This window comes from Peromyscus californicus, unplaced genomic scaffold (genome assembly GCF_007827085.1).
Source record: "Peromyscus californicus insignis strain IS unplaced genomic scaffold, ASM782708v3 Scaffold_14__1_contigs__length_90479793_seg_2, whole genome shotgun sequence".
NCBI classification, from domain to species: Eukaryota; Metazoa; Chordata; class Mammalia; order Rodentia; family Cricetidae; genus Peromyscus; species Peromyscus californicus.
In genome coordinates, this window is record NW_026294436.1 from 58,498,496 (window position 1) to 58,628,721 (window position 130,226).

Below are 130,226 nucleotides of genomic sequence, written 5' to 3' on the forward strand. Positions count from 1 at the left end.
CACTGCCTGGATGCCTCCCAAACAGATCAAGCCAATCGACTATCTCACTCATTCAGAGGACCTGATCCAGTTGGGGGCCCCTCAGCCATTGGTTCATAGTTCATGTGTTTCCATTTGTTTGGCTATTTGTCCCTGTGCTTTATCCAACCTTGATCACGACAATTCTTGCTCATATAAACCCTCCTCTTTCTCGCCAATTGGACTCCCAGAGCTCCACCTGGGGCCTAGCCGTGGATCTCTGCATCCAGATCCCTCAGTCATTGGATGGGGTTTCTAGCATGACAATTAGGATGTTTGGCCATCCCATCACCAGAGTAGGTCAGTTCGGGCTGTCTCTCGACCATTGCCAGCAGTCTGTTGTGGGGTATCTTTGTGGATTTCTGTGGGCCTCTCTAGCACTTTGCTTCTTCCTATTCTCATGTGGTCTTCATTTACCATGGTCTCCTATTCCTTGTTCTCCCTCTGTGTTGTTGATCCAGCTGGAATCTCCCGCTCCCCCAAGCTCTCTTTCCCTCAACCCTACTAGATGTGGAACAAGGATGACTGGACTGCTACTCACATCACCAGGGAGGCTACCTGGAAAACAGGACCCCAAGAAAGACACGGGTATCACCCAATGATGGAGAAATGGATGAGATCTACATGAAGAATCTGGACATGAGTGGGGATAATGAAGGGCGAGGGTTGAGGGAAAGAGAGCTTGGGGGAGCAAGAGATCCCAGCTGGATTAAAAACACTTTAAATGCCATATTCTGTAGGTCTTTGAAGTGTTTGAAGATTACCTACCTAATTGAATTATATATCTCTATATATCTAGATATATAGATATCTAGATATATATATCTATATATCTAGATATACGTATATCTAGAAAGCTTAACATGACTGTAAGTTTGACTATCGTAGAAGACTAATTATTAATCTGTATTTCTTAATTATCCATTACAATCTAAATAAGTTACATAAACATAATACCTCAAATGAGAATAGAAATATATATACAGTATAACAAAATTAAGTTTAAACTTATATCAATAAACTAAAATCCATAGCAATGTAAAACATTTTAAACAAGTTGCTCTTTAAAAGTAGATTTAATAATCTACCCTTTTATCCTATCATATCTATATCAGCTTTCATGATGAGATTTTTCCCTTTCTTCCTTTTTTTTCCTCTTAAATTTTATTTTGTTTTATTTTGGGGTGGGGCACGGGAGATGGGTGAGACCAGGATGCATGATGTGAAAAACCCAAAAAATAAATAAAAAGAAAGTTAAAAAAGAAAAAAATAAACAGAAGACAAAAAAAAGCTTTGCTTAGAATTGAACAAACAAGCACTATGTGCTTGTTCCTCTTTTTTAAAAATTTAATTAAAATATGATTATGTTAATGTCCCCCCACTTCCATACACTCCCAGCTTCCTCTTGAATTCATGACCTTTTATTCTTTAACTATTATTGTTACATGCTGTATGTGCCCCTTAATAAAGGCTCCTAGATACAATATAGGCTGACTAGTTAAAGTTGAGGGACTGGCAAACAATGTGGAATTTTTTATTATAATTATGTCTGGCACTCTGGCATCAGCAGGCATGTGTGCACACATAATTAGTTAATAAAATAAAATAAAAGAATTAAAGAAGCCCTTATGCTGATAAAATATGGACAGTAAAAATTTCTCTTATAGGTTTCGTGTGGGAATGAGTCTTTTGCAGAGAACTGGGTCTGAGCCCATTCATATTATATTCTGTAAATTATCTGTCTATATTTTGTCTGTGTCCTGACACTTTGAAAAATGCTGAATGTAAAAGTAATAGATTGCACAAGGATGATCCCAGCTAAGACTTCTGGCAGCAGTGAAGAGGATGCATGAACTGACCTTCCCCTGTAATCAGATCAGTGACTACCCCAATTGTCATCATACAACCTACATCCAGTAACTGATGGAAGTGGATGCAGAGATCCACAGCCAAGCACTGGGCTGAGCTCCTGGAGAGCAGTTGAAGAGAGGGAGGAGGGATTATAGGGGCAAGTGGGGGCGGGGAGGGGTCAAGATCATGATGGGGAAAAACCAGAGACAGATGACCTGAGCTAGTGAGAGCTCACTGACTCTGGACTGACAGCTGGGGAACCTGCATGGACCAAAATAGGACCTCTGAATGTGGGTGACAGTTGTGTGGCTTGATTTGTTTGTGGGGCCCCTGACAGTGGGACCAGGACTTACCCTGGGTGCATGAACTGGCTTTTTGGAGCCCATTCCCTATGATGGATACCTTGTCCAACCTTGATACAGTGGGGAAGGGCTAGGCCTGACTCAATTTGGTATGCCAGACTTTGTTGACTACCCAAGGGAGGCCTTACCCCCTCTGAGGAGTGGATGGGGGGTGGGGAGGGAGGTGGAGGAGGTGGGAGAAGGGGAGGGAGAGGTAACTAGGGTTGGTATGTAAAAATTTTAAAAAAAATTAAATAAAACCTAAAGACTTAATTGTTAAAAAAAAAGTAATGGATTAGTTTGGTAAATAAAATCTGAGGACAGCATGGTTCAGGCTGTGACATGGATATGGTTGTCTGCTTTTCTCCAGATGTATAGTGAAAACCGAGAGCAAAAATCAGACCTAAAAACAAACAAACACTTTAAAAATCTAAAGATTTGACCAGAATATAAGCAAATGCATGGTTGGAATCAAGGAAAGAGTGACTACTGGAAGAAGTATTTTTTAATAAGCATGTATTTTGTGTCAGACTAACAGGAAAAATGACGTGAGCGAAGCTCAGGAACTAGCCTTACCCACCCCATTACAGCGTTAAGGGTACAGAAGTTTTAGCTCATTTGAAGGTTTTGTTGTTTTGCTTTGAGAAGACAGTTCAAAAGTGTCCCCTTGAGATGTGTTTCTTGAGTCGAACCATCCAGGCACTCAGCAATCCCTGCAGCCTTGGCCCAAGAGTGCATAGCTACCGCATGCATGAGCTTGGCACCATGCATTGGATGCTTGTTTTGCATTCATGCAGAATGCAAGAGCTACAGCTTCCACCCAGATTTCAAAGGAATGCTGGAAAATCAGACAGTCTGTGACAGATTCGGGATCTTGGCAATGCAGCCCATAGGAAAGTTTTGCAGGGCTAGACAGAGAGATGACTCACTAGGCAAAAGCACTGACTGCTCTTGCAGAGGACCTGGGTTCCAGTCCCAGCACCTACATGGCAGCTCACAACCATTTGAAACTCCAGTTCCAAGAGACGCAATGCTGTCTTCTGTATTCTTCAGGCACTGCATGAACATAATGCACAAATATACTTACAGGTAAAACACTGATACACATTATATGTGTGTGTGTGTGTGTGTGTGTGTGTGTGTGTGTGTGTGTGTGTGTGTGTGTGTGTAAAGTAATGCTGCAGTCTTATCACGGTAAATTAGTCCAATACAGCTGCTTCACAAAGCTCTCACCTCTAAATACCACCAACATAAATTTAGGGATTAAAAATTTAACATATGAACTTTGAAGGACATATTCAAATAGTAGCAGTAACAAATGATCATCATCCTACTTTTCATCATCCTACTTTTCTTCTGTACAAATGAATAAATGCTTTTAATAGATACAGTCATATGAATATATATGGAATATGTTTTAAAACTACTAATGATATGCTCTCTCTGTCTTGCTCTTTCTCTGTGTGTGTCTGTCTCTGCCTTTCTCTCTGTCTCTGTCTCTGTCTGTCTCTCTCTCTCTTCCTCTCTCTCCACTTCTGTCTTACTCTCTCTGTTTTTATTAAGACAGAACCTCATGTAGCCAGGCTGGCCTTGAACTCCCTAAGCAGAAAAGAATGACCTTGAACTCTTATTTACCCTGCTTCTTCTTGTGTGTGTCACCTTGCCCAGCTCAGAAAATGTTGATTTCTAAGTTAGGGGTTACCAATGGTTCATGTGATGTTCTTTTTCCTTTTATGCTTCTCTGTGAAGAATGTGCACTGTTTTAGTCACTGAGGAGGAGATTGTGTGCTGCTTAAAGTATCCTTAGTCTGTATTCAGGATTGCTGTAGCATTTCCCTGCAATGGGAAGAGCTTAAGTGATTCCTCACACGCTACCCATGGAAGCAGAGATCATCTTGGTAGGGAGGACCACCAATCCAGAGTCATTTCATTTTATTTCCAATAAGTACAGGGAATAAGCCAAAGGGAAGAGGTCTGACGGTAACCTTTTCCAAGTGTGGGTGACCTTTTTGTAAATGGATGTAAAGAAGAGGCATTTCTCAATGAGACTTAAGGAAATCAACTGCAGGCTGAAGCTGGGCTAGACAAGCCTTGGCTTCCAGTAATCCACTGCTACAAGTGATCTTATTTATTTGAATTAGATTTAAGAAGTAAGCTGCTTTCTAGTACAGGGAAATTAAAATTTACCATCTTCCCTTTGCAAGTTTATCAGTAATAGTTGGTTTACTTCTCTAAAACTCAATGCAGAGTCAGTTTCTGAAATCTGAAAAATTCTCAAATCAGTAAACAAATGAAAGCATCTCCTCCAGCAGCCAACCAATGTCCTAATGAAGCCCTTGAGACTGGCAGTCAGGTTCCATCTTTCTTGTCTCTTAGGACCTCTAAGTGATTCTCCAAAGGAAGGATCCCAGGAGATGAAGGCAAAGAGATTCACTGCTTTTTAGAGAAAATAAACATTCACAGCTCCTGAAATTTGCAAACTAAGAGACTGTATTCTCTTTTTTTCTCAGATACTTCCATGATAAAGAAGCCAACTCCCCTAACTTCAGGGGGACAACAGTAACTTATTTTTTTCTTTTGATATTAGAGAGCTGAATTTTCTTCATTTTATCAGTCTTAACTTCCATTGTAAATGCCTCCTGGATGTGGATTTTGTCCACTCATGTCTGTTTTTAGACTTACCCTTTTCAGTACTTTGTAAAGATTACTTCCACAATGTGCCTCCTTCTCGTTCCCGTTGCCAAGGTTAGAAGCAGTGAGTAAATGAGAATGGAATACCAAGTGTATTTTTCAAAATTTTGCTATTTTCCCTCTACAGTTTTCATCATTTGGTTGCTTATATAGACTGTTATATCCATTAATGTTACTGCTTGTAATACCCCTTTGCTGTGGTAGTAGATTGAAAGACATGGAATCTAGCTGCGCCCTGAAAATGATCATTAGTATGTGAAACACTCTCATGTTAGAGGACATTAAAAAGTAAAACGACGTGGGAGGTGGTAATTGGCAATGAAATAGATATTGAGACAGTAGAAAGTAATGTTTTCCAACTACTAAAGACAAAAAATGGAATTGATGCTAGTAATGGAATAGTATAGACTCTAGAATTTAAAGGAGTGAGATGGACAGTTCTGTTACAGGAAACACTCAGGACAGGGAAGTCTAATGGAAGAAGGTAGGCAAGAAGGTATGTACTGTCTAATTCCATTGTGTAAAACCGAAATGGCATGGAACTATGTAAGGTTATAAAAAAATTAAATCCCAGACAGAAAAAAAAAAGAGGGGAGAAACGGGAAGAGAGAATGATCATGATTGCCAGTAGACCAGAGTATATAGAGGAGAAAGCTAACATTTATGTTTGCGCATCTCCACCACTCTGAACACTTGTAATTTAAAAGTGCAGTTTTATTTTTCTAAATACACATAGCACTTTCTTTAAAAAAAAAAAAAACAGGGCTACTAACTTATAAGCTAATACATTTCTCATCATTGCAGGCACTGAAGCAAAAGTTGGGGGACTATTTATGAGGAATGCTGTGCTTTGAAAATCACCTCCTAACTCTAGGGTCCAATGATTCAGTCATGTTTGATAAACTCAAAACTTCCAAGTACATGAGGGTTTTTTTTTCCAGCTTCCAATAAGGAAGTCTTGGTGAATGAAATGAGTGGGATTAGCTGCTTGCTCAGAATTGGTTTTCAGGACTAGGAAGGAAGTTATTACTGTAGAAAAATTTCTTTAAAAAATTTTAGGAACTGAGATGAAATTTTCCTTTCCCCCAAACAATCACAACAGAAGTTGAAATGCAATGTTGCTTCTTTGATTCCACAGAAGGAGGCTGGGATGTTGTGTTGGCTGTCCTGATCCAGCTGTCCCTGTGTTCACTTATCTGTTCTGTCCTGAGGAGCCATCACTGATTTCCTGATGAAAAAGATTAAGGAAATGCAGGAATGCATAGATTCCACTCAGTCTCTGTAGAACCTAGCACACTTTGATTCTCCAGTTACATAAACATTTCTTTTTCCTTGTCTAAAAATGTATCGTGAATCGCCACTATAAAGGAATAGTTAAGGGCTAGCCCATTCTACCCCTTCATCTCTGAGGAAAGCAAGTATATATTTGGCCTTATTCATACCTCAATATTTTCAAGCTATTTTGCACTCTTCTCCAAAATCTTTGATTAGGAAATTCCAAACTCATCTCCGTTCAGCTCCTTGCATCCCGCTGTAGTAAGAGCAGCAAAGATATTTAGTCAATTGTGAATATTTTCATGAATTCTTTTTTAAATATGGCCTTAAGAATCTCTTTTTACTTTCTGGTGTTCCTTTAGATTTTGCACCTCTGATAAACATCTCCTGCTTAGTCTACTCCATCACTCCTCAGAAAGTTTTCATTTTACTAATTCCAGATTTCAAAAACTGAAGATCATTCCCTCTAGCTTCCTGCTCCAAGACCCTAACTCACTCAGGCATTGTGCCTTCAGCCTTTGCTTCTCCGAGGTAAACTCACCCACTGTTTTCATCTTTGTGCCTTGGTCCTCTCTGCCATCCAATGATATATTTTCACTGGGGAGAGATATTTAGCAATCTTGGTTTTGGAGGTATAAAGAAATAATTAAATGTAAAAGCCTGGATTATATAGAGAATATTAAAAAGATAATTTTGGATTCTCTAAACATTAATAAAAAAGGTATTTTTAGTGGAGCTTCTTCATTTAAATGCTGTTTATGTTATTAAATGTTTCCCTCCTTTTCCATTCTTCTTAAAAATATTTTAATTTTAATTTTTTAATTAAAGTATAATTATATCATTTCCCCCCTTTCTCTTTCCTCCTACAACCCCTTCCATGTCTCCCCACTTACTCTTTTTCAAGTGCATGGCTTCTTTTTTCTTTATTTGTATTGTTATATACACATGCATAGATATATAACTACAACCTGCTGAGTCTGTTTAGCATTGCTCATAGATATACTATTTCATTCCTTATTTTGATTCTTTTTTGTTTTATAAATTGCAGTCTGTGATCTTCCTATTGGTCAAATTTTCCATGTCAGCTCTCCTTAGCTATGAACTGACCATATTGTTCCCATCAGATGCATATGCCATAATTAATTTAATTATCAATTAATTATTAATTTACATTTTTTTCTGTCCTTCACTGTTATAGATAAGATCATTGCAAGTTCTTTGCACATACGTCCTGATACACATATCTGATAGTTTCCTTAGAACACATAATAAAAAGTGGGAATATTAATCCAAAGAGTTCATATAGATTATCATTAATCTACTAATATTTCCTCAACATTTTGGGTTCTAAAATTTTCCTAGTTTTCCAAATTATTTTTCTGGATTTTCCATTTCTTCACAATGTAATTTCCTTCGTAGATTAAGAGGAAAATACATTATTTTTTCCAATAAAAACAAGGAGTCATCTTATTTCTTATCTATCTATGGTCATGATACTTATTAGGTAGTTGTGATATAGGACAAATTACCCTAGTTTTGGTAGTAAAAAATCAAATTAATTTGAACAAATTATATAGACTTAGGTATCATAATTTTCTTGCTGCAAGATGGGAGGTAAAAATAAATATATAGGGCATTATGATATTGAATAACATATGGAACAAACTTAAAGTGATACAAAGTACTGCTTATTGCTAATGTTATTCAATTATTTTTGAACATGAGAGACTTTTGATTCCAAATTACTCCTTGGTGAGAGAATAGAAGTTAAAATATTGGTTTTCCCCACAGCTATGTAATGTATAATTATAAAGAAATTAGAAAAGATAGTTTACTCCAATGAGGCCAGCTATCTGTGAAATTTACATGTAACCACAAGCTGGAAAAGGCATGGAGATGAACACAACCCAGGAAAATGAGTTGCTGAGCAACAAGGAGCTTGATTGGCAGGTTATATCTACCACTGAGAAGACTTTCTAAGGAAAAGGAGGCATCCTTCAATATTGAATAAAGAAATGAATTTTTTTGTTTTTAAAATGTGATGGAGGACAGTGAGGTTTGCAAATGCCGAATGAACTGTGAAAGTGGGTTCATGGAGTAAACAAATGTGTGAGAGAAGGTAAACCTTTGTGAAATGCTGAGGCAGCCAGTGCTCTTTTGTTCAGTGACACAGAAGGGCAGACCTTTCAGAAGACAATAAAAATTCTATTTTAAACAAATTTTAGTCAACAAGTTCTGAAGCTATGTTCTAAGGGGAAATGACTTTCTAATTTAACTACATCTTGTCTGTTTCTCTTGCCCACTTCTCTCTAATATCTACCGTTTACCTCACCAGACAATCTGTTTCACACTTCACACATAAACTTCTACATGTTAAGTCATTTCCTGATTGTGTCTATCTTTGACTACTGGATGGACAGCTGTCCCTGCTAACTCTATATCTACCCAGATGAAGAACCATTATCAGTTCTTCCTAAGCATCACCTGCTCGAGGCATTGGGCCCTAATGTATTCTGACTGATTGACTCAAACCTGTCATTTCTGTCTGGAAGATGATGAGAAGAAACCACACAGTGGTGAATGAATTTGTTTTTCAAGGTTTCTCCAGCTTTCAGGAATATAAGTTTACTCTCTTTATGATATTTCTGACCTTGTACCTGCTAACTCTGACAGGCAATGTCATTATTGTGATAATTATCAGTATTGATCGTCACCTTCATACTCCCATGTACTTCTTTCTTAGTATGCTTTCCACTTCAGAGACAGTATACACATTGGTCATTGTACCAAGGATGCTCTCCAGCCTTGTAGGTTCAAGCCAATCCATTTCTTTGGCTGGTTGTGCTACTCAGATGTTCTTTTTTATCACTTTGGCCATTAACAACTGTTTTCTGCTCACAGCGATGGGATATGACCGCTATGTAGCCATCTGTAACCCTTTGAGGTACACAGTCATCATGAACAAGAGAGTATGTGCCCAGCTAGTATGGGGGTCCTGCAGCATTGGGCTGCTTGTGGCCATAATTCAAATAGCATCTGTGTTCAGGGCCCCTTTTTGTGATAGAGAGGTAGCTCACTATTTCTGTGACATCCGGCCTGTTATGAAACTGTCCTGTGCTGATACCACTCTACATGACATAATTAACTTTGTCATCAGCTCACTAGTTATTGTGGTGCCCATGGGCTTGGTTTTCATCTCCTACATTCTTATCATCTCCACCATCCTCAAGATTGCCTCTGCTGAGGGACGGAAGAAGGCCTTTGCCACCTGTGCCTCCCACCTCACAGTGGTCATCATCCACTATGGCTGTGCCTCCATTGCCTACCTCAAGCCCAAATCAGAGAACACCAGGGATGAAGACCAGCTGATCTCTGTGACCTACACTGTCATCACTCCTCTCCTTAACCCTGTGGTATATACCTTGAGAAACAAAGAAGTCAAGGACGCCATTTACCGTGCTATTGGGAAAAAAACCCTTGCCTAGGATATCTGGCTGTTTGGCATACAGTGGATTCCCTTTTTCTGTCTGTATTTTCAATTAATCATGGTCCATTCTGGTCTGAAAATATAAATAGAATATTCCTAATATGAATAAGTCTTCAGTTTTAAATTATCTGCCATTATAAATAACAAGATGAAATCTAGTACAGCGCTGACCCATCCTACTTGGAACGAGAATCATTCCTTCATCCAGTTCCATATGCTATCTACTGATACTGTATATTATCAATATCTTCAGAACAAAACATAGACAACAGTCACATAACTTTTTATTACAATGTATTGTTATAATTGTCCTGTTGTGTCATTAGTTTTTTTTAATCTCTTCATGTGTGTATATATGTATGTACTATTCATGTGTGTGTATGCATGCTTGAATGTATGTGGGTATATGTGGAGTGTGTTCATATACACACATGTGGAGTGCTCATATTGATATTGGGAATCTTCCTTGATTGCTCCTCTACCTTATTCTCTAAGGTGGGGTATCTCAATCAAGCTCAGAGTTTATAGATATGGTTAGTCTCTTTAGCCAACTTTGCTCTGGGGATTCCCTGTGTCCACCACCTGGAGATGGAATTGCAGATGGACTATCCCATCTCACTCATGGGCTCTGGGGATTGCAACTCCAGCCCTCACACTTGCATGGAAGTGCTTTATCCCCTGAGCCATTTCCATATCACTAGCTGTTGTGCTAATCTCTCAGTGTGCTTAATTCATAAATTAAACTTTATCATAAACATGTATAAGTAAAAGAAACAGTGTACATAAGGTTGAGTACTTATATAACTCAGCTGTAGGCATCCATGGGGGGTTTTAAAACATATCCCTCATAGATAAGGGAGAAATACTGTGTAGTTGGTCACCGTCTAGGGTTTTTTTTTCCTTTTTCTACTGAGAAATATAGTTTTCATAATATATATTCTGACCACACTTTTCCCCTCTCACAACTCCTCCCAGATCATCCTCACTTCCTCACTCACCCAACGCCTCTCTCTCCCTCTCTCAACAAGCACACAAAAATAAAGCAAACAAACAAAAGTCAAGAAACATGCACACACATGCACACACACAGCCCCCACAAAAACACAAGAACAGAAACCAAAATATACAAGTAAAAGGTCTGAGTATTTCTGAAAGCTCAACAACAAATTTTTTTCCCCCATCATTTCTCCTATACTCAGGAAATTGAAAAATTTCACGGTGAAGTTACATTAAAGAATGACTCAGATGGACTAAAGGTTGATTCTTGTTCTTATTTTATATTTAGTTTCTTTTAATTAAAACTTAAATTCTTTTCATGGTGTGAACCCTGTGTCCTGCACATGTAAGGCAAATGCTCTACCACTCAGCTACACTACCACCTTCTTGCTTTTATCATTATTCTGCTGTAACTTTTACTGTCTCCAAAGTTGCCACCAGAGTAAGGATGAGATGCAGCTCACAAATGGGGAAATGGGTAGGAGTCATAATCAAGGGTGGAGTTTATTGTTATCAGTTCAGTGGTGGCAGAAAAGTTGTATGATGCCTACATGAACGCTGTGTTGAAAAATCACCATAAACATCAGGCAGATACTGAGTTCTAAAGCTCCAAAGAAGACATGGCTGATGTTCAGATGTACTAGAAACAGTCAGAGCTCCCTCTTCTACTTAGATCACTTTCTTCTTGGGGCAGTGATGAAAGTTAGAGACTCTGACTGTCCCACAGAAATACTACCATATATAAACATCCTCACCTGCCTTGGCGATCTCTCCAATTTTTTGAAATTCACATTAAAACCAGTCCTTCAATGGGTCTGGATCACCAGTATGTTCAATGTTCTTAAACAGCTTAGCCACATTCAATTCAGAACTTCATCACAAGTTCTGTGGAGTAACGCAGGATGTCTGAAGAAAGATTTTTGAAACTAAATACATTAATTCTACACTTTAATTCCTGATGCTGCTAAAAATGGAAATTAGCCCATGATTTTTATTCTTGTCCGCGTAAAATATGACCTGAACCTCAGGTTTTGTCTTTACCCTCTTCGTTGCTATACTGACAGTCTTATTCTGTGTGAATTGTTTGGTATTTACGTTAAAACATAGGTTTTCAACCTTTGGGTCATGACCTCTTTGAGGTCGAATGATCCTTTCACAGGGGTTGTATATCAGATAGCCTGCATATAAAATTTTTACACTACAGTTCATAACAGTAGCAAATTACAGTTATGAAAAAGCAACGAAAATAATTTTATGGTTGTGGGTCACCACAACATGAGGGACTGTGTTAAAGGGTCATAGCATCAGAAAGTTTGAGAACTTTAATTTTGAACACTTTCCTATACAATAATTTGGGGTTTCCCTAACCCCTCTGCCATTGCTCACTAAAGGGGAAGGTTACTTTCATGTGTGAGAAAGGTTTAAGAGTTAGAATTATTTAGCCTGGTGAAGAGACTGAATGTGTTAAATATTTTGTGGTCTATACAAAACTAAAGAAAAAAATCTGCCTCTCCTTTTCAAGAATCCTATGAAAAATGCACAGAAAGTACACTTCAATTTAAATCCAGGGCTTCTGTGTCTCTAGTGGTAATGTGAGAGCCAATTTATGTGTTAAGTTTTAAGTTTTAATTATTGTGCCTAGGTGATCCATGAAACAAAAATGCCCCTAATGTGTAAGCCCCTTGCCCAAGAACAGTTACTTCCTGAAATGCTGGAGGCTATTGTTTATGGGAGATAACAAGCCACATGTTTTTGTTTCCCTAAACAAGTAGCTTTGACTCAACTGCACAGGATGTGCTTGATCACATGTGGGTAGGAGGTATGTTGGCAAGAAATACATCATGGTGTGTGCTTGCCCCTGATTGGATGTAGGCAGAGGTACATAGGCAGGAAGTATGTCAGGATATAATGCTTGTCCCTAATTGAACCTAATGGGAAATACAGTGGCCTTATGGGCTTGTCTGTATAGGCCTCAGCAAAATGTGATTTATTGCCATTTTTCTGGGAACCCCAGAATGGTCCTGGTCAAAGTTCGTCCTCCTGGCCAGTATTTAATTAAAACTTGTTTCAAATTTGGCTCAAAAATTGTGGAACTGGTCTTTCTCTGGTGATTCTCAGGTTTAACGGTAGGAAGGCCCAGAAGGGACATTTATGCATGTTCTATAACAGTTACTTCCCAGGGAAGCTAAGAGAGAGCTTGAAGAGGGACCTCCAATACAGTTGATTTTTGTCTTTTGGGGGCTTCCCTAAGAATACCTTTGTAGACGTCTTTGATTTTTTTCTAGGTATGTGAATGGGCATTTTCTTAACCTAGCTCCTGAGAAGCCCTCTTTTGAAACTCTCTTTAGAGGTCTGACTCCCTCAAGGCAGTCTGCTCCTGAAGGCCTTTCTGAGAAGCCACATTGTGTTCCCAGGTTTCTGTATTTGAGTACACAGAAGCACCATAGGACCTACCCCATTTGCACAGGATTCTACAAGATGGGTGCCCAGTTCTGGGAGCAATGTGTTCCCCTAGCTCCTTTGGTTTGATGCTGCAGACAACTGTGGTACCCAACTTTTGCAAGAGTAAATAACACATAGCAAAGGCTCACATTTGTTTGCTTTTCAATGCAATCCACACTACTATTGCAACAGAAACAGATTTAATTTCAGAGTGTGTGATTATTACTAAACACAGATTATGACTGACAAGAACGAAGTTTAAGCCCACAGTTTGGGTTTAGTCACCACATAGCCCTTTTCTTCAAAAACAAGAGCTTGCCAATTTATAAGGTTGCCACTGTAGCACCCGCCAGCCATCTCTCTTAGGGGTACCACATGGTCCCACAAGGACACCTCCCACATCTCGCCAACAAATGATTGTTTTGCATCAAAACGCCCCCCAAAGGAATCCTGCTCTTGTCCTATGATAATCTTTGCCTCAGTCCCCACAGTATACCCCTTCCTCAAGCCTTTCCTTCCCAAAGGCTTTCCATCCAGCCAGAGTTCTGCAATCCCAGAGGCAGACTCCCAGGTCACACAGACATGGATTGGGGCATAAGGATTTAGGGGTGCTTTGAAAGTAACTCCAGAATTCCCAACGTAGAACATGTACTCTCCCGCTTTTTGCACAAAGAGAAGAATCTCATTGTCCTTGGTCTTTGTGTTGTAGGAGAAGAGGCTGTAAGGGCGAGTGAGGTCAGTGAAGGCCCTCAGACACAGCGTGAAGCTCTGCAGTGACTTCCTCGCCTGCGGGATCAGGGACACATGGGCAGTGGCTGATTCTTGAGGGAAAATAAATGCCTTCCCCTTCATATCTGTAAAGAAAGGAGAGTAAGACAAGCATTCTATCAGCGCTGCTGTTCCGTTTCTTTTTGTGGCCCCAGAGCTGCTTCCTGGCAGAATGTGTATAGCATATTGGTGCACACGGAGATCCTGCAAATATGTGAGTTCAGCAATGCTGAGCAGCTATACAGTGTTAAAGGCAGGCCTGGAAGGGAGGTCCAAGCCAGCAGTCTCAGCACTTGAGACGCGGAGGCCATCTGCTCTATATATCAAGTTTGAGGACAACTTGAGCTACCACAGACCCTGTCTCAAACAAAACAATGAAAAGATGGATTTGGGTTCCTTTGATCGGTTACAGAATTAAAGATTTCCTGTATCAGCTCAACCTCCATCTTCCTTGAGATAAAAGAAGTGCCAGTGACAGAAAATTAAGTGTAACTGAATCATTGCAATGGATAAAGCATGAAGCATTGTATATTCTCTTACTATTGACCCAATTGTGATATTTCTCCTCGAAAATCCCTGTAGCTGGGGTTACATACATCCTGGCCCTTGTTGTGATGAACCAACACTTGTGGTTAGTGTGATGTCTGAGGAACAGAATCGTGTGAATTGCTTGGCCCAGACCATGATAGTGCTATACCCTCATCTTCCCTCTCTCCCACACTTCCTATGTCCAATAAGGACCAGTTTTCCACAACAACAACAGGATCAAAGGATTATTTACCATGCATTTGTTTTGCCTTAAGAGCCATATGAAAAGATGAAACTGTAATCATTATAAGAATGATTATTCCCTTGTTCAGAAAAGTGAATTTAACAAATGCTATAGTTTGAAAAATAAACTCTAGAATAATGACTAACTGAATCAGAGGAGACATGGCCTAGAAATAATATAAAGTCTTGAATTGAGTTAGTTTTGCTTCATAGTTGGAAATGGGAAAACAGCATGGATTCTAACATAAAAGGGCTTCTTAAGAAATGCTTGTGCCCTGGACCCCTAGAGAAACACTTCCAGAATAGACAGCTAGTTAGACTGTATGAGAGAGAGAGACAGAGAGAGAGAGAGAGAGAGAGAGAGAGAGAGAGAGAGAGAGAGAGAGAATAAACTTCTGTCAGTACAGCAGCAACCAGAGGATTGGCGTGTAAAGTGTGTATTTATGTCCTGTGATCAATTATCTCCCTATTTGTAACCTTGTCAGTGAACAAACTTGGAACAAAATATCACGGTTAGCCTGAAATAATGTATAACTCACTGCTGACAGTAACATTGAGGTATAGGGAAATGAGTGTCAAGTTTTCTTACTGGCAGCAACAGGAAAGAAAATATAAAGCTGTCAAAACAGTGGAGTGTCTTCTTTGGTAATAAAAAGCTAGTTTTATAGCAGGCATCACAAAGTTCATTCTTCTCCTAATTTATCTCACCACCATTTATCGGGATGGGTGATATTTGTTTCTCCATTGTATTGGTGAAGAAATGAGGTTCAGAATCCTGCCACTTCACAAGGGTTGTTCAATTATCCAATCATTAGAAAGAGATCAGTTTCTTTTATAAAGTGCAAACTACTTACACTACCTCAACTAAGTGCTTAAAAATAATGAGAGCAAACACCCCCTTTATCAACTTGTCTTTTTCTAGGAAAAAAAATATCACATCCTCCCTCTTGTTCTCTTAGATGAGAAGTCACTGTGCTCTCATCAAGGAAGAAAATCCCACGCTCCTTTCTTCATTCTTCTTTCTTGAACCCAGAGACATCTTTACACCCTGGTATAGTAAGATATATCCTTCATCATCTAAGGGTATCTGTGGTAGTTTTTAAAATGTGACCTAAATTAATTCTCTTCCCATTGGATGTGTCCTGATTCACTGGTAAGGAGTGGAACACAGTTGGACAATTTCTAAGATCTGATTACGAAATGGCTGTGGCCTCTGAACTGGACACTTCTTTGCAATCACATGTTAGAGTCTGTTTTGTAGAAAGGGACCCAATGACAGGAGACTAAGAGGGGTCTGCAGTCAATAGACAGTAAGGAACTCAGGCCCCTGACCAGCTTCCTGAAATGAGCAGAAATTGATTAACCATAGGAGCAGTTTGGGAGCAGACCTTCTGCAGTGCAACCTTCAGACAAGGCTACAACCTTGGTTGAAATACTGCAATCCCATAGAGACCTGTGGTTGGAAACAGCAGCTATTCCATTCTCTGTTGTTTTCTCTTTGACAAAAGCCATGAGATAGTAAACATTCACTGTTTACAGCTGCCAAGCTTAGGTAGCATCATAGGTAAGAGCAAATGACTTCCACTTACCTTTCACTCACATCTTCCTGAAAATAGTAACAGCAAAAGCTGTTGGGACTCTATCTGTTCTAGACATGGAGAGTTTTCCAGCTGGGACCCACACCTACCTGATTGGGATACACATCCTGAAAGAATAGAGAGGAGCAGGCCACACACAATAAGCTTTGCCATTGTGCTCTTCTTAGACTCTTCTGGTAGTGGGAGGACAGCAACAATTGTCTCTGTGGAGAGACATTTGCTGTTTGGCTCTTATATTGCACCCATAGGGACAACACCTTTGTTTTCATAACAGAAAGACAAAGTTATAAAAGTTTAATATTAACCGAACCATTATTTGATTTTAAAGTCAATGTGTTAATAGCCTCAAATAATATAAAATATCTTGGGGAAACTCTAACCAAGCAAATGAAAGACTTGTGTGATAAAAAGTTTAAGACATTGAAGATATCAGAAGATGGAAAGACATCTCATGCTCATGAATCAGTAAGATTAACATACTAAAAGTGGCCATCCTAACAAAAGTAATCTACAGATTCAATGCGATCCCCATCAAAATTCCAACACAATTTTTCACAGAACTTGAAAAGACAATTTTCAGCTTCATATGAAAACACAGACTACCCAGGATGGCTAAAACACTCCTGCATAAGAACTGATGGAGGTATCACCATACCCAATCCAAAATTGTAGAGAGCTAGAGTAATAAAAACAGCATGGTATTGGTACAAAAACAGACATATTGATTGAAGATCCAAACATAAGTCAACACACTAATATTTTATAAAGAAGCCAGAAATACATACTAGAAAAAAGACAGCTGGCAAACTGGATGACTGTATGAGGAAGAATGCAAATATATCCATACTTACCACTCCGCACAAAACACAACTCCAAATGGATTAACGGCCTCAGCATAAAACCAGATACACTAAACCTAATAGAATAGAAAATGTGGAATAGCTTTGGACTCATTGGGACAAGAAAAAATGTTCTGAACAGAACACTGTTAGCACAGGCACTAAGATCAACAATTAACAAATGGGACCTCATGAAATTGAAAAGCTTCAGCATGACAAAGGACACTGTCGTTCGGACAAAGTGGCAGCCTATAGAATGGATAAAGATTCTTACCAACTCCAAATCCAATAGAGGGCTGATATCCAAAATATATAAAGAACACAAGAAACTTGATATCAAAAACCAAATAACTCAAAAAAACCCAAATAACTCAATAAAAATGGGGTACAGATCTAAACAGAAGATGAAACACAAAAGGCTAATAAACACTTAAAGAAATGTTCAATATCCTTGGCCATCAGGGAAATGCAAATCAAAACTACTTTGAGATTCCATCTTACACCTGTCAGAATGACTAAGATCAATAACACAAGTGACATTCCATGCTGGTGAGGATGGGAGTATGGGGAACATTCATCTATTGTTGGTGGGAGTGAAAACTTGTACAGCCACTATGGAAATCAGTGTGGCTATACCTCAGGAAGGTGGGCATCTATTTACCTCAATATCCAGCAATACCACCCTTGGCCATATACCCAAGGGATACTTCATCCCACTACAGAGACACTCAATCCACATGTTCATTGCTTCTCCTGTCATAACAGTCAGATATTGGAAACAACCTATATGTCCCTCAATAGAAGAACAGATAAAGAAAATGTGGTCATTTACACAATGAGGTGTTACTGAGCTGTTAAAAAAAATGAAATCATGAAATTTGTGGATAAATTGATGGAACTAGAAAAAAATCATCCTGAGTGAGGTAAGCCAGACCCAGAAAGACAAATATGGTATGTATTCACTTATATGTGGATATTAGCTGTTAAGTCAATAATTACCGAGCTACAATCCATAGAACCACAGAGGTTAGATGTAGAGTGAGGAACTAGGGAGAACAGATACAGGAAAGGGGAATAGAATAGATAGTATGGATGAATGGGGAGGAGTGGGGGATGGAATGGGAGGATCAAGTTGGAAGAGGTAGGGTAGAGGAGGATGAAGGAGAGAATATGAAGAGAGAATGAAAATTAAGGGCCATTTGAGGAGTAGTATGTAAACCTAATACAGTAGAAGCTTCCCCAAAATATATACATATATGAAGGCAATCTAAATGAAATAGCCAAAGAATGGGGGAGCGAAAGCCCCAACTGGCCATCTCTTGTCACCAAATGAAATGTCCAGTACCAGGATTAGGTCGTATCTAATTGAGTGGTTGGACAAATGGGAATTCCCATACAACCTAGACTGTTGCCAAGACTATGGGTTGCTCTCCAGAAACTGACAGCAAGGATCCATTGCAGAAGACAACAACTGATTGAACATGGAGAAGTCAAGCTGGTGCCTCCATAGAGCTTCTTCCTTATGTGCTAGCATCTTTGATACAGGAAAGTAGTCTGCTTACTACCAAAGGAGAAAGGTAAACACCAACCCATCCACAAAACCTTCGATCTGCAATGGTGTCCTGTCTGTAATATACCCTAGTGCAGTGGTAGTACAAAGTTTGTGGGAGTAAACAAGAAATACTCAATTTGATTGATTTGACTCCAGGAGATGGAACCCATACCCAACACTACTTGGGTAACTAAGAACATGATATTAGATACTGGTCTTTTTTTTAAAAAGTAGCAGTAAATGAATCCTGCTGTACTTATAGATCATTGCCTTGCTTAGACATCATTAGAGAAACTTCTTCCTGCAGCAGATTGGAACAAATTCAGAGACCCGCAGCTAGACATGCAGAGAGTGAGAGGCCTTAGAACACTCTGCTCTAAAACACAATGGATTCATCAAATTCCTCCCATCAGGGCTCAGGGAACCCTGTAGAAGAGGAAATGTAAAGAGTATAAGACCCAAAGAGGATGGAGGACACCAAGAAAATAAGGCCTTCTAAAAAAAAACATGGGCAAAGCTCATATGAACTCACAGAGACTGAGGCAGTATGCCCAGGGTCTACACAGGTCTGTACCAGGTCCTTTGAGTAGATATTATGACTTCTAGTTTAGTGTTGTTATGGGATTCTTGAATCTGTCAATGAATGGATCTCTGATTCCTGTGCATACTTGTGGGTTCTTTTCCTTCTGTTTGTTTTTGTCTAATTCTGACCTATTAGCTTTTGTTTCAATCTTATTATATTATATTATTAAAAATAAAAAAATAAACCAATGTGTTTACTTTTAGAATCTATGCTTTCTATTTTAGAACTTTCTATTATAATTATTCTATTTTCTTTTAAGCTGTCCTGGTCATGACCCTTTTAACCCCAGGTAGGAGATGCTATGTTCTCATGAAGGGATGTATTTCATCTTTTGTGTTAAGGAGCTTGTGATAGTCTGTTACACAACAGATCTTGAGTGTCCTCCAAAGATCCATGTTTGGTGCTATTATATGGCCATGAAACCCTTGAAGATATACGGACTGGTGGGAAGGTTTAGATAACTGGGGCAAAGAGAATGTGGACTGATGGTGTTCTTTCTCTCTTTGCTTTCCAGCTTCCATGAGATTATCAACTTGCCTCTCTAGTTCTCCCCTCAAAGGTTTACTGCCTCACCATGATTGCCAAAGCAATGTGGCTTGCTGAAACCTCTGAAAGCATGAGACAAACTACACCTTTCCTCTTTTTAAGTTGATCAGATCAGATCTTCTGCTATGCTAATGGAAAGCTGACTCAGAATCAGCTTGGTGTTTGGACTATAAGATAAATGGACTTGTTCATCTTATAATATATATAAATAGCACCTCTGTCCCCTTTGTTTAAAGTCTGGGGTATAACTGCAGAAGGACCTCCACTGATTCAGATGATGGTGGAGTTATACAGAGTTGTAGCAGGAAGACTCCTTGGTTTGTAGCAGAGTGGAAAACCAGCTCTCAGATACAGTTGCCAAGTTCTCTTTAAAAGAACGCCTTGATGCTGAGTGTTAAGATGGCATCTCATGTGTGTCTCGACTCAGGCCACCATCATAGTAAATTAGGAGCTTAAGTGAGATGTCTATGAAGTTGGATATACTCAGCCTTTTTCAAGAGGGCATGAAATAATGCTTAAATTCAGGACACAGTCCAGCTATTCTATGACATAAGTCTATGATTTATAAACCTGACTATATTTCATTGAAGTATGTCTTTATTTGTTTACAATAAAAACCATCAAAAGTTGCATTATTTGGTTGCTCCTCTGTTGCTATCACACAGTTTAAGTCTTTAAAGCCAAGAACATATGTGTTCTGTATGTTTTTTCCTCTAGTTCAATCTCTTGGTAGTATCACTATGATTGAACTTACAATAAGAACTCTAAAATTATTTGTGAAATGAATGCCTGTGGCATTTCCCAGTGAGTGAGAAGAACTAAAGGGAATTGTGGGTATTGCAGCTTGGTGCTAACAAAAGCCACTATGATTGTGGTGGTCTGTTTCAATTAATTATGAGTGCAATGAACCACATTGAAACTCAGTTTTAAAAACAATACGTATTTATTTATCCACAAGTCTCTGGGTTGGTGATTTGAACTCTAATTCTTTTGTGCTCAGTGATTAGTGAGTGAGCTAGTCAGTACACAGTAATAGCACATGAGTCAGAAATGGAGAAGCTTGAATTTAAGCACATATGATCCTTGTCTTGTTTGTGTAATTTCAGATTAACCTAAATCAATCTTGCTTTCTCTGTCTCTTTTAATTCTTAAGCTCCATCCATACTGGCAAATTGAAAGAACACCCAATTTTAGAAATAATTTTGCAGCATGTTTTTGCACAGTACAAAATAAATAAGTTATTATATTACTCTGTGCTGATATGTTATAATTAAAGGTTAAATTATAAGCTAGTTTCATTGTTCTTTAATAAGAATCCATAAAATATATTTAAAAAGATAAATCTGAGTTATTCACATTAAATAAATGTTTCATATTATTGAATGAACTTTAAATTAGTTATGAAAGAAAGGCTGTAATTTATGGGTAGATTTAAAATATGTTTTGCTTATCATATTTAACTTGGAGATGGCACTATGTGTATTAAATAAATGAAGATCAAAATGTATTTTTTGCTGTATTACAAATGCACAAAGATAGTTTTGATTTTTTTGTTGCTGATACTAGACTTTAAAAATACAACTTTAAAATAAAACCCCTTATGTTTAGTTTTAAATGTTTATTATAGTTTCCAAAGATTTAATTAAAAGGTAGGGATATCTCCAGGTACCATACAGAACTTAATAGATTTGGCTGTTTCTAACAGCAAGTATGAATAAGTTTTAAAACTAAGTTATTTGTATAAGTTTAAAGTAATAATGTGTGTACAGATATGTGTAAAAAGGTAGGTACATGCAAAGAAATAATCAACCCATATTCATTTTAGGGGTTTACTTGAGGAAGAAAATGGAAGGCAAAGAATTAAAACTGATTTCTGACTTATCCATACATGTTCCTACCCATAAATAGGAAGCAGGGGAATGAGAGTGGAATTGGATATGGGGCAGCCAAGGAATGTGGCAGCTGTATCTTGGTAGCTGTATTGGTGGAAATATTAAGGCAACTCCACATAGTAAAAAGAAAGGTTTATTTTGTGTAGTAACTTACAAGTAAAGGGATAGGTTACAGGGTCTGGGAGAGGGAAAGTGCAGTCCAGCGGTGTTCTCTGGAGAACTCTGCTCGGTGTACATCCAGCATCCAGGATCCAGGAACCAGGAACCAAGAGAGCCGGCACATCAGGATCTCTGGGTCTTAAGGGCTCCTGTCTCGGCCCCACCTCATAGGTGTGACAGTTACCAGAAGCCTCAATGAGGGTAGTAGTTCCAGGTCAAAGCCAGAACAGCTATCCACTACATAGCTGTGCTTCCTGGCTAGGCAGGAAGCTAGGAGGAGTCAAGAAGACTGCAATGTAGTAGTGTAGCCGTCTCTTGATCATCCCCTCTCCATCCCCTCTCCATCCCACCCCCATGGTTAAACAGCTTCGGAGTTGGGTTTATGTTCTTCCTGCAGTCTCAGAATAAAGCATCAGGGATCTTTCCTAGATGCCACACAGGCATACCAGTGAAGGGGCTGCATCTTCAAAAGACCCTGGCTTCTTTATACTATAATTTGCGTTGTGATTTCAAAACACCTCTCCTCACCTCCAATGCCTACACTCACTACCTGTGCGTGTTTATTTAAGATCTTGGGAATAAATACTCTGATATAAAATCAGATCCATCAGGATTTGGGAGAGAAGAAATGATCCCCTTTGCCCTATGAATATACCATCTGCCTCATAAATATCCACAGTAACTTCTTAAAAGCTCACTACACAGAACCCAATGAGATATCCTACTCCTTTGGACCAATTCACCCCAGTTACTCCCTGGAAGGTATTATCATAAGCCTTTTCTTAAATCTACTATGTCAATAGTCTGATTTTTTTTCCATCAAGAATATAAAGCCAAGGAAAAAAATCTTCATTTGATAACAAATCAATTAAGACAAACATGTCATGGTAAATGCTTAATATCTAGTGTATAATTTAGTAACTGTATCTTTTGCAAATTTAAACTTTTCATAATTGTTATATTTAATTTTAAAGATAATCTTCATGTCAGTTTTCTAAGGTAACATTTTTATTTCCTCATTAACTTATTACAGTTCAATATGAGTGTTCCTTATGATCTATAATTTAACCAATGATTTATTTCATGTGGATTTAATGTGAAATAGATGTATGACTAAGAATAAAAAGAATACGATGGCCAAAATCATCACTAATTGAGCAATGATAAATACCCACAAGTGCCTGAGTCATGGGCAGATACTTCAGATCTCTACTGAATGACAGTCCTAGAAGGCTTTGTGGGTTCAGTTCTTAACAAGGTCAAGAAGCAGTGAGTATTGTCATTGCTTCCATCTCAAGCATTCAAGCACACAGCTGAATCATGAACAATGTCAGCTTTTCATGGAGGCATCAATCTTTCATGTTCCCACATTGTCCCAAGACCTACGTCATCACTCACATTATTCAACATATTAAAACTGTCTGTTGACAGAGAAATGAAGGTACTGTGGTGTATATTGTTTGACCCAAGTTAAAACTACTTCCATTTGCAATAATATGGACTCACTTGTAGGACTTTTTAAAAATCTCTCTCTCTCTCCTTCTCCCTCTTCCTCTCAATCTATGTGTGTGTGTGTGTGTGTGTGTGTGTGTGTGTGTGTAAGTCAAAGGACAATTTGGCAGAGTTTGTTCTCTCCTTCCACCAAGTGGGTCCAGGGGATTGAACTCATACTCTCAGGTCTGGAGGCAAATGACCATATTTGCTGAACCATCTCATCATCCTGTAGGACTATTGTTAAATAAAATAGCTACAGATAAAAATACTGCATGATCTCATATGTGGAATCTTTTTTAAAAAATCAAATATGTAGGAACAGAGAGTTAAAGCACAGTAGTTACTAGGGGGAAACAGGAAAAGGAAAAGAGGGTGTGAACAAGGTGTACAAAATTACACCACAGAGGCTGCCAAAACTGGAGACCTGATGTATAAAGGGGGAGCATTATTAATACAACGACTACACGGACTGAAAAGGGGACTAATTGAAACTATACTGTATATTGAAAATTTGCAGAGAGAGCAGATGTCAGGTACAATTTCCACCCAGCATACAAAAAGATACAACTATCAAAGGCAACAGGTATGCTAGACTGCTTGCCTATAGAAATTGTTTCACTATTTATATAAAGCTTATTCCATACAACTTAAATTCACACAATAAGTCTTGGGGGCAGAGAGCACAGCTAGGAGTGTGCTTGATGATTAAGTATAAGGACCTGAGATCAGCGCCCAGAACTCATACAAAGTTAGGTAAGGATGCATGTGCTTGTAGTCTTATCAATGGGGAGGAGGATACAGGTGGGTCTCCTAGGCTCTCTGGTCAAGCCAGCCTCGCTGAACTAGTGAGACCTAGGTCCTAGTGAGAAACCCTTTCCCAAACAGATTATGGACAACTCCTGAACAATTATACCCAAGATTTCTGGTTTCCACATGTGCCCATATAGACCCACATTTCTACAGGAGCATATGTGCACATATCTCACACACACACACACACACACACACAGTGGGGGTAAAGTAGGAAAAATATCTTTCAAAAATAATCCTAATATGGCTTTCTCAGCTTGGAGAAGCCAAGCCTGATTCAACATACCTGCAATCCCAACACTTCGGAGGCTGAGTCAGGAGGACTGGGAGTGGAGCACCTTCGGCTACAGTATGAGATTTTGTTTCAAAAAACAAAACAAAACAGAATAAAAGGCCTGGATATGCTTCATTTAGAAGATAACATTTTGTCTTAGTAAATTATAGGTAAATGTGTATTGTGGTCACACTTGGCCCAAAGCAAGTTTTATTTGTTCCTCGAAAGCAAAAGAAAACAGATGAATATGGAGTACCTAACTCCCACATTTGCCTAAAGAATAGGTTTATGGGAGTTGAACACCAGATAGGACAGCTTTAGTGACACCAAACTATTGGAGTTAGATTATTTTCTTACTAAAAGCTGACCAAGTATTGGGGAAGGCTGTGACATCTTACATAAGAGTAAGACATCAATCAATTGACATTTCACTTCTTCCTCTCTCCCCTCTGAAGAAGAGCGACTGAGTCTCAAAGGAACCAATTCAGAGTTTAACATAAATAATAAGCCCCAGGTTTATTTATAATTAGCCACATCCAACCATCCAGGTAGTATTTTCTAAATAGAAGATAAATGGCACAGATACCAGGTGTGAGAGAAAAAAGGACAGATGGGATTCTGTACGCTTGGTTCATTAAACTCAATAAACACTGTATTTTTTATATTCTTAGAATTGAGTTGATACACTCAAGCAGGCAGGATAAAACGTTACCTTAGACTATCTTTCATTCCTCTATCATATGTAAATAGGAGAGCACACAACTGTAAATCCTATGTAAATTCCAAAAGGTAAAATAGTAAGAAATTAACATATGGTCACTATAACATTGACAGGTTAATTTCTTCATCTTATCTCTTCTTTATGGATATTTTTTATGTGTTCTGATTCTAGAGAAATGGTCTTACCCAATCACCTTACTCATAGCTAAAACCTCTTGTAGAGCACTGGAACAGAGCTATAAAGTCTTTTATGTCCACATAACATTGGAGGACTCAGTCTATTTGCTTGGCAAAGCCATTGCCAAGTCCCTCTAGCATATTCTTGTCTCAGTCCCTGTGTACCAGCAGGAGTCAATACTACTCCCACAGAACCCCTTGCTGTTCAAGAGTACCAGGTTAAAGAGAGATCTTCAGTTGAGCAAAAGGCCAAGATGACCCTGGGGTAGGAGCAGGGGCATTTACAGGCAAGTTGATGGAGACAATCTTTTCCTGGGGCAATTTGGGATCAGTCCCAGTAAACCATGTGCTCTCCTCATGAACCATGTGCTCCCCTCAAAGGAGACATTATCACCTATCTCAGAGATGTCATTAGACACTGGTGAACTTTCTTACAACATTTTTTGTGGTGTCATCTTGAATTTATAAGAAAATTGTGGGAATAGTACCAAAAAATCTTTCCATATGCTGTAATTTTTTCCCTCTGGTAAATATATTTAATGTGAAGTTTAGCATTTTAGTTGAAGTTTACATCAGTGGTGTGAAGTGTATTCACAATGTTGTATAACCGTCACGCCCATTTCCATGACAATTTCATCATCAAACAGAAACAGTGTACCTACTAAATACTAACTCTCCATTTCTCATTTTTGCCCATTTGCTGACAACTACTTTGTCTATTTTCTGCCTATTTTCCTATCCTCGGGTTTCATATAAATGCACCCTAAATTATTTGTGCTTTTTTTATATGATTGGCTTCACTTAGCATATGGTTTTTAAACTGATTTTGGATGAGTGTTTTAATACATGTATATGATTTCTTTTTTTATTAAGAAATTTTTTATTCATTTTATGTATCAACAACAGATTCCTCTCTCATCCTCCTCCCGCTCCCCCCCCCCAGCCTTCTCCCCCATCTCACTCCCTATCCCCTCCTCCAAAAAGGTTAGGCCTCCCATGGGGAGTCAGCAAAGCCTGGTACATTCAGTTGAGGCAGGTCCAAGACCCTCCCCCTGCATCGAGGCTGTGCAAGGTGTCCCACGGTAGACAATGGGCTCCAAAAAGCCAGCTCATGCACCAGGGATAGATCCTGATCCCACTGCCAGGGGCCTGTTAAACAGACCAAGCTACACAACTGTCTCACTAGTCCAGTCCCCTGTAGGCTCCACAGTTGTTGGTCTAAAGTTCGTGAGTTCCTACTAGCTTAGTTCAGTTGTCTTTCTAGATTTCCCCATCATGATCTTGATGCCCCTTACTCATTGAATCCCTCTTCTCTCTCTTCAACTGGCCTCCGGGAGCTTGGCCTGGTGCTTAGCTATGGATCTCTGCACCTGCTTCCATCAGTTACTGGATGAAGACTTTATGATATTAGTTAGGGTATTCACCAATCTGATGACTGGGGTAGGCCAGCTCAGGCACCCTCTCCACTATTGCTGATAGTCTAACCTGGGGTCATCCTTGTGTATTCCTGGGAACTTCCCTAACACCAGGTTTCTCCCTATTCCCACGATGTCTCCCTCTATCAAGATATCTCTTTCATTGCTCTCCCACTCCATCCCAGGTCAACCTTCCTGAAGATTTCTTTTTAAGGATAGGTCCTATTCCAGTATGTCTATATTCCACATTTCTATCCATTCCTTTACTTGTTGATGGGCATTTGGGTTATTTCCTCCTTTTGACACTTGCAGAGAAATATATTCAAGTTCTTTGCTTACCTTTGTGGTATTTGTGTGTGTGTGTGTGTGTGTGTGTGTGTGTGTGTGTGTGTGTGTGTGTGTGTGTGTGGTGTAGGAGGCTTTTGTGTATTTTAGGTATTTAATTCAATGTCAAATGTTAAGGTTTATGACACATATATTTCCCAATGCTATAGGGTGTCTTTTCAATCTTTTAGTGTTGTCCTTTGATGTATGAGAGTTTTTTATTTTGAATATATCTATTTTCCCTTTTATTGCCTGCATGTTTGGTGCACATTCTGAAAATTACTGCCAAATATAGAGTGCTGAAATTTTTTCCTGTGTCCAATTTTAAGAGTTGTACAGATTTAGCTCTTATATTTGAGCCTTTGATGCATTTGGAGTTCATTTTTAATACGACTGTCTTAGTCTGCTTTTCATTGATATAATTGGCAATAACTGACTGAGTAATTCAGAAGAATAGACGTTTACTTAGCTTATGACTCTGAAGGCAAGAAATCCACGAGCACAGAGCTGGCCTCTGGGAGTCAGGGCATGGAGACAGCATCATGTGGCAAGACAGAACCCTTGTTGAAAATCAATTAGCCATTTATGCTTTTTACTCTTTTCTTTTGTTCTATATATTTGTCTTTGTGTGTTTATATTTTTCATATATAATACCTGGATGTTATTATTTCACCATGCTTGTTTTATATGCCTCCTTCTTTGTTTTCTTTGCTTATCCTCTGTCCTATGCTCCCCACATTTCTATCCATGTTTGAGCTACTAGAGAAAGATGAAGATGTAATAGATCTATACCCCTGAATATTTTAGTATGTATTTCTTTAAAAGCAGGCATAGTCTCTTATATTATGCATTTCAATAGGAGTCATCCCTAAGGGGACAGAAATTGGTTATACAAATGAAAACTTCTCCGTTATTGCAATGACTGTAGCCCTCTAAAGTTCAATGCTATCCAATAAAATCTCACTTTAGTACTTAACTTCTCATATAGGAAGAAATTAATTTAATCTAAATATCATTTGATTAATTCAACTTATCTCCTTGGAGAAACAATAGTGGATGAAAGAGTTGAGAAATACATATAGTCATGCCATAATAACCCAAATGAGGAAATTAGTGTTGTTGAAAGAGCCTAATATAATGCAGATTTGTTTTTACACTTCACCAATTATTCCATTGTTATTGAATGAAATACAAAATAAAACCCAATCTTTTCCATTGCATGACATTGCCATGGCTCTTGAGCATTTTTTTTTCATGTACAGCAGTTCTTTGGTCTTTCCTTTTATCTCACCACATTGATATGTTGACAAGAATCAATTGACCAGTTGTTCTGCAGAATGCTCCTTAGCTCGCATTCATCAGAAGTGTCTCATGACCAGACTTCAGCTCTGAGCCTTTGGCAGGAATTCTGATTTGGGAAGTGCATATTTTCTATTTCCCTTCTAAGTGGCAAGCACTATTCTGAAAACTGGAAATTAGATGGAACATTCTTGAAGACAGACATGGTTAATCAATGGTCAGCATTGGATTAAGTGATCTTAGATCACTTTACTTGAGAACATTATGCTGTTGGGAAAATAAAAACCTGATGACTGTCAAAAATCTCATTTAAAAATGGAGGATAAGCATAGTGTATACATCAAAGAGTTTCTATAAAGACTAAAACGGATAATGCATGAAAATTCTCAACCCAGAGCCTAGTATTTATAAAAATAAGTTACTATTTTTGGTATGATTAATAAATGATCATTTTTAACTATTGTTTATTAAATGAGGTAGAACTCTTGTCAAGTTCAAACAAGCATCAGTGCTACAAAGAAAAAGATTTTTTAAAAAAGGAAAAATGAAAAGAAAGGCCAAAATGGGAAGGAGCCTTGTGTTAATAGTTGCATTGCAACTAGTACAAATTTTCAATTGTTCTTATGCTTTTAAAATTAATGATCATCAAACTGGAATAAAGAGTAGCTCTCTGTCGGCATAATAGGGCATGTGAGCGTTCTGGGTTAGGTCAGCTGCAAAGGATGCTTCTTTGTATTATAATTAAGTCTGTGTACCTGACTGAGCCTCAGATGGACTGGGAAGAGCTTATGGCATTAGGTTCTGGTTGGACTGAGAGAAGATTTGCTGAGCAGCTAATGAGACTTAAGCTTCTTTCTCATTTGCTCAGGTCTTTTGTCAGAAACTATCTTTTCTCATTCCGGCTAAACATTCATTTTCCTGTATTCAGAACCCCAATCCACTCCTTGTCAGCTACCTGGACAAAAACCAAAGTCAAATTCTGATCTGCCCGCTTCACTTGGTAAGAGAAAGAGAGATGCTGGTTTGAATCTCATTTCAGGTCCTTGTCTCAGAATTCTGCGATGTGACACACAGCAAATAAAATGTGCTAGCATGAAAACAATGCCATTCAGAGCAATTTCTCTCACTACTTGTCCCTTCACTCTCAAACAAATTGTCTTTCCTATAATAAAATACCATTTTAGGCCATTTTGTGTTACAATGTTGAGAGCAACCTGGGTCATTCTTTGGAGAGGGTTAGTAAGCTAAGATATTACAAACTATGCATGAAAAACAAAGTGACTTAGATTATGATGGCCCTCATGAAACAGAAAGAGAACAGAGATGACATCAGATAAGCAAGGCAAATGTAACAACCTGGGGAGCAATATGATACAATGGGCACTTGTGATGAAGCCAGTTATTTAAGAATTTGGGCAAGAGCTGTCAGATGTTCACATGGGGAAAGCTTGCAGGATGGGGCTTCCATGTAAGATTACTCCAACCTTCCTACATGTTCTGCTATTAAAACAAGGATCCACACTGAAGTATTACTATAATGATACCCTTTAGTTTGTATAATTAATACATGCTAATACAAATAAATAAAACTTTGAAAGAATGGAAGCTGTCCAGCTGACAGCTACCTTGTAGCAAACAAGGGAAATGGGCTGGCTTCCTCTTCTGTGTTGATGTAGGATCAAGGAAAGACAATAGATCCAGGAAACAGAGGCCAAGGAGAAGAAGGGGAAATCACAAAATCAAAGGGAAAAGCAGGCATAAAAGTAAAAAATGCTAGTGAATTTGCAAAACTTAGAAGAAAGCTTTAGATCATCCCAACAGTTCAAGGAGAGTAGGCGTCCGTCCGTTTTAAGTAGTTATACATATATCAAAGCACAGGCTGGTCCTAACTGAGTGAGAATGTGTGTAAGAATCATCGGACACTGGACAACCCGGCTCATGTTTGGCAAATGTTGGGTTAACCTTCCCTGGAGTACTGGAGGATACAACAATGACCATTATCAGAAGGAGAAACTTTGTAGTCTCCAATCTGTGTGTTTCTATTAATCTTCTCGGGAAAGAAAGCTAGGAACCCATGGAGTAAAGTGACAGAGGGGCAATCAAAGCATACCAACAGCGAGGCATCTTTGGTTCCGGTACCAGTGAATTCTAAGAGGCTCTGGGAAGCAATGCATTTTAAATTCTTTACCCACAAACATTCATAATATTAGCTCTCAATGTTGGCCAGCCTGTTAGGAGTGGGCCCTTCAATTTCTTTTTTGCACAGGACACTATACTTCTTCGTTTTGTTTTGCTTTAGGTAGGTGGTCTGTTAGCTCTGTCATCAGTGGGTCCTTTTAATCATACTCATGCCTTACTACCTGCATTTAATGCTCTCATTTCCATTACTACTTATAAAAAGTATCCCTTTTCCATAAAAATTTGTCTTTATTACTCCTTTTTATTTATTTATTTATTTTTTTTTTTTTTTTTTTTTTTTTTTTTTTTTTTGGTTTTTTCGAGACAGGGTTTCTCTGTGTAGCTTTGCGCCTTTCCTGGATCTCGCACTGTAGACCAGGCTGGCCTCGAACTCACAGAGATCCGCCTGCCTCTGCCTCCCGAGTGCTGGGATTAAAGGCGTGCGCCACCACCGCCCGGCATTATTACTCCTTTTTAAATTATCTACTTATTTGTTTATTTTTATATGCATTGGTGTTTTGCCTGTGTGTATGCCTGTGAAAGGGTGCCGAGTCCCCCGGAACTGTAGTAACAGACAGTTGTAAGCTGCCATGCGGATGCTGGGAATTGAACCCGGGACCTCTGGGAGAGCAGTCAGTGCTCTTAACTGCTGAGCCATCTCTCCAGCCCTCCTTATTACTCTAAATATGATCTTTTTCCCTCTCCTTTTCATTCTCTAGGGTCTTTCTGATTTTTATCCTAATTAAGGCTTTTGTAGAAATTCTTGTTCCCAACAATCTCCATTAAAACACTAAACTTTGAAAATAACAAGTTCATTCACATAACCTACCCAATCTTTTGTTTCAAGGGAGTTCCTTCCCATAGTGGAAGTGCAGGGGTAACAAAGTGAATAGGAGTAGTAAGCATCAGAGAACATCAAAAACGAAGTTGAAATAAGCTAGAAAGCACAATGCTAGTGTTTTCCCATTTGTAAGAGCAAAATTTGTAGGAATTGCTGATTAAACAATCATTTCCCACTCAGCCTCACAGTTGAGATAAAGTGGCTCCCATTGTTTAAGAGAGCTGGTTTTATTTTACTGGGGATTTCCTTGTTTGTTTATATTGATAAGAGGCAGGTGTTACATATGGTAATAAAAGATAGATGCCAAGCTTTGCATCTAGGGATCTTAACTTTAGCACCATTAGAAAAGAACCCTTTTTTATTATCTTCCCTTGAAGTTGCATGTTTTTTTAAGTTTCATATTTTTTCAAAATGGATATTTCTTGGCTTTGTCTGTTTGTTTTATTGTTACTGTTGTTTTGGTTTTGGTTTTTGAAACAGGGTCTCTCTGTATTACTCTGGCTGTTCTAGAATTAGCTCTGTAGACCAGGCTAATCTCAAACTCAGATATATACATGCCTCTGCCTCCTGAGGGCTGGGATTAAAGGTGTGCTCCCCTACCACCTGGCTGAATTGTGTTTCCTAAAGAAGTTTGATCTCATTTTTTTTTAAAGGAAAACTTCTGCCAGGTGATGGTGGTGTACCCCTTTAATCCCAGCACTCAGGAGGCAGAGGCAGGCGGATCTCTGTGAGTTTAAGGCCAGCCTGGTCTACAGAGCGAGATCCAGGACAGGCACCAAAACTACACAGAGAAACCCTGTCTCAAAAAAACAAAAAGGAAACTTCTAAACAAATGTTACCAAACTTAATTGGACTAGTTCTAGCCAAAATCAATGAAAATTGGCTTCTATTTAGTCAACCTTAAAAAAATATTATAACTTAGGACATTTGGAATTTAGGGAAAGACTTAGTAGTCTTCACCAAGCAAAACCTCTGGGTACCGGGGTCAGAGCCAAAACTTAGAATAATTACTGAGGATGCTCGAATGGTGCTTTGCTCAAAGGTAATGCCCTTGACCCAAACCTCAGAATGCACCCTTTCGACTCCGGATCTTCTCAGATATAGTTCAGAGAAGGATATACTACATTAAGAGAGGGGACTAAATCTAATGGCATGGGTCTTCTTACACGACAGAAAAGAGGGTAGTATATATGCACTCAGAAAGCAGAGGGTGTGAGACTGAGGATAGAGACTAATGCTATTCTCTATCTGGGAGCCTCATTCAGGACTTTCTGTGGAAGTAGGACCATGGAAGCACACAGATTTCAGCTTCTCATCCACAGGGCCATGAGCAAATACATTTCAAGCCACCAATGTAGTAACTTGTTATGAACAGTTTAGAAGATGAGTACTTTCCTTCCTAGAATATTCTAGTAACAATTTTATCAGTTAAGGAACTGAATTGGCCTGACTAAAGGGCCTAGGGCTTCATTGGTAGTTTAAGGATAGCTAGGGGTGGTACCAGACAGGCATTATCTGTGAGAGTTTCTCCTTCATTTACAAGGCATATGCAGCAAACAGTCCTTCTTGTACCATCACGTTTTACACACTATTCTTAGAACAAGGGCAAGACATCAGACCTTGTAAAATCTCCAGGCAGAGGCTTCTGAGAAAATCGGGGCCACAATGTTAATACCTACATAAGTTTTGAATAAGTTAACTTTTCCTAGTGAATATGGCCCAGTGTATGCTCCTGTATTTCAACCCTTCTTCAAATTCAGCTGGCTAGATTCCTTCTGACCTGAAAAGCAAACAAAAATGCCAAGTCTTGAATCCTGGTGACCACCAGACACTCCTTAGGGATAGCCATATCATAAAGTAATCTCATTTTTTCTACTTTGTCTGGCTTTAATTGAGTTTTTATATGATTCTATTTTTACTTTCTCTGCTAACTAACCAATTACGTTTCTGTTATAAATGTTTTAAAGACTGCCAATAGAGTTTGCAACATGTGTGTTTACTAGCATAAAACAACCTTCAAATGACACTATTTCATACCCAGTGTGGTACTTGACAACTTAAATATTACTAATTGCTCTTTCCTATCTCTAGACATTGCTGTCATGTATTTCAGTAATGAACTATAGTCGCCTAATATGTATACTACTATGATTATGTTAAGTAGTTACTCTTGCGGGCTGCAAGAATATATTATAGAGATTCAGCTATGTTTTAAAGCTATACATTGACCGGCCAAGGGTCTGTCAAAAGGCAAGCCATTTATTCTGAATATTTGGTGTTATCCAGCCTTTAATATTTCAGCTATCTTCTGCTATAAAATTCTTCCGTGCCCAAATATTTCCAAACCTGCTGAACTTCTAGGTTACTTACTCCCCCACCCCGCATCCCAAGCCTAGGAGACAAGCTGGCTGGAGACACATAGCTTTGCTTCTTGTGCAAGTGAAGCTCAGACCATCTCCTCACCTCAAGGCCTAGTGGCTCTCCAGAGCAACTGACTGAGAACAAAAAGAGGTTTTTACATATCAAGGTGGAAGGTAGGGTGGAGGAACTTTCCTGAGGAGGCAGAGAACCACTTGGCCAGAGAGAGAAGAAACAGGTATTTTCTGTAAAGTGAACAGAACATCATGTCGTGAGAAAAGAGAGGAAGACAGAGGTTCCGTAGAGGGTAAGCAGATCTCAAGTAGAGTTTTCTGAGTGCTAGGAGTAGAGAATAGTGGAAATGGAGAATGAAGGAATGGAGGATGAAGATGAGGCTGGAAGCATAGGAGTTTAGTCGTTAGCAAGACTATGGGTGTGGGCTAGGGAACTGGATGGAACTGATGTTATGTAGACAGGATTTCATGCCAGAGACATAAAGTAGATGGATAAAGAGCTTGGTGTATCTATATTTATTCTCATCCTGAATGCCTGATGGAGCTATAGCTGTACTGATAGAATTTTGCCTTAGAGGAATAAAGTTGACAGATATAAGAGCATAGCATTTGTAGATTTTTTTCCCCCCTCAGATATCCCATGCTGGACATAGCGAAATCCCTGGAACCCTGGGTAGTCGATAAGTTACCTTTTAGATAATTAAAAAATAAGAAAAATAGTGTAGCTTATAATCATTTTTCCCTGTTGTTTCCTTTCTTTATTTGAATCCCAGTTCATAATTCATAATTTCCACTACATCTAAGGAAAGTCATTTAAAATTACTTCCAAGGCCAATTTCTTGTTCAGTGTGTGTGTGTGTGTGTGTGTGTGTGTGTGTGTGTGTGTGTGTGTGTGTGATGTATCATATATGCATGTGGAAGATGTAAGCACTTGCTGTGTCTGCACAGAGGTCTGAGGAGGATATCTGTTGTCCTATTCTGTCACTCCCCATCGTATGTCTTTGAGACAAGTTCTCTCACCAAACCTGGAGCTTAAGGAGGTTTCCACAGATGGGCTGTCCAGAAAGCTCAGATGTCCCTGTCTCTAAGGTCACAGGCATGCTGCTGCTGCCATGCTCAACTTTTAAGTGGGTATTGGGATCAACCCCAGGTCCTCATGCTTGCGCAGCAGGCACTCTTACTCACCGAGCCATCCTCCAGCCCCTTACACATTGGTTTTAAGAAATCTTTATTTGCCTTTCATCTCTAAAGTGCATTTTTGCTATAGGTAGGTAATTTTTTCTTCCAGAACTTTAAATTTTTGCTGGACTCTCTTCTTTATATGGTCAGCTCTAATCTTTATCATTTTTCTCTATAGACAAGGTGTTTTCCCCCTGCTTTCTCCCAACACTTCTCCTTGTCTTTGGCGTTTTACAGGTTGAATTACATGCTTGTCTACTTGCAGACACTTTGATATTTGACGTGCTTTGTGTTCTCTGATATTAGTGAATTATGTAGTCTGCCAGGGAACTTGGGCAGTTCCATTTTATTCCTTCAAATTTCCATTCTGATTTCTTTCTTCTCCTTCTGATCTTCCAATTATACGTGCATTATGTCTTTTAAAATTGGGCCACAGTTCTCAGACGGTCTGCTTTGTTTCTCTCTTTTTTATCTTTTGGGTTTTTTCTTTTTGTGCTTCCATGCGGGTTGTTAGTATTTCATGACCCACATTAACTGCTGCTTTTCCCATTCACATATAGCCTGTTCAATGACACCAGTGAGCATACAGAGTCTCCACCTCTGCTTATTGATAAGTAGTATGAAAATTCCTGGTAGTGGATACCTTCACTGGTGCAATAAGCCAAATCAAACCAAATTAATTATACCAGGTTTAATCTGGGCAAAGCAACTCTTGGGGAAAGGAAGCAGGAAAGAAATCACTTGGAAGGTCGATGGACCAGACCTTAAATACCCTGTGAGTGTGGTCTTGAGGTTCCCTGGGGGAGGATCTTCTGCTTGGCGTTCTTTCTGAGGGCAGGATCTGCAGATAGCAGAGAGTGGGGCTGAGGTGGGTTTCCCAGCTAAACATCTGGGCAGGGTTTTGAATGGGGCCCATGCTGGAGATCCCCAACATCCCAACCTTTTTGGATAGCCAGTTCAAAGCTGGCTACTTCCTTCTGCCAAGGGACAACGTGGAGAGGGGAGAGTCAGGAGTTGTTGGGCTCACACTCCAAGGGAGGTATGAATGAAGCAGCATTCTGTTAGCTGCCATCTTGGAGACCTCAGGGATCTGTTTCTTGAGGAAGTGGAGAAGGCAGGTTGCTAGGAGAAAAAAATAGGTTATTAACATGAGCCCTATGAATGAGGCTAGCATTGGGAAGAGTGAGGATTGCCAGAAGGACTGGAACAGAGATGTGCCCATGTATCCTGGACAGGTGCCTACTTGAGTCTAGAGAGGTGGTACTAGCACTGATGTCCCAGAAGCTTGCGGGGATGACATGCCAAATCGAGGGATAATGTGTTCCAGGAGTACTTGAGCCATCACATCTGCTGTTTCTCTGGAGATGGGGAGTGCATCTGTCCGTCTTGTAAAGGTGTCAGTAAGAGTTAAGAGATAAGGGAGCCTTTTATGAGTGAGCATGTGGGTGAAGTCTACCTGTCAGTAGTTGGTGTCCTTGTAACTGGTCTGGCATATGTGAAGGGTCCCCTGTGGGTTGACCTTGGCATAAGTCTGGCAGGAGGAGTGAACCTGTCTAGAGACTGATTCTTTGATACAGCAGCAGAACTCTTTCCCAGGAACATGCACGTGTCTGTAAGACAGTCCTAAAAGCTGAGACCAGTAAAATCCACAGAAATTTAAGAACTTCTGAAAACTGTTTGTAGTCAGTGTTCTATCAGTTAATCGAAACTGCATTTATCATTGCTAAAAGTCTGACCCTCTGAAGTTACATCTGAAACCTGTTTATCCTATACTATGAAGCCTGTGAATGAGCCAAACCTGTCTGTATTTTTAACAGGAAACTTAATTAATGAACTAATGAGCTACCAAGGTGGTTGTAGCCTTGAGGCATGGGGAGGAGGGCAGAGCTGTTAAACTGGTAAATCTGTCAGTACCTTAGTGTCAAACACTTTCAGATCTGAGAAGGGTAAATTTCACCTGAGTAAGCAGAAGTGAGACATCTTTCCAGTTACCTAGGCAGCTGTCCCAGGTTTCTCCATGGTTGTTGGGGGACAGAAGTCCCAGTCTTCAGCTGCCAAGCCCAGAAGATCTGACACTCAATTCCCATCTATCTTGAGTATTGCCCACTTTGTGATAGATTGCTTAAGATGTCAATTATAGTCTTTTTAAATCACCTGTCTACTAATTTCAAAAGCTATGTTATATCTGGGTATCTCTCTGATGCATTTTGTCTCTTGATAGTGTGGTATTTTCCCGTTTTTTCACATACATTGTAACTTTGGGGTGGAAGCATGCCATGATATATTGGGTAATAGAAAACGAAATAAGCTCACATTTACTGTATAGTTTTATATTAATCTGATTAGAAATTGGCTGTGTCAGATGTCAAGTTCATCTATTGTCCTTGCTGTTTCCTAGGCTACTCTGGGATTCCATATGTATTTCTCTTCAGAGATAGTTTAGGCCTTCAATGCTACCCTGGAGCCATGTTGATCAAGAGGTGAGGTGTGGAGGTAAGATGCATTCTATAATTTTATTTGTCATTGGTGGGTCTATGTTCCCACTATGTGACTTTAATAAACATGTCTGACCCTCTCTTCCTCTTCTTATGACATAGGAACACTAGAAAGGGCTTAAGATTGAAAAGTGCCCTTCCTGCCAGGGGCTGGGTTCCAGTAAATCTTCCCTCCTACATAACAGATCATTGCTGTAAAGAACATTGCGGCTGAAATCACAAAATCTTTTCTTTTTTGTAATAATTTTATTTGAAAATGTATTTTCATGGAATGTATTTTGATCATATTATTTCCTCTTCCCCAACTTCTCCCACATCCTCCCACCTCCCTCTCCTACTAAACTCACATTCTCTCTCTCAAACAAAACAACCCAAGAACCTAAAATTAAAACAAACAAAAAAGGAATGAGTCAAAAAACACCAAAGCAAAACAAAAATTATATATATATATATACATGTAGGGGTGCATGCTCTCTCTCTCTCTCTCTCTCTCTCTCTCTCTCTCTCTCTCTCTCTCTCTCTCTCTCACATACACACACACACACACAAAAAAAAAACGAACAACAACAATGGCAACTAAAAACAATAAAAAAAAACCATGGAGTCCGTTTTGTGTTAGCCAGTTACTACTGAGCATGAGGTCTGTCCTAGAGTATGGTTGATATATTCAGTCACACTGCACTGGAGAAAACTGATTTTCCCTTTCCCAGCAGGTATCATTTGGAATAACTTATTGATTAGAGGTGGGGCTTTGTCCACTTCCCCTCCTCAGTGCTGGGATTTTGTCTGGTTTGAACATGTATAGATAGGTCTTGGGCAATCTACCACAGTCCCCTTGAAGTCATATATGCAGCCATTCTGTTATGTCTGGAAGAGGCGTTCTCCTTAGAGTTACTCCCACCTTATAATGTTACAATCTTTCCATCTCCTATTCCACATAGATCCCTGAGCCTTGAAGGGAGGGGTTTGATAAAGACAATCCAGTTAGGGCTCAGTGTTCCTGTCTCTCATTCTCTGAATATTGTCCAGTTACAGGTCTCTATGTTAATTACCACCTACTGTGAGAAGCTTCTCTCATGCAGATTGAATAATGATTTGATCAATGGGAACAGGAATATGTCATTAGCACTCATTTTATTGCTATGTTCCTGGAGCTTAAAGTTTTCCTGTGTCCTGACTGAATAATAGTAGGGTTTCCCCTCAGGCCTATGACCTATCTAATCTCAGTTCTTGGCCACCTTAGCAGTGTCAGGTGAGGGCTTCATCTGATGGAGTGGGCCTTAAATACTGTCAAAAATGGGTAGTTACCCCCATAACATTTGTGCCACTATTGCACTAGCATACCTGTGGGCAACAGTCTCTGTTGTCGGACACAGGCTTTGTATCTGGGAGATACTGATGATTACTTTTCTCCTCTAGTAGCATGGAAAGTACCTTTCAACATTACTGCTAGTCAGTGGAGGTAAAGCATCTAGTTGGGCACCAGCTTGATTTCTCTGTGTTTAATGACATAAGTAAGTCATATCTTATGCAATAGGGTCTTACCATCAGGTTATATGAAGAATAACCAAATAGCCTTAGCAAGAGCCTGTGATGTTTGGGGGTGTTTACGGGCCCCGGTTGGCCAATGACTCAACAAGATATAATCCATTTCTGCCACTAGAGGCTTTACTTGGTGGCGTAAGATGCCTAGTTGGGGCATTGTCTCCCATTATATGGTGACTCCATTAAATTCCTTTCATACATGTATGTATTTCAGGAAGCTTTTTTCAGGGCAGAGCTGTTGTTCTGAGCAGCTCGAGGTGTCCGGGATACCTCACCCTCCAGGGCTGAACTGTCCCCTTGCAGTTCAGCCATCAGAGCTGTCCTAAGCAGCTCAAGGTGTTGCCTGACTCGCCAAGTAGTCAGGACACCTTTCCCAGAGCTGCAAAACTCACATTTTGGTGCCAAAATCCAGGACCAAACCCAGAGTTGTTGCAACCAATTTACTTACAATATGGCCTTTCAAAAGGCCTTTAGTGTTAATTGTCCTCCTCAGTATCCCCCTCCCTTTACACTTTCCTCCCATCCCCCTCAACATTTAATCCTCCTATTCTAGTTTCCCCTTTATCTCTTAATAAAACTATATTCTGTTTCCCCTTCTTTGGAAGATCCCTCCTCCCACCTGGTCCTTAACAAGCTACCTAACCTCTGTTGCTATTCAGATTGAAACATACACATCTAAAGCATAAAAGATAACATTCACATGCAAGAGAAAACACGCTATATTTGTCCTTTGGGGTCTGGGTTATCTCGCTCAGGATGATTGTTTCTGGCTCCATCCTTTACCTGCAAATTTCATTTTTCTTAATGTGTAAATATATCGTGTTTTCATTATCCATCTGTTGATAGACATCAGAGCTGTTTCTAATTTCTGGTGATTTGAATAGAGCAGTGATGAACATGGATGAGCAAGTATCTCTGGATGAAGATGTTGGGTCATTTGGGTATAGCTGGATCTTGTGGTAGATGAATTTTGAGCTTTCTGAGGAGGCTTCACAGTGTTTTCATAGTGGCTGTAAAAGTTTACACTCCTACCAACAGTGGTAAGTGTTCTTCTTACCCTTCATGCTCACCAGCATGTGCTGTCATTCATTTTAGTGATTTGGTCATTCTGATTAGGGTAAGATCAAATTTCAAAGTAGTTTTATTTTGCCTGATGGCTAAGAGTGTTGAAAAATTTTAAGCATTTCTCTGAAGTTTGTATTTCATCTTTTGATGAAACTTTAATTTTTCTACATGTAGAGGTCCAGTTTTCCCAGTACCACTTTTTGAAGATGCTATCTTTCCTCCAGTGTGGATTTTTGTCATATTTGTGAAATATATGACTGTATTTGGTGACTATAATTGCTTGCACTTAAGATGGAGATTTCTATTCTGTTCCACTAATTTAGACATCTGTTTTTATGCCAGCATAGTGCTGTTTTCATTACCATGACTCTATAATATAAGGAGATATGGTATGGAAATCTCTTGAGCACCGCTCTTTATGTTCAGGATACTCTATTTTTTAATATAACAATATAATAAGATAAAACAAAACGATCACATTTTGGACAAGACAAACCAACAGAAGGAAAAGAGCCCAAGATAAGGCACAAGAATCAGAGATTCATTCATTCACACACTCAGGAATTCCCTAAAAACACTAAACTGGAATCTATAATGTATACTCAGAGGCCCTGAGTCCCTGTGCATGCTGCTTCAGTCTCTGTGAGTTTATACGAGATTTGCATGTATTGATTTAGAGGACTTTGTTTTCTGGGTGTCCTCCATCCCCTCTGGCTCTAACACCTTTCCCACCTCTTCTTCCACAGGATTCTGATCAGGGTACTTCAGCTATCTAGGTGTGTTTTATGCTTACAAATGAATTTTAAGATTTTTTTTTTCTATTTCTGTGAAGAATTTCATGGGGGATTTTTGATGAGGATCTCACTGAATCTGCAAATTGCTTTTGGTAGAATGGTCATTTTCACAATAATAATTTTACCAATGTATGAGCATTGGAGGTATTTCCATCGTCTAATGTCTTCCTCAATTTCTTTCATTGAAGATTTAAATTTTTCATTGTAGAGGTATTTTACCTACTTGGTTATATTTATTCTTAAATGTTTTATTTTATTTATTTTTTTAATCAATTGAGAATGTGATTGTTTCTATGATTTCTTTCTCCTTGTATATGATATTAGTATACAGACAGGCTGGAGTAGGGGATGAAAAAGTTCTAGAGAGGGGGATAGTAGAGCACAGGTGCTGTGAACGGGTAAAAGAGAAAAGGGAAACAGGAGCAGGAGACTTGCCGGTGGAGGAAGGTGGGAGGAAGCAGAGGGACGGAGGAGATGAGGGATCAATAGCGCTAAGAATGTTTGAAGAAGCTATAAGGAAACCTATCATTTCATAAGATTTCTTAAAAATACTTAATAAATGTATTTTTCTTTTTAATACAATATTTTATTCTTTAAAAATTTCATACAATGTATTTTGATCATATTCACCTCCACTTAAATCCTCCCAAATCCTCTTCTTCACCACTATGCTCAACTTAAAGTTCTCTTACAAAAATATTTATGCATTAATTTAGTGCATGTATGTGTGCCCTCATGAGTTTGTATCCCACATGTGTTCAAGTACCCACAGAAGTCAGAGGACATCAGATCTCCCAGAACTTTAGTTATAAGCACTTGTAAGCTGCCTGATGTATGCTGGGACATGAACTTGAGTCCTCTGCAGGACTACCACCATTTGGGATTATATAAGTAGTTGAACAGAGGAAATATTACATGATGTGGCTCTGTATCCAGCATCTAAGGAACTTGATCAACACAAAGAGAAATGCTGTATGTTCTCACTTATATGTGGATGTTTTAAAAAAATCAAACAGAAACAGAGAGCAGAATAGGGCAATGGAACTATGGAAAGATGTTGATCAAAAAGAGCAATACTTCAGTTAGAAAGGAGAAACAGTTGAAAATATTTGAGAGGATGGATGTCTCAATGAGCTCATTTGATCCACATTGTATATATCTATCATAGCATCATTTGGTATCCTGTAAGTATATACAATTGCACCATACCAACATCCAATAAAAATAAATGAAAATGAGCAATGGGTATTCCCTGTACATTTAGAATTTATTAAGGGTTTGAAGTAAAATGCACAAAATGACACAGCTCCTATGCACAGACTTTATAGAAAGAGACATAAGTTAAGATGTAATTATGGAAACACATAGAAGTGCTTAGCCCAGTCTATGGGAGCAAGGAAAGCTCTTGTGGTGCATAGTACTCCAACTGAGAAGTATGTGAAAGGGGGAAATTTATCAGAAGTGTGTTTGCAGTGAGTCACTGTTCCAAGACAAGAGACTAACATGAATGGAATCCCAGAAGAATATGACAATGTTTGAGACACAAAGTAGTCTATGTAGTGTCCTAAGAAGAAAATAGCACACTGTAGAGTAAAGCGCAGTGAGCAACAGGGAGGGTCATTATAAATATAGAAGGCCAATGCCTCACAGTGTGCAGGGTACAGTTTATTAAGACATATTAGTCCTGTCAATAAGTGTGAACTTTATCCTGGTTGCCTATGAGAAAAGACACTGGAAGCTTTCAACCATGGAAATGACAAGATGCAGTTGGCATTTTGTAAATATCACTCTGGTAACAGTTGGAAAAAAGAAGCTTAACCCCTGACATGAAGTGACTAGTGATTGAGCTGTTCCAGTAATCCAAGTAAGAGATGATGGAGTGATAAGAAAGAAGAAAACAGAAAGGAGAAGGAAACGTTTAGGAAGTGGAATTGCTAGGTCTCTGGCCTGTGGATAAAGAGTGAGAGGACTAAGTAGCATTTGATAATATGCTTGCATCAGCACCCCTTTTCCTGATCTAATCAGGATTGCTCAGTGTGAGTGTCTGGGAACTGAAATCCAGCAGCAGTGAGGAAGTGATTCCTTAAAAGAAAGCTAGAGCTGTGGCGTTCTGAAGCCTTGCATACAGCTCTGAATAACTCCCAAGGTGGGAGGAGTCAGAAGATTGCAGAATAAGTATCTGCAGAGAGTTCTTTGCACCAAGGACTGTACTACACACATGTAAGAGGATGGGAGAAGAACAGAATAAAGGGAAAGTCCCCGGTTAGCACCGACTTCTCCTACAGTGGATATGGATATTCTGGGAAGACCTGATGTTCCACTAGACAACTGTCTCTTTGATCAGGGCAATAAATTGAAGCAATTGGCCCAAACTCCAATCTCTAACAGTACCCTAAGAGGAACTAGGAATAGCATGGCTCTCACAGACAAGAGCATCCTAATGCTAAGTAAATACCCTTCATCCTGTTTCCATAATTGGGCCTATAAAAACTGAGTTTGGGATCCATGACAATACTTCCATTTTATTCATGTCTATTCTCTTGTGCAAGGAAGTTTTCTTCAAAATGAAGTTCTGCTATTGGTTTAATTTTTGTGAATGGATGAAACACCGACCACCAACAGCCATATTGTTATGCTTAGGTCCTGATGGGTCACAGGCCTATATTCTTGCAATATTATGAAATTGTTTAAAATGAAACTGAGCATTCAAAGAAAGAATACTGCTATTAAAAACATTATCTGCCATTAAAAGTGTGAAGAGGGAAGAATTTTATTAAAAAATAATTTGGTCTTTCATGCTACCAATGTAGCTGGTCCCTTTTCAAATTCCCTAGTGGGTTTTGGTTCAGTTAAAATGGGCTTAGATCTCAGTTTTGGAGTAGAGACTAGAGATGGTTTTGTTTTGTGCTGAACAATAAAAGAGTTAATTAAGAGTTTGCAGAGAAGGTGCAGTGGATGTGGAAGAGAAATAGGTGAGGAAAAGATAGGAAGAAAGATTGGAAATAGAGGAATCAATGAAACAGGAAGAAATCTGTGCCATAGATACAGGTGCCATAACTTTGAAACACTTCATAAGAATGTGGTAACAGTAGTTGAAGGTGAGGAGACCAGTACACATTTGGAGGTGAGAATTTCTGTACCCCCTCCCTACTTCTCTAAATCACCTTTTCTAACTTTGGTGAAGTCTCACAAACACAGTTTGTGAGAAATTTTAAGTGGAAGAAATATGGACTGCACAACAACAACTTAAACTCATAAACAGGGACTTCTACTTTGCAGAAAGCATCTATAAACTGAGTGAGGGAGGAACCAGAGACAAGTGTGAGCGCACAGCCTCTGAGAACTCAAGGGGATCATAGAGTAGGATTGGATTTTCTGTATCTTTTGAAATGGGATTGAATTTACTGAAAGGAAGATTACCCCAACTAAATACCCAGTTACACTGTGATTGCCCCTAACAAATGTGAAATATGGAAAAATACTAATAGAATATATTTGTACAACTATATAAACATTATGAATTAAATGAAAAATGACAAATAAAATGTGTTCTAAAGCTTTACTTATCTATCCAGGTGTGTCTTCATTCAATTTAAACTAAAATTATGCATAAAGTTATTGTTTTAATGTGGCTTCAAGTTTACAGTATACCATAGATGAGTATGATTATTGTGTATATGTCTAGATTCCTCTTTATGGGTAGCTATGTTTGGGTAAAAATAAAATGGATATGTATTTCTTAAAATACATATTTATTCCAAGAAATTTATGTTTCTTGCCTTTATTCCAGAAAAATCAATAACTATGGTTTTTTTAAATCAATATTCTCATACAGTATTTATCTTAAGGAGAGCAATGCAAAGTGACAATTTTTCTGAGTTACTGTAGTCTTTGTATAGTTTTTGTTAATTTCAATTTGCAGAAAATTTGTTTTTCTCCAGCAGTAGCAATTAGAACTGACAAGGTCCTCCGGATAAGTGAGACAGTTGATTAGCTTGGACTGTTTGGGAGGCCCCCAGGCAGTGGGACCAGAACCTGTCCTTAGTGCACGAGCTGGCTGTTTGGAACCTGGGGCCTATGCAGGGACACTTTGCTCAGTCTGGGCAAAAGGAGGAGGGGACCAGACCTGCCTCGATTGAATCTACCAGGCTGAGCTGAATCCTCAGGGGAGTCCTTGCCCTGGAGGAGATGGGATTGGGGGGTGGGTTGGGGAGAAGGGGGGGCAGGAGGAGGGAGGACAGGGGAATCCGTGGCTGATATGTAAAATTAAATTAAATTATAAAATTTAAAAAAAAGAACTGACAAGAAAATGTTTAGTGTAATATTTAATGTTGGAAATAAAGCATAATTTTGGGTGCTATGTATAAACATTGTCATGAGGTCAATATTTTAAATTATCTTTATCACAGAGTGTTATAAAATATTTTAATTTCATCATATAGATTGCTATCATTTATATCATAATTCTTTACTATCTCCAGAAGTAATTATCTAGATTTAGTGTTACTAAAGCTCTTTAAATTTTTTAATGCTGGCATATTGTAAAGAAACACACAGAAGTGCAATGTCTAGATATCCGTCTCTGAGACAGTATCAGTATGCCTAAAGGAACTACAAATGGTCTCTACAGAACGTCATGCTGGAATTTTTATATACGAGTCCTTTCCTTCAGAGTTATGCCAATGCTCTTTGAATGCCTTTCTTTCTAGAATTTCTTTTATGTTAATGGAGTACCACTTTGTGGCAAGTTTGACATGCCATTTCTTTTTATTTAAGAGAATTTTTTTTCTAAAATACTAAGCAATATTTTTTTATCCTGTTAAAGAACTTTGTTTGATGTTATCTGGTAGTGTTCATAAACTTAGACCAACGTAAGTGACAGTAAGCACCTTTTCTTATTGAATGGATGTGGATAGTATAAATAATACTTCAATCTATTTTCTAACTATCATGACTCACCATTTATTTAAGGATCTTATTTTTCTTTAGTTCAACCTGAATTTAACTAAGCTGTTTTTGTAATTGTTGCTGCTGTTCCTGATAGTGGCTGTTTGTTTTGTTGTTTGGCATAAGATCTGCTTACCATTCCCATCATGTTTCTAGTAGTAGCTTTATGGTTTAAATCTGATACGCCTTTCATCAAAATCGTCTGCCTTTGGTAGACCTCAAAAAATGTTTCACATAACTTTGAATTGTTCCATAAACTGTCATAGACACTGGTGGAACTGGGGACATATTTTCCAGTGACAACATCATATTACACTGCGAATCTGCTGAATTTGGGACTAATATTTCCTCACTGGTACATTGTTTGAATAGAAAACTTACTTTGCTCAAAATATTTATAAAATGTCACAAAGGATACTATAGCTGTTTTTAATGTATTCGTTCAGTAACACTTAAGAGATTCAGTTTTCCTTAGTTATAAAATTTTCTGACTTCACTAATGTGACTTTTTGAAGCAGAAAAAAAAAACTTAATTTGGTGTTTTTGAATTGAAAATTTAAATTAAGTAATTCCCCTTTTCATTCTCACTGTTTTCATTAGCAATTAAATTCTTATTTAGGAAAGGGTAGGGAGTTACAGAGATCTACTTTAATCTGATCAAGTTACAGATTTAATAAGATTAATTTTCTTGTTTATATGTATTATTTTCACAAACAATTAAATCGTTATGAAATTAAAATTTGTAATTCCTTCATCACAATTTTACACAGGTCTTACAGTCAGAAGAATGCTGATTTTTACTGTTTACAGTTTCAAATAAAATTTTTGTAGTTTTTTAAAAGTGAGCTCAAATTTCTTTTTTAACTGAAATTTTTTACATTTTATTTTTATTGTATGTGTATTTTAATTCCATATGTGTCTTTGCACCACATGCATACGGTGCCCAGGGAAGCTAGAAGAGGGCACCAGATCCCCTGGAACTGGAATTACAGACAGCAGTGAACTGCTATGTGGATGCTGGGTATCAAACCCAGGTCCTCTGGAAGAGCAGCCAGCACTCTTAGGACTGACTTATCCCTAGAATTTCTCCACTAATCACAATCTAGAATTCATCCTCATTGCTTAAGGAATTAGAAAAAACATTTTATTTCCAAGTATACAAAATTTGAATGTATTTCATTAAAATATAGTTCATTAAAGGAAATATAAAATATTTGATCAGCAGAACTTCTTGTGTATTTAAATAGGCTATTTTTACTCCAAAATACTTAATTTTTTATATTCCAATTACTGGACAAATAAAGGCCACCTTTAATAAATGTCAAACATTTAAGTCAAAATTATGTTGAGCTAAAATTTTATTTTTAGTATTTTAAAATCTTACTTGAATCACTTAAACTATTTTTTAAAGTTCAACTACTTGAACAACCAATGAAATGGCTCTGCAGGTTAAGGCACTTAGAACCAGGCTGGATGACCTGAATTCATCCCAGAACCCACATGGAAAGGGAGAACTGACTCTTAGAAGTTCAGACCTCCACCAACCTGCTGTATACAAACATGTCTACACACATACAAAATAAAAAATAAATGAACATTAAAAAGCATCTTATTGGGGGACTGGAGCAGTGGTTCAGCAGTGAGAGCACTTGTTGCTCTTCTGGGGGACCCAGATTTGATCCCCAGCACTCAGATGGTAGCTCACAACTGTCTGTAACTCCAATTTCAGGGGGTTTTATGCCTTCTTCTGGCCTTCTCAGGTACCAGGTAGTGATATAGTGCCCAGACGTGCATGTCTGTGGTTCACAGAAGTGCATGCAGGCAAAACATGCATACATATACAATGATAAAATAATTTTTAAAACAAACAGAGAAGTATGAAAGTACTCATAATTAGAACATTCAATGTGCATATGTTTATAAAGAAACAATATTACCCTTCTTAAATGATATGCATATTACATCGGCTACAGATACTTACATTTAATATTAATATGAATTGCTTAAAATTGCAAAACATTCTCATCTCCCGTGTGCAACCTATGCAAGTCAGTGAGTCTCTGTGGAATCACTAATTGGAATGCAAGGAGAGGCAAGGAAATGGACAGTTGACACTACTGGGAAATGATAATCTTCTATACAAGGATTCAGTGCAGTCACATTATCTGTGGAGACAAATTTGACAAGTTAATTAATTTGTTTTTTGCTGTTCAGAGCTTCTGCCATTCAAACTTCTCCTCATGCTGGGGAATATCCATCTCACAGCACCATAACCCACCAATTCGATTATATTTGTACACAATTGCCTTTTATTTTGAGAACAAGGACAGGAGATAGAAAGAAGCGTTTCTCTGGAGGAGTGAAAGGTGTTATTAGAACAGATGTTAGGGTTTTGCTTCCTTAGGCCAGCACCACTAGACACTGGATCCCAAGGGCAGAGGCACATTGCATGTGCTTTAACAAATCCAGTTTTAGCTATTTATGCCGTGCAGCTCCTTCTAAAGTGTGAGGACCTGTGGTAATACTACTCTGTACAGCTTAAAACGTGTCCCTGACTCCCGCAGTTATCTTTCAGTATTTGCATGATAATGATGTGAGAAGCGGAGCTTATTAGCATATGCATCAGTGTTGACAAGGTAAAATATCTTTTGCTCTGGTCACAGTAAATGAATATTTGACAAAAACAATCAACAAACAAACAAAAGCTTAAGGAAATATTCATTTGCTCATGGTTTCAGAGGGTTGAGTTCATCATAGTGAGGAGGGTGTGGAAGAATTCAAACCCTGAAGGACAAGAAGCACAGTAAGGCATATGCTAATGGTCCAAGGGTCCAGGATAATACATAGACCCCTTAGGACACATGCCCGGTGACCTACTTCCTTTACAGGCCTATGTCTTACTGTATTTTTATCACCTCCTACTAATACCATCATATTCTGAATCTATTAGTGGACCAAAGCATCCACTATGTCAGAGCCTTCTAGACCTAATTATCTCTGAAATCGGTCCCCCCCCCCACAATACCTAGAATGGTGCTTTACTTATCTGAAAACTGTTTGTTAATCCAGCCAATTGACAGTCAAGGTTAATTGTCACAGAACCTTTTTTGGTTTTATCTCTGCAGGGATCTCTAACATTTATTGAGTTCTTTATCATGGACATTACTGGTTAATATTTTTCTCGTCATTCACTTCCATTTTTGGTGGCTTTTGTTGTTTTTAAAAAGACTTCCATAATAATTGCAAGGCCCTAATCCTGGACTGTGTTGGGTGCAATGGAATTTTCTGATTGCCTAACCTGGATTCTTCACTCCTTCTAGTCCTGAGAGAAGTGGGGTCCCAGTACTGTGTTGAGCACATTGCACATTGTGATTTTTTTCAGAGTTTCCTTTGCCTAGAAATAACGATTAGTTCAGAAATGGACACATGGCCCAAGAAGGACAGAATTTTCCAGAGATTGTATCGTTTCTGAAGTATGTCTACCTCAAAATTATCAAAGCTGAAAACCACGGAGGCCTACAAATACCAAAGGCTACTTTTATTATTGACTAGAAGACGCTCAAGGAGAGGAGACCACAAACAGAAGTGTACGAGCCAAGAGATTAAGGGAGGCACCTTATGATGTTGTTGGAGCCACAGCACCCACCCTCACCTATTGTGACTCACTGAGTGTCATCAACAATGACTTCTTCCAGTCTTGTCATTTTTCTATTGTCCAGCCCAGGTTACATTCTTGCCACTTACATCCAAAAAATACACATCCTTCCCACCTGTCTTTGATCTCCTTCTTTCTGTGTTTCACACCAGCGTTCCAGCACTGCTTCCCCTACTCAAGTCCCTGCGACAACAGATAAAAGACTGAATGAAGATGACAATGTTTTGCTGTTCCGTGTCACATACAGAAGAATTGATTCGACCCTCTGTCCTTTGTGACTTTGACGTGTGTACTGTTGTGTTCATGGTTACGAGTAAGGAAGCATTGGCTCATCAAGTTCAGGTGTTTTATCCAATATTAATAGCTAGAAAGCAACTGTGGCAAGATTGGGAACCTAGACTGACTAACAAATCCCCAGTCAAGGAATAAAATTAGTGTTGGTTGATTATTATTGTTAGGTATCCTTGATTTCTCCATGGTTGCTGAATTCTCCTTGACCACTGTATCTCCCCACTTACATCTCTCAATGAGGTAATTGATCTCCTCTAGTATCTGAATATCACTTTAATTATAAGAAGTTTCCAGTTTGGCATTTCAGACTTTTTGTGCTAAGTTTTGGAATTCCTCTTAGTATTCCAGCATGAAGCACAAACAGTGGTACAGGGTGGGTGGTGGATATGTACTCACATGTTGAGGATTACTTTGAACCATCAATGACTTGCTTTTTTGATCACTATGTGAAAATGGCTAGTGTATTTGCCTTGAGGTTTTTTGTTTGTTTGTTTGTTTGTTTTCTTTACTTGAGGAAACTTCCTTAATCCTTTTGGTTCTTCTGGTTGGAGATGTTCCTGCTGAAGAGTGTTTAGCTTACTGTAGTCTTTACACATGTGAAAATCTGCCTCCCTAGGAAGATTAATGTGATATTCATTTGCAGAATAGCAAAGGGGAAAAGAAGCAGATAGCAAACAGGCCAGGGATGTTCTGTGAGAGGAAAAAGCCAAGAGTTTATCACAGCTCTTATCAGTGTATGGCAATTACTCATTTGCTTATCTCTCCTATTAGACTGTGATCCCCACAAGAACAGATATGTCATTTGTCTTATTCATTAATTTTTTTTGAAAGCACAGCACAAAGCACACAAGCTCACAACTGATATTAAGTACATAGGCTTTCAGGCCAGACTCCTTAGACTCAAATTATAGATTAGCGACATGTAAGCTTTATGACATTAGCCAGCCACACAATTCCATATTTAAGTTTCCTGCTTTTAAATGGGAATAATTTGCATTCCTTAGTCAGATAGTCACTGTAGAGGTTAAATTAGGTAGACTGTAGACTATGTTTAGAATGCTGCCCTGTGCACATTAAGTGCTCAAAACCACCAATTGTTGCTAAGGACATGAGTTCCTCAGTAAATGCTTTTAAATGAATTTGTTATAGATTCCAGACCTTTGCTCTTTCTGTCTTTAATAAGGCATACATATAAGTGTGATATTGTTCCCCACATTTAACCAACACTGCAGTTAGGAAATGACCAATGACACATTACACCAAAGCCACCTCCCTTTTCATAGATAGCTTTCTCATTTAGGAGTTCAGTAATACTGTACCTCAAACCCTTTGCATGGATAGCATTCTCACTTAGGAGTCCAGTATGCTTGCTCATACTTGAAAGCTCTCTCAGACACTTTGCTTGCTCATTAGGGAAATCTTGGGGGTAGACAGCGTAAACTCACCAGGTTGGAATCAAGCAATTGCTAGCTTTGGCTTCAAAATTAAGTACAGACCTGAGGGCAAACAGAAAGGACACTGCCTCCTCAATGACCCAAGACAGTAAAGAAAATAGCTCTGGAATTGGAGATGAATGGGCAGAGAATAAAAGTGAAAAGTAGGAAGCAGAATGGGGATAATCATAGATTTGCTTTTTGTATCTGCAAATGCCAAGCTGAAATAAAATCGTACTTAAAATTATTCACCCAGACAGCATTTGCATCTGGAGAGCCTTGTCCACTGCAGTAAAGTGACTTTGTCCTCCGCAACGGCTGTGGGGAGAAGGGAAGGACTGAAGAAATGCAGGGGCAGAAAGCCAGTCCTGCCTGGAGCATGCTCTTTAGAGGAGAGACTCCCCTCACCTTGTGGAATAGCCGTGGAAATGTGTTCAGTGGCAAAAGTGACCATAGAGCCTTCTGTCCAGAAGCTGCTCTGGGCAGCTGCGACATCACGTGTGTATGGAAATCAGGTAGTTTTACCAGCCCAGATGGACACCACCTGTTCCTCTGCCAACATCCTATACTTGTGGGCATGGAACAGCAGCCAAAAGGTTATGTCCTGACTGAGCTGCCACTGTGGACCTGAGTCCTGTCGCTGAGCAGCATGCATCTCTGCATACCCTTGATCCTTCTCTCTTGATGTGAAACAGCACACCGCCCAGGCACTCACAGGCGAACACCATACCTCCCTTCTCTGCCATGTCCAAGGTAGCATCCAGTCTAAACAAGAGTCTCACTCTTCTTCCAAATAAATCCTTCTCCATGACTTGTAATTGTGAAAATGCATAATGAAGATTTGTTTAAAGAGCTGATGCATTGATTACTTAATTAATGAAAAGGTCACTTCTCAAGTTAATTGTGGTTTCTGTATGAAAGATTATAGCCTATGCTTAGTTTGGCCTACCCAAAGATAAAGGTTTTCCTTCTCCTAAACTCAAAAAGCCTTGGGAAACTAGCACACAACTTATACAGTGTCTGGAGCCTATGCATCCAGGGTACATTTACACACACTCTAAAGTCAGGGGAAAATAATTTCAGTGTGTCTGATCTTTATTGTTTTCCCAAAGAACATTTAAGAAACCCTCATTCAAAATCCAAAGCATTTCTGGCTCTGATCCAGCCTTAGATAATCACCAGTGTTACTTATGCTTTGTTATTATTTTGTATTTAGCATCAGCTTATTTCAGAACCTCATCTCCAGGGCTCTATCTCTTCAGGGGCTCTGTGCCAGCACCCTAAATTCCTGTTGAAGCACACGTCCTCTCTGAATCACACAGAGCGCCACTCTCATCCAGGAAAACAGTTTAAATTATTTTATCAGATTGGTTTCACGCACTTAGAAAACCCAAAGCAACAGAACCTTAAGATGTCACCATAAGTTGAGGTTTTTCTGGACCCCCAAATGAAGAGCCCTTGAAGGGGTGTTTTTGACATGCTCAAGTGTGCCAATAAAAAAAAAAAAGAAAAGATCAAACCACTAAGGGAACAAAGGAAAACAAAACCCCACACAGTGAAAATTATCCTTCAATCAGAAAAAGTAGCCACTAGATGTTGAGAAGTTAAAAGGTGTGTTCTCAGATATTCTGTGCCACAGAACAAGTGAGATAATGCAGACAGAGCAGTGCGATTCTCCTTGCACATGTCTCACTCTGGCTTAGAGGAACGGTTCAATTATTAGGAAATAGACCCTGACAGGAGCTCAACTCATCAGTCAACAAAAATCACATAACATTGGTGCTTACATCTAGTCTTAGCTAATAATCCTAAGTCCTATAATCACTAAACAGTTTTCAGTTCTCTACTTTCCACATCCTGTGCCCTCACTCTGGTCCCTTAAACTTCTGGGGTATATCTTTAACAGCACGATGAAAACTGTAAACTGGAAAATCAAAGTTCTTCCTAAGTGATAAAAGTTTGTGTACATGGTGTAATTTGTAGTTTCATGTCCCGAGCAACCAACCAAGAAAAGAAAATGAGTACAAATTTTAAAGATGTATTTGATGTGTACCTTTTCACTGCTGCTGCCTCTGGTGACCTTCCGTCTGGATCAGCTCAGGTGCTTCATTAGAGCAATATTATTGTTTACATAAAGCACTAGGTTCCAGTTCGTAAAGTGCTGCTAAGGTAGAAGAGGGCATAATGGTCTGTCAGCCAGGGTTCAGAGGCCAAAGTCCCTGGATTTAGTAGATGTCCCACTACTTCCCGACTGCATAATCTTGGATGATTATTGGTACTCTGGTGTTGCCTATTAGAAAAAGGATATTCAGGAGGACCTGCTACATAGGGTTACTGTGGGTGAATGCATCCAAGCATTTAGACCGTTGCACAGCCCATGGCAAGCACTCAGAGACTAGTAGCTATAGCATTAATGACAATCATCATGTCTATTGATTTTCAAAAAGCTAAACAGGCATTTGAATTGACCCTTCAGATGAGGCACCTGGAGGATAAGATTAGTCATGCCTATTATCAAAGGTCACTACATTAAGAGCCCTGTGCTAAAAGGACCCTCGGAATTCTAATTTCGAATCTACGGACCTGTGCACACAGTTTCCCCTGTTAGGCCAAAGGTGGTGGAATTTGACCATAGACTGGTCTGGCAGGCTTCACTCCATCAGAACTCTGCCTCCTAGGTGAGTACATACCCCAGTACCAAGCCAGCCATCTCCAGATCTTCTAGTTGAGAACTTGCAGGCAAGGCTAACAGCTACATAATTTTCTGTGTGGGCATAAACTGGTCTATTATCTCCCAAAGACATCTGCCTTTACTACTGTCTTTTCACTGGAAGTAATTACTCTCTTCTTTTGACAGCCACATCACTTTATCTATATCTCTTTCATAGCTTTATTCACTTCCCAGCATACACTATGGCATCCCGCGTGCTTATCTGCTTTGGCGCACTGTTCACTCTGTGTGTAAACTCTTGATATCTTACTCATTTTGCAGCTGACTATGCACTCTGTAAGCGTCTGTTAGTTGGATGGAAGAATGAATGAAGGAGTGAATGAAGGCATACTTTAAGTGTTTGGTATCAAAACTAAGGCCCTGCAAAGAGATGGAATACAAACCAAGTAAAGTTTTAATGGTGAAGATGTATCTAGCATTGTACCAACTATTATAGGTGATCTGAAACATATACCATAGTCTCTTACGATTTTTTGGACATGTAAGACTTATGTTCATAATGACATCATAACCAGTGGGAAGGGGCAGGAAATTACACAAGAGCGTAATAGCAGTCCTCAAATTAGAATGTTCTTCCAAAAATTCAATTAAACTGCTCATTTGAAATTTGAAATATATCTTCTTATGGAAACACTATCATATGTTTTATGTCCCATTTCCAGTGTTGCTCTATAGTAGTTTAAGTCAACAGGAAAAAAAAAGTGTTAAAATTTATCTGGTTAAATTTCCATATTATAGAAGAAACAGTGTGGCTTTTTCAAGATCACATAGTGAATGAACTGTGACTAGAATTCTTCTTTTAGTAGCATTCAGTAGCAATCACAGAAAAATCAACCATTACCAGAGTGACCTACACTTGCATAAATACTTATCAAATGCCTGCCACGTGGCAGACATGGTATCACTGTTGACTTCTCCATCTCCTTCTTCTGCCCCCTCCCAGTTTCATCCTGCTGATTTTGTGATCCAGATATTCTGCAACACTGTCTCCCCAGCCAACCCATGGCTTTCCTAGTTCAGGTCATTTCACCTCTTATCTGACCAATTACAGACGGACGCTTCATAATTTGCTCCCATGGGCCCTTTGCCTCAACAATCTCCAGAGTGATTTGCCTAGGGTTTCTTTTTAATTAAGTTATATGAAACCTTGTTCATCTTATTTCTCTGATTAAAAACAGTCTGTGAGTCCACACTGCAGACTGGATAAAACCCATGTTCTTTTACTTGTTCCACAAAGTTCTCACTGCTCCAAGAGCCCCCTACTTCTCCTTCAATCCTCTGCCTCCCACTCTAGGTATAGGCCTGCTTACTCTCTGTCTAGACCATGATAGCATCCCTCCCTGTACAGGCTCATTTTCTTGCCTTTTCCAGAGTCCTTAACTCCATTCTGCTTACCAGGCTAGGTCCTGATCTTTGGTAACAGATGTATCCACTTCCATCTGCCTCTAGATTGTTCACTTCATACTCTTAAAAATAGGTTCTTGAATTCTTTGTCTACCATATGATGACAGAAGAAAATTCAACAGAACCTTTCTATTATTTTATTACAGAATGTGAAATTTCCTAGTCTTTGTAGGAGCAGAAGCATTGCCCAAGTGAGTCAAAACAGAAGGTCTATGTAGCACAAATCTTAGAAGGTCTTATTAATAAAAACAAACCCAGGAGCCAGATATTGGGGTGAACACTGGAAGATCAGAGAAGCAGAAAAAGCCACAGTCACCTCATCTTGCCAATTCCTCAACTGATCCTGTTTCCTCAGACTGGATGCCTCTCAGCTGAACTGTGCTGATTAAAAGCCTAAAAGCTTAACCTGGCTCTAGTTCCTGGTTTTCACACCTTAAATACCTTTCTGCTTTCTGCCATTTCTTTCTGGGATTAAAGACTCATTTCCTGGGATTAAAGGCGTGAATCACCATGCCTAGCTGTTTCCAGTGTGGCTTTAAACTCACAGAGATCCGGCTGGATCTCTGCCTCCCAAGTGATAGGATTAAAGGCGTGTGTGCCATCATTTTCTGGCCTCTATGTTTATCTAATGGCTGTTCTGTTTTCTGACCCCAGATAAGTTTATTAAGGTGCACAATATTTTGGGGAACACAATATCACCACAGGTCTACAATACAAACAGACAAATCCCAGAGACTTAACAAAACACACACACACACACACACACACACACACACACACACACACACACACACACACACAAAACCACTACCTCCAACAACAACAAAATAACAGGAATTAACAATCATTGGTCACTGCCCCTCACTGGCTGCAACACTCAGAAGAACAGGCCCTGCACCTTGCTCAGGCAGCACAGTAGACAGGGATGCAAATGATCCTCCACACCTGAGAAAGTGGATGGGAGATCTGGCCACACCCCCTCATCTGCCGTAAGGTGGAGTGGGCCAGGAGAGAAGAACAGCCCCCTCGCCTGCCTCCCTTGCTGCCTGCCTGTGCGGGTGGGTGAAAGAGTTGGCCCTGGGATAATGAGAGTGGCAGAATTCCCACTGCACCTCACCTAGGCAGCATAGTAGTCTTGCAGGTCGCAAGAATATATTATAGAGATTCAACTGTGTATTAAAGCTATACTTTGACCAGTCAAGGGTCTGTCAAAAGGCAAGACATTTATTATGAATATTTGGTGTTATCCAGCTTTTAATATTTCAGCTCTCTTCTGCTATGAAATTCTTGCATGCCCAAATACTATAGACCATTTGGCTAACTATTCAGCTCTCCAGACCTGCTGAACTTGTAGGTAACTAACTCCCTCACTGAGCCTAGGAGACAAGCTGGCTGGAGACACATAGCTTTGTTTCTTGTGCTCAGACCATCTCCTCACCTTGAGGCCAGGTGGCTCTCCAGAGCAATTAACTGAGAACAAAAGAGGTTTTTACATATCAAGGTGGAAGGTGGAGCAACATTCCTGAGGAGGCAGAGAACTATGTGGCTAGGGGGAGAAGGAACAGATGTTTCTGTAGAGACAGATAGAATGACATGACCAGGGAGAAGAGAAGAACACAGAGGTAGTATAGATGGTAAGGCAGAACTCTTGAGCTAGGAGTAGAGAGCAAGTAGAGATGGAGGGAGAAGAAACAGAGGATGAAGATGAGGCAGGAAGCACAAGAGCTTAGTTGTTAGCAGGACTTTGAGGGAACAGTAAAAGAGAGGACAAAGAAGAACTGAGTGTCAGGACAGAACTGAAGCTATGGAGACAGGATTTCATCCCAGAGAAATAAAGTAGATGGATAAGAGTTTGGTGTATCTAGATTTATTCTTGTCCTGAATGCCTGATGGAGCTGTAGCTGAATAGATGGAGTTTTGTCTTAGAGGAATAAAGTTAACAGACATAAGATCATAGTTTATGTAGATTTTTTTCCCCTCAGCTATCCCACGCCGGACTTAGCGACATCATTGGACCCTGGATATTCTATACAGTAGAGCTGACCCTTTTGCCTGGGGGTGGGGTGAGGGGATGGGGGTGGTTTGTGTGTTTGTGCAGGTGAACCGGCCTGGAGTGTGTGAGAGCAGAACTGGCCCTGCTTTTAGGGGCCATTTGCATTGGGTGAGCTAGTTGGGGCAGTGCTGGAGAGCTTGCCCTAGTGGTGATTGTAAGGATTCTGTATATGTGCAGCTCAGGGGTCTCATCTGGAGCTTTATTACGTTATCAACGGGTGGCTGCATCCCAGCCTAAAAGCCAGACATGCACCCCCATGCGCTCTTTCGGTCTCTCTCCATGCTCTCTCTCTGCTCTCGGTCTCTCTCTGTCTCTCTCTTTCTCTGTGTGTGTGTGTCTCTCTCTCTGTCCTATCCCCTCTTCTCTCTAATAAAGCCCATCCTAACTCTGGTAACCATGGCTCGCCACCGACCAAACTAGCGTCATACACCCTTTCAGCGATGATGAGGAAAAGCTGGTGGGATGACGAATCCAGCTACCACCTGTTATGCCCAGATCTCGGAGACCCCCAAAAGACCACCACGGAGACCGAATCCCATATGTAAAAGCAAAGAGCCTTTATTTCAACCTCCAGGGCTTGATCCTTCTATCTGTCTGACACAGCGGTGAGAGCAGAGAGCTCTGAGCCCAGGCAGGGTGGGATTTTTATCATAGCAGAGGTTGGGGTGAGGGGATTTCCAGGTTCCAGGACCCTGATTGGCTGACAATTGTCTAGGGGTATCAGTAAAACAAAAATAGGTGTATGCTAGACTCAAAGACATCTGGCCACCTTATCTAATGGTTGGAATGTTAGGTATTTCCTCATCCCTGGGTGATATCAGCTTGAGGCTTTTCCTGGATCTGGGTGTTGCCTGCCAGTAAGCCTGTCTCAGAAGCCATGTCTAGGCCCCTAAGCCTGCCATGGCTGCTGTGTGGGGCCTAGACATGGCTTCTGAGACAGGCTTACTGGCAGGCAAGCTATTTTGGGGCCCCTTCACACACCCAGGCCCAGAACCAGGACTATGAGTTAGCCCACCCCAACATCCACCTCATCTCTTAACTGCTGGAGTATGTGAAGGGGCCAGACTTGCAGATCCAAAGCTACAGGATCTCCATGACCGAGGACAACAGGATGTCCAGGAGGAGTCCCAGTGAAGGTCCAGTATCGATAGGGTAGCAGAAGGCAGAGACCTCAAGCCAGGCCAACAATCCATTTCAAAGAACACTTACAAGTAACAATGTATGGATTAAGAGGTGTACTGTCCGACTCACTGAGCCACACTACAGCTTCCGTGCAGACACTTTCTTTTCTTTCTTTTTTTTTTCTTCTTTGTTTTTAGGTTATACTTTTAAATTTTATTTTGTTTTTGGGGAAGGTCACAAGGGCAGAGGGCAGAGGCAAGGGGCTAAGGAGATAAGTGGTGTAGAGATTTTGTCCTTAATTATGTCATCAGCCTGCGACAGCGACCCAGCCTAAAAAGCAGGTGGGTCTTCTGTGTGCCCCTCTCTTTCCTTTCCGCTCCTTCCTTCCGTCTGTCCTCTCTCTCTCTCTCTCTCTCTCTCTCTCTCTCTCTCTCTCTCTCTCTCTCTCTCTTCCTTTTCCTCTCTCTCTCCCACCCTCTCCCAATAAAGCTCTAAAAGGTAACCATGGCTCGTGACTCTCCTCCAGCACTCTCCTCCGTCGGCAGTGGCCAGCCAGGAGCAGTGCACCGTTTAACCAACAAGTGGGATCAGGATGAATGATGTCAAATCCACAAAGAATCAAGAAAAAGAACAACAACAAATCATTGGTCATTAATATCTCTGAATATTAATGGACTCAATTCCTCAATAAAAAAATGTAATTGTATTTTAATTTAAAATATATACTAAATGAAAAATAATAAAGAGGATTTCTTCATAGGCAATCTGGAGCAACTGGGTAAGGAATGTCATGTCTTCAGCCACACTCCATGAAATCAACACCCTTAATCATGAAGATTTTTGCATATTATGGAAGCTCTGATTAAAATAAATAAACCATGTAAAACTGAAAGGGGGGGAAAAAAAAAAAGAATGGTTGGACCAGATTGCTTGCATTGACTCCAAGTTGCCAAGGAACAAGAATGAGCAGGGATGCAAATGTGGATTGGCCAGCTAAAGAAGACATTGCTGAAAGAATCTACAGCAAGCAGAAAGTTCTTCTGGGACAGCCTCTCTAAGAGCCATCACTTCCGGCAGCCCACTCACTCTATCAACCAACCCAGGTCTTTTCAGTGCTTGACTTGGTACATGGCTACCTCACAGACTCAGCCAGGACCGTAAAGCTCTTCTTTCATCTGACTTCTTCAAGTCCCCTCACCTTTTCTTTTAGACTTTTCCCCAACAAAGACTGATCACTTCTTACAGGCTCTTGCCTGGGGGCATCCATAGATTGTAGACAGGCAATTTCTTCTGGCCAGTTTGAACCCAAAAGTTAATCAAAGATAAGGGGAAGCCAGGCTTCATTTTGTATGGCAAAGATAATCTTCTAATAAATGAGAAGTTATCATCTGTTCTTTCTTTTAATTATATATTTTTCTAATTTTTTTATTCATTGTACATCAACCACAGATCTCCCCTCATTCCTCCTCCCATTCCCTTCCCCACCTCCCCCACAACCCACCCCTCATCCCCTCCTACAACAGAGTAAGTTCTCCCATGGCGGGGACAGCTAAGCCTGGTACATTCTGTTGATGCAGGACCCAGCCCCTCCCTGCTGCATCAAGGGTGAGCAAGGTGTCCCACCATAGGTAATGGGATCCAGAAAGCCAGCTCATGCACCAGGGATAGATTCTGATCCCACTGCCGGGGCCCCTCAAACCGACCCAGCTACACAACTGTCTCCCATATGCAGAAGGTCTAGTCCAGTCCCATGCGGGTTCCACAGCTGTCAGTCTAAAGTTCATGAATTCCTTTGTGACGGGAGCCATAAGCCTAAGTGACCCTTGACACACATGCTGCCATATTTGGGCTTCTCTCCTCTTCTCCTAGATCTAGGCCTTGCTTAAGTCTCCATAGCACTGGAACCTCTTCTCATAAATACCAGAACCTCTTCTCAGAAATCAGGTGACCACGCTGCAGTTAGGCAGTTAGGCAAGAGTAGATAGATAATCCACACAGCAACATTCCCTGCTGGCCGAACAACCCATGATTAAAGTCCCCTCCCTGCTTGCACCTCCCTTTTCCCCCACCTATATATGCCTTAAGAGGAAAATAAAATTTTGGAGCTTGATCAGACATCCTGTCTTGCTCTCATTCTTTGTGTTTCTTGTCCCTCTCATTCGCCGCCCCCCACCCCTTTCAGGTCCCCGTTGAAGACCCCGCTGGCCAGGGCACTTTGAGCTTGGTTGAGTTGTCTCTGTATATTTCCCCATCATGATCTTGACCCCCACTTTGTCTGTTCTTACTAAGCTTTGGGATGAAGTTCTGCATTGGGGCTGACTGGAAGCAACCTTGGCAGTCAGAATTTCAGTCCTTCCTGCTCCCTGGCTGAGTTGGGGCCATTCCTCTGTGCCCTGCAACTTGCAGGTTTATGTTCACCACACTATGCTGCTATGATCCTTTTTTATGCCTCTATCAACCATCTGTAAGACGTTTCTAAGAGCTTCCATTGTTCTGTTCATCTTTGTATTCTTTACCCTAACAACAGAGTCTGACACATAATAGATATTCAATACATTTGTGCTTCTTTTACTGATTTCCATTGATGCCCGGAGTAATTCAGAAAGCGGCCCTCTGCCCTCAGGAAAGTTATGTTTAATTGGAGTACAATTATTACAACTGCAAATAACCATATTTAACTGACATGGGGGCTAATTGGGGTACCAAAAAATACTCTGAAGATGGAAGATATGTAGAAATGTTTCTAACAAACCAACAGCCAATAGCTCAGTTAAGCTGAATGATCATCTAGGGATGTGAGGGTCCAGCATCAGCCAGAGTCATGGGAAGTCTCCCAGGAACCCAAGCACTTTGTAGTTTCCTAAGGCATTCTGGATAAGGGGTAGATTTTGGTGGAGGTGTGGCAGGTACCTTGACTCACGATGAGTACAGTTAAGTGCCCAACGAGCCTTAAACATGTTTTTTTCCAGCTTCATCTCTTAAAAAAACTGATACTACAGGCTAGATAGCAGTTGACTGACTAATAGTAGAATGTTAGGCCTTTATGAAGACTATTTGGAACAGGGAGCCTTCTTGTAACTTTCATTGTCACAGAGGAGATAAGACGGGCTCATGTGCAAATTGGCACATAGATATCTTTCTAATCTCTTTTCTCTGAATTGCAAAAATTGGCACAGAGGCAAGATCTACTGGGGACAGGGAACTTCAGCCCGCCTGGCATCTGCTAGAATGCTCATGTGGAAGAGCTGATGATTCTTGCCTGGTCTTGCTGACAACTTCATCTCTCAGTAGGTAGAGAAAGCAGTGAGGGGGAACTGCTACTTAAGATTTAATTATGACCAGTAAAGAGGACCCAGATAAGGATATGTATATGATATTCAACCACAGGGACAGTGGTTATGTTGTTTCCCAAAGTTGATACTAAGTGATAGGATGGCCCTTGCTAAAATAGAACATGACAAGAATCTCAATTTCTTTCTGTAAATGGGTGTGATATGGATAAATGAATGAAGTTTTTCCCTTTGGTGGACCCCAGACACTAAGAAAGCAGCTTTCTGGAAGTTCAGAACAAAGAATTAAAAGACCTTGTAACCTGTGATTCAAAATAATAATGGAATTCTTTAATGGCATGGGCACTTCTAAGAGCTGAAGTTCAAATAAAATAATCATGAGTTATCCTGATAAAGAAAGGAGAAGGCAGCTAACAAAACCCACGGGGATCCATAAAAATCTCTTTGATGAACTCAGATTGAATAAAGACTTGTACAAAAGGTATAAGGAGGGAGCACAACTTAGAAGAAATCCAAATGTCCACAAGGTCCTGGAATGTCAATGAAGTGTTAACATTCAGTAGGTATCTACTGTGTGCTGAATGCTTCTCTTGGCACCATTATATATATGAACTCATTGATTCCTCAGAGAAATACAAAGCAGATATAATACTTAGTCTTTATTTTTCAGATGAAGGTTCTAAGAAATAAAGTGGTGACTGTCCCAAGATCAACAAAACCAATATATAACAAACTTGAAACTTGAATCTAAATAAACTGGGCTGGGAGTTGACATTCTTTGTGGGGGGCGCTTTTTTTGAGACAGAGTTTCTCTGTGTAGCCCTGACTGTCCTGGAACTAGCTCTGTAGACTAGGCCAATCCTTGAAGTCTCAGAGATCCGCCTGCCTCTGCCTCCCAAGTGCTGAGATTAAAGGCGTGCACCACCACCGCCCGGCTGGGAGTGGTCAATCTTAATCCCTACGTTCTACTTCTCCCCCACCCTCCCAGGACATGTGTTGCAGGTAGGGTAGAATGCATAGATTGGGGGTAGGAGCAATAGTTTCAAATAGCTTTTAAAAGGATATTCCAAGTAAAATGAAGAAGCACTAATGAGAGGTTATAAAGGTGGCAAAGTGGAAACAAATGTCAAAGAAGGCAGCTCTATTAAACTCTTACTTTGTTGCCATTTTCTCCAAAAAGGAGGCTTTTTAACTTGAGAAGGAGTGGTGGCGCACGCCTTTAATCCCAGCACTCGGGAGGCAGAGCCAGGCAGATCTCTGTGAGTTCAAGGCCAGCCTGGACTACCAAGTGAGTTCCAGGAAAGGCGCAAAGCTACACAGAGAAACCCTGTCTCGAAAAAACCAAAAAAAAAAAAAAAAAAAAAAAAAAAAACTTTTGAAATCTTGAAGCAAAAGAATACAGAATTAAACTAGTTTTCTCAAAATACTAGCTTCTTTGGGATCTTAGGAATACTGGCTGATAAGAAAGAAAACAAGATCTGTAGCTAGAGTTTTCCTGCTTGGCCCACAGTCAGGACAAATCTCTCTCACCTGCCAGTCCCACAGCCGCTCAGACCCAACCAAGTAAACACAGAGACTTACATTGCTTACAAACTATATGGCCGTGGCAGGCTTCTTGCTAACTGTTCTTATATCCTAAATTAATCCATTTCTATAAATCTATACCTTGCCATGTGGCTTGTGACTTACTGGCATCTTCACATGCTGCTTGTCATGCGGCGGCTGGCAGTGTCTCTCTGATTCAGCCTTCCACTTCCCAGAATTCTTCTCCTCCTTGTCCCGCCTATACTTCCTCCTGCCTGGCTACTGGCCAATCAGTGTTTATTTTTTAACCAATCAGAGCAACACATTTGACATACAGACCATCCCACAGCAAAGATCCATTTGTGCTCAGATTGCTGTATCAAACTAGAGCACCCAGTTTAAAAGTGTAGCTGGAGAATTTCTCTCCAGCTCCTGCCAAGTCCTGCCAGTCCTGGAGCCCACTTATAAAATGAACACATAGACTCTTCCATTATTTAAACTGCTTGGCCATTAGCTCAGGCCTATCATTGTCTAGCTCTTACTCTTATATTTAGCCTATTTCTATTAATCTATACTTTGCCACGTGGCTCGTTGCTTATCGGTACCTTACATCTTCCTTGTCCTGGAGGCGGCTCCAGGCAATCTCCTCCTCTGCCTTCCTGTTCCCTTAATTCTCCTCTCTGTTAGTCCCGCCTATACTTCCTGTCTGGCTACTGGCCAATCAGTGTTTATTTATACAGAGCGATATCTACAGCAAAAAGTTGCATAGGACAAGCAGTCATAGTTTCTAGGTCCCCAAAAGACATCCAGTGTGGTTCTTTGGTTCATTTGATCCATATAGTCAGCTAGGTTGGAAGATTATGCTCAATTCTGGGTAAAATGTTTGGTAGATAGTATGGATAATCATATTCAACCTGTGTTCAGAGAAGTCAAAACTGACGATGTATAATGGAGGTTGTGCTTTCTGGAAACCTCTTGATGGATATGGGGTTGAGTCTTACTAATAGACACAGCATGTGTACAGCACTTCATCATTTATGATGTTCTCACCTCATCTGTGTCTTCCTTGGTCCCCACAACATTCTTCAGAGGTAAATGTTCTTCACCCACTTGATAGAAGTTTAGATGGAAGCGAACACACTAGCAGAGGTGTAATTGCTTCAAATCAAAGGCTCTACCCTGGGTACCAAGCTTCCTTCTAGTTTCTCTCTTCAAAGACTAGAAGAGCAATCCTGCACAAGAAGGGTGAGGTGTGTTTGCTTGTCCATATCTGAGCTCTAGAGCACATAGAGATTTCTAGAACCACGGTTCAAATGGAGCTAAGATGATGACATGTAAGGTTGCTCTGCTGATGAAAGGATTCTTAAATTCTTTAATTGTATGAACAATTTAATCATTATAAATGGGTTAGTGATCTTACTATCTGGATGTCCATACCAGAGGAAAAATAGTTTGCCACTACATTATATTTCTGATTTTACATTTTGTTGTACCCAGGTTAAAAAAAGAAATAAAAAACTGGCAACAACCCACACAAAATTATTTGAGAAACATTGGATTAGAGAGTTTCAAAGGTAGGTTTTGTTGTTGTTGTTGTTGTAATTTTGACAATCGCACAACTCTAAATCACTAAGTATTTCAGTACTTAATTATGCCTTTCTTTTGTTTATTTATTTATTTATTTATTTATTTATTTATTTATTTATTTATTTTGGTCAACATCTTAGAATCTTACTTATTGCCAAATAATGTGCTGGGTTCTTTTCCTGTTAGCTAACTTGACCTTATATGTAACTCTATGTAATAAATGCTTCTGATTCTACTTTCAGCAGAGACTCAGGGAAGGTTTGTGCCTCCTCTCAAAAGAACTGAACTTTAATCTCTAACTATGATGTCTTTGTTGTCAACGACTGTCCTAGACTGGGTCTCTGTACCCTGACTGCTTCCTTCCATTCCCACACATGTACTGAAAATCCAACCCCCCCCCCCATATGAGAGTTTAGCAAGTGAGGCATTTAGGAAGTAACTAGGATGTAAAGGTGTGGGATTAGTTCCCCTATAGAAGAGACACCAGAGATTTCCGAGTTGTTGTCTATAAACCATTAAGGGTACAGTATATTTTATTGCAGTCAGTCCAAACAAAGCATGCATGACTTCTGCTATTAAATATTAACCAACATTTCAAGTTTCTTTATAGGCTCTGCATTCCTAGATGGTGGGTCTCCTAATTTTTTTTTTCAGTTTCTAAAGCTCTCAACAGCAGCACGGGCAATAATAATGGAGTGTCCCCTGGATGCCCGTGGTAACTCACATGGTAATGCACATGCCCGCATAGCAGGGCTGACTGGGGCACACAGAAGATACCCATCCACTTGTAATTTCACAAATTTAAACAGGAGGAGTTTGAATCTGTTAAGCTGATAAAATGGTGCTCTCATTTAAATTGTTCACTCATTGATTGCTATGGGGAAGAGCCTGATGACCTTGCCCCAGTCTCCTCTCAGGGCCAAGAAGAGCTGCAAAGAACTGCCTGGTCCTTTGTTTCCTGTGTTCTCTAAACATCCAGCAGGGCCTGTGGACTATCTGAGGGCCTAAAAGATTGAAAGGGCTTCCCCTCTGGGTCTTCTTCAGCCCCGTTAAAAGTGTGTTGGGAAGAATCCAGCATGAGCCAAATAGTAGGGAAAGTTGATTTCATGAGAAAAGGTAAGTGGATTTAGCATAATGACGACGAGGAAATTATTCTAAAGGGCCCACAAACCTGAGGTTTGGCATCACAGCTTATGTTCATGCAGTGCTCCTCATCTGGCCGCCATCTTTGAGTCAGACAGGTTTTCCCTGTTACACTGCCACCTTCACGGTGGAAAAGCATGTCTCCTGCTGAGAACATCCAGTCAGTGCAGCTGTTATTCTAGCATGAACAGGACAGATGTGGGCAGCGAACAGCCCCCACGGTGTGTTGTGGAGATGGAGTGCAAGTGTGCTTGCCAGAGCTGCCCTGACTGCAGGCTGTCCCTGTCACCTCTTTGCTTGTGCGCTGCCCTCCTGCATTCTTTTAAAACAGTGCCCTGCCCACGGCACTGACACACACTCAGCATGTCCAGAATCAGGGCTCAGGAACTGTGGGCGGGCAAGAAGGCAACTGAGAGGAGCAAATTCTATCCGTGACAACCTGAAGGTGGCAATAATCACATTTACTCGAAAATTGCTGGAGAATGAACTACTTGTTCTTATGTGAGTATGTAAACATATGCAAATGTATGTAAATGCTAGACCCTCTTAGCCATTTTCTCCATCTGGATGTGGCCCCTTGTGGTGAGGCCAGAAGCAAATGGGCTCTGAGTGTGGGATTCTGTCCAGTCTTCCCCTGGGGCTGAGGGGAGAGCTTCTTTGTCCTTCTGTCCATCTTCTACTTACCTCGGTAGGTTCATGACGGTGCATACAGATTGGCTTGACTTAGTTTGCTCTCATGTGGAGAAGGCAGACTCCCTTTGCCTAACCCATCCCCGTTGGCTGTCATCCCACCCTGCCCAGATCACAGTGTGATAAAGATGGTATTGGATGCATTGAGGAACACAAAGGGGAACCTTCCGTGTTTCTGGGCCTCAGCCATCTTCTGTACAAGAATGAACCTGATTCACTCAAAGCTCTCTCCCAGAAGGTCGCATCTGAATTTATAATGTGAACCAGAGCATCGAGGCTGTGTGTGTTATGACTCACTACCATCTGAAAGCAAGAGAAAGAAAGAGCAAGAGACTGGAAGTCTTTTTGGAACACAGACGTGGGTTCAGATCTTAGATTTTGAAAATTTCTAGCAGCTTATGCTTGGGAAAATTGCTTCACTTCTGATTGGAATGGTCCATTTTCTTTACTATAGGAGTATATGATATTAATATACTCTTAATAGTAATATACATGCAACGTTTAAAATGTGTGCCCTGTCTAGCACTAGGCTGGCTTCTAGAAATCAAAAGACAAGAAAGTGTCTGCCTAAGACACTTGTGGGAGCAACCCACAAGGACAGTGGTTACATCTGAATGCCAAAGTTGCTCTGGGAGCACATGACAAGCAAGCACACCTAATTCACCAATCCAACCAGCAGGGCACAGAGGATGGCTGTAGGTAAAGGGGATAACCTAAGCTAAGTCTTGAGGAACAAGTAGGCCTTGTCCAGATAAAGAGAGCTGTTGAGGGACAGTGGGACCATGGTACCATAATATGTAAAGACTCAGAGGTTCCATCAAGAAAGAAGCTTGCTTTCAAGGGATGATTTTCATCCATTATGTCTGGATATTAGTGCTGTGGATATCGTTCTGTATAAATAAAACACTGATTGGCCAGTGGCCAGGCAGGAAGTATAGGCGGGACAAGGAGAGAGGAGAATTCTGGGAAGTGGAAGGCTGAGTCAGAGAGACACTGCCAGTCGCCGCCATGACAAGCTGCATGTGAAGACGCCGGTAAGCCACAAGCCACGTGGCAAAGTATAGATTTATAGAAATGGATTAATTTAAGATATAAGAACAGTTAGCAAGAAGCCTGCCACGGCCATACAGTTTGTAAGCAATATAAGTCTCTGTGTTTACTTGGTTGGGTCTGAGAGGCTGCGGGACTGGCGGGTGACAGAGATTTGTCCTGACTGTGGGCCAGGCAGGAAAACTCTAGCTACATATTAGCATGATTGGCAAGGTGAGAGGGGTGGGTCCAGGAGTTTGCAGGGGTGGAGGAGGGGGCCGGACCTTGGGCCCTATGATTAATTTGGTCTTACTCTAGGATGATCCTCATGGATCCTTATGAATTGGTTGACATGTTATAAGATTCTCTTTGTCTGCATGTGGAATTGTTTTAGAGTGGGTCGAGCTAGAGCCTAGGAGGCCTCCAGAAGACTGGATATGCTTCCCTCCCTGCCCCAGAGAAGTTGCTAGAATTCATTCATGCAATGGTGGAAGTCTACTGTGCGAAGACATCACACAGGATCTTATCAAGGGACAGATTCTGATTCAGCAGCACCTCTGAGGTGGGGGTCTACGAGTCTGTATTCCCTGTAAGTTCCTAGGTGACGCCCCTGTCATGACTCACAGCCCATACTTGAAGTAGCGTTAGTCCCGCACTTGAAGTAGGTCATGAGGCATTTACATTCTTTTGCCTGAGTTTGGTCAAGTTCAGCTACTGAGCCAGAACATTCTTCTAGTGACCCTGACCCCTCCTTCCTACACTAAATATCCTGAAAGGGATGGGAACCCCAGGACTTTGGGGCAAGACAGAATAGGATAATTTTAAGATCTTTAAATATGGTTAGTATGATGAAGGGAATTGCAGAGGGATCATTGCTGTTTGTCAGAAGAGCAACATTTTACGATCTGTTCTAAATAATGCTATAACATAGTCCAAGCCAGCCCAAAGGCAGCAACATGTCCAGCTCCAACTAGCCACCACTACCACCTTCCCACACCTGTTGGCTCCCATTTAAAAGGAACTCTTCCTTGTAGTTTGCCATTAAACATTGTCTCAGATAGAACTGTAGCCCTGTGGTCATGAGAGGAGACCCAAGGACAACAGTGGAGGGGTAACTTCCAAAAGTTCATTTCCCATATGCTCATGTATTTAGAAAAATGTGTGGTTAGATGGAATGATCCCAGAAGACAATGGGCATTTCCCCAATCTCCTGCAGGGCAAACTCTTTTTTAATACTAATTATGGCATATTTCCTCCCAGCTGTAACTGATTTTACATCTTCAACATCTGTCAGCCCATTTAATCTTGACATCAGACCTGTGAGCTAAGTAGGGCAAGTGTCATTATTTTTCCCAGATAAGAAAATGAGAATTCAGAAAGTAGGTGATACAGAACACAGGACCCATAGCCTACACCTCTGCCCAGTGTTTCAATTCAGCCACCTAACACTAGTACATTATGTATTTTGTCATAGAACAAAACTGACCTTTGTAATTCCCAATTAATGTCTGGTATCCTTAGAGAATTGTTTATTAAGTCCATAAAGCTTGTGTATCTCTCAATCTCCTTGTTTAAATTTAGAATACCCAACGCAAGGCAAGAGGAGGCAAAGTGAATTTGGAAAGCAATTCTTGTGATCTCCCACCTCTGTTATTAACATTAATTACAAGGAAGAACTTTCAGAAGCACATCTTTAGGCTTTTTTACTTTTTTTTTTTTTTTTAAATGAGACTCCTCTTTAGTCCTTTTAACGGTAGATTTTTAGGACCCACCCTGGGTCTGGGAGAAGTGGGAGTTGAAGTGACAACATCTGAACACTAGAGGGCCCCCAGGCACCAGCAACACTTTTTCTGCAGTCATTTGTGCCAGGATTGGTCCCCACCTTTTGGAAAAATTCAGGTCAGGTCCACATCTGGCTAAGGATTCCTTCATTGTTCTATAAGCCAGGTACAGAGAAAACAAAACTGTTTGAGCTTTGGATCAGATGTTTAATTCCAGAATCCAAACAGAGATTAAAATCAATGTGAGACCTGGGAATCTGAATTTAAAAAAAAATGCATCTTCTTCTAGCTATGTCATTTAACATATTATCAGAGGGACCTGGGGCTCTTTTGTGCCAAGTAACCTGAATCAGAATATCTTTGGTTGAGCCAAGGACGCCATGATTGAAAAAGCTCTCCTTGAGTGTTCTGATCCTTGCTTTTGCGAGCTAGTTGTTATGGCATTCTCAGCTCCACCCTAAGGACAGGACACTCACTGTGCTGCCTTCTGAATTTTCTCTTGCCCTACCTCAGCTTGAGCTCTTTCTGGACAAAAACAAAAAACAACAACAACAAACCTATAGCATTAATTATTTCTTCCCCTTTTTATTTTTTTCTTATTCACCAGTCCTTTCATATTGTAACATTTGTAATTTATTCGTGTGTTTATGCATTTAATCTCTGCCTTTCATTTTGGTCTCTAGACACCCTAAGGTCATGGCTCATATCTGGTCAGTTAATCACTGAAAGGAACATGAAGCAATATAGAGCCATAGTCTGCTCACATATGTGTGTGAGTTGGCGGGGGGTGGGGTGGGGGGCTCCTCTCTTCCTGTCCGTCCTCTCCTTCTCTTTCCCCCTTCTTTCTTCCATCAGTGAGAGTGTGACAGCCCCTCTCTGTGGCAGAGATTCCACCATCGATGGCATTTCCTGAAGTTCGTACCTCGTCATTCTCGCTGTTACTTCATCTCATCCACTATTTCCAGTTCTGAAGCTTCTCACCTATCTTAGATTTTCTCCCCACAGCCCAACTTTTCACTTACTTCAACACAGATAGGCATTTTCTCCAGTTTTCCAGTGCAGTTCTCCCACACCCTCTAGGGCACTCCTTCAGACCATCCTTGCAGCCAAAGCATGGTCTCTTAAGTCATCATCATTCTGGTCAACATCTTTTAAGAGGCTTACTTTGCTAGTGGTCCTTTGAACACATGGAACCTGGATCTGAGCCCTCTGTTCTGTACACATCCTGTCAGGGCAAGAGTGGCATGATGCCCTCCCTTGTCCTGGATGCTGCATCTCCTAATGCAGTTGGAGACTGCATTAGCGTTTTGGCTGCCACACACAGGATTGAATCATCCTTAGCTTGTAGCCAAGTAAAACCTCTAAGGTTTTTTTTTTTCCTGTTAGTTGTTGTTTTTAATATAAAGACTTTTGTCTGTTGAGCTAGGTCTCTTCCCTTCTATTCTGTGCGGTTGCTGTTTGAATTGCAGGTTTTCTATTCATCTCTATTAAATTTTATTGAATTCTTTCAAGTTTTGCTAACACGGTATCCTTCCTTCTGTCTGCTCCTTTTACATGCCCTAGTACTTTCTGTGAGTCTCCTCCCATCAATCAACTACATCTGGGAAGGAAGAAGCATCTCTGCTAAAGATGGAAAGGAGTGAAAGGGGTGGTCAGAACAAGGGAACCATGGCTGTGGTTTGGGAAGTTTCTAGGTTGATAAAAAAACAATCACCCCACCTATTTCTCAGGCTACAGACAGAGCGAGCCAACTCGTTTTCAGCCAGCTTTTGCTCCCAGCTCCACACCCGTCCTTTCTGCTCTGGGTAATTGGTTTTCTGTGTGTTGACTTCCAGAATCTACCACAACCACCTTACAAAAGTGTATGACAGTAAATGTCCCTCTCTGGGTCTGCTCAGGAAAAAATGTCAGTGAGACAGGCAGGGGCTCTGAGGTTGGCTGTGAAGAAGCAGCCTAGCTGAGAATATCTGGAGATGTGTGTCCTGGAATCCAAATAAGCTCACTGTTGTTCCATGGAAGACTGAGAAACCCTGATCAAGAAGGAAGGAAGGAAGAAAAGGAACATATGGGTCAGACAAGACAACGTTGTTTATGACTGCAAAGTTTCTTTCTGTATCTCCCAATTGCTCTCATGGCATTAATTATACCCATTATATGCTTTAAAAAGTTAACGTGACCAAGTACCCAGAACATAAGAAAGATAAATTGCCCCCAGAGAATGAGGGTTACCGAGAACAAAATGCAAGGGAAGGAAGTAGAGTTTAGAGGTAGAGAGGGGTAGGGTAAGACTGATGGGAATGCTAAATTAAAATTAGTTAGTAGAGAAAACTAGGTGAAGGTTACCACATAGAACAAAATGACTTCTTTTCTGGGAAATGTGGGCCCTTCCCACATTTGATGATGAAAACTGAGGCGGTAGCTGGACTCTGAACATGATTTGGAGCCAATGGAAGACTCAATGTGCAAGAACTTCAGGGAGTGTCCCATGATTCTCTTTTCCTCAGGGACAGATGAAATATGACAGCCTTTCCCTCCTTTTCCTGGCTGTCCCAAGCCTAGCAGTGCCCCAAAGGAAGAACAAATGTATTTGTTCATCACATGGTGAAATCCTCTAGTTCTGTTAGCAAAGGAAGAACAAATGTATTTGTTCATTACATGGTGAAATCCTCTAGTTCTGTTAGCCATGAATTGGCACAGAAAGGGAGGTATAGACCCTGAAATAATTAAATAACAAGACCCTGAAATAATTAAATAACAACTTGCGTGACTCAGAAGAAGAAAGGGGTTATTGTTGTTGTTGATGATTGTTTTTGTTTTGCTTTTACAGATTTCTCCACCAATTGTTTGCTTGTTTGTTTCTGTTCCTGTCAGGACTAGATGGCTATGAACCCTCCAGTGTGGGAAACCACGCTTTATTCAGATACATAAAATGAACTAATTCGCTTATGTATTTATTGATCTCTGACTGTGTTAATGCCCAGGCCCTGTACTCTTGAAGCTCAGTATCTACTAGAGGAAGGAAGGGCTGGATGGGAAATAAACTGGTCAGACAGTAAGTGAATAACCAAGACAATGTTGGTGTGGGATCTTTGCTGCTATGGAAACAGCATCAGCTGGGTGTGGTGGCTCATGCCTAGAATCCCAACATGTCTTTCTCCTAATTTGCCCAGGAAAACATTTCTGGAGGTGAAGAGAGAGTGGCAGTCAATGACCAGGGCTTTGTAACTGACGCTGGAGGAGAAGAATGGCTGAGAACGCAGGGTGATGAAAGGCTTGGGAGCCTGAGGCAGGGGCATTTCCATGAGCAGTTGCTGCTCTTGTAGAGAGAGGACCCACAGTTAGGTCATAGCTTACAACCAACTGTAACTCCAGCTCCAGGGTATCTGCCACCCTCTTCTGTCTTCCATCTGTGCATGCATCCACATCCACACACTCACACATGTGCACATATACACAAAATAAATCTGAGGGGGGGGACAAGGCATAACCCGATAGACTTGGTATGGAAAATGATTTCCATGAGGAAGCTAGAGCTGTGTCCCTTTGGATGCCAGGTCAGATCTGAAGGAATTAATGTTTGTTCTGAGACCCCAAGGATAAGGAGCTGTCATTCACACAAAGAACACAGGAAAGAGAGTTCTGGCAATATACGTATAGTGAATGTGAAGACCGGCACAGAGAAGGGACTTTCTCATCCAGAGAATTGAGAAACTGCCATTAGGAATAAAACTTCAAGAACAAGAGGAAAAGCCAAGTCCCAGACTAACAACCTACGTTCTGAGACAGTGGGCACAGTACTAGCCATGAACTACAAGAGCAGTATGGGGAACTGAATCCCAGCTTTGAGGTATGGTAGTATAGTTCTTAAAGACAGACTCTGTGATTTCCACAAGACTTTCTAAGATGTGTACCCCTTCTCTCCCCACAACATGACTTGATTTTAAGGGGAACACAAGGCACATGCTATTAGCAAGACTAGAGAGACAAAGGGTGCAGCTTAAAGCTATGTGGAATGTTTTTAATTCTAGCACCCAGAAAACTACTTAAGAAAGCTATGCAAATAATCATTCTTGATGGGAGAGACAAGGGAGTGACTTGAGCTACTGTGTGCAGTGTCTTTGGGTGTAGGCAACTTTAGGTGCCCGCCCCACGTGTGCTAAAGACACACAAAGGAAAGTAGCAAGTAATGTCAGGGATTGGGGAAGGTGGTGCTTTCATGCTAGAAATCAAATTAGACAAGAAATTAGAGCTACCTGATAATTATAAAGACTTAACCCTGTGGTGTATTTAGAAGTATGGGAAACATATTCTAAATGTAAAAGTGGCACAGAGATGTCTGGCCTGAAAACAATGTGCTGTCCCCAAACCTTCTAACCCAAATATCTGGGAATTCTGTTTTGAGATTTCCTCTTCCCTCCATCCAATGGTTATAGAAGAGATTAAAAACCAACCGGAATGTTTTTCTGAACTGATTTTTAAAAGATATCCCCACCCCTTATATGCTCCATACCTCTCCTATCCAAATCGCCTAAATGTCTAGATGATGATTTGGAGGCGCTTGGACTTGTTAATTAACCTAAACCGTCACATTCATCTGCAAGGTGCATTATTGTTAATTAAAACTGCGATTCTCCTTGTGCCCAGACGGAGGACTGCTGTTGTCAGAATAATTAGATAGCATAGGATGGTTTTCATGCAAATTCCTGGCAATTAGAGTTGGCAACGAATTGGATTTGAAATCCCAGTGAAGTTCTCAGTGAGAATTCCTTGGAGGTTGCAGAAGAAAGGTGTTGGGAGACCAGGAAGGAGGGTAGAGGTATGGTGGTGGATGAAAGGATTTAGGAAACTCGCATTTGTTTCCTAAATCCTCTAGGGTGGTGGGGCTCAGCCAAAAATAAATGAATTACAAGCATCAATGTGATGTTCAAACTTTCCTCAAGAAAAAAAAAAATTTGCCCTTAATGTAAATTGACCCTCCCCGGGGCGTTATGCATCCCCGAGAGCTTGTTTCCCTGACTCTGATCTTTCTGAGAGAAGTTTTTTTTTTTTTTTTTCCTCTTAGCCAGGAGGCCCAATAACTCATACGCAGCTAAAATCCCTGCCAACCCTTAGATTAAATTCTAAGGGAACAGAATTTGTATTCCTGAAGGGTTGCACAGAAGATGCCAAATTCCAACCCAATTTAGAGTGGTTAGTGGTACCCATTGGGTTAAATAGGTTTGGATAGCAGGTCCCCATGGAAAGCTTCTAGAATTGGCTGAGGTCAGAGTTAGACATAAGGATGAACTGTCCAGCTGCAGTATACATAATGGCGGGGGGGGCGGGGCAGGGGGGAAGGGCGGTCCCAAAGGGCCTGGAGCAAGAAGGCCAGGGGAGGGGAGGGGGAGGAGGAGCAGACAGCTTAAGCGGTCTTGTTTCCAGTCCACGATGACCTCTTATCAGTTTCTGGCTTCTGTTTCTGCCTTCCTTTTGCAAGAGATGTGATAGCTGTCAGCTATTACCAGGACTCAACCCAGACTGAGCGGAGGGAGATCTAGCTGAGAGTGTAGGATCGAGGTAGAAGAGACAGCCCTAGTGGTATTAGGCCAAGTTTCCCCTGAGCATGGGAAGAATCAGGGAGCCCAAACAGCCTTACCACCCCTTAAACTAGGTCAGCATCTAAATCCAGTGCCTTGTAAGAGAGGAAAGCAACATCTGGAATGATTTCGAGAGCAGTTGGAGATTCAAGGGTGGGTGTGTGTGTGTGGGGGGGGGGGTTGGCAATAGAAAAGGAAATAGAAAACAAAAACACCAGGACACATTCACCATCACTATGGTTGGAGACCTGAGCATAATTTAGGCTTGTAAATTATTTCCTTTTTCCTCATTTTCTTTCTCTTCCTTTCTGTTTCAGAATGTCTCCCGCGTCTCAATCGGTCCCACAACCCCGCCTTTCAATTTATGGTGCACCAATCAGGAACTAAACCTGGTGGTTGCTAAGAGACCAGAGGAGGGAGATTTAGAGTCTTTGTCAAAGCACCCACCCAGGAAAATTCCCTGATCCTTCTGCACCCTCCAGCCTAGGATGTTTTAAGTCATCCCTGCCCCTCTCCTGCACTTTCCTCTCAATCTGTAAACCCAGAATGTCATGCATAAATATGTTAGGGAAGAAGACAATAGAGAGCATCTTTGAAAGTATGGAAAAACTGCAAGTAGATTCAGATCGATGTGAAGTATCCGCTCAAGTTTTCCTGGGTGGGCTTGAAGTGGGTTGCTGGAAGAAATCTGTGGTCTTTCCAGGTAGAGGGTGGAATCATTGTCGACAGGAGTGCTCCATATGTAGAGTGTTTTGCTTGTTGTCTTCCTAAACACTACCCAGGCTTTGCTGGGCAGGGCATGAAGACAACCCTCCAAAGTCACAAGAAACAGACAGAGAAGCAGGCAAGTGTGGGGGGACAGATGTCCTAGGATGCTGGGGGTGGATAAGAGAAGGACACGAAGACTAGTGTGAGGTAAACGCTTCTTTTGAAAGCTGGGCTTTGAAAGGGAAACTTGAGCAATTTGAGCCCCAAGATGGATTGAGTAGGGGTTTCTCCCTTTGAGTTGCTTCACCCTTTCTACCTTCATGATCTCTTTCTTCTATACACCACACACAGAAATGTTGGACATAAACAGCAAGGCAAATGAACTTACCGAATAAAGATTTCTGCCCTTACACCCTGAATGGGTGCAACAGATTTAAGTTAGGAAGGGGGCTCTGCAAGAGGTTTGTGCACACACATGGGTGTGTGTACTGCAGATACTGACTGAGTGTAAGCTCATGCATAGACACGTTTCACTGCGTGCATGCCTCTATTATAACATGGATACTACAGGTCCTAACAGATTGAGAGACAGATGTATAGACCCACCAGAGAGAGGGAGAGAGGAGAGAGAAGAGAGAGAGAGAGAGAGAGAGAGAGAGAGAGAGAGAGAGAGAGAGAGAGATTCACAGTCACCCAAGCATGCATGCATTCACATACAGAGAGAAATGAGCATACAGAGGAATCAAGGTCATGGGTGTGAAAAAAACTCAAGTGTGCATACGTGCATGCAGAGAGAAGGGGAGAGGGGAGGAGGAAGAGGTGGAGAAAGGGAGGAGAGGGAGAGAGAGGGAGAGGGAGGGAGGGAGGGAGGGAGGAAAAGAGAGAGAGAGAGAGAGAGAGAGAGAGAGAGAGAGAGAGAGAGAGAGAGAGAGAGAGAGAGAGAGATTGGGCAGGGGTGTCCAGGTCATGATGAAGAATTAACTTGCAAAAGACAGCTCCTAGGAAGCAGCATTTTACACTCTCTTGGCACATGCCCTAGACTAGGCTATGGTAACATCTTTGGTCAATGTGACTGGTAACCTTAATGGCTACAGGGTAGCCATTCCCCAATGTCCCTGAACATACTTCTTTCATTTCCTCCCACCACTCACAGAGGTCAAAGAAGAAAGGATTGTCTGGATGGGTCAGACAGGAGGGCAGCACTACCGCTTTGTGCTTTACTTTCTGCCACTCATATCCGGCCCCCCCCCCCCCCCCGCCCCCTGCTGCCCCTGCAACTTGGTTTCTATACCTATTCACTTACTTTCTGAAATGGCTTCTCTTCTTTTGCTCATCAAGCCTTGCCTTCTTGTTTGGAGAGTTCATCTTCTCCACTCACGCCATTGTTTCTCTTTTCTATACCCACAAGAAGACAGTAATCACTCACCTCAAGAGAACATCCCTATCCCCTTGGGATGTTTATCCACCATTCTCTTTCTTCCAGGGCAACTCTAGAAACAGGAAAGCCAGGCTTCGTATTGCCCTCCTGTCTCTCCGTGGTCATTCTCCTTCTCTTTAACTCCAGATGAAATAAGAAAACACCCGCTTCATAAAAGCAGTATAGACTTTAATTTAGGTTGACATATGGGGAAAGAGCTAGGATTTGCCTGCAAAGGCATCTGTATGAGAAGGCTGTCTTGCAGGGAGGGACAGAGAGGCCAAGGATCTACGGGTGGTCTGGTGGCAGAATAGGGCCAGGACCAGGGGCGTAGCCACACAATGCAGCACAGCCAGGGCTTCTGCCAGGTTCAGCATCACATCTAGAATCTGTTGAGATGGACATGATTGCAAAAGCACGATTTTGGACCTCACCAAAGCATCAAACAGGAGAACCATCCCATGAGGCCACCAGAAAATGAACCAGACCCACAGGACACTAACCCAGGGGCCGGACTCCTTGCTCAATGCTTTCTTCAGCCCGTTGGCTGCCAAGAGAGCCAGTGGGAACACGGTGAAGATGGTAAAACAGATTGCAGAATGTGTGGACTTCAAAGCTTCCAGGTCCTTGTTGGATGCGAGGGTGCAGAGGTCATTGTAAACATCACTGGCCAAGGTGACTGGCAGCCCTAACAGGCCAGCTGCTACCCAAAGTCCCACAGTGAGTCCCAAGGTGAGGCCACGGATTTGACCTATATTCAGTCTGGGGTTCAGGCAGGCATAGCACCCTATGAGCAGAGCCTGAGCAAAAGCTGAAGTATACCAAACCCAGTAGCCCAGGTAACACAGGCCTGTGCTATGGGCAGTGTTGAGCCCTGGTGCCAGGACAGGCACCGCCATGCTGAAGAGGGTACTGCCTACTGCCACCTGTGCCAGAAGAGGCCAGCTGGGGCAGATCTGCCAGTGGAAGAGAGGTTTGAGAATGGCGAAGAGGACGGCACCACTTGCCAGCATGCCCAGGACACTGGTGAGGATGAAGAAGGGCAGTGAAGAACTGTCCAGTAGATTACAGGAGCGGCAGGGAGCAGCTGCTCCAATGCTGTAGTTATCAGGAAAGTCATAGGAGGCATTATCTTCATACGAGTAATTCCAAAGATCCACAAACCACTCAGTTTCGTTCTTGTCTAGTGAAAAGGAGGTTTCCACCTACAGGGTATACCCAGAAGGGACAGTCAGTCAGGGAGGGCATCTGGCACCTCAGTGAAGAGGCTGGGGTGCACTTGGGTTTGGAGCTTGGATTTGGAGAACAGGGGATCTGCCTACAGGAGGTGGGTACAGTGGGCAGGGTGATAAGGGAAGCTGCGGAACCAGCATGGTCAGAGCCGCAGAGGAGCCTGGTCAGAGCTGTGTGGAGACTTAGAAGAGCAGGATGGGGAGGGAAGTGAGGAGAAACCTGCACAGGACTGACTAAAAAGGGGGGGGGGAGAGAGAGAGAGAGAGAGACAGAGAGAGAGCAAATGGGGTGGGGATAGGAAACTGAGGTACGGAAAGAACAGGAAAAGAGTTTTGAAACTGAGAAGAAAGAAATGCAGGGTTAAGGGATGGTCAAAAGAAGGCAGGGCATGGAATTCAGAGAAGGAGGTAGAAGGAATGGGCCAATGGGACAGAGGCAAGGCTCATGGAGCACGGCCCCCACACTCACCGGGTGCAGACAGTTCCCCATGGCACTGCAGGCTCAGGGCAGACAGAGTACAGGGCCAGGACTCTCTGTCAGCAGCTGTGGCTCCAAGATAAGTGCCCAGGGCTAATGAATGCTCTCTGGTTCTGGGCAGAGCCGGGATATGTGTGTGGGGGGGTCACACTCAGGACTGCCTACTTAAACCTTAGGCTAACACAGGGTACTGTCCTGGAGCTTCCTGTTTTGCAGTTGGGTTTGGCTGGTCAGAATGACCTCGGGAAAATAACGTGGCAAAGGCCACAAAAGGGGGGATTTTCCCAAAAGTGGCAAGGAAGAAGTCAGTGAGCTTTCCAGCAAGGGAGGACCCTTCAGGAACAAGGAAGGACGAGGGGGCCGGGGGTTACACAGGAAGCAGAGATAAGAAAGAGGTGCTGGGAAGTTGGAGTGACCAGGCATCTGCTAACTCTCTCTGTTCTCTATTCCTTTGAATGAGATCCAAGGAAAGAGTTCAAAAGTTCCCCTGTTTGCAGGGAAGTTGTGCTAAGGGCATTTGCTGTTGGCTCTGTCCAGGTTGAGACTATGCATTTAAATGGAGGCCTTTTGTGTGTGGTAGAACAAGCAGGGGAATGCATCTATTTATCTGTGTCCCTGTGCTTGGGTATCAAGTGTGTCTTCATCTCAGTGCTAGCTGCTGGGTGGTGCCTGGGTGTGTGCTTTGCTATCTAGAGGTACAGGCGCTGCAGGGTGAGAGGGGCAGAAGATTGGAGGCCTGTCAAGGCTGTGTAATGAGTCTCCTTCAGGGAGCAATTGGGCATTTGCCTTACCACCTATGGACTCAATGAATGCATCTCTCACACCAAGCAGAACACATGGTCTGACACATCAAAATAGGCTCTGGGGGACCGTGGGACAGCATACTTTAATGTGAGACTATAGCCCACTGGGTAATCTCTATTCATATTGTTGTGAGACATACAGACTGTGGGAATGGTTCATTGGCTTGTCGTTTTAGCAATACGTGAAGTTTCTAATGGGAGGTAGAATTGTTATTTCTCTGGCCAGGAAAAAAAAATGCGAAATACATGTTCAGTAGGTGGATTCTCATTAATCCCCTCAACCTGAGGTGCAAAAGGATGAGTACACAGGTTGAGTTTCAGGTTTAACAAGAGAGAGCTAGAAAGGGAGTTTGGCAAAAACTGGTGATGCTCTCCATCCTGGATGGTGTTGGTGGGGCCTTCACCTCCATCATGGTGTTGGCCAGCATTGCTGGGCAGAGGGTGACAGGGTAGCAGTCGCATGACATGCTTCAAATCCAAATGTTCTCTGGGAAGCAAATGACTCAGACACTCTCTCCCTTGATTCCATACACAGAGGCTCCGAAGAGTGGCATGGCAAGGATGCAACACCCTTTGAGTGCCAGGTGCCAGGGACACGAGGGCAGCCCTTATTGACATGCAGCCCAGCCAGCAGTGCGAGCAGCAGAAAGGAGGCAGCCTGACCACACGGATAATCCAGATATATTGAGGGTGGCCCCTCTGAGATTAGCACAGGAGAGTTAGAAAGATTATAAAGATACACGGTCCCCTCCCTGCTCCCTTCCCCCCCCCCCCAGACAGACGCACACAGCACAACGGCCCCTCTGCCCCCCCGCCCGCCCAGTACAAATATGGCTTCTGTGTAATATGGACAGAGTGGTTCAGCTCAAGGAGAAAAAGTCGTTTTCCCAAAAGCGGGTGCTGGGAGATGAGGAGCCTGGACAGGCCTGGGGCCCAGGGCTCCCTTGCTGCTATAAGAGGAGAATCCCTGGCTTAAGCAAGGGGCTGCCTGGGGTACCCAGGACCCTAACCAGGGGCTGGAAGATTCACAAAAGTATTACCTGAACTGAAGGAGTAGGCAGGCCTGCTGGACTGCAGCTGCCCCATTCTGCACACCTGTTGTCAGAGCAGGGAGCACATGCTGGAGGAGGGGGAGAGTGATGCCAGGAGCATCCTGGGTCTGAGGGGCGGGCCAGCCAGGATGGAGAGGGTGAGCCATCTCATCTCCACAGCAACCAGCTTGGCCACAGAAGGAAGACAGTAAACCAAAAGCTGAGATGGGGACCCAGCCCTCGAGCCACTGGGTCCAAAGGATGGGAATCCAGAGTCAGTGCCAGGGAGAGGCTTGAGAGGTGCATAGCAGAGGCTGTGGCCCTGGCTCCATGGCTCAGAGATGGGAGGTCCAGGGAAGGATGGTGAGGGAGTGGTGTTTCAGAGAGGGACAAAAAGCACGGCTGGGCCAACCACATCCTGGGACTTCCCTCTCTCTCAGATAGGCAGCAAGAGTGATTTGGAAATGACTAGGACAGAGCAGCGCCCCCTAGATGAGGTACAAACCCTGACTAGGAACCATCCACTCCCAAAGCCCACCTCATGCCTCACATGTTCCATGCCCTATCACCCACCCGAGACCCCTGGTCCTTCTCCTCAATCCCTTTGCTTCTTGTCCACACAAACACACATGTACACCGCACCCATGCATACTTACGCACACTTACACACACAAACACACACACACGAACACACACATGCACAGAGTTCACATTATTCCCTTGGTTTGGGCAGGAAACAGCTCACTGCAGCGAAGCTCCTTTTAGTAATTTTGTTGTCATGTCTGCCTGGCTGCTGAGGGAGGAAGGACTGAGGGCTGGCACAGGGGACAGGAGAGGGCACGGGGTGACACGGGGTGGAGGAGTCGTTGCTGAGCAATGCCACGGGAGGAGCGGTTGCCGTGCAACAGTCCAGGGTCTTGGGTAAGAGTGAGGGGCCCCCTCCGAGGTGGGGGAAGCAGACGCTGTCCAGGCCCAGAAGCAGTGCCTCTTCCACAACTGCTGGAGCTAGGAGAGAAAGCTGAGCTCTGCTGTCCCCCCAAGGGCCGATTCTGTGAAAAGAGCCTGGCTTCATTCATTGTGTGAGGGCAATGGATGGACAGGGCCATTTTTCCTGTGACCTCTCTGGAAATCTACTCTCTCTGGGAGGGATGTGTTGAAGCCCTGGGTCCCTGTGTGGCTGCATGCCATCTTCAGTTCACATCTTCTTGAGGACTCTCCTACTCATTCCTTTCTTATGTAACGGAAGAGGGGTGTTGGTGTGACACCTGTCTCCCTGTCTTTAGCTCGCAATACATGGCTGGCAGAGGTAGAGAGAGCCACCACTAGCCCCTGCTGCCATTCCCAGGTTCCTTAGAGACGCCTGGGAGGCAGATCGGCCCTGAAAAGGGAGAGAGGGCCATGTTAAGCCCCCACCTGCAAACCAGCCCTGTTCCTCAGTTGTTTCTCAGCCTCCAACTTCCTTCTCCGAACATTGCAGATTTGCTGCTCTCCTCACCCCCATGGCCCCTGCCTCTCCAGCCTTGGAGACGGATTTGATTTGGGATTGTTACAAAAATAATAATAACCCAAACGCAGAGAAGCCACGGAAAGGGCTGAGGGCGGCCCACCCCTCCCCCCCCGCCCTCCTCCCCCCCCATTCCAAACCGAGTACAAAACCGCACCCAAAGCAGACATTCTGTACAGGGGGCTGGGTGGGCTGGGGAGCAAGCGGGAGGGGCGGCCCTGGGGTCGCTCTGTACAAGTCCAGGTTGGTGACAGCCCAGCAGTCCCCATGGGGCCCCTTGGGGGGCGCAGGAGATGAGTGGGTGCCCCTAGATGAAATATTCCTTCTTGTCATCCCCGCCTGACTGCCCGCCTTCTGCGTTGATGATGGCCGTATCTGCATCTGGAGCGTCGTCAGAGCCCTTCGCTTCGTGTGTCAGGTAGGTTCCTGTGCGGAGACAGAAGCTCCTCTTTTCAGAAGCTTCTCAGCCTCTGGAGTCCACCCTGCCCACTTTCCTACCCACCCACTCACACATTGCTCATCTCATCTCTCTCTTGCCTAGAGCTTTCTTCCACCCCACCTTCTCTAATTTGCATTTTGCTGCCAACATCCCTCACCTGACCACACCCCCATGAATAATGAATTCTACCTTTAACTAAAATCTCATCTATAATGTAGGCAAGGGATAAAAGAGGTGTGTGTGTGTGTGTGTGTGTGTGTGTGTGTGTGTGTGTGTGTGTGTACATGTAGTGAGATATGACTTAAGCATGACCAGTCTTAGCTAGACAGCTAGGCTGCTGACTACATGTAGTACCAGAATATAAGGGAAAATAAAACAAAGAGAAAAGAAAAGATATGAATGAGTATGAAGAGGAAGGAGATCAAAGAGAGGAAAGGAAGCCAAACAGATGGAAAAGAAGACGAGGGCAAGAAGGAAGGGGCTTGGCTGAATGTAGAGCAGCAAGAAGCAGCTGACTGAGTGGGCAGGTCTAATTGTACTTGGATGTTAACCAAGTGATCAGGCTTGACTGTAGGGTTGCTGTTGCTCAGTGATCACATCATTGGCATTGCATGGGTTGGCTGTATTCCTTTCTCAGATGACCTTAGGAGCTGAATGAGTCTTCAGGGCCCTGTCTGAAGCCCTCTTACTGTCTGTCCTTCCCTAACTGATCTCCCCACACACCCAAGTCCTCCTGATGCCTCTGACCTTTGTGCCGGATCAAATAGTGTCCAAGGAAGATGAGCAGAATGAGCAGCAGGAAGACGATGAAAGCCACAATCCCTCCGATGATGGCGTGGTAGGTACTGGAGGAGGAGGGAACCGGACTGGGATCTGCAAGGAGGACAGGCTTACAGTTAGAACTCGGGAGGGGAGGACTTTTAATTCACATGCTGATTTGGCTCTGGGATAATTCCACAGGAGAGACATCAACATCAAGAGAACTCAGGAGGTGGATGCAAGGGGACATGCCTTAGTTTGTGCTCAAATGAGTATCACCATGCTGGCAATGCGGTAATTGTTAAAGAAAATTGATGTATTCAACAGGCAATAAACAAACCAGCTCTCACGCCACTATCCAAGTTGCTTTCTTGGCATCAAAACTTGACCTTAATCAGAGATAATTACTTTAATGCCTGTGATCAATATCAAAATTCTCTCCTCTTCCTCCCTCTTCTCCATCCCCCACTCTGCCCCTCCAACTCTCTCTCTCTCTCTCTCTCTCTCTCTCTCTCTCTCTCTCTCTCTCTCTCTCACACACACACACACACACACACACACACACACACACAGATATATCTGTGTTTTCTTGTTCCTTGACTGTCTCCCATGTCTTCTCACATCCTGTCTGGTATTCTGTACTAGTTCCTTTAGGGGTTTCTTTGCCGCTTTTCCAGTCTTAAGATCAGATGGAGAAGAAACAGTGAAAACTGATGGATCCAGGAATTAAGTAGTTGGAAAGCACCTTGCAAAGAACATGCTAGACTGTGCCATCCTGTATAAGACTTGTAAACTTCCCTAGAGAGCAAAGTGACAGTCTGATATGAATTAGAAAACCATCCACCTTCTCTAAGATGAACCCAAGACCTCAGGTTCTATCCCAGCATCCTTATCCCGCCTAGGCTGTGACCCATACAACTGCCTTATCACATCACATAGTATTTGATATCTCTGCTCCCAAGTATTTCTTCCTTTTTTTCCTTTAGCTCCCCAATCTACATGCTCTTGAACATATCTGGTCTTTTTCTTCGGTAATTCCTTCTTGGAAAGGAAGATTAGTGATTCAGTAAAACCCAATCTTCTGACCCATCCAAGGAAGGAGGCCTAGGACTTCATCTCTATGTTGACATTGTCTAAAGGTTTGTGCACAAGACTTGTTTGATTTCTCCCATGATGGCTAGTGTTCCCTCCATTAGCTATACGAAATCCACCCTCTGTAATAGGTGTGGACTATTACATAGTACAACCTGGACCAAGAATGTCAATAAAAATCGGAACCTTGGTCAGAAACCCAAATGTCTGAGGATGAATGCACAAGCCCAGGACAGTTCTGATGTCTCTACAGTTACATTAGCCACAACTATATCTCCCCCATCCATGGGAGAACTCCTGTTTTCCCTTGGACTCAGCTTGAGTCTTACAGCCTCATTGACTCTTATACTTTTTTTCTTCCCTACCTTGTGTTTCCTCAGGCTTGACTGGGTCAGCTTTTTAGTTCTTTGATTTCCTATGCCTTATTTGAAAAGAAAAACATCTATGCTTCTTTAAAAAAAAATGTTCTGCTTGGGAGGGCTATGGGGGATGGCTCAGGAGTTCCATGATGGGACAGATGCGTTGACATGATTTAGGGGAAGATGAGTGAAGAAACATGAGACATGGTCCACCGTGGAAATCAATACTGGATATTTGCTCCAGAAGCTATATAAGTAAAAAGTTCTTGGAGAAACACAGTCTTTCACTGTCAAAATTGACCTCTGGGGTTGTCAATAACCACCCTCTGTTTCCAGGTAGAAGTTCCTTTCATTTCATTCCAAGCAAGTCTTCACTGGGAAAAAGATTCCTGAAGAGGCTGCAGTAACTCCTTCCACCACCAGGCGTCAGCACTGGCAGCAAACAGTCAATTTACTCCTGCTTAGCTTTTTAATCCCAGAGCAGAAGGATCAACAAGATACCAACTGCAGGGCACATAAACTTTCTTTCACTGCTAGTCACCATCAGAAATGGTCTGGAGAGATCCAGGGGCTGAGCCTAGATCTCAGTACCTTGTTGTAGCTCTCAGAATCTTACACTAGCTCTGTTGTGCTGAAGAGCTCCCCATAGGGGTGCGAGTTTGGCTTAGGACTGCTAATCACCAATGTAGACTTTCTGGTCCCAAGCACTTAGGGCTCTTTCTCAACCCTGGGATCCTGGGTATTAGGCACCCCATTCCCTGCCTTACTGGGTATTTCAAATGAAGAAAGACCCTGACGTTTCTTCAACATTTACCCTATTCTGCAGAAATATTTGAAGACTTTCTGGAAGGACTTCAATGTCACCGGTGTCTTGAAAACAAGAAAAAAAAAATTTCCCTACCAGCTCCCTCTAAAGCCACCTCTGTCCTAGCCTGTCACTTCCCTTGAAGCTGGGTTTCACTGTATCTTTTTGTGTTTGTTTGTATATACATGCAAATGTGTGTGAATATGCATGTATGTCTACGTACTAACTGTAGACGCCAGAGGAATTCCATCCTGACTCTTTGAGACGGGACCATTTCAGTCAACTCTCGCTAGCCAAGAGCTCATCAAGTAGGATTGGCTGTCTCTGCCTCCCCAGCACTGGGGTTACAAATGTGAGCTACCACACCGATTTTTGTTTTGCTCTAACTGGCAGATACTTTACTGACCAACTTAACATTCTAGGTGTCTGGTGGTTCCAGTTTTTGAGAAGAGTTTTAGAAAGAAGCAATCTCTTGTCCCTTTGGAAGCGTTAGAGGAGGGATTCTGACCGTCTCTAGGCACAGTGCATACTTGTTTCTTTTATTCGTTGCCCAAACCATAATGTACACAGGGTCCTTAGGAAGGGAAGTGGCGGCAGTGGCGTGCATGCTGTATCTAGCCCTAGGAGGAGGAGCTCTTCAGCAAGCACACATGCACTCAGGAGGGGCCTCTAAGTGAAGCTGATATTCTTCCCATCAGGTAAGAGTGACAGTTCCGGAGCAGCCACTGCCTGCAGACAGAGACAGCGGGAGCCCATCTTTATAGTGCTTGACCATCGGGAGACATTCCTAGGGCCTAAGTGCAGCGCTTTCCAGCAGTGGACATTTTCCATCCACCCTACGACCACTCAGGGTAGGGGGTTGCCATCAGGAGAGCAAGAGATGGCCAAAGAAGGGAGATGCTGGAGAGGAGAAGTCCAAGAGACTCACCATTGACATTGAGGGTGAAGTAGGCCGTGTAGCTGCCCATGTTGCTGGTGGCTGTACAGCCATAGGTACCGCTGTCACTCTTGTTCAGGAAGGGGAAGATGAGTGCGCTCTCTTGGGTCATCTTCAGGGGTGGCTCGCTGCCTTCCTTTACCCACAGGTACTGCTGGGGACTGTTGAGATGGAAAGATGAGAAGTGTTCAGGATGGCCTGGACTCAGGGGCCAGAGGAATTAAAATCAAACTGGTAACAGGGAAGCCGGAAACTGCATGGTGAAGCTTAAGATGTGTGGGCCACAGGGTGGGTATTGGTGGGGGGTGTGGGGGGTATCAGTCTTAGGTACAATTTAAAGATGGTAGAGATGTTTTGATCCATATCTTACTGTAACTTTGTTCCTTAGGGGAACCGAAGGAGCTGAGCTAGGGAGTGTTCCAACCTCACTTCTGCTGCTTTGCAGTAGAAATTAAGGAGAGGTGCTGTTGTACAGTTAGGGGAGTAGGAAGTATGGTTCAGTGGGTATCCAGGGGGTGGGGGATTATCTGAGAGTGTAGAGGGGTATCAGAGACTGCAGTCTGCTCTTCTTACACTGGATTGCCACGCCCCTCACAATGTAACAACAGCTTCTGGCCTTCACGGGGATGTGCAGGTTCTGGCCTAATCATGGCTGTCGGCGTGTCTGCGGAGAAGTACATGATGTCAGCACCACACTCCTCACTCTGCACAGGACATCCCTAAAACCTTGAAATCATCTAGTTACATGCTACAGATTCTATCTCCCGAAGTCTCAGAAGTCCGAGAGGCTGTGAACAAGCCCTTTTTCCTCCTGGCTCTTGTGGACACAGACTATGAGTGCCCCTGACTGAGAGCAAACTGGTGTATCTCAACCTCTGAGTGATGGCCTTCCAGCAGGCCTGTCCTTGGTGGGGCCTATGGGATGTCTTAGCAGCCGAGGAGAACCCATGGTTTATTCATGCCTAGCAAATTACCTGGCACATAGACAGTACCTAATACATATTTTTAATGGAACAAAGAAAGTGAACTTGACACTGACGGAGTCGTAACCTCTCCATTCTGTCTGTTCTACGAGGGAGCTTAGGAGCGAAAGTCATGCGTGAGCACAAAACATCCCTTTGAATGGCCAGTCCAAACATGGAAGGAGAACACAGAAACAGCAAGGGGTGGGGGTCAAATTTTGGCTGGAAAAAAAAAAGGCCTGAGACAATATGGATGGCTCTGTGAGGAAATAATGACATCTGTCACTGATGCCAAAAGGCCGCTTAGGAGGCTGGGTCCAGATGGCGGCTTAGAACAGTGTGAGCAGATGCTGGTTTGGAACCACAGATAAAGAGGATGCACTATCCCTAAGGACAGAGCCAACCTTAGCAAGCAGTTAATGAACATGCTTCAGTTAAATCACACAGGACAAGGAGAGCCAGGTCAGGTGAGAAAAATGGGCATTCCAAGGCTTCACAGCTAAAGAGATCTCTAGCATAGCACCTGGAATGGAGCATTTGTTGGCTGACTGCTGATCACAGGCCAAAGGGAACCCTTGCAGAATAATAGCCAAGTGGCCCAGTATCTAAGAGAGGACTCTGGGGACTTTAAGTACTCTTTAGTTATGGCTGGGAACCAGGGCTCAAGAGAACTGCCCAAGGCCCAGGGCCTCACACTTGGAACTAGTAAACACAGAAATACTTTATAGCAATTTAGAACTTGGAAGTTTGTAGAGTTCTTTCATGTATATTATTCCATTTATTCTCAGTTTAATTCAGGATAGGAAGCCAGATTCACGGCGAGATTAAATGCTTTGGTCAGGGCCATACAGCTAGTAGGTGTCCGTACTGGCTAGAAGGCTACTCATCTACCTGTCCATTGAGTGTCATCCAAATGGACTATGGTTCTGTCCAAAATTAACTAATGTTAAAGTTTGAATAAAGGGTCTAGCCACTGATTAAATGGCACTGAAGTTAGGAAATTAATCAGCTTGTGTCTTCCATAAGGAGATTAAAAGCTCTAGCTATTTTTGAAAATTCCCCAACCTTTTGGTAAATTAGGAAAAGAAATGCATTGTTGTACACGCCTCCATACTCAGCTTCTACACTTCAATTATTCCTTTTCCTTTCCATACAGGAGAGTTGCTTTGAAAAGTTTCCAGATTTCCTCAGATGAAAATCTGCAAATATCCCAGCTTCTTCAGACATTCCCTATGGGTACTATAAAGGCAGAGTCCACGAAGAGGATGAAGAGGTGTGGCGGAAGTGTGAGCAGCGATTCTGACAACTGGCCACCTTAGATTGGAATCCCTAATAAAAGCATGAAACTGGGGCAAATAGAGAAATGACTGGGAGGTGAAAGTCCTTGGAACGTTTCAACACCAGAGAGAATTGTGCGTCTCTCCCACCCACACCCCTTGCGTCATAGACTGTTAGAGTGAGAAGAGGCCGTCATGATGGCCATGCTCGCCTCTCTCATTTCACCAAGAAACAACCAAGATCAGCGGGGGGGGGGGGGGGGGGGGGGGGGGGGGGGGGGGGGGGGGGGGGGGGGGGGGGGGGGGGGGGGGGGGGGGGGGGGGGATCACGCCACACAACCAGCATGTAGTGGAGTACAGAGTAGTAGCTACATCCCAAGACTCTGGGTTTTTGCTGTACTTACCGCCATAAGTTACAGCCTAGTTCCATTTCACAAGTGTAGCCCAAGGGCTGGTAAACTTGGCCCATGGGCCAAATCCTTGCCAGCTGCGAGCTTTTGTAAATAAAGTTTTATTGGAATGTAGCCCAACTCATTTGTTTACCCTCTGTCTGTGGCTGCTCTCCCGCAGCACAAGCAGAGTCAACTCACTGAGACAAAGCCTGTAATGTTTACCACAGGGCATTTTTTTTTTTTTTCTGAAGCCTTGCTGCTTCAATTGTGCATGTTGCCTCATGTGCAGCCAGCAGCACTTTTCTTTTCCTCACTCTCTACCTCAAATCTGGTCCTTCTCACCCCAAAGCCCATGACATACATAAAACTTCAATGCGCTGAGAGGTGGATCTGTCAGCTCCCTTTAGAGATTCATGGTTCACAGAGCACACGATGCTTGCGCCATCATCCTCCCGGGTAACCTGGAATGACACTGAGCTGCTCACAGTGAAGGTTTTTCCATTGGGATCTTCCTGGACTCGTGTTTGTTCTCCTGGAATGCAGAAACAGACAGAAAGACACACACACAGACACACACACACACACACACACACACACACAGAGACACACACACAGGAGACACACTGTCAGTATATACAGACAGACTGTATCTTAACATACAGATACTGTCTGGGCTCCACAGGTTCTATCTTGGACAAATTTAGAAAATTTTTGAAATGGATATGAATGTATAAAGAGAATGTAGACCCTGACATACACGCGTCCACAATGTATCTGTCATTCACCTTCTTCATCTCCACTGTTTCTTATGTGCCATGTATAGACATACTTCACACACACACACACACACACACACACACACACACACACACACACCTACCTTCCCTGCACCACCTCATCCCTGTTACCTCATGGCAAGAGCTACTCACCGTGGAGTTCTTGGTCACCTTTCCTCCAGGTGAGCTGGGCTGCAGGTTTGCTCCCAGAAGACTGACAGTTTAGAGTGGCTGTCTCCTTTTCCCGTAAAGATGACTTGTAACCAGTGATTACGGGCTTCTGTGGGATTCCTGCCATAGAGAGGGGATGGCCAGGATAGGAAGGAGAGGCACCGTGAAGTCACACTTCAAGCTCTCCCTGTAGACATGTCCTCTATGAGGGACAGGATATCTGAGCTCTATTTTGGTTTAGAAAAATGGGTAGAAGCATGAAGGGTCAACATTCTCCTGGATCTACTTCCTGAAGATGAGATGGGAAGACTAAGGGGAGGAAGAATGATAGTGTAGGAGGAGTGGGATGCAGTGCCTAAAGCATGATAGAGAATGGATACCCCAGAGTCCAGTTAGGTGACCATGCAGATACACAGTGAAAGGCTCAGGAGAGTGGAGATGGAAATTAGAATATAGGATGAAGATAACTGTATTCAAACAACTGAAGAGCTTTGCCTGAAAATTAGAATTAGATAGTTTATATAATTTCCACATATAACTTTTGGAGTGAAATGGAATGGCCATTCATTGCTATAAATTATGAAGTTTATGCTTAAAGAGATTTGTTCCAGATCAAACAGTAAGTACAGCAGATCAGAACTCCGCTTTCCTTGTATTTAAGGGGAAATGTGCAGAACTTTTCTGATATTATTGGAGGCCTGCCTTGTTCTGGGAAGCTCTGGGGACCAACTGAGGGAGACTTGTTTGCAGAACAGCATGCTGTGGGGACACAGGGGTCGGGGAGCCTCACCGAGCACAGTGACGAGGGACTTGGCGGTTCGCACAGGCATGGTGAAGATGGAGCATGTGTACTCCCCCTCGTCTGCCAGCGCCACGTTGCTGATGCTGATGCTGAGCTCGTGGGGAGTGGAGCTAACCAGCTGAATCCGGTTATCTCGAAGGGCTGGGGAAATCAGAACTGAGAGTCAGGATTCTACCAGGACCTTCCTTACATGTTTACCTTCCATTCCTGGGCTACCATCATTGAGAGGAAGGGATGAGCAGAGTGGTGTGGGTGGAGGACAAAAAAAAAAAAAAAACAACAAACCAAAACAAAGCAAAAAACCTCCTAATTTAGGACAGAATCATTCAGTGACTTTCATGAGTCACTGGACACAGCAGCTTAATAGGCCAGTATAGTCTGTATCATGTGTAATTACTTAGGAAGGCCTGGGGCTGCCTGGTATCAGCTTTCATAAGGCTTCTTCAGGGTTATACTACTACAGGACCTTATAAGACTATAAGACCAATAAGACTACACATGGCTAAGGTCAGAGCTGTAGTGCTCATTTTTCTCTGTAAACAAATGAGGAGCCCACAGTTGATCGCGTTTTCAAATAACATACCTTGTGTTTCTCAGCCTCTGGACTACCAAGACAATTCCCCTCAGCCTCTGCTGTCCCTTTCTCCTAGCCCATGATTCCCATGGAGAAAGGTCCCTCATGAGACACTACCTCTCTTCTCCCCAAAGTATAGAGTCTGCTGGGCAGGATTAGACCACTGCAGAGAGGAGTCTTCATGGTCTTTCACTTGGCACTTGAGCACCACGGTGCCACCAGCTACCACAGTTTCATCAGATGTCCAGGGCTGGCTGTCTGCAGGGATAGAGTGTGATTAGCTTCATGAGGATTGCTGAGGATGTCAGTCTACCCATTACTGGGCCACATTCCATTCCGTCTAATTCAGGCTATCCAAGGTTCTGGTCTCTGTATACTCTTGAGGCTTCATGAGTGAAGGGACAGAGAGGTGGTTGTGGCAGTAGAGGGGAGACAGACCTGATCTTCTCTCACTTTGGATACACAGAAAGCATCATCATTTATTGAATGTTGGATGAACGGACAGGGTCACAAACACTAAAAGGATAAAGGAATCCGGATCTAAACATACTACTCCACATGTGTCTTTTTAGATATGGTTCTACCACTCATCGTTGAGAACACACATACATATCTGCAATCCTATGTGTTACCTTCCTGTCACTTATTGTAAGAACAAAACCATTACGGGCAATTATGACTACTGATCAAAAACTGAAATGGGGAAAAGCCTAAACCAGCTCTTGGTGTGCCCATTCATCTACACCGTCTATACAAAAAGAGCAAAGCAAACAAAACAGAAATTAAGAACAGAAACATTTTAACCCACTTTAAATTTTTTTTCTAGCAATAACTTCAATCCAATCATCAAATCCATCATCAGTTTTTACTATTATTATTAGTTGTTGTAACTGCTGTTGAGACAAGGTCTTACTATACAGTCCTGGCTGGCCTGGTACTTACTATGTATTCATGATGGTCTTGAATTTATCAAAGTCCTATCAAAGTCCTTCTGCCCCTGTTTTCTAAGTGCTGGGATTATAAGCATGCACAATCACATCCAATTCTTTGCTCTCTATCCTGGTAAGTCTTTCTGTCTCCCCAAATACAAACCCAAGTCACCACCCTGATCTTATTTAAAGAGTAAAAGCCTGAAGTTTCCCCCTCAATGTGCTGAAAGCATATTTTCTAACTCCTCTCTCCTTAGAGAAATTAAACAAAACACAAGCTCAGTTGATAGAGTCCTTGCCTAGCATTCAGGAAGCCCTAGACTGGATCTCCGCAGCACCATAATGACTGGTTGTGATGGAGCAGATAAGTTATCCCATTACTCAGGAAGTAGAAACAGATGGAGCAAAAATTGTAGGTTATCCTTGTCTATATACTGAGTTTGAGGCCAACTTAGGCTGCATACACCCATCAAAAATAACACACACACACACACACACACACACACACACACACACATACTCACATACAAATTCTCTCTCACACATGCACACACAGAGAGACAGATAGACAGAGAGAGAAGGATGGAAGGAAGGAAGGAAAGAAAGAAGAGAGGGAGGAAGAAATCCAGGTATCTTTTGGACAAATCAATTGAATGCCAAATGAACCTTCTCCTCCGGCCTAGCTGTGAACCTCTCCAATACCGACATCTGTTTCCCCCACCACACGTTGTGTTAAGTTCCCACAGCATGGATTCTGATTCCTAATATTGATTCTCTCATCTTCAGAATCTCTTTTAGTGACCCAACAGCAGTGACCTCCTCAGAACTAATCTGAAATAATCATCTCCCTTCTCTGCTTCAGGAACATCCAAAAGTCTGCTCAATGACACAGAATTCTTCAACCAGCAATGTCCACGGCTCAACAGGAAACCAGGAAACATGCTTAGCACATTCTCCACAGGGCGCTAGAAAAACAATCAGCTGCTCCTTTGTCACAGACTCACAGACCCCACCTGCCTGCTTCTTTCTTACTTTTCTAGTCACCTGACTTGAAAATACACCCTGAGTGATCTTAGCAGAGAGAAGGCCCTAGGAGGAAAGGCATGCTGAAATTATGCCAAGCAAGACACACCATTAAGGACTGGTAGTTTCCAAACTGGAGTATGAAGCCTGATGGTTAGTACTGCCTAGAATTGTAAAAGCTGGAAGTGAAGGAGCTCACTGGGGCCAGGGATCCAGTTCCCTCATCTCATAGGCACAGGCAGTTACAGCAACAGAGGCGAGGTGACTCCTAAGATCAGCCTGCTAGTTCTCAACACTGTAACTCGGTTCTGTCCCCAACACAAGAGCTGTTATCACTGGAGTTCTTCCTAAAGTGATCCTCTGAAAGGAGAGTCAAGGTTATGATTGGATTTTGAGATTATTGTGTAACCACTGAGCAAATATGGAAGTGAAATTTTCTCAAATTTTGTCAATGGAAGGTGGCTGAGGCCCTTCATTTGCAATAGGCATATATCAATTTCCAACCCCTAATCCCTCTGTCCTTGTCTCCTTTGAAGAATTCCTCTTTGACAGTGCCTCTCCAAGACCTCTTTGTTTTGAGTAATCTACTCCTCTGGAGGCATCTTTATTTTTGGAAAGAGGTGTAGGGTTACAGAGGTCTCTGTACCAGAGTGAGGGAGGGAGTTGGTGCATGGCAATGTGGTGGTGGTGGTGGTGCAGAACTAAGAACTAAATGTCGAATGGGAAGGAGAAAGCTGTGTGGTAATGAGTGGAGTGAGAACATGGGGTGGTGTACCATGAGTGGGAGATGATGTGAGGATGAACATTGAGAGAAAGGGCCTGGTTTCTCACCTTGACTGGCCAGCATGTCAGGGCTGCTCCAGACTGTGGAGCTGAGGGCCTCGTCCAGTGGAGCCAGAGTTCCCAGCTCCAAATCCTGCTCCTGCCAGTAGCCTGGGGAGAGAACCTGCATCAAGGATGAACCCTGTGCACTACTATAGTTTGTGTCTACACTTCCATGGTGGGGGTGTGGGAGGGGCTAGGCCCCTAGGGAAAGTAGCTTCACCAACATACCTAAGAGAAAGTGAGACATTAGCAAGAGTTCTGAAAAAGGAGATGGCTCTCCTCTGCTAGGTCCTTTAAAGGAGGATGGTAACAATTTTATCTGTCAGTCACATCGTGCTAGAGTCAAAGAGACCTTGGAGACCATTCAGCCCGGTTTGCCCACTTCACAGATGAGGACAAAGATGTCCCCAAAAGATTGAGAGGGGCTCACTATTGAAAAAATGGAAAACTGAAACAAAACAAAAACGTGTTATAAACTCCTTATCTAGAATTCTTTTTTGTTGTACCACATTATCTACTAACACGACATCAGGCTTAAACATATTAGAGCATATTTTTCACATTTGATCCTTTCCCTTAACCTATGAAAAGTGGTGGTATCACCATTCCTGTTTTGCCAAGTGAAAGCAGAATGAAATGACTTGCCCAAAGTCATACAAATTGAGTAGAGACTAGAAATGAATGCTTGGTTTCAGATCCGATGCTCTTTAGGTGAGACACCCTCCTCACTGAAGAAAGATCCAAGTTGGGGCTAGAAGTTGGACTACAACTTTCCACTGTCTTACATTCCGTGCTCAGATTCTAAGTTTGCGTACTAGGTTCCCAGGGCTCTGCCTCAGTGAGTGCGTACCTGCCTCTGACGCAACCAAACGTTGTTACCCGGGCAATAGGCACCACCTCTCTTAGGACTAGATCGCTGTTAAACTCTCTGGTGAAATACAGTAGTGTCTGGGGTTCACAGTTCCAACCCAGACGGAAACAGCAAAGGGACAAAGAAACCAGCTAAGCACCTTTTCAAGATCTCCCGCCACAGAGCCCTAGAGTGGCCAATCACATCACGAACATCCAGTGAGATCATCAGCTGCTGAGCAGACACTAGAGCTGCTTCTCTTCCTGGGACAGCAGCAGTACTGGGAAAAGTTTATCAATGGTCCCAACAGGCGCCACCGTCCGGGGTGGGGGTGGGGAGGATAAGAAGGTGGAGGTGGGGCTAAGAGAGGGCAGGTGGCTGGGTCAAAACTGGGAAAAAAAAAAAAAAAAGAAGTGGGATATGGACTTTTCTGGAGGAAAAAAAGGGATAGGACTAGGGAGAAAAAGGATGAATCACAAGAAAAAAAGAAAGCAAGTCGGTGAGGGGAGAAGCGAGAGAGAAGAAGGGGTAGCTGAGAAAGAGGATGAGGGAGAGGAAAGAAGAAAGGGGGAAGGGAGAATGGGGGAAGGGAAATGGGGGGCGGGGGACGGGACGAGAGAGTCCTAGCAGCAGATAAAGCTCCAGGAGAGACCTGCTGGGGCGGGCTGGCTGCAGTGTAAACAGCCTCCCTTCCCCACCGCTCCTGACCTGGGGCTCCCAGAAGATTTGCGATTTTACTTTGTTCTGAGTGGCGTTGAGAGTTCCAGCTACATCTCAAACAGGAAAAGAGGAGTGGAGAGGCAAAAGAAGAATTGATGAGGAGAGGCAGGGATGAGAGAAAAAGGATAGCAGGGCTCTCAACTGAGGCCGAGAGGCAGTCCCCGGGTGCAGAGCTCTTGTCCTGGGAATGCTTTGTGTGGACACCAAGGACAGAGGCCACTGGACGTTGGTGAGTGTTTCATGTTATTGTATACGTTTTGGAGTGTGCTGCGTCAACATCAAGTAGGAAACAGGACTGGTTGTACTAAGGCATGGGGTGTGCGGGACAGGGAGGAGCAGGGTAAGGGGTCTATGCTCCCTCGTAGGGCACTGGTAACCCAGCACACAACCTAAAAACCACTAAACAGGCTTTTACTCAAATGGACCGAGGAAATAGCCTTGTCACACTTCAGTGTGGGACTTTTAGTTTGCGGAGCGGATTTTCACCCACAATTTCATTTAATCTCAAAACAATTGCTAGCGGTAGGCAGCCAGATATAATCACTTTTAAAGTTGACATCTGAAGAGAGGTCCTTGGCTCACCTAAAGGAACCCAAAGGGCACAACCCTCAAGAGCCGTTTCTACCCCTTGTGGGGCTCTCCGCTTTGAACAGCCCCTGTTTTCCAGAGCACTTGCCCACACTGCACTGTCATGTGTTTGGTTACCAGGCTCTGCATCTAAACTCCGAGCTGGTTAAGGGCAGAAGCATTACCATCTTCACCTACGTTTCTTTAACACTTCCACCCTAGTGAGCTCTCGGTGCATGCCACTAGTCTGGTGACTTGCCACCTCAGCACCAGGCTATCTGCATTGCTAACCAAGCAGAGCCAGTCTCTGGTCACCCCTCTCCTGCTCCTTTCATCTGTGTCTTTGTTTGCGTCTTCCTCAGAGGCTTTTCTGCTCGCTCATACTTGTCCGTCATCTCCCCATTCCCACTTCTGGATGTTGTGCTATTTTTTTTTCTGCATAGGATAAATAAGTAAAATGGTGATGTACATCATTTAAACACAGCTGAACTGTTCAGAGGCAGGAAGCAACAAATAACCTTCAATAAATGACATATTTGGGATGTGCATGATTTATTGCCTCTGTGTGTTTGCAGAGAATTCGCTTTGGTTTGTAGTGTTTTAGGGAACAGTTTAAGATGTGGCTGGGGCATTGCTCCCCCTTCTATGGGGGGTGTGCATGACATATCTCCTAATCCTGAAATGTACTTGTGATCTTATATCTCTACTCTTGGGAATTCCATTAATATGTCTGAAAGTTACCTGATTTTATGAAATTGTAGGCTTCTAGTGATACATTCTGAATGGCCATTCCTATGGGAGCAGGTGAGTGATTGTAACGCTATCATCAGGAGCATGGATAAGTAGCACAAATTTGTATAAGCCGCTTTATGAAAAGCTTGAACTATCTTTGGATTAAAATTGTACCAGTCATTTATGAAATCACCATGATTTCCCTCAAAATGTTTGGACAGGAAAGGGAAGAAGTTGAGGAGTATTCTAAAGGGGACATATGGACTTTGAAGTGGAGTTAGTAAGGATTCTACTCAGGGACCTTGGAAGGATCTGTTGGCACACAGCCATTGGTGAAGAACACCCTCCCTGCGTGGGGAAAGCCATGGAGGAAAGATTCAGTCTTGATCATATGAGTTGGGGAGCGCCAGTCTTACTAGTCACATTGTTATCTACTCATATACCTCTGACTTTCCATTTTATTCTCTCTCTCTCTCTCTCTCTCTCTCTCTCTCTCTCTCTCTCTCTCTCTCTCTCTCTCTCTCTCTCTCTTTCTGTGAGTTGTATGTGGGTTTGTGGGTTCATGAGTATATGCCTACATGTGCATGCAGCTGTGCATGCAGATGTCAGAAGCTTACATGGTGTGTCTTCTTCACTCGTTCTCCAGCTTATGTTTTAAAAATTAAATTTACTTGGGGGGAATACATGCCACAGTGTCTGTGTGGAAGCTGGAGGAGAACCTGCAGGAGTCAGTTACCTCCTTCCCCATAGGGGTCCTGGGATTTGAACTCGGGTTGTCAGTCTTGGCGGTAAGTTCCTTTGCCGTCTTACTTGCTCTTGACCTAGCTTTTCTGAAGAGGTGTGTGCAGCCACCCCAGCCACTGGTGCTAGGTGTCCAGATGCACGCCACTATGCCAGGCTTTTTACGTGAGTGATGGAAATCTGAATTTAAGTCAATAGCAAGTACTTTGCTGAGTTACATCCACACTGACTTTACATTTTCTGCAGATAATACCTAGATTGGTTAGCCTGGCCTTCAAGGTCCTATACAGTCTGAGGTCAACCCACCCGTCAACTTTGTCTTTTCCCCATTTCACTGATTCCACATTCTAGACACAGGAGCTATTTAGAACTCCATTTAAAAACATTTGCCATCCTGGGTCCATCCCCTTTTCTCTAATAACTCGGTTTTAATGCTGTTCACCCATCTTCACAGGTCTTAACTCTAGCTTTTCAGCCTACTTTGTGTAGCTTTTCTTTCAAGAATGCTTCCTCAGTGGCCTGGATGGGAATTCTTCCCCGTATCTCCGAGCAGCAGTGCTTCCTCTGCCTTCCTCACATGATGTAGTGCCCTCTTCCCTACATTGCAAGTTGGGCTGCTTCTTCCCAAATCGTAAAGATCCTAAGGGAACAGTTGACATCTGATTCACCTTCATATCAATACTGGCTCCAATATAGCATATTGCACGTAGAAGGTGCTTAATAAATATTTATTTATTAAATGAATCAGATGCTGAGTATCTTCTGTTGTGAGAACAGAGCTCAAGAATCTGTGAATGCAGAGAACATAGCAAATCTGAAAGCACAGGAAGAAGCCAGCCAAGTAGGGCTCCCTACACATGGACATCTAGATATCTACAAGACAAGACTTGATATTAAAACAACAACAACAACAACAACAAACCCCCCCACCCCAACCTAGTTTTGATCTCAAGATTTAAGTTAAGAGGGCCATAGGCATAACTGCAGGCAACTAGGGAATGATGGGAAGCATCTAGTAAGGGCTAGCATGGAACAAGCTTTAATCTCAGGCCTCCCTGGCCACGAAGTCCAAGCTCTCTGCTTCTTCCCACTGTACTGCCTGCCTCAGGAGTCAGAGGCAGGTGTTTTGTGTGTGTGGTGGTGGGTTGGGAATAGATGAGGGAAGACTTTGTTACATTTCTGGCTAGGGATGGCTTACCTAGACAATGTTCACAACGCTCACCTGAAGAATGATAAAAGTCAGAGTAACAGGCTACAGTGGATGCTTATGGTGGTGGCGGTGCTGTGATTGGCATCTAGTAAATTATGTTTCAGCTGGATTCTATAACGTGCCTTCACTCCATCCTTTGGGATCTATTTTGTCTGCCCCAATTGTTTTTGCAGTGTGGGACTCTTTGGTTAACCCAACAACAGATGTGCTTATTTAAAACTTTTGACAAAATCTCTTTATGTTTCCATCACATTCTAGCACCTAGGGTTAAAATGAAAAGATTATCTCGTTGGCTCTCAATCGCTTTGAGTGTTTCTTAGTTCTTGTTTTCTTTACCCATAGGTTCTGATAGCCCTAGAATTCTCAGCATTTTAAAGGACAAAGTAATCCTTTCCCCTCTACTGGTTTCCTTCTGATTGTTCATACTGGGAATAGCAGAGGCAGGGACTGCAGACTTAATAATATGTCTCTTCAAAGCATACATTGGCACCAATGACTCAGTTTTTCACTGCAAGCACAGGACCTCACACATAGTAAGGGCTCAATAAATATTTATTGAATAAATAAGTGAGTTACTCAAATGAATAAAAATGTATTATGTCTGCAATTTAAGTGACTGGTAGGGAAGGCTATGAGAGTATGGCAGCATCACCCTTGACTGTTTGGTTTATGTTTCTCCCTGCCTTGTTTGCTCTGGGAATCTAGAATGTATTGGCAGAACTATTAACAGTGTCATAGGTGCACATTTGGGATGGTGGAACAGGGGGACGAGCTCCGGGCTGCATGACTGCATCTGGCCTCGCTAGTGCTTGTGTCCGGAGCCCCACTTCCCTGACTCTAGAGAAAAACAGCTCCCTGAGTAGGAGTTGATGATGATGGTGATGGTGATGATGATGGTGATGACTCAGCATTTCTCTAACTCCGGAGTTAAAAATAATGTTCAGCCCAGCCTACTTGTTATTCCTCACGACTACCCTGACAGGTGGGTGGAGAAGTGTTATCTCCAAGCAAAAAAACATACTGGGGGCTGTGGCCCAGAATACTGGCTCTCTTTTCAAATGGAGTATCCACCATTAGGAGTCTCATTGCTAGGCTCCCAGACCTGACCATCTCACCCAATTCAGCTGCTCAGTAAATTGCTATGCATATGCAGGTCACAGACAGCACAGAACGGTCACAGCAAAATTAGGCTTGGAATTTGGCCCCTGGAGGTGGTTTTTTTTTTTTTTTTTTTAATCCTCAGAGCCACATTTTTCTTTAAGAGTAAATGTTTGAATGTGCATTTGGAGGAAACTGGACCAGTTCCATCTGAATCCTGACTTAGAAGATAACTCCAAGATTTGGAGGAGTCTCTGACATCACAAAGGACTCTCTTTTCACTCCACTTCCTACAGTTGGTCTTTGGCAGCCACGACTGCGCCACATTTACCAAAATCATCCCTCGGTTTCTAGACTAGAACTTTGACAACTACCGCTATAGTCTCTTCTTGCTCAGCATTCCTCTCTCACCCTGCCCATTTTCTTCAGATCCCTGTTCACGAATACCTGGACCTTATAGGACAGTCAGAGGGAGCCGGGGCCTTAGGATGTGGAGGTAATTCTGATTTCTAGGCACCTGTCTTTTCAGATGTGTTTCCTTCTTTTTCCTTTAGGATGAGATTTTGTACTGCAGAGAGACCAGGAAGTCCTCACGGACATCCCCCCCTCCCCCTGCTTCCATAACTCAGGGTCCTTTAGCTCATATTCCCTTCAGAACCTTGTAGCTCAGTCATGCCTCAGCTGCTGCCCTCCAATCTTAGCCTCCCTGCTCCTCTGCTGATCTCTTTGTCACTGGGTTGCTGAGAGGAGACTTTGCTCCTTCTTGGTCCTCCCTCTAGTATTTCTGTTGCTGTCTGGTTTTTTTTTTTTTTTTTTTTCCCTTCTGGAGCCTTGTTTGTCAAGCAGCCTCTTGGGGCCAAAGTCATTACTCTCTCCCTGCTTGATTTGATTCTCCTAAGAGGCACAGGAGAGTGAGTGGAAACAGACAGGGAGAAGGGTAGATTTCCACTCCTCCCTCCCCCCAGGAGCTTCCTGTCTTGCTATACTAACTTGGTATAAAGCTTGGACCAGAGACTTAAGAGTTGAGGAGTATGTCATTTTCACACTATTAGAAGATCCTGAGAGTCAGGTTAGGAGCTACTCAGTCTACATTCCAACAGGTTTTAAAATGCATTTCATGGACAATTTTTGGTTCCATCCTCAACAGTTTGAAAACAAAAAGTTTTCCAGGCTAAATGGGGAGAAGCATCCTCAGAATAGTTGGTTTGTCTAGGGTAGGTGTGAGGATGGGATTAAAATGAAAAATTTATTTTGGTTAATACTCTTTTCTCACTAAAATTAAAAGTAAACAAAAATACAGCCTTTCAAAAATGTTTTTCATATGCAAATGTTAAAAAACTATCAAATTTTAAGATGTCATGAAGGTGTGTGTGCCTGTGTGCACGCGTGCTCTTTTCTTAAGCTCTATAGCCAGATTCCATATTCCATCAGTATTTTCTACTGACCCCTAATGGCCATAGCTGGTTACTCCTAAAATCGTTGACTATCAGACAGAATGGGAAGAATGCCTTTCTGACTCCGGCACCAGAGTGCAATTATTTTTCTCATTTTTCTGTTATAATTAATTCACCCAACATGGTTTTTCCTCCATGGCTTTCACAAGTATAGCCTTTCAGAGCTGACATAATCCTAAGTAGCAGTCCGTCCAATACTGCTGTGTAGTGTATGTGTACATGTGAGCATGTATGTTTACAAACTGCTGAACCACATCCCCAAGTCCAGCTGCCCATTTTAACAATGAGGAACTGAAATCCTGAGAAGTGTAAGAATTTGAAGCAGTCCCACAGGCAGTTAGTGGGAGCTGTGGTTATAACTCTGGTCTTTTGTACTTATTATCACATCATAAGAGTCCTTGTGGAATAGCTAATTCAGAGGTTCACTTGCCACTGAGTGTGATTTTTCTATCTGGTGCTATCCACTCTCCTTCTTATCCCACATATGGGATAGACCCCAAAGCTCAGGGGAAGTAAGTCTAACATTAGACGGGTTGGAGAAGTTGAGGTGAGACAAAGAAGTCTCATCTGATACAGCTTCACACTTGAGTTCCCACAAAAGAGGAATTTGAAGGGCAGAACCCACTGCTGTGTTCTTAGGAGCTAAAAAGAGTGGTCATGAGAATAAGACTGTGTGCACAGTGTGTGTGTGTGTGTGTGTGTGTGTGTGTGTGTGTGTGTGTGTATGTGTGTGCGCTCATGCATGTATGTATGTGTGTGCTCCTGAATCTACCTGCTGGAGCATGCACCTCGCACAGCTATGGGAACGTGTACTTGAGTGTGAAGTGGAAGAGAGAGGGGTTAGACTAGATGGGAGGAAAAAGCAGAGGAGCATGTCCTATTCTTGAGCGAGAAAGAAAAAAATCTGGAGGCAGAAGTGGGCTTGTGGTAGGCTGGGGGGGGGGGATGCTCACAGACTTAGTTAAGATTCTGAGGAGCAGAGACTGGGAAGTGGGTGGCAGTGAAGGAGGTGGGGACAGCTGTTGCTTTGATTTGCTTCTGAGTCAGTGTTCTTGGTGCGTTAGTGCTGAGAGGGAGCCCTGGGCTGGCCCCCAACCAAAACAAGCCCCTCTGTAGCCAATATTGAGTTGTAACAAGGACAAATGCAGTTGGGAGTCAAAAAGGAGGGGCATCGGATCCTAAACAGCTCTTTGTTCAGCGCCCTTTTACTCTGGAAGTGTGGATTCTAAACAGCTAGCCTTCTGCAGCAGGAGGCTGTGAAGGAGGGAGGGAGCAGAGCACTGGAATGCAATGCCGCAGAGAACACTGGAGAACAGGTTCTGTGTAGGTATAGGATGGTACCTTAGATGATGACAGCGTCTCTCAGGGTCTGTTCCCTCATCTCCTCATGCCTTGCCACAGTGGTCACATTCTTCAGAAATCAGGGCAGGTTGGATGTGGGCTGTGTATTCTGGTACAATAGCCAAGAGCCTGTTTTTCTTTTTTCTTCTTCTAAAGTTCTGGGTGCCCCCTTAACCTGAGCAGGAGAATTTTATACCCTTCCTAAAATTTGTTATTTCTCTCACACACACACATGCACAGGATAGAACTGTGGCAAATATGCACCCCCCATACTTCAGGCAAGCATTTGGGCTCTTCCAGAGGACTGAGTTCAATTCCCAGCACCCACCTGGCAGCTCACAACTAACTGTCTATAACTTCTGTTCTAGGGGACCACAGACATACATGCTGGCAAAACACCAATGTACATAAAATACAAATAAATAAGTCAGAAAAAAAGAAGTAGGAGAGCATTTGGGAAAGGAAACACAACAGAACTGAACATGGAACTCATTTAGTGCCTTGGAAGGGTATGGGGAAACACGAATTGAGACTGAGCATGCAAAGAACAGATTTCCTGAGGATGAGAGATCTCTCAAGTCCGGCTTCCAACATGTTTCTTCCATCCTGCCATTCCTATCTAGTGCCTGGATAACCTGACCTGTCTGCATGCACATGCAAATTCCATTTTTTGCAGGTTCCAGCCCATCCATTGCTGTTTAGGTGGTGCTTTAGATCTTTCAGGGTGATGGCTTGGTGTGGAAGGATAACAATGCTGTGGAAAAGCTTAATTTGTTATGAGGCAGGCAGGAAAGCATTTATCTCTGCTGGTTCTGATATTCCTGACTTGTTTTTACTGTTTCCCTTCACTGGATGATCAGAGGCAGGGTGTGAATGACAGGTTCAGGGCAATGGTTAGGAGTGTTACATGAAGAAAAATGTGTTCCGCTCTACACACCCACTCACACTACTCTAGTTTCCCTGATTCCCCTAAGCCTAAATGAGACTTAGTCTCTTTCTCCCCTTCATTCTTATCACTTCAAAAAGAAAATCTGTATTTTTAAGAGTGCCTCATTGTACATGCTAGCCTTACTTTGTGCTTTTCTGGGAGTTTAACTCTTCTATGAGACAGACACATTCTTCCAAGTCTACAAATCTCACAGTCTCCAAAATGGCAAATAATGTTGTTTTGACAGAAAGGTCCCTCCTTCCCTCTTTTTAAACCTTTTTAAAGTTGAGTGTCTCAGCTTCGATGTGGTTATGTCTCCTCTTTGCTCCCTAAGATGCTTGCATTTTCCACCTCGGTCATCCTTTTTCTCTCCTTCAGCATGTGTCCTTCAACACACTATGATTCTCATTATTCATATGCCTGTTTTTATTTTTATTTTCTGTCACAGACACACAGCTTTTATTATGACCCAGATACAGAGCCCCTTTCGCATGCTCATATTAATCAGAACCCCTTACTTCCAGAAAACCATATGGCTTAACCTCAGAGCTTCCCCCCAAAGCAGAATTTAGTCTCTTTCTTCTGCTCAAACTCCCCAGGAAAGGACCAGAATCCTCTCCTCCCCAAGGCTGAGGCTTAGTCCATCTGTCACTGACATTGGACTCCAGGGCTTGGAAACCAGAAAAGACTTGGCATTAACAGCAGTTGAGGATAAATGAAAACATGGAAGGCTCAGGGGCTTAGTGGTGCTGGGTTTTATATTTGTGTGAGATTATAAGATGCAAGTTGGAGGGGGCACATACACTATGTTCTTTGGGGAAAATGTCATTATTAGGAAGTGTAAGAACTAGCGAGTGCCACTGTCCCACTGTAATTTTATATTTGTTGAGTGACAAATGGTTGGGAGCAGATGGCAAAACTGGCCCTTCATTTTATAATGGAAGAACTTGGCCTCAGGTTCTTTAGAGGATGGACATGATGGTAAGTTCCACATTACCTGTCACTGATGCACTTAGAGCTTTCCTGCATTTCTAGAGGGTATGAAATATTTAAATCAGAGGCTCCATAGACAAATTCACATCTAGGAGCTTCCTAACCTGGGTGAAGCTCTGGGGGAAAGCAAAGGGCCAAGGCATACAAGGTAAACTAAACAAACAAACACATGGAACAAGGTGATGCCTATTCTGAATGTCACCTGACATTTAAAGTACTAGCTCTTCATGCTACTTTGCTAATGTTTGAGACAATTTTGAAGACAAGGAAGAGAGACAGGTAGTGGTCAACTTATAGATGAATGACTGGGACACAGGCTTCCATCACATTTTCTTTTCCCCAGGGCAAGGTGATACTCCTGACCTTCTTGACCCTGAGCTAGAAGTAAATGAGCTAAAGGTGTTTATAATTAGCAATCAATATACAATTAGTACAAGTCTAGCTGGGGAAGAGAAACATAAGTCTTTAGCAAATGCAGCCTAATATATATATATTTCTCCTGGACACCTTCCCAGATGTAAGATTTCACACAGGGATGAAGGGCATACTGAAAAATTTTAGAATCTCTGCATCTGAAACCTTCTTGAAACAGATCTGCTCTTCACTAGAGCAGAGTGCTCAGGGAAATGAGTGGATGCAAGACACTCCAGCTGTTGCTGTAACCCCAGCCCTATCTTCCAGGAGGCTGGCTCATAGAGATAAATCACTTACATTATCTGCCCTTGATGAATGAAGCGTCTTCTTGCTTCAAGTGAGGAAATGAAGGAGACACCCTGGAAATTCATTTGGATATCCTGTTTCCTAGACACTTCTCTGGGTCATTCGTGTAGAAATTGACATGGGACAGTTTAGACTCAGGGGAAAGAGGAGCTTGCCCTGATCTGATGTAATATGATGAACAGGCTGGCTAGGTGGGTGGCACTTGATGTCATCAGATTATTGGCAGATGTGTAGGAGAGTCCATCTTAAAGATGCAGCTACTGAGATTTGGCAAAGGACACGAATGCAGGGTGGGATATTTATGTTTAAGCCAATTTTTCTCCATAAAAGATGGCTATGAAAGTGAAATAAATGACTCAGGGTTCTGATACTTAGTTTCTATGCCTCACATATGTTAGGGTTCTCTATTACCTGGTTTCAGATGTTATTACATGTCATGTTTGCATTGCTGAGGCTGAGGACAGAAGGAAAGCAAGCATTATAGCAGGACAGGTAGAGCTGGCATCAGATTCAGGGTGCCACTGAGGACGGCATGCTTATGACTGAGGAGGACTCAATCTACACTCCACATCTGTGGAGTATACATGATTATTGTACAGGAGCAATGCCATCTCAACCTAAAACGCAATATCTGTAGTTCTGTTTTAAACTGTAGTTCCAGCTACAGGAAAACACACAGTTATTTCAAGGCCATCTGAGGACACTGTAGACCCCAGTTTCCTGAACATCTACAACCTGAGAATTACTTTTCTGTCTTCTTCCTAGAGATGATTAGTCATGAGGACTCACCATATCTCTGTAACAGGGTTTGGACTCCCTTTAAAAATATCAGGGCCACATGTGTTTCTGACAGGGGGAGGGAAAGTTCAGCCAGTTCTGAGGACTGCACTGCCAGAGCAGAGATCATAAAGCGAAAGGTAGAGCAGGACCATGGAGAGCAACAAGAAGTGCCTGGAGTGTCACCATGAGGGGCCAGCACCATGGAGAGCTCAAAGCACAGGTAGTTTATTTGAAAGAGGACTTGGGACTTGGCATCACAAGTTAAGGTTCTAGTGCCCACAGAACTTAACACCCGATTTCTGTTAGGATCATGCTACATCCATCTTTTTTTTTTTCCTAACAGACTTCGTTCGAGTTTGCTGCATGCACCCAGGGTTGAGAGGACCACCAGCAGACTTAGTTTTTGATCATTAAGCAAATAAGTGTTAGTGGTGATGAAGAGGTTTTAATTTGCTACAAGTTATTAAAAATATAGTTAGGGCTGTTGTCTAATGAAGGAAATAACATACAGTTCCTGTGACCTATGACCTCCAGAAACACTAGGATACAAGAAAGCCAAAATGTGTATAACCATCAGATAGGTTATACGGCATACTTAGATGTTTTGATTATCTCCAATTTTCTCTAAGTAGTTAATATTGGTGATACAAGGAGAAGAGACATAGGACCAGGCCTTTTAAGATGAGTGGTGCCTGCTGGGCAGTGGTGGCTCATGCCTTTAATCCCAGTACTCCGGAGGCAGAGGCAGGCGGATTGCCGTAAGTTCCAGGCCAGCCTGGGCTACCAAGTAAGTTCCAGGCCAGCCAGAGCTGTTACACAGAGAAACTCTGTCTCAAAAAACAAAACTAAATGATAATAGCGTCACCAGGGCTTAAAGCCCTCTGTTTTACTGGAGAAATTAGTCACTGACTTTTATACTTAGGGAAATTTTGGTGAATTAATAAGTGAGTTTTTAATACTTGCTGGTTCAATGATGAGTATGTAGCTTTAATGAGCCACTATGTGTGGAAAAATATCTCAATAGTTGTATGGGGTCTACTCCTGAGAGTTTTTTTTTTTCCTTTTTTTTTTTTTCAGAATCAGAATGAATGGACCTCCTTGTCGTGTACAACAGTGCTGGGTTGGGATTTTGTTTGCATAGTTGTAAGAGCCTGAGCACCAGCTGCTTCTGACCTTATAGAGAACCATCCCTACTGCTGATCCTGGCAGCAGAGATGGGTCTTTGCCCTGGAGACACAATCTTCTCCATTTTATAATGATATAGAGCATTTATCCTTAATTTGACTGTGTTCTTAGAGACTTGAAACTTTTCCTAGTGGCTTGCCAGACTTCAGTCTCTCTCTCTCTCTCTCTCTCTCTCTCTCTCTCTCTCTCTCTCTCTCTCTCTCTCTTTCCCTCCTTCCCTCCCTCTGTCGTATATGCATCCCTATGGGGATTGCTATTCTCACAGTCTATGGATGGACATCTAGGACACGACCCCATACAGGAAGCAAAATGCTCCAGTATGTTGGCCCGTAGCCAATGGCTAAACAGGAAGCACTAGACTCTAACACTAAAAATAAAAGAAGATCTTGGGCTAGAGTGGAGATTAGTGGTGGAGAGCTTGTCTGGAATTCACGAGTCTACAGGTTAAATCCCCAAAACTACAGAGAAAAAAAACAAAAAAAGAAGATATAATTACTCCAATTTTCTAATACTGTGGATTTTTCATTCAGCAAAAAGCTGACTGCTTCCAGGAGAATCAGGAGCCTAGACTGCCATCCTTAGATGACGTTTCTTTACTGAGACTTAGATAAAAAAAAAAGATTGTGGAGCCAGTAGGCAGCTCCACCAGAGTAGGAAACAGTGAAGGATGTGACTAGGCACAGCCCCAAGGGTTTTCTTTCTCTGACAACTGTGAGATTCTTTCCCTACCACATGACTTAAGAAAAAGCAGCTTTAAACACCATTCTACATATTAGATAAAAAAAAAAAAAAAAAAAGAGTACAGTGAGTAGCAGCCAGAAATGCCTAAGACCAATCTAAGGATTCACAGAGCAATGGCATCATGTCCCGTCTGCTATTTCAAAATGACCAGAACACCAAAAAGATGCCATCTGTGGAATTCTATGGCTGCAGAACTATGAGTCACCCACTTCAAGTGGATGCTGAATATCTCCAACGTGTCAATGTTGAAATTGGACCAGGTCTTCTTTCCTCAGTTGGAAGAGAGAAGAGAGGAGGCCTAAGTGCGCTCTGATGGCCCAGCTGACTTTCAGTGCAGGGCAGAGAATTTTGGACTGTAGCAAAAGCCAAGTGTAGCTTAAAGAATACAGAGAAGCCAAGAATGGGGCAAAGGCTACAGATCTTAATTACAGTAATTCTCCTGTGGCCTGTTTTTCTTAATGAGTGAGAAATCAGGGTCCCAGAGAAAACTAACAAAACCAACAGTGCCACCTAGGTAGGCCTAGGCCAAACTTAGGATAAGGTGTCTGGCCATAATTTCTGGGTAGCCATTCGGCATCCTACACTAGACAAACTGAATATTCAATGAATTAACTATGTCATTTTAGTGTCTCTCTGATGGCCTCAACTTCCTTGTGTCAGATGATGTACAAATCTTAAGGGAGAGTGTGTCCTTCCCAAGAGTTCTAGCTGGAACCAAGAAGAGAACAGAAATAAAAACAGACAGAACTCTTACAGCTATAACAAGGAACAGAAACTCAATGGAGCAGATCTGCCAAGCAGATCCGTGGGCAGCACTACAGAGAATGTTGGGCTTCTCCGGCACATTGGGCATGATCTCCACACTGGGCATCTGGCCAGGGGGCTGCAGAATGCATGGCAGTGGACAGAAGGTCATTGGGAAGGAAAAAAAAATGTGTGTGGGGGACAGTTAAAGGTTAAGTTTCTGTAACCTGGGCTGAAGCAAAGCAAGATTGTCTATCCACTGGGTTAAATCACTGTACTGAAAATAACCTGGGAATAAAGAACTGTAAGAAGGCTGGTCACAATATTGAATGTCAAACTGCTCACCAGAGACATGACCACAGGGTGCCTTAAGTTCACAGGCCTTGTGTTTCTCAAACTGTAGCTGCCAACGTCTGCCAGTACCAGTGGAGAAAGACCAGAAGGGCGGGCAGGTGGCAAATTCCTGAGCTTGTGGCCACAGCACTAATGGCCAGGTTCAGATAGCATTTGCTGGCCCTGCCTTGTTTCAGCTTCTCAATCCCGCTCATCTTTATGAGTCTTAAATATTTATGCTGTGCCCAAGGGAGCTTTACACCTCAACAGCACATGAAGTTTGTTTTTCTTATTCTCAGTGGAATTAGCCTCCCAGTCATAACACCCTTGACCAGCTAACCTTCAGTGTGCTGGATTATTTTATTCTGAAGTCTTCACACCACATCTCTCCTAGTCTGGGTCAAACATGACAGGTTAAGTATTACCTAGTACCCTGCTCAGGAACCCCAAGCGAACTCAGGGGTGCTAGACACACCTCCATGATGCTAATCAGAATGGCCTTCAGGACTGGCATCCATGAGTGTATAATTATGCACTTATTTCCCATCACTGGGGGGCTCACTTCTTAGATTCAGAATTCAAGGTACAGAATTAATTTAATAGAGGATACCTGGTGGTTATGTTTCAGATATCAGTGCAAGTATTGCACTCTACACAGATGTTCAGGAGGCTTGATTGGATTTTTCTTTGAAAAGGGTATCCTAGCTTTCTCTCCCTTTTCCTGACCCATTCTCTTCAATTCCTCATACAGAAGTTACTACTTTCCCCTCTTTCCTCTAAGCTTCTGCTCTTATGGTATTTCTGAGCTGAGAATAGAACAATTCTCTTTCTCTGGACTTGAAGACCAGTTAGGGGCTAGGCTCCCAAGTTGAAGACCAAGAAAGAGCCATCATGCACTGGGTGAAGGAAGATGTGGTCACTGAACAGGCTTACTCCAGTCTCTGCCATTTATGTTCTAGAGGAGAAAAGCCTGAAGCTTACTGACATGATCTTTTTCTCTTTTCAGGTCTTAGGTTGGCACTCTTAGCTCCCATTGCTAAGGGACTGTAGTTTGGGCACTTGCCTCTTTGATTCAGCTGTGAGTATAGAGAAGCCAGGGGCCTCACTGAAAGTTAAGGCCTTATAGGAGACTCATTACTGAGGCACAAACAACCAGTGTCTATTTTTTTTTTTTTTTTTTTGCCTTACAACTAGACCCACTGTGCCCCAGGACTGCTCATCTCCTCTGTGAGTAGGGTCACCAGTGCAGTCCTCTGGGGACGGGGATTCCATGTACAAGAGAAGAGACTGCCATCTCTGTGGTGACAGTAGGAACTCCCTTCGGGGAGTTTGGGGAGTACAGAGTGGAAGGAGTCAGCCAACCAACTATAGAGAGGGGATCCCCAGGGTCCCCACACCAGGGGAAACTCCTTTTCCAGGATGGAGACAGGATAAGGGGAGGAGGTCAGGCAAGGTGGAGCTATTATTCCTCCAGCACCCTGGCTCCCAGCCGGCTTTCCTGAGATGAAATTCTCTACATCATCCTCCCCAGTTCCAACCCCTCCCCTCTCCACCCCGCCCCGCCCTGTGCCATCCCTGCTGCCCACTGGGTCCATCGCCCAGGAACCACCTCCCCTTTCTCCTCCCCTGCGGTTCTTTCTGTTTTTTTTTTTTCCCCCGTTGGCATCTGGCCGGGCATAGCCACCACCCTCCCTCTACTCTCCCTACTTCCCCTTGCTCCGCAGAGGTCCGGTTCTCGTTCCCTTCCCCTTCCCCCACCCAGCCCACCTCTGACAGGCCGAAGAAGAGAGGAGGAGGATGCATTCCTTTAGTCCCTCCACGGCCAGTACTCCCTCCTCCGGGGACCTGAGGCTCTGAGCTGGGGCGCCCCTCTTCTCATCTCTACACAGTTCTTCAAGCCACCCCATTAACCACCAGCAGCCTTTAAGAAGGCTGAGGTGCCCCCACAGCGCTGACCTACATAGCCTGGCCTGGGGCGGGAGGGGCTCTTCCCCAAGTCCCCTCTCCCTTGGCCCCGCCTCCTTTCTTCACCCCCAACTCCCTTCCTTCACCTCTTTACCTTTACAAACCCAAAAAGGGTTGAGTTGCAGACTGGGGCAAAGAGGCTAATCTGCTACCCCACCCTAAATTTGGAGAAATTGATGTTCAGCCCAGGAAAGCTTTGAGCTTCCATCGATCCTTCTCCCCAAATATCTTGCTCTCTCCTTTTGCTGCCCCGCACCCAAGTATAGGTTTCCTTTCCCAGATTTGCCACCACCAGGACTAGAGCCAAACTGGGGCCCCCTCCGCCCCGTGTTGTTGTTTTGCTTCAAGGAGAAGCCCCCCTCTCCTTTGCCCACGCCCCCCTCGACAGCCTCACCCAGGCCCCCTTCCCTGCCCACTCAGAGCTCCGCGGCGGGTGGGGGACGCGCGGGGGAGCAGAAATGTTTGCATACAGCAGTTTGGGGGATCGTTCTGGCCACCCAACCCCTACAGACATACATACACAAACACCCAACACACGCCCTGACTGAAACAGCGACAAATCTCACTCCGCCCCCAACACACACTGACACAGACATACACACAGACTCTGACACAGAAACGCAGCACCAGACACCAACATAGACGCGCACACCCAGACACACACGGACATCAACACATCCAGACCCCGGCTGCTCAAAATAGACAGCAACCCCCCGAGATCCAGACCCCTGCTGCACACACAGACACACACAGTCGGCCGTGTACATAGGAGGGTGCACACGCCGGCACACCCCACGGTCCTCAGAGACAGCGATGCTCGGAGACAGACACAAGGGTATTCCAAGAGGCTGGCGACTTGAACCCTCGCTTCCAAACAAAGCCAACAGGCTCCCTGCGCCCGACTCCCAATCTGAACCCCCACCTCGGGGCACTGGTCACCTCCCCTGGCGCCGCCCCCTCCCTCACTCACCGTCCTGGGAAAGATTGGCCCCGCCGGGTGCCCAGGAGCAGGCGAGAAGCAGGAGCAGGGGCAGGGCGGAAGGGGCCCCCATCACGCTTCCTGGCCACCTCCCCGGCTGGGCGCTGGCAAGCCTGGATCTCCGGGGACTGGGGCCGGGGGCACTGGGTAGACGGCGTCGTTGTCCAAAAGGGCGCCCCCGGAACGGCTTCCAAGCCCGGGGCCGAGGCGGGTACCGGGAGGGAGCCGGCGCTGCTGCAGTCGCCGGGATTAAATAGGGCGCTCGGAGCAAACCATTCGGTTGGAGGTGGAGGGGGGGTGACGGGGGGCTGGGCTGGTGGCGGGGGGGCCTGGATGCCGCATTCCCTACTCCCCCCCACCTCCCACACCCCCTCCGCGCTTTTGTGGTGCCTTCCATCTTCTCCCCCGGGAGCTCCTCCAACACCACTCGGGTGTGGAGCAAAGGGAGGGAGCTGGCTCAGCAGTAGGACCCCACGCGCACCCCTCTTAGGCTTGGGATGGAAAGAGGGGAGGTGGGCAGGGCGGTGGGCCAGCTGGCGAGAGCGTCCACTGCAGGCCTGGTCAAGGGCGTGCCCACTAGCCTGAGATCCTCCGGCCCCGCCTTCTCCTTAGGCAACCGGGATCCCCAAAGCTAGGACACCCCTATCAGCACTGTGACCAAGGATACCTCCCCAGGGTACCTCCTTACTCCAGCCATTCTCCTAAGAGTTAACTTCCTTAGTTCCTCTTCCTCAAGATCCTCTACTTATCTGTTCAGCAACAATTTGTGGCTCCAGGTAACCACCTTTGCAAAGCAGACCCAAGGAGGCCACGGGACTCAATCTCTCTCAAGCCTTCCTCAAAGACATCATCCCAAACACTAAAGCAAGGAAGCGTCCTGCAAAGTAACTTGGTGTTCTCTCCTCGGCCCCTTACCCCCAGCTACCCTTCAATACCCCTTCTTCTCAGTCTTTTCAAGACTCTTACCTTCTCAACATTTAGCTAGCAAGAATCCATGATGAAAGACAGACCCACAAACTCTATTACAGACCAAGAAACGTTGTAAGGAATGAAGCTCTTATCTCCAAGGCTATATAGAAGAGGGATGAGAAAGACAGTGTGCTTGCTGCACTCAAGGGTCCCAAGTCCCTAGTGTTTGCTGTTCTTCGAGTTTATCTCTGGAAGAGTTTTTGGTACGTTTCAGAAAAGGATCTCTCTGGGTTAGTTTTGTTGGAATTTAGCTTTGGGGAATAAGTTTCTAAATTTTAGAATCCTGAAAATCAGGCAATTTTAGGTGTGTTAAGAGTTCTTAAAAAAAAAAATACCTGACCCAACCCAAAGGAAGTTAGCAGATCTAAGCCAGGTTTCATATTCACTTAGATGCAGAAGACACAGCACAGGGCATCATGTGGAAGAAGTGTATGGTACTTCATTCTAGAAGTGGGATGTGGGTGGGTGTCTCTAATAACACCTCCAGTCCATCTTCTGTGCTGCCTTCCTGGGCTAGTCTTTAACGTTTGGGTAATCTTTCCTTCCCCATGTCAAGGTTTCTTAACTCTTGATGGTGATGTAGTTAATGTCCCTGTCATCTAAGAACTTGAGGACAGCCTGCAGAACATATTCTGTAACGGGTAAAGTCTTGTCTAAATGACAGGCGGTGAGGTTGGGGCTGAGAGTATACTGTTCAGGGAACCCTTGCAGGCTGGTCTGGGTCTGCTCTGATATTTTTCTCTTACTGTTTCTGGAGTTTATAGTTTCTGGAGAAGAAATCTGCTTGCCTCTTGGACACTTCTTGACTGTCTGGGTGGTTATTATTTTTTTCCTAGACAATATTGATCAAGGTCTGATTTGACCTGAGTTGGTGACTCCAACAGTTGCCTCCCTGAGATCTCTACTATCTTGAAATCTGAGCAGTGAAGATGGTGTAACATGTATTGCAGGGACCTGGAGACATGGATGTTAAGAGAGAGAGGAGACTGGCCAGGGTGAGGCGAGACTGTAGGGAGATTACACTTCTTGATAGAGGTGGGACCAGGTTGGTATGAGGTTGGTTGTGATAAGAAAAGGAAGGAGTGTGGTAAAACAAAACAAAACCCAACAACGGAACACAATGAAGCGAAACAAAACAAACTATCAGCCTTGGTGGGAAAGATCAGCCTTTTCTAGTTAAAAGGTTCTTGATGGATAAGGAGTAATTATATTTGAGCCAGAAGAAACGTCAGCCTTAGCTATCAACTAAGTGGGATTTAGAGAGGGCAGGGTAAGGGGGGTGTGGAGGTGAGTTAGGTGGGGGTAGGCGGGATGTGGGATTAAGTCCCGAAGTCCTTTAATTAACCATCTTTTCCATCTGCTACAACACAGCGATCCCCTTCTGCCTGTCCTTAATTCTCTGATGATTGCTGCTCTGGCCCCGCCCTCTACTGTAAGGGGTGGGTACCAGGGGCGGGAGGGAGGAAGGAGAGCTGTTTGGGAGAGACAGTATTAAGGCTAGCAAATGAGACTCTGGGATGCTCTTTTTCTACTGGCTCCTCTTCCTTGCATTGCATCATCAGCATGAGTTTGGCAGCCTTTTAGGTCTTGGTGATACGAAGTTGCCGTTGGCTTTTAGAATAATGGAATAAAAACGCATTGGAGCTGCAAAGGACCTTTAGGATCATCCCTTTAAAGGGGGTCTTTGTTGAACAGATGAGAAAATGAAGCTCAGAAGCCAAGTGGCTGTCTGTGTTCAACAGCTAGCTAGTGAATGCTGACAGGACTGGAGGAAGGACTGGAGGAAGATAGTAAGTACCCTTTGAAGGCAGGAGGGATGAGGAGAATGAGACCCAGAAACTGAAAGCAATGTCCAATTTGAAGAGTTCCCTTCTCCTGTTTACTTCAGAATGGTAGTGTCTCCTACAGAGGATGCATGCCATTTAGAAGAACCCATTCTCTACAATTCTTCTATTGCCTCGTCTGCATCAGCCCCCTGCATCTTACATGCATGTCATTTACTTAGGAAAAGGGCTTTACAAAGAAAGACTGACCTACAAGGATTATCCTCTCATAAAAATAGGTAGAACGTAAGTATCTATGTTGGATTGTGATCTCTATGGTTACTCTCCACTCGAAAATGCTATGACATACAATTTGCATTTCCCAGAGACTTGCACAAGGTCTGAGGTGGGTTGTCTGTGGGATGACAGAGCTGGCAGCTCCAGTGAAATTTGGGGAGAGCCAGAAAGGGGAGTGGAGAGAGGTTGAGTGTGGCCTCCTGCATGCCCTTGTCCACTCAGCAACAGACTGGGTATCTGGGGGTGTGGAATGTGATACTGGCATTGATGCCGGGCTAGACACAGCTGTGTGGGCCCTGGGCATTCCTTCCCCACGCAGCTTCTGCTCAAAGGGGAGAGAGAAGGAACTCAGCTTATAGAGGGTGAGTTTTCTGTGTTCTTCTGGAAGAGACCAGCAGCACCTATAGGGAAAAACACATCTTGAAAAGGTGTGAGCCAGCCACTCACTGTCACTCACATCCTTCCTCACACTCTGACCCTTCTCCTCTCTGACTTTTATCAGTAGACTCTATGTAGGTTCCCACACTGCTTTCCTCTTCAATTTTCCACCCAGCTAAACCAGTACTTGGCAATACCACCCCTTACTTCTATTATCCAGCTTTAATTAACACCATCCTTAATAATAACCTCAGTACGAATTTTAATTCTAACCTTAATTGAATTCTAATTTTAATCCTAACCCTAATCTATTAACGATTCTAACTACCAGTCCTAATAGCACCCTCAACTTAACTATCAGTTTTAACTAGTAGCTTCACTCTAGCCAGGTTTGAGCTGGTGACCAGGAAAGCAATGTGCATACGATTAAAAAAAAAAAAAAAAGGTCACAGATCCCACGGATTGAGAAGCCATCATTTACAGCCTTCGTGCTGAGTGCTTTATACACACAGTATCTCATGTGGGTATCAGAAGCTACCTAATGTGGTTAATTTATTAGGTCCATTACCAATGCAAAACAGGGTGTAACATGACTGTATTCATAACCAATGGATCCATAGCCAGGCCTGCTTGATCCATGACCCTGTGCTCACCTCCTCTCTGCCAACAAGTAATTCTGACCCATCTTCTCCTAAAATCTTCACTAATATCCACTGGTTTGACTTCTTTCTACATATCAATACTGGTTTCGTTTTATTTTTAAATAAGTAACAGTACAAATTAGAGATAGAGCAAATTACAAAATCCCTGCGTGTCCCTGCCCACAGACCCTATTGGCACTTTGAAACATTAAAGTAATTTATTGATGAAGTTAAAATATTCAGACTATAGAAAGAAACTAACTGCAGAGAAAAGCCTCCTCGCCTTCGCCTTCTCGGAGTAGCCATATTGCACAACCCCAGGGGGGCATCATTCTAATTGGAGTTGTGTAACACGGCAGCACTACCTCCCACAGCTTTCCAGGCAAGCAGATAAAGTCAAGGTAAACAGCTACCAATTCAATCGCCCTGTGTATGTGTATGACTTAGGCATGACAATCACTAGACACTTGGAATTTATAATTAGCAATAACTATTAAGGGCCAGACTCTCAGCTAAATTCTCTACACTTATTGCACATTTTAATATTCACATGTCCTCTGTGCAGTATTCGTCACCTCTATTACAGAAGAGGACAGTGGGGCCCGATGAAGCCCGGTTTGCACAGTGATGGGGAACGACAGACATACCAGGCCTCAAAGTCTACATTCTTAACTTTGTGCTTAGCCAGACAAGCTGCTCAGGGCTTGGTTCTGAAGGTCATGTGGGCTTAGTTCTTAATGTCAGAGAAGCGGAGGTGCCTGACATTAGACAAGAAGATGACCTATGAGGCTGTCGATAGTCTCAGATTGATAGAGGAGGCGACTATGTAAGGGGGAAGGGACCTGGATTACTACATTAACAGAGGGAATATGAGTAAAAGGTGAGAGAGCAGACGGGAAATAGAACAAATATGAGTGGAGACAGGGAAGATTGTTTTGTGATAAATTCAAGCAAAAATAAAATCATATAATAAATCTGTGTGTCACCACTGCTCCAGCTACAGACTGATTGATGTATTATGGAAAGACAGTAGACATATATAATCACCTGCAAACAAAAATGCACATTTTCAGTTTCATGGGGATCGGTAGCCTCTCCAGTGAAGTATTTCCACATGGCTCACCTTGAGTCTGTGTTCCAGCATTATCAAGCTGCTTGTAATTTCCCAAACACCCTTTGTTGTTTCATGCCTCAGTGTCTTTGCACATACTCCTCTCTATACCTGGATTGCCCATCTCATCAAGCCTGATGAAAATTGTGTTTATCCATCCAGACTTTGATTAGGTGCTACCACCTGTATAAAGCCTTCCCCCCCCGAGGGTAAGCTTATCTTTCTGGGTGCTACCATTGTATGTATGAAGTAATATATACTTCAACTATTACAATTCTCTCACTGTGTTGCCATGATTTCGCAATAATTTTCTTCTCTAACTGTGCACTCTTTGAGGGCGGGAGTGATATTTCATGAATCCATTATTCCCAGTGTAGAAACTAAAAATATACTAATTTTACTTAATTCTGAATTAAGCCAAATGACAGATTTATAAACAGGCTCAATAAACCATCTTCCACATAAGCATATACATGCATTTAACCATAATTCATTGGCGTATTCCACACAGGTATGCAAGCATTTGGTTATATGGATATTCCATTTATAAACTGATTAGACTGATTCTAGTATACATTCACAAATAATATATAGGATACATTTTATAATTATTATAATTGACGTTAGATCATGCTACTTGCCTATTTATCTACTACTTGTCTGTTCATCATCTTGCGTTCTAATCCAGAGTCTTGAGTTTGCTAGCCTGGCATTCTACCACTGAGCTACATTTCTAGCTGCATGTAACTTTCTTTTGTATTGCTGTAGTTGTGGCAATCACTCATCCTTTAAACATCGTTTGTAATTTAGACCAATATCTTTAAGGATGCACACTTTGTATATAAATTGGTGGTTCATTCTGAGCAATACAAAAACTAAGACCTGGCTGTAAAATAATAGTCAGTGGCTTATTGGCTGATTTATGTGTTGCTTCCTAAGGGAATTCCCAAAGAAGAGTTCTAGAACACTTCTGAACAGTTACATTCTTTTGCATTTGTAAATATAGCCTAAATACAGCAAGAGCCTTTATAAGCACATCTGGTGAAGAAACATGCCCAGGCTGTGTAAGAACAACTCCAACTTCTCTCCAGATCTGAACTCCGCTCTCTAATCATTCTTTCTTTTGTTCGTAGCCTGTTGAGGAGTTTCTATGTGGTGAACATTACCAGTTGAAAGAGTTTGGGTATTTCGTTGTAGCCTCTTAAGAAATTATATAAACAATTTCTTTCTTTCTTTCTTTCTTTCTTTCTTTCTTTCTTTCTTTCTTTCTTTCTTTCTTTCTTTCTTTCTTCCTTCCTTCCTTCCTTCCTTCCTTCCTTCCTTCCTACCTTCCTTTCTTCCTTCCTCCTTTCTTCTTTCTTTCTTTCTTCCTCTCTCTCTCTCTCTCTCTGAAACTGCATTACAAGTAGCCCAGGCTGGCCTCTAACGTTTTCTTTATCTGAAAATGACCTTGAACTCCTGATTCTCCTGCCTCTACTTCTCAAGTGCCAGGATTGCAGGCGCGTGCCTCCATGCCTAGCTAGATTTTTTTAAAATTACTAACTGAAATGCTCAGTAGATCAATTTTCTTATCCCATTTCCAAGCCCCACTCCATTTTTGAACCATATTTACTGTGACGAATAATACAAGAGTCAAAGACAGGTTACTGTTCAGGGGCACCAATACTTGATAGCTGAGACCATTCTAACAGAAATGGTTGCTTTTGAAAATCCTTATGTGAGAGTGAATTTTAAAATTCTGTTGCAAAATGTCAGTGTTTGGTAAGCAAAATACAAAGATGAGTAAGTCATGAAAACCACATTAGAGGAATTCATAGTCCAAAAGAGAAGGCAAGCTTGCAAACACACATTCACCATGAAAAGATGGTGTGGTAGAATATATATATATATATATATATATATATATATATATATATATATATATATATATATTCTACACAGAAGGAGCAGAGGAGAGATGAAAATCAAACTTAAGAAAAACACCAAGACAAGGAATCGGCCAGGTGTCAAAGGAATGAAGGACACGAAGGAGGGACTAGCGTATGCCGAAATGGTGAAGCAGGGAACACCAAAGTTGTGGCTACACTCGGAGGGAATTCATGCTAGGTTGTTCTTTATTCTGTACACAAGCAGTCATTGAAGGGCTTAAGCAGAGAAATGTCAGAGCCAGATTTCCATTTTAGAGCGATAACACTGGCAGTGCTGGATAGATGGATAAGAGCTGCAAAAGCCTGACCCCCCCTGGGTATCGCAAAACCAGTACCATGACACTAAATAAGACCCACTGAGTGTGGTCTTGTCTTAGATAGCATGGGTAAAATAGAGAAAATATCCAGAGCATCGTTCTAGGACTTGGACCTAATACATGGTGTAGACAAGGCTTGTGCACATGGACACTGGTTCACAGCAACCTACATTTTGTGGAGTAGAATTAGTAGTAAGACTGTTCCAGTTGCCATGGACAGAGCCTTTGCTGCTAAAACTGGGATGTCTGGTCACTATTTCAGTTCCTGGAAGAAGTAGTCTGTACTCAGCAGCACCGGTAGCCCAGACCATGAGTCAAGTTAAGGGCAAACTGGAGAGACAAGAAGAAAACTGAGTGAATTATTTTCTGTTTATGGCCAGTAGCAGTGACAAGGGTTAGGGGTGATAGCTAGACCAACTGAATGGAAGGTGAGTTGAAAACCCAAGTAGCAAACAGAGGAGGGAGGTTGGTCCCTAGTCCTGGATTCCATCTTCATTCTCTGAGATTTTGAGCTCTCTTTGATGGTAAAGAATGTTAGAGGCTCAAACAACAAGCACTGTGAAAAGTTAATGTATACCCTTTTCACTCATGTGTAACTTTAATATATTCATACATACATTTATTTATTCAGCATTCATGGGATGCCTACTGTGTGCCTGGCATTTTGCATATTCTATATTATGTCTTCTTTATGCATAGCCTTATGGCATGTAAGCAGTATTATTTCCTTCTTACAGATGAGGAATTTGTGACTTGAGCAATTTGGTAGTTTCCTATAAATTGTATGTTAAGTAGTGAGGGTGATATCTTTGTGTGTATGTGTGTATACATGCTCACATTCATGTGCGTGTGCTTACACATGCATGTGGATGCCAGAGGTTGATGCTGGATTTCTTTTCCAACTATTCTCCACCTTATATTGAGGCAAGGTCTCTTACTAGAACACAGAACTCACCAATTTGGTGAGTTCTAGAAATGTTAAGTGTCTTGAAAGCCTCTGGTCATTCCAGTGTATCTTTCATTGCCTGATCAAAAAAGACTGACTTGGAGGTACTTACTCAAATAATTCAGATCCTCAGGATACTCTGGTTCTGTGAGTTAATAATAAAAATTCCTGTTTCTAATGCCAAATGCTCGTGGATTGTTCCTAGCCCCTGACAACCCTGAGAAACTACTTGGTACAGGCTGCATCTCCTGACAAAGTTCATTGATTCCCAAGGAAACCATGTAAATACCTCATTAGAACAGTTCACACTAAGAAACATCAGTGCCTTTTGACATTGAGTTTCTCAGTGCTTTCTCTACACTGACTGCAAATCTCCTAAAAGAGCTCACAGCATGGCCATGGCCATGCCTTCCTCTCTGGCTTCACACAGCCTCATGGCTGTGCCCTCCAGTCTTTTGTTCCTAACAGGCAGATACCAAGCTCACGTCTACCCCAAACCCTTCTTAACTGGAGTGCTTCTCCTTTGCTCTGTGCTGAGTTATTATTCTTGCATTTGCTTCTCAGCTTAGATACTGCCTCGTTTGGAGATAACTTATTTTCTTGCAATCACTTATTATTTTGATAAATCTGTCTTCTATTATTTATTCATCATTTAGCTTCTTTCTCAGAGTAAGTGTAAGCTCCAAAAGGAAGGAAACCTTCTCAATTTTGATTAGAGTTGTATTGCCAAGAACTGGAAGATGTTGTGTGTAACACCGATGGCTAGAGCATGCTGGTAGATCCTGGTTGAATAGATGCAAGGGACAGATTGTATTCCTTGGTCACATTTGAAGAAGCATTTGAGTTTATCCTCAAGAATCTTTGTCTTAGGTCCAAAGCAAACCTCTGCCTGCTGTTTGCGGCTCTTCCCTCTGGTTCCTGAGAGAGGACATCTCATTCTTTTTTCTAACCATTATGTAATGTCCCTCTGGAGGGTTTAAACTGTTATTAAATTGCCCCACAGCCTCTTGTACAACAGAAGAAGTGCCCCAATTCATAACCTTCTTCTGGCTCCTTTATCATTTCAGGACCTCGTGTCTAATCCCTTTCTCTAGGATAGTTGGGTTCAGGATGGGCCACAGTAGGTTAGTAAGGTCACAGCTGATGGTGATGAGTTCAACATAAAATGCTGTTCCAGGCCTTCTGGCACATTTTTTTCCTTATCTTTAAGCCATTCCCCTCCCTCCATTGCATGGCCAGCTTGTGGTCCATTTTGGTCCCAAGGTATTTTTAAACCCTAAAGTTCAAGAGCTTGCTACCACTAGACTAGTATCCCTTTTGCCAGCTGAGACTGGTTGAGGTTTCTCACCAGACTTCCTCATTTCAGAGTTTCTTTATGGCTCCCATGGGTAAATCAGAAATGGAGGGGGATGTGTTCAGAGTGTTCTTGTAAATTCATGTGAAGTCACGGGGGGTTTCCTGTGTATTGTGTAGACCTAGAAGTGAATGCGTGTTCTACCCCAGGAAAGCTCACGGGGTCCTGGCTCCAGCCTTGGAGAGAAGCTTAGGACTCATGAGAAGACAGCACAAGGAAAAACATGGGGTTGAGGGTAGATTCAGCCCAAACTAAAATACATGCTGTGCTGTTGTGTTTGCCGTCGGTCTTTTTCGATTGCTAAACATTAGGCTCTACTACGGTCAATCTTACAGCTTCACTGTGAAGATTACGAAGTGAGCACATTCACGTAACACTAGCATGAAACTGAGCACATACTCATTACTTCCCTCTCTGACTCCTTCACCTTGGAGCAGCTGCCTGAGGGCTGTTGCTTTGTGTTTGTCTTGCACAGACTCTTGTCTTGTACTCATTGTCTTAATATAAAGAACTGCATGTGCATCTGGATTCACAGTTCCAAGGTCTTCACTTTTACCCAGGCCACTTGCTCGATCGCAACATAGCCTGCTCTCTGCTACCCTCATGTGGCCACCCTGACCCCTCGCCATTCCTGATCCTCTGCCCCCTCGATGTGGCCGCTCTGCTGTAATGCAGTGCGGTTCCGGCATCTCGGAATCCTTCCTTGCCTCAGCTCCTCTGAGTTTTAAACATTGATGGGATGTGAAGTCCCTTTCAGTTTGTCTTCTCCTCTGGGGTTATTATTAATAACTCAGACACTTTAGCATTCTTCGACCCTCTCTACCATGCCCCTTACCTGTCAGATGTATGCCGCGTAGATGCATGCTGAGTTTGGACCCAGCAAGGTTTCTTTATGTTTCAAACCCCATGTAAGTTTCTCTCTCTCAGGAATCTCGGGGGTGGGGGAGACAGCTTATTACCAGAAGTTATATAATCATAGAATGACCTGCATCCCCCCTTCAAATTAATAAAGAAATCATATTCATCCCTGCCTTGGCAAGGGTTAATAGCAGATCTTGTGAAGACACAAAATGTTGGTGCTTCAGACTGAGTTATATGGAAAAAGGATGTATCTGTTTTTTCTCTCTAATTGTGTTCTATATTTAGCCCTGAGACTGAAGAATTATTTAGAATAGAATATGTATACTAGTTTGTTTGAAAAATGTTGCGAATGAGAATATAGGAAAATTAATTGGGAGAGCTTTTAAACCAAAGCTAGGAAAGCAAGATCTGAGAATCAGACACGGAAGAGCCCTTTATTTTTGGGCCATGTTAAAGAATGAACCCAAAGCCTCATGAATGTTAAGCAAGTGCTCTATTACTGAGCTATATAGCCTTAGCCCTCGAAGGGTTTCAACTTTAGTCCAACATTGATTGGAGTGGTTTTGCAGCAGAATGTCACGTGACTGAATTAGTATTTAACTATTAATCCTGTATTCAGGGTGGTAAAGATGTGTTAAATCTTAATTTGTAAATTCAGTGCGATACTATGCTAAATCTCATTAAGATGTCTTCTGGAACTTGACAGGAAGATTCAAACTTTCCCTTGCCAAAGCAAGTCAAGAACGATCATGGTGGACACAAGAAATAAAACAGGAAGCTGGTTTTTGACCTATCCTGAGCCACTTAAAAATTATAATCATTAAAACACAGAGAAGACACAGAATCGTTTCAAATCAACATGTGGATTTAGTGCTTGAAACCAAGTGTTGTCTTCCTTATATATTCACTGAAGATTGGGCTGTGGAGTGCAGTGGAATAAAAGGTTATCTGTCAGTTGGAGTGGGGACAGATCTACTTCCTTTATACTATTCACAGAACAGATAAATATGTTGGAAAATTTTATAAATAAAATACATTATTTTTTTCTGAGACAATCGCTTTGTTTAGACCAGACTGGTCTTGAACTAAGAGGTCGGTCTGCCTCTCCCTCCTGAGGGCTGGAATTAAAGGCATGTGCCACCACACCTGGCTCATTAAAATTTTAAACTGTGAAAAAAAAGATACATTTATTCTTGGAAGTTGAGAAGCCCTTCTTAAGACATAATATTAAAAATATCTCCAAAGAAAATGACTAACAGGATTGAGTTGTGTTTCTGACGGGATTAGCATTCTAGGATTGAGTTGTTTCTGACGGGATTAGCATTCTAGACACTATCAACAAAACAAAGTTGCAGAGTGGGAAAAAGAGTGAACACAGATACCAATGTGTTAAAGTTGACAATACATAAAATACTCAGCCTGTAGACATAAAGAGGCAGATGAGCTAATAGAAAATTGGGCAAAAGTTATGAATAGAAGTTGTCAGGAAAAAAATGCAATTGTCCAATTATCATCTGAAAAGATGATCAACTGCTTTTGAATTTTGAAAAATATAAGTTAAAGCACCAAAGGGACCATAGGCTGTTAAGGAGCAACAAAGAGACACATCAGCCTGCTAAAAATTAAAATGATGGATAACACACAGTGTTGGTAAGTGTTGAGGGAAATAGGCACCTTCATATATTATGAGTGAAAATGTAAGTCTGCAAAGCTTTCTGAGAGATATTTTGGCAGGATGCATCAAAATTAAAAATGGAAATACCAGAGGTGCTGTTTCCACAAATTGTGTATAGATTTATTCACACATGAGTGCCATGATTCATGTATAAAGGTGTGCATCTCATCATATTTTCCAGTAGTGAGAAATGGAAAACAACCCCAAATCCATCAATAGCAAATTGGTAAAATAAATAAGGCTATGTCGTACTTTGTAATAACACACTGCAGTTAAAAAGAATGAGGTAAATTTATGTGAACCATTATGGAAAAATATCCAAAATGTATTGTTTAGTTAAAATGTAAAGAAATACACATATTATTATTTTTTTGTACAAAATAGAAAAAAGGTTAAAACAGTGTATATGTATATGCAAAATTTCATATATGTGTAAATACATATTTAAATACATGAATAGCTACTTAGTGGTTCAATGACCCCAAGCAAGGTACTTAACCCTCTTAGCATTTCAGTTTTTTATGTGGAAAATATAGACAGCAATTGTACATATGCTTAAGAATTGTAGGATGTGAGTATTAGTGTATTGTTATTTAGAATAGTACCATGCACAGAGTAGGCACTTGATTAGTGTTTCTATTATTCAGTTGCATATTAAAGTTGAAAAGTTATTATTTATTATACTAACTGTTAGTGAGAGTGGGATTGAATGCACAAGGAGATTGTTTATATTCCATGCTTACTATTTATACAATTATCATGTGTTTGCATACTGAAAGACTAAAGTTTTTAAATTTGAAAACTTATTCCCAGAAGTTCAGCCAAAGGATGTTTACTGGAATCTGGGGATGAGCTGAAACAGCCCTCAGCCTGGCCCTTGAGACGGAATGTTAGGTAGGTGGTGGTTTGAGAAGCAAGAAATGGGAAGAAATGAAATACAGTTCTCAGCCCTGGTAGTTGAATGTCTTGAAAATATGCTGAACCATGGAAAGAAATACTGGAGTCAGGAGAAGCTTTTTGTGGGGTATAATATTTTGGGATGGAAGACGTGTCTTGCTTCATGCTGCTGTAACAGAACAGCAGAGACTGGGTAGCGGAAACATCAGACACTCATTTCTCCTGGGTTTGGAAGCTAGAAGCCTGAGATTACAGTACTGGCATGGGCCTGGTCTTCTGCCTGTCAGAGGATGACCACCTTCTTACTGTACCTTTCAGGCCAAACAAAAAGATCATCCCTCTTGTGTCTCTTTTTATAAGGATGCACACACATATTGGGGCATCAGCATATGATTTGGGGTAGGGACACAAAGATTCACTCCATAGCTCTTAGTATAGTTCTCTTTTAAATGTGTATAGAATTCTCAGGGAATTTAAGAATTCCCATCTAATACTTCTATTATAAAAAAAAATGAATAAGTGAGGAATAGTCTGGGAAGGGCAGAGAACTGCTTCAACAGTTTGTCTGTTCCTATCCCCCCCCCCACCAGTAAACATATATTGAGCAACACCATGTGCTAGGCACTGCTCAGACTGTCAAGGGTAGAAAGAACTCAAGTTGCTCATCATCTGGTGGGAGAAAGACGTGTACAAATTAATTGCAATATACTGCACTCAGGGTTCCAATAGCCATATGCACAGGGTGCAGCCATGGTGTGAAGATGGGTGTGATCCAATCTGCTTCAGGCTGTTGTGGGTGTCGGAGAAGATATTACAGCAAGTGAGGTGACTCAGCTGAGTCAAGGGCGATGATGAGCAGTTTTTCAGGCAGATGTAGGGTAGGGAGAAGAGAAGGGCATTCCAGAAAGGAAATATCACCATATACCAAGGCGTGCTAGTATGGAACTGAAACCTTTCATGTTTATTTTTTTTTTCTCCTTTTATTGAGTCTTGGGTAGTTTAGCATTGCATATCGCCAAGCGGGGTTGAAAGGACAGAGATCAGTTCACTGTTAGCTCTTCTCTAGGTAATAGTGAAAAAAAAGACGTATTAAGTTTACCTTCAAGAAAAATCATGATTTGCCTGGAGTAGTCCTGCTACAGGGGTTTAACTCTCCATTATAACTTACCTACAGAAGTACCCTGATTGTGCCCTCTGGATATGATTTCTGCACAACAGGCACGTATCTGAGATGGAGACAATATCTCAGCCCTGCGGTACTGAAAACCCTCCAGTGCTCCTGCATCTGGTGAGGGATTAGAACCCTGAAACATGACACGGGAGGAACTTCATGACCTGGTCCTTGCAGGCAATCACTGTCACTTCCTGCCTCTGGACTTTACCACGGTCCAGATGGTGCTTGGTTGTCATTTGCTGGTGCTGTCATTTCAGAGTGACCTTCCTCCTTAGCTGCTACCAAATGCATGCACACATGCACACGCGCGTGTGCACACACATGCACACACACACACAAACACACACAACACATACACACACACATACACGTGCACACACATGCACACGCACACACACTCACACACACACACATGCTTTCATAACTTTCTGTGCACTGGTTAAAAGCTGTTCTCATTTTAAACGCCAGCTTAGGCCTTTATCTCTATAAAACTTACAGAATCCTCAGAATTGATGATGACTCGGCCCATTTTGGTTTTGTAGAATGTTGGTTGTATCTGTAGAGTTGGACTTTTTTATGATTCTGTTTATTTTTCTGTTTCCATATCTTCATAAAAGGTTTTTCATTTGTTTTGATTTAGTTTTTTGTGGTCCCCCCTCCCCCCTTGGAAGAGAGAGAGAGGGAAAGAGAAAACATAAAGTTGGGTAGGTAATGATATGGGGAGGATCTGGAAGGAGTTGGGGGAGGGGAAACATAATCAGAATATATTGTATGAAAATAATTTTAATTAAAAAAACTACATGTGATATCACCATTATCCTTCTACCTTCAAAATCCAGCACATTTCTTGGTAGATAGAGTTACTTATGAATTTGTAGAATGAATAAATAAATAAATAGGTGTCAATTAATGAATGAAATGCTGCTTCCATTAACTAAATGGATTGTGAAAAGCAGATTCATGGAGTTCAGGTTTATACACTTTGCAATTGAGATGCCCATGAGTCACAGTGGACAGCTATCCAAAGGCAGCTTGTGTTCACCAGGCTGAATTCCATGTGAGTTGTCTGGCTTGCAGATCAATATGGAGGTTTCTAGATCTTAGTCAATAGTGTGTGTTGTTATGCCATTTGAGGTCATGCAGGGAGAAAATATGAAAAAAGAGAACCAAGACACTTTATCGTAGTAATTTTTGCTGATCATTTGTATTATGCCCTGAATACACATGTCACTTGGCTGTCAATTTATTTTTATTATGCTCTAGGACACACACGATGCCCAGATATCAAATATGCCCAGAGAAACATGAGCTGAAGGTTTGATCTCCTGGGATTGGAAGATACAGAACCTTTAGGAGATGATGCCTAGTATGAGAGTCTTCAGGTCACTAGGGGTGTGTGCTTGAAGGGGACTGTGGACTCAAGTGCCAGCTTCTCCCACTATCCCATTTTGTCCCTTGTTTTAGATAAGCAGCTTTGCTTTGCCGTGTGCTCCCCACCAGCAAATCCAGCACCCCAACCAGAGTCCAGAGCAACAGATCCACCTGATCTTGGATTTGGGACCTCCAAAAATATGAGCAAATATAAACCTTTTTACCTTATTTAAGTTAACTGCCTCAGATATTATATTAAGTGGTGAAAAAACTGACATATGGGTACAAGTGTATGTACCTGAACAAAACATTTCACTAGACATTATTTGATGACTTCTAATTTATTTTATTTATTCTGGCATGACCTATCTTATGCTGTCATTTTTTTTCTATTTAAAGTTTTAAACACTACTAACATTCTTACTCGCGTCTGATAATACTGCTCTTTGGAAAAGCAAGAGTTAAGAAGAGAGAGGAGGGGCTGGTGAAGGAGAGTGGAAAGAAAGGCTGAGAAATGAGACACCAGCAAGAAGAGCTTGTGTCTCACCGAAGCCGGAGGGATATTTTTAAGAATGAAGCTGTGGTCAAGAGTGTGAAATGCTACAGGAAGGTGAAGTGAGACTATTGAATTTGACAATTAGGAAGCCATTAGTAACTTTAGTGAGGACACTTTATCAGTAGCTGGCTTGGAGTCACCTGAGGAGGGATGAGGGGAAGGGACAGTAGGCAGCACACGCTACTGTAGAAACCTGCTCATTGCGGATGCCAGGGCTGCCAGGCACCGGTCTGCGGAGAATTTCACTGTCTCTTCTCCACTTTATAATGATCTTAAAGTGTAGATATTATTAGTTGTGTGAATTTTTAAGATGAAATGAATAATCCTTGTCTCAGAGAAGGCTGTCTAGGTACACAAAGGAACTGGTCATCACTTAGTAAGTTGCAGAGCTGGGATTCAAACTCTGTTCTCACTGAGTCTCTAGTTTCCCAATTGCACTTACTTTATTTTTATAGTGTTAGATAAGTCATTTAATTTCTGTGGGCCTGGGTTTGCTAATCTGTCTAATTATAGGTGGAGAGAGTGACAAATATTATAGACCATACAGACAGATATAGCAAATAAAGAACAAATATTCACCCACTTAGCATTTTCAACTTAATCTTCAAAGCAAGCAGTTTTCCTAAAATTTCTAGAAGTAATAAGAACACCTGGCAAAAATTACGCTGATACATAGGTTGAAAAAGACTCAGTTATCTTAAAATCCTTTTCCATTTTGCATTTTATGTGATTCCAGGGGGATGCTTTCCTCTTTCCTTTATTTCCTGGTTCATCAGCTGAGTGCAAAGCATTTGTTCTGCTCTCTCTTGATCCGATCCTCACATTCTTCATGTAGAAACTATTGTGGGGCTTCAAAAGAGGTTCATTAACACTATAGTGAGATAAAAAGACCAAGTTGGAGTAGTCCAAAGGCCTGGAACTGGGGGCAAGCTTGTAAAAGACTAGTGAATGTTTCTGTGTCAAGGGCTGCATTCTCCCAGGCATCAACTTCCCATTTTTTTTTTTTTTTTTTTTTTTTTTTTTTTTTTTTTTTGGTTTGTTCAAGACAGGGTTTCTCTGTGTAGCTTTGCACCTTTCCTGGAACTCACTCTGTAGCCCAGGCTGGCCTTGAACTCACAGAGATCCGCCTGGCTCTGCCTCCCGAGTGCTGGGATTAAAGGCGTGCGCCACCACCGCCCGGCCAACTTCCCATGTTTTAACTTAGGGTGACTGGGGAGAGAGTTAGCAGCTGAAACAGTGACCATCCCAAGCTCATTTACCCGAGGCTACTCCTTCTGACTTTTAAACACTAGAACCTTTGAGTCCAACCCGGAGCCCTTTCCAGATCTTCGCTGTTCTTCTGTCCTATTCCAGAGCAAAATATCATGAGGCCAGGCCAAGTGACTCAGCAGACTCCTTCTGTGGAGGCTCCCAGAATGGATACACGTCAGGTCACTATGCCATGGCCGGCTCTGACTCTACTGCTTTAAGAGCTACTTGTTGCTCATTATCTGGAGCCTTTCATCTGGAGCTTCTTTTGTGGAAGGACCATCATAGTATTATTCTTCTCCTAATCTAGGATAGTT

General features: G+C 42.4%; 4 protein-coding genes across 5 annotated transcripts; 1 reads left to right on the forward strand and 3 right to left on the reverse strand.

Moving 5' to 3' along the window:
• The first annotated feature begins 8,728 nt into the window (after nucleotides 1-8,728).
• LOC128109484 (olfactory receptor 10J1-like) lies at nucleotides 8,729-9,661 on the forward strand. The gene has a single exon (XM_052736652.1). It carries the CDS (start codon nucleotides 8,729-8,731, stop codon nucleotides 9,659-9,661), a length of 933 nt encoding a protein of 310 aa, XP_052592612.1.
• A 3,698-nt stretch (nucleotides 9,662-13,359) lies between these two features.
• On the reverse strand, nucleotides 13,360-16,391 carry LOC128109322 (mucosal pentraxin-like). Its single transcript, XM_052736519.1, has 2 exons — nucleotides 16,328-16,391; nucleotides 13,360-13,955 (listed from the first exon to the last, which is right to left on the reverse strand). The coding sequence occupies exons 1-2, from the start codon at nucleotides 16,389-16,391 to the stop codon at nucleotides 13,360-13,362; spliced, it is 660 nt and encodes a 219-aa protein (XP_052592479.1).
• Nucleotides 16,392-77,340: 60,949 nt separating this feature from the next.
• On the reverse strand, nucleotides 77,341-80,147 carry Ackr1 (atypical chemokine receptor 1 (Duffy blood group)). Its single transcript, XM_052736520.1, has 2 exons — nucleotides 79,968-80,147; nucleotides 77,341-78,377 (listed from the first exon to the last, which is right to left on the reverse strand). The coding sequence occupies exons 1-2, from the start codon at nucleotides 80,145-80,147 to the stop codon at nucleotides 77,391-77,393; spliced, it is 1,167 nt and encodes a 388-aa protein (XP_052592480.1). The 3' UTR covers nucleotides 77,341-77,390.
• A 1,314-nt stretch (nucleotides 80,148-81,461) lies between these two features.
• Nucleotides 81,462-112,667, reverse strand: Cadm3 (cell adhesion molecule 3). 2 transcript variants are annotated; one of them, XM_052737686.1, is made up of 10 exons: nucleotides 112,415-112,667; nucleotides 94,349-94,450; nucleotides 91,683-91,823; nucleotides 90,980-91,132; nucleotides 90,172-90,309; nucleotides 89,604-89,774; nucleotides 87,185-87,275; nucleotides 86,603-86,772; nucleotides 83,407-83,532; nucleotides 81,462-82,646 (listed from the first exon to the last, which is right to left on the reverse strand). In XM_052737686.1, exons 1-10 carry the CDS (start codon nucleotides 112,494-112,496, stop codon nucleotides 82,528-82,530), a joined length of 1,293 nt encoding a protein of 430 aa, XP_052593646.1. In that variant the 5' UTR covers nucleotides 112,497-112,667; the 3' UTR covers nucleotides 81,462-82,527. The 2 variants fall into 2 exon arrangements, with proteins under 2 accessions (XP_052593646.1, XP_052593647.1); XM_052737687.1 differs by lacking the exon at nucleotides 94,349-94,450 and having other exon boundaries at nucleotides 112,415-112,665.
• Nucleotides 112,668-130,226: the final 17,559 nt, after the last annotated feature.

Bases quoted from the DNA above. Each gene is read 5' to 3' on its own strand.
- LOC128109322 (XM_052736519.1), bottom strand. From the start codon at position 16,391: ATGGCAAAGCTTATTGTGTGTGGCCTGCTCCTCTCTATTCTTTCAGGA. The intron at 13,956-16,327 runs GTAGGTGTGGGT...CTTTCTTTACAG, and splicing joins AGGATGTGTATCCCAATCAG to ATATGAAGGGGAAGGCATTT.
- Cadm3 (XM_052737686.1), bottom strand. From the start codon at position 112,496: ATGGGGGCCCCTTCCGCCCTGCCCCTGCTCCTGCTTCTCGCCTGCTCC. The intron at 91,133-91,682 runs GTAGTGTCTCAT...TGATTTCCCCAG, and splicing joins ATACTTTGGGGAGAAGAGAG to CCCTTCGAGATAACCGGATT. The intron at 82,647-83,406 runs GTCAGAGGCATC...GTCTCCGCACAG, and splicing joins CTATTTGATCCGGCACAAAG to GAACCTACCTGACACACGAA.
- LOC128109484 (XM_052736652.1), top strand. From the start codon at position 8,729: ATGATGAGAAGAAACCACACAGTGGTGAATGAATTTGTTTTTCAAGGT.
- Ackr1 (XM_052736520.1), bottom strand. From the start codon at position 80,147: ATGCGACTGCTACCCTGTCACCCTCTGCCCAGCAATGCTGGCCAACAC. The intron at 78,378-79,967 runs GTTGAGGGGATT...TATACCCTGTAG, and splicing joins CTCATCCTTTTGCACCTCAG to GTGGAAACCTCCTTTTCACT.